Source organism: Gopherus evgoodei, chromosome 2, assembly GCF_007399415.2.
Source record: "Gopherus evgoodei ecotype Sinaloan lineage chromosome 2, rGopEvg1_v1.p, whole genome shotgun sequence".
NCBI lineage: Eukaryota > Metazoa > Chordata > Testudines > Testudinidae > Gopherus > Gopherus evgoodei.
In genome coordinates, this window is record NC_044323.1 from 156,992,268 (window position 1) to 157,125,002 (window position 132,735).

The following is a 132,735-nucleotide window of genomic DNA, read 5'->3' on the forward strand; positions in this document are numbered from 1 at the left end:
TTTCTAGCAAAGCAGCACTGTTAAGCTGGCCTGCTTCTCCCATCCCAACCCCTACATATATTAAAATCCCACTTTGAGAGCATGAGCCTGGGCTGTCTCCCAGAGAGTCCTCTTCAGAACTGAATGTTCAGTTCTGGCCTAACTCTAGCCAGGGCCCTGTTGACAATTTCCTAGGGTTCATCTGCATCAGTTGGCCCGATGAAGCAGGATCCAATGAAACAGAAGCCAGTTCTTTCAGCGCTATATCTCAGCCCATGTGTCTGTCTTTAGTCAACATGATTCTGCAAGGTTTAAAATGAATATGAAAGGGATTCTGTTTAGAGTTTTTATTATGATTATTTTTAAAACCTCTAAACTAATTAGGATAAGTGAAATCCCTCTTTTAATAAGCTACATATGCAATGTCGAGTGATCTACATGCCAAATATGTATTCTTTTCAGTTGGGGGGCATTCAGACAGCTTGTGCTTGCAGAGAGAGATTTACCACGCTGTGGTTTTGTTCAGTGGAGAATGGGAATACAAAGGAGTCAAAAAGGCATGTGGTTTGATGTAAACCAAGAATCACTGCCACTAAATTTGATGGAGTTCAACACAATAGAAAACCAGTGCAATGTTCCAATTCAGCAAAGCTCTTAAATGCATCCAAAGCAAAGCATTTACACCTATGCTTAACTTTAGGTCCATGCATGAGTCCCATTGAAGTCAACGTTAAAGTTAAAGATGTGCTTAAGAGTTCTGCTGACTCAGGGACTTGGACAGAGAAATCCAGCTTGTTTCTTATGTGAGCTAATACCATAGAATGCTAAATAAGATAAATAGCCGGTTAGGATTCCCACTATCAAGTCTCTGCTTTCAGTCAGAGGTATTACTGACCACCTCCTGGGGGAAATACCATATGAAATGAGACAGCAGTATGTGGCTCACCACAGCTCTGCTGACACAGAGTGACTTATCCACTGACTTAAGAGGCAGACAGCCAGGCTGCCTCCCTGTTTGTTTAATTCCATTATGGTGTGTCTCGCTGGTGGCACACCACAAGCCCGAGCCACAGAAAGAAACCGTTTTAGTGGTAGGTTAGAGCTCTCACATGCAAGTCTCGGCTGACTTGGAAATAAAATGTGGGTTTTGTCTCTCTCTCACTCAACTCACCACAGCCTCTGGCTGCAAGGATGCAAATAAGAACAGCTGTATCATAATGTGTCACTGAAGATGGTTTTAGAATTGATAAGGTGAAGGCATCTGGATCGTAACAGAAAATAAATCTAAAAATTTCAGCAGACTAACTAGTATTGTGGGTTGAGGTTGAGGTTAGAGCAGTGGGGAGGGGACTAGCAGTCAGAATGGCTGGGTTCTATTCCTGGTTGTGGGAGGTCTAGTGATGAAAGTATGAGTGACTGGAGTAAAGATTTGTGGATGCTCTTCCTGGCTCTGGAAGGGGAGTGTGATCTGTTGGTTAGAGCAGGGGGACTAGGAGTCAGGATGACTGGGTCCTCTTCCTAATTCTGTAGGTCAGTTTACCTACCCATAAAATGGGGATAACAGTGGCTACCTCAGAGAGATGATGTAATTAGGCCAGTGGCGAATTTGGAGTTAGTGGGGCCCTGTGCACAGCTTCATTTTCGGGGACCATCCCCTCAGGACTCAGCCAAGAAAAAGAACATTCTCTCCTATTTTTCATTCTTTTTTTCTTCATCCTCCTCCTATATTATAAGTAATGGGAAGTAAATGAAAATAAAGTGAGGTATCTTGATTGGGGCAGGGGATTGGGGTTGGGAGTGGGTGCAGGGGGCGGGCTCTGGGAGGAAGTTTGGGTGTGGGGTGCAGGTTCTTGGCTGGGGTAGGGGGTTGGGGTGCAGGAGGGGGGCAAGGGAGCAGTGCTTACCTCAGGTGGAGCAGCTCCCAAAGCAATGGGCACACACACCCCTCCAGCAGTGGCTTCTAAGCGGGGGGGGGGGAGCAAGGGGTCTCTGCGCACCGACCGCTGCCCACAGGCACCGCCTCTGCAGCTCCCATTGGCCACAGTTCCTGGCCAATGAGAGCTGCGGAGTAGGCACTCAGGGCGGGGGCAGCACAGAGACACAATCCTCCCCATCCCCCCAGGGGCTGCAGGGACATGCTGGCTACTTCTGGGAATGAAGTGGCACAAAGAGAGGCAGGCAGAGCAGGCAGGGAGCCTTCTTAGCTCTGCTGCTGGCATGTCTCTGTGTGCCCCTTGTGGGAGGGGGGCAGCGGGTCTCTGTGTGCTGCCGGGGGCGGGGGGACAGCGTGGGGAGCCACCTTCCCCCACTACTCCACCAGGGCGCACAGAGACATGCCAGCAGCCAGCCACTTCCGGGAGTGGCATGGGGCCATAGCATGCAGGCAGCCTGCCTTTCTGAAATATTTATTCTATATTGCCACAGCATGGTTTGTTTCATGGTAAATCCACTCCTGATAGGGTGACCAGATGTCCCAATTTTATAGGGACAGTCCCAATTTTGGGGTCTTTTTCTTATATAGGCACCTATTACCCCCTACCCCTTGTCCCGATTTTTTACACTTGCTGTCTGGTCATCCTAGCTCCTGAATTAGGCTATGTTGTCTGCAAAGTGTATTGATGCTTTCAGATGAAAGGGCCAGGGGAGAGGCAAAATATCCCTTTTCCTTCCTGTTTTGATGTTGACTCAGAATCAGATTCTAAACTGTGTACTTAATCTAGTTGATGGGCCAAGTTAATTTTTACTTTCCTTGTCTCAAACCAAAAAATAAATGGTATCACTGCATAGATTACCATGAAACTCTGCAAACCTGGGAAAATGGGCATCGGTGGCATTGTCCATAGCTACACGCATTTATAGTATTTTTTTTATTATTTTAATTTTTTATTATACATTGTTTTATTTTTATATTGTATTATTGTTTTATTTGTGTGCCATTGTAAGTAGCTACATGCATTTATTATCAGAAATCCTCCTTTGTGTTCAGTGACTAGCTAGATAGACTTTCCTATTAATCACTTAGGGAGAAATTAACTTCAGGAGGTAGACAACACTAGAAACAATAGAATTCTATTCAATACAACATTCAAGTAATGCTTTAAATATATTCATTCATATCAAGGTGTATTTGTCAAGTCTGTCTACTTCTGTTGACTAGGCTTTTTCATTCAAGTACCTTCTTTACAAGTATTTTTGTCAAGATCTGTTGAAACTTTCTTGAAGTCTTTTATGTATAATCAGGAGTCAGATGCTGCATACTTGACTCACATAAATAAAGGTCTATTTGTGAAAATAACGACTACTCTCAGGAGTAAAAAATGCAGGATCAGGTACAAGGTCAGTCTGCTGCAGGCATGTCATATAGAATTGTAGTGTTTCTTAAAGAGGAGATATTTATTAAAGAAACAACTATGTTCAACAAATACAAACAGGCTTCCACACAGCTTGGGTTCCAGACTTGTCTCCTTTGTTTACCAGGGACTGCACTCTGGGACTCCACACAGTGCACATAGACTTAGTGACTGAATAATATATTGCAAGGAAACATATCATTACAAGGCATGTATTGTTCACTGTGATTCTCAGCTTTTTCCCATCAAGCAGCTCCCTTTTACATGCCCTCTTCTATCTAGTCTGGATCTAGCTAGAACACTCTTCCTATTTAACAATATGGGAAGGGCAGGATGGTTGTGACCCCCTAACACCTGATGGGCTACCCTGCTAGACCCCTGGTGAAATTCCATTCTGTTAATGGAGTTGCACTTGTGTAACAAAGCAGAATTTTTGGCCAGAGGAGAAAAAGAAACTGTTATTATGTGGCTTTGTACTAAGGCTATAAAATAACAGAATAAATGGCAGCAAAACAATTTAAATCTAAAGACCACAAGTGGGCTCTTTGTAGGGTGCATTCCTACACTGGTAGTGGTGCAAAGGTGCACCTCTCAATGCAAGCTCCAGAGCAGTATTATAACTCAGATAGGAAGTTCTCTCCTGTTGCAGGACACAGAATGTATCCTCCCATTAGGGCACCTAGATTCACTGTTTGATCCACAAGGGGCAGGGCCATGGCACCACTTTTTCCCTCCTGGAAAGGCTTAGGTTGCTGAGAGTACGACTCACACTAGCATAGTGTGTCATGTCCCCCTCTAGTGGCTGGTCTACATAAGAAAATAATCTACTACAGCTACCACCTAATGGAGTTACCTCTTTCATTCAAGTGGTAAATCCAGTGCTGAAGGTCCAGGGTTCTATCACTAGTGATATTTCACTTGGTGGTTGTTATATAGGTGCAATCCTTGTATAGTCTTTGCACTCAGGGAAGTGCAACTACTGCAGTTGTGCCTTACACAAGGATGCAAGAGGGGGCAGTCCTCATGCACTCCCCCATCTCAGTGCTGGGCACAAGCAGGTCCAAACTGCGCAAAGTATTTGCCACAGTCGCAGTCTATTTAACGGTTAGATACAAAACTCCATCCTTTTTTTTTTTCTCTTGCCATTTTCAATTAGCAGTTGGCCCCTAGCCTAACAACCTGCTGATTCACTCACCTCAGTTATACAGCTGATGGCTCATAAAGGCTTTGTGTTAATCTGATCCATAAATAGCTCTGGTCTATATCACAGTCACAGCGGTGATTTCACTTCCAAATTTATACTGCGGGGGAAGAGACAGCTCAGTGGTTTGAGCACTGGCCTGCTAAACCCAGGGTTGTGAGTTCCATCCTTGAGGGGGCTATTTAGGGATCTAGGGGCAAAAATCTGTCTGAGGATTGGTGCTGCTTTGAGCAGGGGGTCGGACTAGATGACCTCCTGAGGTCCCTTCCAACCCTTGTATTCTATGAATATAGGATCTGACCAACTTGGCATCCTTTGCATCCTTGTGCTGAGGCCCATACCTGTAAATCTGGTTCACAGAAGCAGTGCCAGAATTAATAAGTGCTATTAATGGATGAGCTTGGGCAAGTTGGCTACTGAAAATTTGGCTCTTTAGTATATAGCACCAACCACTACTGTAAGCACTGTATACTACAAAACTTGTTGGCTTGATTTTTATTGTTCACCACTTTGGACTAAGTCACATAAACTGCCCCACTCCAGGAGTAACACCAGGAGACATTATGCCTCAGACACACCCCTCCTATTCTGTTCTATATCATTTCTTAGGGCAGGTCTACAACTCAAGCTACGTGAATAACGTAGCTGGAGTCGATTACCTTAGGTCGACTTATTGCAGTGTCTACACTGCACGGGGTCAATGGGAGAAACTCTTCCATTGACTTACCTTATGCTTCGCATTCCGGTGGAGTACCAGAGTCGATGGGAGAGTGATTGAAGGTCGATTTAGCAGGTCTAGTGAAGACCCGCTAAATCCACCCCTGGTGGATCAATCACCGCACGTTGATCCCCTGGTAAGTGGATATTTCACTCCTCACTATAGTATCTGAGTACCTTCCAGTAGTGCATTAAGCAATATGATTGACATCTGTCACTTGTAGAGTTGGCCAAAATTTTTCATGTGAAACCCTTTTTTGCTGAAAAATGAATATTGGGGTCAACAAAAGCAATTTGTGAATTTGGGTTGGGTTGATTTCAGCAAATTGTATCCATCGGGGAGGGAAGGAAAACAATTCTGAAATATCAAAATAGTTATTGTCATCATTTCTGAAATGAAATGTTTTGACTTTTCATTTCCAAGGAGCATTTTGTTTCAGAATATTCCTCAATTTTATTTAAAATAAAAATATCAATGTTTTAAAAACCAGGAAATCAAAACAAAACATTTCAATTCAGTTAGTCAGATATTTTGAAACATTTTCATTTCAGGTTGACTTGAAACAATATTTTTTCAGATTTATTCCAGAAACAAATATTAAATTTTTCAGTAAATTCTAGTCCCATGTTGTTTGTTCTCTCATCCTGTCTTGTGAGGGAGAAGTGTGTGCAGTGCAGGGTCTTGTTTAGGTATTTTTTTTTCTTTTTACGTACATATTGCTATGTAGAAAAGGTAAGAAAGAAATGCCTTGGATTTGGTGCAGGAAGTGGTGAGGTTTCTGATTGTCCTTAGTTCCTGGGTGAGTTCATTCCACAATCTCGAACCAGCCCCCAAGAAAATTCTATCCTCCACTGATCTCTGTTTCATCCTGATTGTAGAGAGCTCCATTCTGCCAAAGGAATTATATTGTTGACTACGGTCTTCAACTCAGAGCTTTACTTGCTTTTTTAGATAGCTTAAGCCCCACCATGGAGCTTCTTGAGGATAAGGACCAAAACCTTGAACTTGATTTTATGCGAAGCCCATGTAGAGAGCAGAGGACAGGATTGATGTACTTGCAGTAGTCGTTGTTGCTGAATGGACCTGCTGCAGTGTTTTGTACCTGTTGGAGTTCCTAAGCGCTGCAGGCTTTATGCCCAGGTATATTGCATTGCTGTAGTCCAGCTGAGAGGTGATGAAGGCATGAATCACTGAGGCCAGATCACTGTCTGCTACGATGGAATGGAGTCCCCTAGTCCAATGTTTCAATACTGGTCCGTAGTTCGGCGCTGGTCCTTGAGATCTCCCTGACTCTGTTTTCATCTCCTGTTTAAGCAGTGACCAAGCTTTCAAAAAAAGATCTGTACCCAACACTCTGAGCTCTTTTATAAATCTAACCACTAGTGATTTACAGCTAGATTCTAATGCCCTTACTCATAGTGAAAAGCAACTCCTCTGAGTGGTCCCTGATATGATCCCTCATGACTCCTCATGGAGCAAGGTACTATTCAGGATAAATAAGGATATCACAACTTGGTTCTTTAGTGGTGAAGTGACTTGACTTCTTGAGGAAAAGTCTAACCAGCAAAAGACTTTAGGATAGAGGTGAGCTCTGAAGCCACTGGGATTGTTAGCCTTGTTGAGACAAACTCCCATGCACCATAAAGATGCCACCTTCTCCTAGAAAGGTGTCTCTGTCTAAATTGTCTTGTCTTCAGTTAGGCTGGAGGGATTAAGGGAAGATTTCTCATCCGAGAAATAAGTAGCTTCCTGGTATAATATTGGTAAAAGCTTTTCAAAGCTTTGCTAATTTCTTTGGGATTAGCTACTTGGTTGCTAGCAGAGCCTCTTATTACAACGATCACTGTGGAGCAATTGTCTTGTTTTAAGGAGAGTTGGTAGCAGCCCCATTGATAAATTTGCTGACTGGAGAAAGTTAGAGAAATCTGAGATTCCAAAGGCATTGTCATCAAATTGAAAGCACATAGCAAGTGAAAGTTTTTATTTTGTTTTATTTGTCGAACAAATTGGCCAGCGGGATTTGGAATCTTAGAAGCTCGAGACAGAAAAAATCTATTGAGTCACAGTCCATTTCCTTGGAACAATGCAGGATCATTCCCTGTAGTATGTTTCCTGGGGCTTGTTTCAGTCTAGTTTTAAATCGAATGAATGGAATAAAGCTTCAAGTGGATGCTGCATCTTGTCTCACCAGATCTTTTATGTATTATCTAGTTTTAAACTGGCATGGCAATGGGAGGGTTACTTTAGTGAATAGGGCAAACAAGATTTGCTCCTTCATCAGAGGAGTAAAAATTGAAGTAATAAACATCAAATTTTTAAAAATAAATGTTATGGCCAAGATTTTCAGAAGTGATTTTATGTGTTTTATCTGTCTCCAGTACTTATATGGCCCCCTTCACCATAGTGCCTGAATGCCTCACCATCTTTATTGTATTTATCCCCATAACATCCCTGTGAGGTAGGACAATGCAATTATCCCCATTTTACAGATGTGGAACCGAGGCACAGAGAGGCTAAGTGACTCACCCAAGGACACACAGACATTCTGTGGCAGAGTGGGAAATTAAACTCAGCTCTCCCAAGTCTCAGGCTAGTGCTCTAACCAATGGACTGTCCTTCCTCTTGGAGATCTTGCTTTTTTTTATTTTCTTTTTTTTTAAGGAGTGCCCAGTTTGATGTGCCTCAAAGGGGCCTGATCTTCAGACAGTGCTGAGCACCTGCTTTCTAAATCAGGCTTCTTGAAGGAGTGTCAAGTTGGCTATCCAAAATCCCTAGTCGCTTTTGATAGAATCTTAGCATTTTTTTACATAAAGAAGTAGATACAGGCTAGCAATGATAATGGGAGGAAAAGAGGGTCATATTAGAAAGATATTTTATTGCAATCAACCTTAATCCCTTGTGCTGAATTTGTCGTTAGCTGACGTGGGTGGGTATTGTGTGTTTGCAGTCTACCCAACATGAAGAACTTGGGGGAGCCATACTGACACAGCTGGAAATAGCATGAAATATAATTTATGCTAATCATGAAAGGGGAAGGCATGAGACATGTGCTCATCGGACAGTTTAACAGATACAGAGTGCTTGGGTTTCTTGCATGGTACAGACATACAGTACCAAAATACGGGCCCTATCTGGATGGCTGTTGAAATGCATAATAAGGAGCTGATCTGCAAGCTGATCTCAGTGAGTAGATCATTTCACCCTCATGGAGAGCCATTAAAGCCCATAGGACTCTGCGTGCGTGCATAGATTCATCTGTGTTGGTCAATTTAATGCAGAGGTCCCCAAACTGTGGGGCATGCTCCCTTAGGGGAGCACGGAGGAACGTTCGGAGTGGGGTGTGGTTGGGGCCTAGGCCAGCCCCTATGGGAAGCAGGGTAGGAGCACCATCCAGCTCTGCGCATGGCCCCCGTCCCCAAGCCCCCAGCTGTGGCCCCAGCCTTGGTCCCCTTACCCGTATCTGCATCCCCCACTTCCGGAGCTGTGGGCCATGGCATAGACAGGAGTAAGGGGGCGTGAGGTAACAAGGTTAGGGACCACCGACTTAATGGATCAAACCTACGTTTTCCCAGTGAACGTAGGCTTGCTCCTTGCTGTCATGTAATTCTACGATGAAAACGCTCATACCAATCCATCAGTCTCTCTGTTGCTTCGCTAGAGATTATACTTCTAGTCTATCATCTGCCTCTTTAATTTGAGATTGTGGCACAATGCCACTGCCTGAATTACAAATGTGGAGGACCTCAGAACTGCAAGGTTGTTAACTTTACACGTGCCTAAATTTAAACATCCCCAGCATCCCATTGACTTCCCTGGGTCTCTTCACGGGTTTAAAACTGACTCCTGCTGACTCGGGGACTGAACATGAAAAGGCTGCTTTGAGACATTTCCAGATTGATCGGAGGGAGGAGAGGAGAGGTAATAGAAGCAGTTGAAAAGTCAATGAAAATTTTGGAATCCAATTTTTTTTAAAATCACTTTTTCTTTTTCTTTTTTTTTTCTTTTTCGCTGTTCCTCTACCAGCTTGTACGACGTTGAAAAGTTTTCCAAAATGCAATTTTTTTTGTGAGATATTTTCTGCATTTTTAGATCAGCACCAGTTCTGCAAGTGAAATTTTTTTTCATAACAATAGGGGGAAAGGAAAGGGGGGGGAAAATCCTGTGCCCCTATCTGCTTTGCCTTGGAAAGTAATTGTTCTCCACACTGGGAATTTGTACTTATTTCACTAATCAGCACGCTAGTGAGAAGGAGCGCTAGATGACGGGGCCTAGCCTTGAACTTGGGCTTAATTCCTTGTTCTACTACAGATTTGCTGTGTGAGTGTAACCGGGTGGCTTGTCCCAGGGGCTGGGGAGCCTGGCGCTTAGCCTACCCTAATTACAGAATGAGCCACACTTGAGAGGAATCAGGTGCTTCCAACACAGAAAGCCCAGGAAACTGCAGCTATGTCTGTAGCTGCTGCAGTGAGTGAGAGGCTCCTGCAGGGCCCTGATTCAGCAGGGGGAACGCACCAGCTGAGAGGCTGAGGAGAAGGGCAAACTCCAGGTAGGAGGCACTAGGAAGCAGAAAGAGAGTCCCTCAGGGACAAGGGGCTGTGCCCAGCTGGCACTGGGATGAAGACCAGGTGAGTCTGTGTTCTGTTTGTTGTTTCAAGCTAGAGGGAACATGGAACTGGGATTGGGGCCTAAAGGGCCAGTGTGCATCTAAGGACTCAATAAATTGGACCCCCAGAAGGGGATGGTTTTAATTTAGTGAGTTTGTAAGAGGCCCCCAGGAGGGTGCCTGCAAAGTGCCTCAGGCCATGAGGGGGGCTCTGAAAATGGCCACCCCGCTACAGTGACCTGGAATAAATCACTTAGGCCCAGATACTCAGCGGTATTGAGATGCCACTGACCCTTTCAAAACTGCCTAACTCCAAAGATGCCCAAATCCCCTTGTGCAAAGGTGTCTGAACGCCACAGCTACCGAGCAGCTCAGAGCCCCAGTTTAAGCACCAGCTGCCACAAAGTGGGGTTCTCAAACTAGGGAGTGGGGGGGGGGGGTGGAAATATCTGTTTTGCCAGCGAGGCCCAATCCCGTGGGCATGCTCTGAGAATGCCTAAGGCCTCATACCTATCAGCAGGAGGGCTGGTTGCAGGCTACCAATAGGTGGGAGCACAGCACCAGATCAAAGGACAGCTGGGGGCACAGGGAAGTGTAGGGTGAGTGTGTGAGAGAGGTCATGAGCATGACCAGAAGAGAGTGACAGATGGATTTGGCTGCTAGGGCCTGGGATACCTCAATGGCTGACCTGGCTAAGGTGCCTAACTTCAGGGAAAGCTTTGTGGCTGAGGATTCTGTGTGGAGGGAGTCACCTATCTGGTCTGTCAGCCTCTTACATGCCCAAGTCTTTCTCCTGTCCCTGCCCCCTCCTGGCATTTCTTTCCTGGCTAATTCAGGAGACTCCCTTCTCAGCTGGCTGGCTTCTGAGGATCCCTTTCTTAGGTGCCTAACTCTCCCCAGGTATGTGGTGCCCAGGTGCCTCGCCTGAGGCTTCCGTCAGGCAGCAGGTCACCATCCTAGGGGACGTCCATGTAGCAAGCGGCAGCCCACGGCAGTGAGTCTCAGAGCTCAGGTCGACAGGCTCAGGCTCTCATGGCAGCACTGCGCAAACATCGTGGCTCCAGCTGGGTTTCAGAGCCCATGCTGCCGCCTGAGGCACAGCATCTACCCAGCTATTGTTAGCACTGTGAGCCCGGATCTGTCCACCCGAGCTCGGAGACTTGCTGCTGTTCATGGTGTAGGGGTTAGGCATTGCAATGCTCACTAGAACCACACCTAAGTATCTTTGAGGATGGAGGCCTCCATTACCATCTGTAAAATGGGAGTAATAGTACTTGCCATAGATAGATAGATATTTAGAGAGATAGTGGAAACTCCTGGTACAGACAGGTCAAGCTACTATTAACACTGGTGCAGCCTACCCCTGTTTGAAATTGAGATAAGCTCCATTGGAGCAAATCACAGCTTTCTCTGAGTACACAAACCTTGTACTGGAGCAGGAGTCAGAATCAGGGCGAATTCCCAGTTCCAACAAGATCTTAGAAAGTTTGTTACAGTCAAGTACTAGAGCAGCAACAATTGTAAACGACCAATTAATTTGTGGCCACACCATTTTTAGGTCCCATCTGATGTAACTGCAATGTGGAGGCAGATCTTAATTTAGGACTAGAAAGGGAGCTGTTCTTTCAAAAAATAACAGCTTGGTTGGTGGTGTGTTGTCTGCTGTGCAAACTGATTTCTGCATTCAGCAATGTCTCTATTCTCCCAGGGTTAGCTCAGAAAGAGCCACCAGAGAGTAAATTAGACTTCCAGCTAATCTGAATCATTAATTTCACCTCTCACAGCTTCTCCCCTCACACACACCCCCTGCTCATTTAATATTCACCCGCAGGCCATGCCAGTGTGTTTGTTGCCTGTGCGGGAAACATGGATATATGAAAACCATACCCTGTAAAACCTGTTTGACTCCTATGTTTGTTTACATTTCAAAATAAAATAAGGTATCAGCTCGAGAGAATGAAAAACTCTACTTATAAACCACAAGCATGGACACGGGTGTTGGGAGTTTTCCCACGTTGCCCCGCACCTGATCTGACGAGATCACCTTTAGGAAGTTCGTCCCAGGGTTGTACATAAGTGTAGCAGCTTCCTAGGCAAATGCAGTTTTGGTGCCTCTTTTAGAGTCAACTTAGTGGTCACCCTACTCTGATTTATTTCCCTATCCCCTCACCTGGTCTCCCTCTCACCTCCTTGGACTTCTATTTCCCTTTCCTCCTGCTTCTCCTCCCTCCTAGCTTTCTTCCACTCCCCATTGAGGAGAATTTGCCCCTTGTTCAAACAGCCCAGACCTGCAGCTTTTGCTGTGCAGATGGGCTGCTGGGGTGCAGGCTGTGTTAGGAGGAGGGGGTCATTTAGGCTGTTTAGTTGCAGGAGCTTTTTGATTTCTGGTCTCAAATTCGGCACTTTTAGAGTCTGCTCTCCAGCCCCAAACTACCCCATAGTTTAGTCTCTAAGCCCCATTCTGTCCAGCTTAGATTCCTGACAAGATGCCAACTGTTAGCACCAGTTGTGGTTTCTGTGATGTGGATCCCAGTTCACGAGGCACTTGTCTGAGATTCAACAAATCCATTTCACGCGGGCCACTGAATAACTATCAGAGATGGTAATGTACCTTCTGGTCTCTACTGACCTAGGCTGGATTTGAATTGGCAACATAGAGGGTAGAAGGTTCTTAAATCCAGTACTAGTCCATGAGCCATTTCGTGTTCCATAATGCTTCTGTTTTGCTTCATTTTACGAACACAGAAACATATCTTACTAAACACAGAAGTGTGCACAGTGGAAGCAAATGTCTTTAGTAGGTGTAGATAGCATTCATACGAGAGACAGGTGAACCTGAAAAGCTTGGATGTAGATCTCATTTTATTCACACTGGACATTTGAAAAGGTTTGGTTAACTTCTTGCTGTGTATTCATCTTCCCTTCCTCTGAAGCTATCTGGTTCCAGACTGGAGTGGAAGTGTGTGATTGTGCCAATGGAGATGGCACTTGCAACATATTCCAGACCCACTGGAACAACATGAAACTGGATATGTCATAAGAGCAATCTTCCTTGGCATCCTAGGGCATTTCCATTCCTTGAGGGCTAGAATCTATGAATCAACCTGGAGGGCTAGAAGCTAACCTTGAAACAAAAGTTGCAATGTTCTTGTAATCGCATGAATCCAGGAACTGGGGCCTTAAGGAAAATGTAAAATAAAATGGAGAGTTGGTGAGAATGCTGTACTTGGGAAATTCCCCAGTTAAATGCAGCAGATTGCAGAGTTCGAACACACATCCAAACAAATACACCAGCTCTAGTGCCTGATTGGGGGCACGCTTAGAATCCAGACCTGAGGATTGTGGTTTGAGCTTTGTCTCTGTTTGAAGTACCCTTACCACAGCATTTCTCATTTTAAAATATCTACTCTCACCTGCCCATCACCTCAATGGCCATCCTCCTGCTGGTGACACACATTCTTGTCTCTCATCTGGACCATGGCCACTCCTGATCATATACCTGTATAGTCAATGGGCCAGATTCATCCTTGTTATACACTCCTTTTATACCAGCTAGGCTGCTGCAAAGGGACCTTAGGACTGGCAGAATTTCCCACTTCTGGGAATACACCTGGTACAGGAACCAACCTGAACTGTCTCCAGAGCAGCCTTGGAGGCAAGAGGCATTTTGGGCAGAGCAGGGCTAGGTTGGAAGAGAGAGGAGGTGGATCAGGGTTGTGAGAAGCATGGTCAGATCACTCCTGCATCCTTGTGTTCTGCTCCCTTTTGGTGGCCCAAAGAAGCCATTATAGCAGATGCACAATTTAGGGCAGCCCTGGGCTGCACCAGGAGCCAAACTGGCTCTGATAGCTGCTGATAAGGAGAGGTGCTGGCTCCCTGCCCTCGATCTCTGTATTAGCACAGGGATGAATCTGCTTCCACCTGTTTGTGTTCAGTTTTGTTTTTCTAAGCTTAGAAGCCACGTTAAATTATTCAAAGTGCCCCATGGTCCTTTTTCTTGCCAGTTTGCATAAGCAGGTGCTGACATTCACCGTGCAAATCAGCCCTGTAATAGACAAATACAGAACTATCCACTACCCTAATGCAGGGGGAAAGATGCTGGCTTGCCTTTTTGACAAAATCAATCCTTTCTCATTGTTCTGGCTGGGCTGTCTAGGTAAGCATCCTCTTATTGGACCATAACCCCAGTGACTATAACCCAGATAACACACACAACTCCTTGCTGTCCCATTTATTCAGCAATGTTCACAATTGAAAATCCTTAGTGACAGATGGGAATGCCATGTGTATTCAAGGATGCAGGCTGGGTGAGGACACGGAACAAAAAGCTCCAGTGCCTGATTTGAATCTTTTTCTTCATGGTGGTGTAAATCTGGACCAACACTCTTGCATTCAACACAAGTGCCACACACTTCTGTGGTTCGGTATATTCATTTTTATTTATTATTTGATAAATAGCATCCTGGATTGATGAGTGATAACATAGGGAACAGAATAAATAAAGTGCATAATTTTTTTGCAGAATCGTTCTTTGTATTACAGTACAGGCTCCAATGGAAATTGGGACTTCATTGTGCAAGGTGCTGTACAAACATATAAATAAGACGGTCTGTGCGCCAAAGAGTTTACAATCTAAGATTCCCCGGAGCTGTGGAAGAGGCACTAGGTCTGACAAACCAGACTGTCTTTGTCCTGTGTTCAAATAGCAGCTACCATGATGATTCATAACTTGTGACTCCTAAATACTGTAATGCAAAAAATAATTGTAATACTTCCTTTCTTTGTTGTTGTTGGTTGCTTATTATCCTCTCCATTTTTACAGATGGGGGACTAAGGAACAGAGCAATTAAGACCTAGTTTACACTAGAAAAGTTTTGCAGGTGTAGCTGTAACAAACTGATGTAATGTAGACTCATTATACTGGCAAAAATGTGCTTTTGCCAGTATAGCTTACACCAATTCAGTGAACAAAATAAATGATACTAACCAAGCACCTTTTTGTCTGTAAAACTGCATCTACACAAGGGTTTTTGCCAACAAAATCACTCCCCTAACAAAAACTGATCTGTTGGCAACTGCTTCTACTGTGGACCTACCCTAAGTGGCTCATTCAAGGTTGCACAGCAAGTCTGTGGCCAAATCAGAAATTGAGTTACAGGGAAGTACTTCTGCCACAAAATGATGCTTCCACACTAGATCTTATAATACAGTAATGTCAAAACTTTCCAGCATCAGTGAGTCTCCCAAATGTTGATTTCTGAAGGAAGCGTGGCGTCTTCCTTACATATAAGTTTTGTCCTTAACTAAATATGCATCACAGCCATTTAAAAATCAGTGTTTTTTCTTTACTATTATTGACCCATCCTTTTAAAAAGAAAAATCTTCCTCTCCCCTTCCACTCGCCCCCAGTAATTCACTGTGTTCCCATTGTTCCTTTAAAATAAACCCAAAAAATGTGTATGTAACATTTAAACTGACACCATTCCACTGAATCTGTATTCTTTGTTTCTGATCCTCTCATCAACACTTAATTGTGTATTCTATTTTTCATGCTAGTTTCCTACAGGATTTCTGAAATACCATGTGATGATGGCTTTCCATCAAATTATCCTGACAGCTTTTAAAAGTTAAAACTTCCCAGACAAACTAATTTGTAGGTTATAGTGAACACTGTGGTGGATTAGGTGCCTTTTCTTTTTAACATAGTGTTTACTGAGCCAACAGGTCATTGTTTATCCACCTACCTTTAAAATAACAAAGCCCTGAATTATTAATGCTGCCCCCCACCAAAAAAAAGATCAGGAACATTATTTACCATGGGCTACATTCTCTGGGCCTGATTCTCTGCTCCATTAAGTAACTTTTTCACAGGCTTTGGGTCACCTCTCTGAATGATAAGTTATTAAAATTAACCACAGCTGGTCACAGAATTGTACAATGTTTTGACTAGGGCTGATTGAAATCTTGCCTTTTGTGGGGGGAAACTGGTTTAGATTTAAAGAACAGGAGTACTTGTGGCACCTTAGGCCTGGTCTACACTATATGTTTATTTCGAATTTAGCAGCGTTACACTGAATTAACGCTGCACACAACGAAGCCCTTTATTTCGATATAAAGGGCTTGTAATATCGATATCTGTACTCCTCCCCGACGAGGGGAGTAGTGCTGAAATCGGTATTGCCATTTCGAATTAGGGTTAGCGTGGCCACAATTCGATGGTATTGGCCTCCGGGACCTATCCCACAGTGCATCATTGTGACCGCTTTGGACAGCAGTCTGAACTCAGATGCACTGACCAGGTAGACCGGAAAAGCCTCGCGAACTTTTGAATTTAATTTCCTGTTTGCCCAACGTGGAGTGCTGATCAGCACAGGTGACCATGCAGTCCCAGAATGAAAAAAGAGCTCCAGTTCTGCAGTTTCTCATTAGAGTCTGGTTTTGAAGTTTTTTTTTTTGTTGGAGAATTGTGACTTTTAGGTCTGTAATTGAGTGACCAGGGAGGTTGAAGTGTTCTCTGACTGGTTTTTGAATGTTATAATTCTTGACGTCTGATTTGTGTCCATTTATTCTTTTGTGTAGACTGTCCGGTTTGGCCAATGTACATGGAAGAGGGGCATTGCTGGCACATGATGGCATATATCACATTGGTAGATGTGCAGGTGAACGAGCCTCTGATGGTGTGGCTGATGTAATTAGGTCCTATGATGGTGTTCCTTGAATAGCTATGTGGATAGAGTTGGCAACAGGCTTTGTTGCAAGGATAGGTTCCTGGGTTAGTGTTTTTGTTGTGTCGTGTGGGGTTGCTGGTGAGTATTTGCTTCAGATTGGGGGGATGTCTGTAAGCAAGGACAGGCCTGTTTCCCAAGATCTGTGAGAGTGAGGGATCATCCTTCAAGATAGGCTGTAGATCCTTCATGATGTGCTGGAGAGGTTTTAATTGGGGGCTGAAGGGGACAGCTAGTAGCGTTCTGTTACTTTCTTTGTTGGGCCTGTCCTGGAGTAGGTGACTTCTGGGTATTCTTCTGGCTCTGTCATTATGTTTCTTCATTTCAGCAGGTGGGTATTGTAGTTTTAAGAAGGCTTGATAGAGATCTTGTAGGTGTTTGTCTCTCCTTTTTTGAATTAAAGAATCAGGGGCTCCTTTTAGAGCACCTGCTCATCAAAAGGGGAGAAAGTGATGCATCAAGGGAGGCGTAGTCCAGCCAGAGAGCTCCCCGCCAGGAATATAAAGCATGCAAACTACAGCTCTCATGAGGCATTGTAGTGCCACTTTGAAACAAAATATTTAGTTTTTCTGTTTTTCATCAAGATTTTTCTGGGACAGGAGAGGGGAATGGAACCAATTTCCCCACTAGCTCAAATTTTGAAGAAGAACAGGGTCAGATTTTTCACACAAACTTATTCATCCCAGTTTTTGACTAGTCATAGAAAAAAATAGATTTTTGTTTTACTAGAGAGAAAGGGGATGCATTTTTTCATGACAAATTTCCCCATTTTTCTTCCCCTTCTAAAATTAGTCCATGGAATTGCTCTTCCCTGATGCAGGAGATTCCATTTCAGCATCAAGGTTCTGACCCACAGCTCATTGAAGTCAATGGACCCTATTCTGCCTCCCTAAACTTCATCCCCAAGTACGACTCCAGTAGCATTCAGGAGGTGTGAAACAGCCACAAGGCCCTGTGGGAGATTTCCTCAGTGCAAGTGTTGCAGAGGGAGACCGCCCCACTCTTAGGCACCAGCATAGGTGTGTTCCAGGGTGGGCAGAAGGGAGTGAAGGCCCATAGCTACAGAGATTCTGGCCTGCAGAGCAATCCGTAGTCTGGCTGAGTACAGCTTCTGTAAATTAAAGCAACCTCCAGGGCTGCTTCAGTTTATGCCAGGGGCCTCATTAGCTCTCAGCCAGCCCCAGATGCAGGTGGATTAAAGTCACCTTTGCCCCTATGTCCTCTGGGTTGCACCTTCTGTGCTGTGAGGAGCTACACAGAATCCGCCCCAATAGGAGTAGCATTCCCATTGACTTCAATGGGCTTTGACTGCAGCTCTCGTCACCTAACCCAGTGGCTCTCAGCCTTCCCCTTTCAAGAGTCTGATTTGTCTTGGTACCTCCACGTTTCACCTCACTTAAAAACTACTTGCTTAAAAAATCAGACATAAAAATACAAAAGTGTCCCAGCCACACTATTACTGACAAATTGCTGACTTTCTCATTTTTACTGTATAATTATACAATCCATTGGAATATAAATATTGTTCTCCCATTTCACAGCAGTATAAGCAAGTCATTATCTGTATGGAATTTTAGTTTGTACCGACTTCACTAGTGCTTTTTCTGTAGCCTGTTGGAAATGTAGGCAAATATCTAGATTTGATGTATCGCCTGGAAGGCTTTGCGTACCCCCAAGGGTACGTGTACCCCTGTTGAGAATCACTGGCCTAACCTACCTTCTTTAACAAGACAGTGCATTACTTAAGGCTTGGAAGTTGATGTGCTTGTTCAGGGTGACGTTCTCTGGCTACTGAAGAATCAGGGGGAAAGCACAGTTCTCATGTTAAATATGTTGGTTATCCTACCAGCATGAATATTGAATGTCCAGTCTGAGGGGCGGTAACTTTTTACAGCAAAAATCAAAAATGAAACTTGCAAAATGCATTCCAGTAACTACCAGCTAGTTGGTTTTGAGCGACTTTCTCACGCATGGAGCAGCGAGGCTGTCAAGCGACTTCCTATTCAAAAAGTTGCCATGAAACTAAAATGTACCCCTGGGTCTGCGTCCTGCTTGCCTTACTCATGTGAGGTGCTGAGCCACGAACACCCTTGTCTCCCAATAAACTGGAGTTGAAGGTAGATGAGCTCTCTGCAGGGTCATGTCTGCAGTGAATAAAGCAGATTTATGATTCATGGGTGCCCCCCGTCCATAGATCTTGCAAAGAAATGTTTGGCAGCTTGGGGAAATAGCTGGGTTTATTTTAACCTTTAAGAATGACACCAATTTCCCAGCTGTTAATGCTATGTGACTCTTACACTTTCCAGTGCAAATTGCACATCCAGGGCTAAAGCATTCAGAGGAGTTGGGTCTGGAGGGAAGAGAAGAATCTCCATATTAATGTGCTAATATCTTTGCTCTGAAGTGTTTAATTTTATGCTGTAGTCAGATTTCCCCATCTGATTAAGGCAGTTATCTAAATAATTTTTGTTTTAAAAGATTGGTCAGTATCATCAGCTGAGACTTAGAAAAACAAAATATTTGTTACAAGTCAAGTGAGATTTTGCTGGCCTGGAACAAGGCAAACTGCTGCATATTCATAAGTAGAATAGCCATTGATCAAGGGCCTGATCCAAAGCCTTTTGAAGTCAATGGGAATCTGACTGAAGTCAAGAGAACGATTGATTTCAGTGGACTTTTGTTCAGGCCTGTCAGTGAATATCTAGAGCTGGCTGGAAAATAAGGGGAGGGGGAGAGAAGGGGAATGTCTGAACATTTTAAAAGCTCTCCCCCTTCCATTTTATGTCAAAATTTCAAAACTTCCTAATTTTTCTAACCAAATCTCCATACCTCCTATTCTACTCCTGTTCACAATGGTGTAAATTGAAAGTAACTCCATTGTAGTCAGTTACTCCTGATTTACAGCTGTGTCACTATAGGCAAAATCTGGTCCTTGTTCTTCATCCACTGCTTAGATATTATTATTCCCTGTCAAATGGGATGGGCTTGCTCATAGAAGCCCAAAGTTTCTTCTCCAACAAAACTCCAGCCTCGAGCAAGGAAACAAAACTGAGTCACCCACCGAGAGTGGAGCAGTTCCCAAGCACAGCAGTCACTGAGCTCAGCACAGGGGGAGATGGGGAGATTCCAGAGGCCACTGGCAATCCCCTGTGGACCCATCCTTGCTGCAGCAAGTGACCCTGCGCCTTGCCCACTGAGTCCACACCACACTCAGCCTGCGTCTTCCCAGGCTGGCCACCAAGGTGCAGTGTCACTTTCTATCCTGAGCATACCCAGGAGCAGCTGTAATCACTAGCTCTGCTCCTGCCACACTGTACATATGGCTGCAGATGCCACTGCATGGAATTGCTAATCAGACAGAGCCTTTTTTTTTCTATGGAACAGATTCTTCTGCCCTTATTCCTGTTGAGTAATATCTGACTCCTTGAATGGGCCCATTGAAATTAACAGTTCTACTCCTGGAGAAAGATGCCGCTTAATGTGTGTAAGGATATCAATACCTGGTCCTATGTTCCCAGTTCCAATCCAGTCCAAGCTAGTCATGTGTGAGGGCTTGGTGCTGACAGCAGTCTGGTCCTGATACAGCAGAGCACTTAAGCACATGAGTATTCCCATTGACTGGATCAAGCCAGAGCGCCTTGCAAGATCGAATTGTGAAGATGTAAACGTCTGATGGCTTTTAGGCACCCTCCAGTATGTGAATACATTTGGTCTTAATGAAAATCCTGTTAAAAGATGTCACTGGGATTTACCAACATAGGATTAAAAGTATGCAGTGTTATTTTGAATGGTTGCTCCTAACATTGTGTTGTATTGATCAGAAACAAATCAAGCTCAACAGAAATATTTTAAAGTAGACTTGTTTGGAAATGGAAAAAAAATGTAAAATCAATTAATCGAAGGAAAAGGAACATAAGGAGATCTCTCTCTTGGGTGGTTTAATTTGTTTGTGTGTAGTAGTACATGCTCCCCATATAACAGTGCGACCCTGGTTAGACATAAAACAACTGTGTCTGAACCAAATATATCTATTGATGGTGACATAGCTACTCCATATGTAAAATTGCATTGGATTTTGCACTTAAAGCAGAGATTGAATTAATGGTTTTCTTTATGTTCCTTGGGGTTGTTTTGTATAATCAATATTTTGGGTTTTGTTACCAGTTTTAGGGGCCAAAATCCAGACTCTAGACGCTATGGTAAGGTTCCAAAAACCTCACTGGAAGTTGAAGTGATTTCTATAGCCACCTTCATACTCTTTTTAGGCCAAATGTCGATGCCTGTTACACAGAAGTAAAAGGGCCTGATTATCTTCTCTCTTAGTACAATTTTACACCAGTATGTCACTGCATTGGCTTCAGAGGAGCTACTCCTGATTTACACCATTGAGCGCGGTGAATCAGGTCTAGCATCTGGCCCCCAAAGTACATAAAACTAACAGGCAGGCACCACAGCTGGCATAAATTGGTGTCATTCCACTGAAGACAATCAAGCTATGCTGAGTTTCACCAGCTCAGGATATGGCCCAATATCTGGTTTCTTAGCTGTGTATCAAGGCTTTTGGACAGTGCAAACTCGGGGCCTGATCCTGCAAAGTCTTGAGCCCCTCGTACAAGGTTCTGAACATCCTTAGAGCTCAGTGGAGTGGAGAGGGCTCTGCACCTGGCAGGAACTGGACCCTAATCTCCTGCTTCTATGTAAGTCTATCCCTTACAGGCAAAAAGCCATTCATTGTGCCTGGTTTACAACCATCCTCTTTGCAGTTCCAGCTTGTTGAATGAGCTGTGTGGCCTCTTTCAAGTTGTGTCAAACGGCGAGTGTAAGGAAAGGGTGAAGTGTGGGAGGGAGGCGAAAGTGTCACAGCTTCTGAAGATCTTTTAAAGAAGTTCTTATTTGTTTGAAAGACGCTGACGTGCAAGGATTATGTGGGGAACAAATCAGCGGAGCGTTGCTAACTCTTGAGGCGATGCAGTTGCTCACGTCCGTCCGCAGTGGAGCTGATGGAGGGAGCTGGTGTCTTGGGGAGGGGGCGGGGGAAGGTGTGGACCAGGATCTTATTACACAATGGAAGAGAAAAGAGAGCAGCTTCCACTCGTCCAACACGAAAGCATCTGAGGAAAAAGGGAGTTGATTGTTCATTTATCCCCCTAGATTTCCTCCCTTTGCTTTTTTCCTTTCCTCCAGGTTTCTACTTGACAATCAACACGATCTTTGGGAGCAAATAACTACATAATAGCAAATGTTAGTCAGTTTAACAGGATCTGTTGTTGGAGATGGGGTGAAGGGCTGATCATGCAAAGTTAATCATGATTTTTTCTTTTATATATATGCATTATGTCCTGGCTGGAAAAAATAAAACCAATGTTTTGAATAGGATACAAGCCTTCATGCTTCAGGGCATAAACTAACTTCTAATTGAGAAGGTCAGGAAGAAATTTTCCCTATAGGCAGATTGTACCATATTTGCCAACTGCAGGGTTTCTTGCGCCTTTCTTTGAAGTGTCCATTACTGGACTAGAGGGACCGTTGGTCTGATCATGGTGGTGGGGGGTGAGGGGAATATAAATCTTCATACTTTAGGGCAAAAGATGAGGGAATTAGGAAGAAACTTCCCCTCTGGGAAGGTTATTCCACAAAGACCACTTCCTGGTTGTTGCACTTGTCCTGAATCATCCACAACCAGCCATAGGTGCTGGAACTAGGGGTGCTTCCACACCTCCTGGCTTTAAAGTGGTTTCCGTTTATATACAGGGTTTGCAGTTTGGTTCAATGGTTGCCAGTACCCCCTCTATAAAAATTGCTCCAGAACCTCTGCAACCAGTGTTTATCGGAGACAGAACGCTGCACTAAAAGGACCACTCGTGTATTCCTAGTCTAGCAATTCTTAATGTCATCTTTCTTTTTTTTCTTATTTAGAACTTTTATGCAGAATATAAGCCATGTCTGTGTTCCAGAGCCATAAGTAGTATGATGATTTCAGGGGAAATGATGATGAAAACACCTGTCCTGTCCTGTGCTGGTATAATGTGCATGGTGGCCATTTGCTATCTGATATGTGTCTCAGCGAACTAAGGAGTATTCCTGAAGCGTACCTCCAAAGGAGCATCTTGCACATGACTCCCCAAGACTAGTCTCAGATTTGACACTGATTCATTGTGTGGCCTCAAGGAACTCACTGAATCTCTCCTTGCCTCAGTTTCCTCATCTTTAAAACTGGGGTGATAATATATGTCTCTCTTGAGGTTTAATTAAATGTTTGTAAAATGCTCTGAGCTCGTAACGTGTGCATGTGAGTTGATCCAATGCCCCATGAGAGCCAGAGAGATGGAATTGTAACCACATCTATTCCTATTACAATATTCAGCCGCCTCCTTTCAATCACCTTTTGTAAATAGTTGTTGTAATAGCTGGCTATTACCACGCTTCCTTTAGAAATATCTGACTAGTGTTGCTGTTAATACCTGCCAGCATCACTGCACATAGGGCCTTTACCAAAGCCCACTGAAGTCAGACTTCTAGTAACTGTAACAGAAGTAATCATTCATTTTTTAAAAATGTACAGAATCTTACCAATCTTACCAGTTTACCATTTCCCCATAGTCATTCATAGAAAGGGCTCTAAATATTTGTGGGGGGGGGGGGGGATAGAGGGGGAGGTTGATTTTGGTTTTGCAAACTTCTTGCAGTAAATTGAAGAATTCAAAACTTGGCATGAAAACTGACCGTAGTTGTGGGGGGACACACAAATTCAGATATGGAGTTTGAAATTCAACGTTTAGGAAAATGTGCCCATCAAATAGGAACTAGATAGAGTGGTGATTCAGCACCCTTTGAAGTAAATGCCAATGTTCCCTTTGATTTGATCAGAATCAGTCAAGCCCTATGGATGATTTTCACTTGCAAACTGGACTGGTCCTATTTTTTCTAGGTGGAGAAACCCACAGTGTTTTTTCAGGGTTGTTGGGTTTTTTTTATGAAATTGGCGCAGTCTCACAAAACCCCTCTGTTTCAACGTTTCTGAATGTTTTCTGAACATCTGGTACAGCTGTAATTCTAACCCCCACAAGGCAGGAGTGCAGCCCAGGGCCTGATCCTATTCCAATGGAAGTTGATAGCAAGTTTACCAATGAGAAAAGGATTTTGCTGCAAGGCCCCTATCTTTCAGCTGCCTCTGTGGGTACATCGACACTGCAAATTAAGGTGTAATTGTAGCATGGTTAGACAGACTCATGCTAACTTCACTCCACTGCTATTGTTACCTGCATTAGCCAAAGACAGGATGGCACAGGCTTAGTTCCCCGAGTTTGACCCTACTGGGAACTCCGAGTACATATTCAGGTTGCTAGTCTGAGTTGGGTCCTGCTATTGCTATCTGTGCTAGCTAAATTAAAGCTACTGTGGCTATGTCTACCATGAAATAATTACATCTGAATTTGTGAGGTAAATATCTCCTGTACCTCTCTATGGAGAGGCTCCATTAAACTCAGTGGGATGCCGCAACATGCCTTTGAAGAGAGACTTGCAGAACCAAAACAGCCCCATCTTCTTCACTGCTGTGTCATTCCCTATCCTTGGTATGAGAGGAAGGATTGAGATCATGGCACTGGACTGGGATTCAGGACATCTGGGGCTTACTTTCTGTTCTGCCACAGACTCCATGTATTACCAGTCAACTCAGTCCCTTTCTATGCACAAACTTAGTGGTTTAATTAAAGAGGTGTTTTTAAAACTGATTTAGTTACATTGGTACAAACCCCACTTTTATTTCTGTTTCATGAAGGGTTTACTTCAGTTTTGTTTCTTACTTAATTAAATATAAACTAAAGTAAGTCACTGCTAAGCAAAATTAGTGTGTCTTTATGGGCTTTTGGGCTGTTTTAACTAAATCAGCTTTTAAACCAATTTTTCAAGTAAACTGGTGCAATCTTTTCATGCTGGCAAACTCCTAATCTCTCTCTTGCTACAGTTCTACATCTTGTAAAATGGAGACAGTACTTTCCTTCCCCAAAGAAGCATTGTAAGGATAAATCTATTAATGTTTGTGAGGTGTTCTGAGATCCACGGAATAGCTGTGTTCCCATCCCTCTGATGAACGATGCTTGGTATCTATTTCTATTTTTTTCCTGCAATGCAGAAATTCGATTTTTTTTTCTTAAACTCATAAATCTTTCTTCCCTACACCCCTTCCTACCCTGAGGTTCAAGATCTAGGCCCAGCATTGTTTGCTTGTAGGCCCCTTAAGAGTGCTGTAAAGGGGCCCTGGTGCAAATAAGAACCAGGCCTCCAGTGTCTTAAACATCATTTGCTTTTTAAAAACAAAACTTTTCCTCCTCAGGTCATGAATTTGTCAGGTTTAAAACCAGCCACAACAACAACAATAAAAAAGCAAAATGATCAACAGTTGTTTCTCAAGCTTGTTCCTGTTCTATCATCCAAAAAAAGTTTATGATGAAGTGTCAGGCATGAATACCCAGTTTATTAAAACAAAGTCAGCAAATGTTTGTTTATGGGAAAAGGGGCGGGGAAAGGGGGTGGGGGAGAGAGGACGTGCTGTTGTGAGCATAGGTCGAAGCATGTACTGTAGTTATGTACGGGAGTGTATCAATATGCGTATTTGCGTGTTGGAGGATTTAGAGCAGGGGTTGGCAACCTTTCAGAAGTGTTGTGCCGAGTCTTCATTTATTCACTCTAATTGAAGGTTTTGCATGCCAGTTAATACCTTTTTAGAGGATCTCTTTCTATGTCTATAATATATAACTAACTATTGTTGTATGTAAAGTAAAGAAGGTTTTAAAAATGTTTAAGAGGCTTCATTTAAAATTAAATTAAAATGCAGAGCCCTCCCCCCCCCCAGACCGATGGCCAGGACCTGGGCAGTGTGAGTGCCACTGAAAATCAGCTCGCGTGCCGCAGGTTGCCTACCCCTGGTTTAGGGACTGTATGTATGGTCTGTTTGTATAAAGTTTTTTTTGGGGGGGTGATGTGTGCATGTGGTTGTGCATGAACTCTATGTGTACTGCATATTTGGGGGGGAGTATATATGCACCATGTATATAATCCATGTATGCATAGATTGGAACCGTTATTTGTGTGCATGGCTGACTAGCAGTATTGGCTGTATGCAACTTAAGTGGCAAATATTCATTGTGTGTAATACATGAAAATGCCTCTGTTTTAATTAGCTGATTCACTTATTTATAGATGATAGACTATAATATCAGTATCAGAGAGGTAGCCTGTACTTAGTCTGGATCTGTAAAAGCAGCAAAGAGTCCTGTGGCACCTTATAGACTAACAGACGTATTGGAGCGTGAGCTTTCGTGGGTGAATACCCACTTTGTCAGATGCAGGTATTCACCCACAAAAGCTCACGCTCCAATACGTCTGTTAGTCTATAAGGTGCCACAAGACTCTTTGCTGCTATAATATCAGTATTTTCCTGCAGTAGCTATAGTTACTTTTTAAAAAGCAGGTGATCTTGGGAAAGATTTAGGGTTGTCATGCAATTTCCTTGAGCAAAATTAATCACAGGAAGTTTTTTGTGTTTTTGTTTTTTTTTCCCCTGGCTTCTGTGAAGATTAACTTTTTTTTATTATTATTATTGTTTGGCAGGTTCTTTTAATTGGCTGGAAAATATTCTTCCTGTGAAGTTCCAGTGCTCTGGTGCTTGAATGAGCACAGCATCCCATTGGCTGCCTATACCACCTCCTGATTGGCTCCAGATCCTGGAGGGGGGATAGATAAGGCCAGCTATAAAAGCCCTAAGCTTTGCTCTTGGTCCCCCAGTGAGCAGGAGCTAGGGGTATAAGCAGAGCAAGGCTGCAGCAGTAGCAAGTCCTTGACAGACTCCTTTCTCTGTGAGTGTATCCAGATCCGCATCTTTGCTGAAGCCGAAGAAAGAGGAGACACTCAGAAAAACTTAGCGGAAACTTGTCAGAGAATGCTCCAAAAGTCAGTTATTCTCCTGCTGCTGGTGATCAGTGCTTCTGCATCTTATGAAGCCGAACAGAATGACTCTGTGAGCCCCAGGAAAACCAGGGTTGCAGCACAGAATTCAGGTAACACCCCTCAAAGAGGGCTTTAAAGCCGAGAGCCCTGATGTATTTAAACTGTTGCAAATGTCTCTGCTGCTAATCTTTGCTATAGGCTGTCCCTTCCTGGCTGTTAGTATTAAATTATGTAAGCAAAAGTCCTAGGAAACTGATTCTGTGTAATATTGATGCATAGCTAAAGGAAATAATCATTTCAGGAGATGGTTTATAAACCAGCATGTAATCTGCAACATATGTGTGTGTGTGTATGTATAATATATATATATAGCAGATATTAAACAAGTTACATGCACCTTTTTCATGCTGACTGAATTTTTTTCCTCCTGTCATAAATACACTTTAATGTTAAATTCCTTGCTTATTAGCAAGTTAAAGCTCCTCTGCTAAATATCGCTGGTTCAGGGGAGGAAGATGATTTGTTGTCAAGACCGACTTCAAAAATGTAATCTAAACGTGTCCACTGTAACATGTAGTTTAATTGCCTCTAGGTCAATGGCAACATGACAATAGATACACACTTACCTAACAGCCATTACAACAGATGAGGAATAACTAGCAAGTCATCACTGAACGTTCCAGTTCGTGTGCTGTAGGTGTCCAGTGAACTGAGCACATTTTATGTTCTCTTGAGCAATGGAAAATTAAAAATGTCTAAAATAGAAGGTAAAACAATGGGAGGGATCCTCTAATTTTGGAGCTTATTAAGAGCTGTTTTATTTTAGATCTGCAGGGCTTTGCAGTACTAAGGGTGTTTGCTCAATTTCCTTTGGTATTGGTTGCTATAGAAACATAGATCTCTCTCTAGTCCACTGTGCCTAAAACAATAAAACCCTAATGCATATTAAACCTGCTGAAAGCAAGTTATAATTGGAACCTATCAAAACATAATTGGAAAACATTTGAGATGGCCAGGTGTGAATTAGGAATAGGATAATATCACATCTTTCTCTCCAGGTGTGTAAGTGGTATGGGAGCACAGGGGCTGCATTTCTTTTTCCCTCGAAAGATAACAGTTGTAACAGACCCCTCTTTAGATTAGGAGCTAGTTTTTGGTACAGGTTTTCCTCTACTACTCTGCATATTATATCCTCCCATCACAGACATCTAATATATTGATTTGAGACTCCAGGTTCACTCTCTTCCCTGAAGAATGTCAGTAACAAGATCTGACAAAAAGTAATGACTATGACCTGCACAGGGACATAATTGGACAGACATTCAGCTTACTGGAAAAGGCTAATACGTGTTAACTTTAGGGCAGTAATCTGGTAATACAGTTGGCTCATAGTTTCAGTACACCCTATATCATTTTTTAATACAGAAAAATTTTATGTTCTGTTGGTGTCTGTGTGAATTATTTTAATTACACATTGATTTTCATTAGTTTACCTCCCCGGATCAAATGTTTATTCTATCTTCATGAAAACCTTTATCAGAGCTGGGTCCCAAATTTATGAATATGTAGCAAGTAACCAGGAACTATTTGTGCTCCAGTTGGACTAAAACTTTCTCCGTCCTAGCATGATAAAGTACTCTCAACACTAGTCAAAGCTTTTCTCCCTTCAAAATAGCCACAAGAATGAAAAGGAAGTTATCATATTGGTTTATTTTATTTTAGGCTAGTGTCCCTGTGCACTATTGATTCCATTTTTCTCTTTCAGCCATTATATACGATCTAGATATTGTCAATTCATCAAGACTGCCTTTCAGACTAATAAACTGTTGGAACTCCAGGGCTTTTAGCAGTATCCCAAACATGCATAATCTCCACTAGTTTCTCCTTCATCTGTGCCTCAGATGGACTAACTTTATATTAAGTGGGCTCTGCACAACCTTTAAATAAAAAAGGTGTAAACTCAAAAAGTGGAAGAAGTAATGCCTCAGGTCAATATTGGTGAAATGGCCCAATAGGAAACATTTTTAATTTGTACACGTCTAGGACATGCGACTGTCAGTCAGAAGAACTGTGTTCTGTTCCAAGTTTTGCTGGTGGCTTATTTCATGACTTCAGTTAAAAGCAAGAGGCATGTTTATTAATTCCTTCCCACCACCACCACCACCCCCCAAAAAAAATCCTGTGACACAGGACTATGTCTACAAGAGTTTTCTGCAACTTAATCATTGGTAACATGCTTTGTGGTCTCAGATGAAGGGGGCTATGGAAGTGGGAAGCATTGTGTAATGTCCTATGCCTGTCTTCCAGCTGAAGTGGTTCGCTGTTTAAATAGTGCCCTCCAGGTGGGTTGCGGTGCATTTGCCTGCCTGGAGAACTCTACTTGTGACACGGATGGAATGTACGACATCTGCAAGTCCTTCCTCTACAGTGCTGCTAAATTTGACACTCAGGTACAGTACAATGCTAACCTCTTTTTCCTTTACACCCTGATTCAGCTAAGTGCTTGCTTAATCCCTGTGGCACTCAAATGCTTGGAATGGAGATTTTAATAGGCCCTGATCCTGCAATGAGTTCCGTACAGGCCACCCATAGTTACTAATGGGCCTTGCTACGACTTAGATGCACTTGTGGGAACCAGGACTTTGCTTTTTTGGCCACAAATCTATTCTTCAGGGAGATTTTCTACAGTACGTTTTCCACATAGTGTGTGCTGTGTGTGAGGACTTGGCAGAGACCATCTTGTGGGGCAGAGAGCTAAATTTCCTCTTCAAGAGGAAATATAAACGTTCTTCTAACAAAGTCACTCCTTCTGACTGTGTAACCTGGCATGGATGTGTGATTTGAATTGGAAGTCTGCAGCCCCGGGATTGCAAAACCAGATCAGCCTGACTCTCTTGAGCTGCAGATTTTTTTTTTTTCTTTTCACACAGAATAGCTAGAGAAAGGATCATAGTCTTGGCTCTGCTAGGAACATTTACCATCATCTATGAAGTGGGCGTAATAACCATCTCTTCCAAGAGGGGCGGGTGACACTGTTTGGAAGATCTCAAGGTGCCTTAAACTGAAACACACCACATCAGGATGTGAGCCTCAAAACCTTCTTAATGGTTGGGGCACTCAGCACCTTACAGGATTGGCCCCCTATATATGCAATATCGCTATCACACAGCTGTGCCACTAGCATTTGAGGCCATTTTGATGCTGTTGCTTAGACTGGGAAGCTCTTTGGAACGGGGAATAAGTATTGTTTGCCCAGTACAACTGGGGCCTTCATCCTGAGGGGGACCATTAGCCTTAATCAATATTAAAGCATTGTGTTCCACTGGCTTGTATTCCTAGACTGTAAATGGGTTTCTTTATTGCTGAGTAAGCTTTTGACACAGCAAAGATAAATAGCAGCAATTAGCAAAAGCAGGGTATGTGTTAACATTTTATGAACAACTTATGCAGTTGCACATTAAGATGATGCTGCTTTTAAATTTGCAGGGAAAAGCCTTTGTGAAAGAGAGCCTGAAATGCATTGCAAACGGAGTTACGTCCAAGGTTTTCCTTGCCATTCGGAGGTGCTCCACTTTCCAAAGAATGATCTCGGAGGTGCAGGAGGAATGTTACAGCAAACTGGACATGTGTAGCATTGCAAAGCGTAATCCTGAAGCAATCACTGAAGTTGTCCAGTTTCCAAATCACTTCTCAAACAGGTATGTGGATGTTTCATTATGTGAAACATACAAGAACACAAAATGAAGCACATTTAAAGGGATGTTCTCAATCTGAATCTACTTTTTTAATTTTTACATGTTCCAGATACAGCTCACTTTACACAGTACTTCCTGGAGTTTTAAAATACTGTGAATCAGATTTTTTTTTCTGATTTCCCCCTGATGTACAGAACTTTATAAATATGAGCAGGGGAAACAGTGAAACTAGCTAGACAAAGAGCTCTGAAAGGCACAAAGTCAACTTAACCAAAGAATTCTCAGCTTTAACTTTTGTTATACTTAGCAGACATGTTACTTCTAGTGATGGATGGCAGATGCAACATTTTCAGACATGTAGTTGAGTGTCTTTTTAATTCTTAGGTTGAATGTCTCTTAGTGAATATTGCAGCTTAATTTCCTCCCAAGGCAACTCCACTGAAACAGTCTCATTTTGTGTTTAATATAAATAACTAAGAATGCTTTAAAGGGGGCACTAGCTAATTGGCTCTTCTATGACTTTGTTATGACCCATTATCAGCCGCCTGATAAAACAGAAAGTTACTGTCATCTCTAGAACCAGGCAGGGTAAAGCTAGTGTGGGCATGTCTGCAGTGTAGATGAACTCTTTAGGCTTTTGCAATGTTATACTTATTTTGGCTGGGAGGGGGGGTTTACTGGTATAGTTATACTAGTACAAGCCCTAGTGTGGATACAGTTATCCCCAATATAAGGCACCCTTATATTGGGGATAACTCATTCCCTTTCCTATATAGGAGTAAGCTATAAAACACCTGTATAACTGCATCTACCCCCAGGTGGGGGTATTCTACCACATAACTATACTGTTACAGGCATACGTAGACAAGTCCTTCATTTTATAATCTCTTGGGTATAAATGTTTGACTTGCACCCATGAAGAGCTCAGGTGAGTTGACACTCTCTACATTTTCTGTGGAGACTTACACTGAGAGTGAGTGCGTGTGTGTAGACACACTAGCACTCTGAAATGGTAAAACAGGTTAAGTCAAGGTGCAAAGCCGTGGAGAATCAAGCCCTCCAACAGGATTGCTGTTCCTTAAGACACACGTCTTTGGATAAAATGTGGTAAAGGAAACGACTACGCACACAGCCTTGGACAAGTGGTGAAGCAAAAGGATATTGTAACATGTTGAGTAACAAAAGAAGCAGGATTTCCCAGCTAATAGTTTACACTAAGTTCGCCTAAAGCATCCTGCTTTCCCAGCCCAAGTCCCAACATAGACACAAAATAAGAATGTGCCAGTTGGCATGGAATTCCAACAGGAAGTAGTTAAAGGGTCATGCAGCTTCCTGTGATTTAATCTTAAGTCAGTAGCCGTGAAGGAGGAAGGCCCTCCTGCCTCTGGACATGCTGTAGCTACTGAAATTAAAATCCATTTATTTAATAATCCTTTTTACAAAATTTTATTTCTATCCACTAATTTTGAGTGCTGGAGAGATAGTTAAGGCATGGAATAGGTTGTAGGCAAGGGAATAGAAACTGAAAGTTCATTTGATGATAAACACAAGATCATCATCATCCAATAGAACCTCTTCTACAAAGGATACTAACCTAAGCAAAACCTGACACCAGGAAGAAGAGAGGTTTCACTAGGCAGTTCCCAGTCACTAGCTTCTGTGATGCATCTGCAGCAACATAGAATAAAATAGACAACATTCTGTAACCCTTTATATAAGGGTAAAGGATCTATAGAGGTGTTCATAAATGGCCACTGAGTTGTCTGAATCCGAAAAGTCTAACTTAGCTAACGTTAGGGTTTTTCTATAACCTCTCCTGCTGTACTTGTAACCACCTGTAACTAGAGCTGTGCAACTAATGGATATTTTTGGTTCTCTGAAAATCCACCCCTCAAAATATTATTTTGGTTCAACCTGAAAATGAAATTTTTCTAAATCTTTGCATCATAAGACTTCTTTTTAAAAACTTTTTAATGTGCCAATCATATTAAGTCCCCTTAAGTAGACAGGGCAAACCGGAACAAATGAGAGAGAGAGTGAACTGTGTTGATTCTTCCTGAGTCCCATGGAGGAGAATTCTTTTGAGCACTGTTCTTTCTTTGCTTGACTCAAACAGAGATGGGGAAACAGATCAGCACAAATTCCTGGCTCTCTCCCATAAACAGGAGAGCAGGGAAAGCATACACTCAGGGCCTTGTGCTAAAATAAAATTCCACTGTAGAGGGTAGAAACTGCAGTCACAGGCCCTGATTAAATTTACCAACTTTCTCATCTTCAGCATGTTACTGCTGGTTGTAAATCCTAAAAAAAATTCATCCCGTTAGGAATGCCTGCATTTGTCACCTATTAGACCTACATTGACCTAGTTTTCTTCTTCAACTCTTTCTAAAGACTACATAGAAGGTGGGAAAGGGTTGGTGTCCAATCTCCATAGAAGAGTCCTAAGCAGCATATAGAAATTCAGATGCCTTTATAGGAGTGTACATACCACATCAGACCAATGGTCTATCTAGTCCAATATCCTGTGCAACAGTGCTCAGTCCCAGGTTTTTCAGAGGAAGCTGCAAAAAAAAAAAAAGCCATAAGGCGAACAGTTAGTAGAAATTCCCCTATGCAAAAGTTATTCCCTATGGGACGCATAAAGGTCTATAGCTTCCAAAACTTACTTCTGTCTATTATCATAAGGGCTGGGCTGTGCTCAAATCTATTTTGAGCTGATGGTCTTGATATTACACTTGCTTGTGGGGATGAAATAAGGCAGTTTACCATTTTGATGTTTTTTTACTAGTGAATTAAATCCTGATAAAGATGAGACCTTCTTGATACCTTTGCTCCTAGTCCAACAGCGACTTGCCAAAAAAATCAGAGTATCATTTACTAATTAGAACTGAAATTTGTGTATTTAACTAGTCATTGCTGTGCTCCTGTTAACTAAAACTAGAAGTTTGTCCCAGAAGTATATGTACTGTAACTCCATGAATCAAAGATGGAGATGCATATCTCTGGGATAGAGAGCAATCTATGTAAGTTGATGTTATATTATAACTTGCACATTTGCTGTGAAACTCTTACAGAGCAGGACCTTGGACCACCCCCCCCCCTTGCAGTAATAGCTTACAATTTCAGCATAGTCCTCAAAACACACAAAAAACAACCCTGACAATTCCAGTTCTCTTGCAACAGCACAACTTTTCTGGAGTAGTCTCTTTCAAACTGATTTGCTCTAGCTTGGGATCAACTCTCCCTCCTGTGCTACCACCTCAGTAACTGTCTTGGTTCATTTATCCAGGTATTACAACAAGCTCGTGAGAAGTTTATTGGAATGTGATGAAGAGACTGTCAGCACCATCAAAGATAGCTTGATGGAGAAGATAGGACCCAACATGGCCAGCCTCTTTCATCTGCTGCAAACAGATCACTGCTCTCAAACACACCCCAGGGCAGACTTCAACAGGCGACGTATCATTGAGCCTCAAAAGCTAAAAATCTATTTCAGGAACCTCCGAGGTGAGGGATCTATTCCATCCCATGTGAAACGTACCTCTTCAGAAAGTGCATAATTCTTTAGGGGAGAGAGAATGGGTGTGTAAGGGATCTAAGCACTACCAATATAGAAGCCTCTTTTTCTAGAAAAGTTAATACACCCATCCAAATGTACTGTAGGCTGATTTTAATAACAATTAGAAACTGGTTTTAGATTTAGTTCATATTTTCTATCCCTCTCAAACCAATTTGCATGGAACTAGGCTTCGGTGTTCAATGTCCCAGCTTTCTGCCTTTGAAATTTCTCCATCTCTCTTCTCTTCCCCACAAAAACAAAAGGAAAGTCATAGACCTAGGCTTTTACAACAGTCAGTTCTTCAGCAGACACCAAATTATCAATGAATTGTAGCTCAAACACCCTTGCTGTTTGAAACAAACTCCAATAGTTTAACCTTAAAAGCTATCACCACCTACCAGCCTCATACTATTAATGGATCTATCCTAAAAATATCAATGGAATTTGTGTTATGAATCTGTGCTGGCCATGGACAAATATGAATGTCATGTTTGGATTCTTGGTCTCAGTGACACACCGTCTTAATCCTCTGTCATAAAACTCCCTTGCCCAGTTAATCTACCACAATCAGGTCTAGCACTCACAAAACGTGGAGGACTGTTTGTTTAGTATTGTCCTGCATCTCAGTGCAAAAACTACTAGCAAACCAGTCTAGTTGCACTGTGGTCAGCATGAGGTGCAAGACCATGTGGTGAAAGCAGATTTTAAGATGGTCAGTCTTTGCATTGGTTTGAAAACCCCAGCATCTTTATGTACTGTAACTGTTAAAAGCTTTAAAAGAATCCTTAACAAAACTGTCTTAAAACTAGAGTATTAAAGGTCTTGCCCTAACTGTGGTATACAGAGTTTAAATATCTGTCATGTACTGTACATAAATTCCAGAAGAGTCTGCTTAAAAGAAGCAGAATATAATAATTTTATTGCATATAAATTTAGTTTTGTACCTTAGCTTTATTTTTCCCCCTGGAAATAGTATCTCTATCATGTTCAAAAGTACACATTCCTCACGGTGGGCTTTTTATAATGGAAGAGAGAGAAATTGTTTCATCATATATTAGAATTGGTCCAGGTAAAAGAACTGGTGAGGAGCTATTCATACTCACCGATCGGCTGGATTCTGACTGCCCAAGCTACCTTCAGGGGTTATCATGGTACTTAGCTTGCATCCAAGGCAGGAGTACTGGGAATTGTCAAAATGGCTGACAGAACAACTCTTAAATATCACGGCTGCAGACTTCAGAAGGGTCACTTCTGAGGCACGACATGGAAAATAGAGCCATGTTTGGTATGCCTAAAGGTAGCCGGCAATCCAAAAAATGAAACGCCTCAAATCTAAACACATGCATCACTGTGCCTGTTGCGAGGCACTTGAAATGCACAGCCTGCATTTCCTACCATGCTCTTCTGTAAAAGAGGCTCTGAACTGAGGCTTACAAGCTGACTTTTTTTTTTTTTTTTTTTTTTTTTTCACTCATAGCTGAAGCCTAGAGCAGCTTTTCTGAACAGTAGTCTGTCTTGGGTTCTGTATGCCAAAAAAAGCAACCTTGTGTTGTGTCATGTGAGCAGCAGGGCTGATTCCACACGCACATTCCAAAATCTACCCAGTTAGAAACTACTTCTGGTGGGTGGCTGACTCTGGTTCATCTAGTTAAGAAGCTAATCAAGTTCTGTAAAAGGCTAACAGGAGGGACATCTTTTTGCAAAATATAAAGCAATAGAACTTTTTAACCACAAAGCCTTTAAACAATGACTTGCTGCTAATATATTAAAACCAGATGCAGTGGCAGCATTTCCAGAATTGCTGTCTTCATTAAATGTAGCCCAAAAGTGCTGTCGTAAAATTGTAAGCAGCAAAAAAGGTTGCTGACAGTGTTTTTTGTTTTTGTTTTTTTTTTTACTACACCCACACACTCTGAATCATGCTGTCCTATTCAAGCTAGGTGCAACATTGTAGTTCATTCTTAACACTATCAGGTATACTGGAATCCAATCCTGCAAGGTGCTGCATGCTTTCCAGTGGGAATTACGGGTGCTCAAGTAGCAAGGGCTTGATTTTTACCAGGTGCAGGTGCTCAGCACTTTGTGAGAGGTACTTTTCGAGATGCACACTAGGAAAGGGACATTAGAACAGGAAGTTCAGCAGAGTTTGGGTATCAAGTACACTACACAGTGGCGTGTCTACAGTGGGGATTTGGTCCTATTAAAGCTACTAGTATAGCTGCCCTGGAGCTGTGGTCCCTTTACATACATAGTGCAAAGCAGCTATTTCAACCAGTAAAACTCACCTTGTGAAGCAGGTAGAACACTTTCCCTCAGAACATTTTGTTGTAAAATAGCTTGACAACTATTTGTATAAACACTGCTTAGGGTTTTCATGTTTTTTTTCCCGAAGGCAATTTTAAATACCCAACATTTTGAATGTTAAGTGGAAACTCTTTTTGGCTGTCAAAAAGAGTTTGGTTTTTCAATCAAATCCCCAAAAGTATAAAACATTTCCAATCAATTCTTTTATCAGTTTTTTCACTTGGGGAGGACAGGGGGGTGGTCCTTTCCTGAGCAACCCTATTACTGTGGTTTCAAGCAGGGATAAATCTCATCTAGTGGGTTTACCTATCTACACTGATAGCTAACCTCCTCTCCCCCTCCCCCCCCCACACAACTACTCAGTGTAGAAAAAAAATCTATTTCACAAAAATATTTGAGCTGCTTAGTTTATGCCTAATGTCTCACTTCCCCCCACCCCCACGGCCTATAGTAATACTAGCACTGCAATACAGTCACACAATTTTTATAGGGAAAATGATTCTCAGTGTAGAATCTGACTGTTTCACACCTATTTAATCTCTAATGCTTTTTTTTTGTCTCATGCTCACTGCGAAGTGATTTTCTTGGGGGTTGAGGGGCTTATCTAGATGCGTTTGCATGATTCTCATTGTGATTTGTTTGCACTTTAGACATGTTTGTGCCATTATAAATTTGCATTATGTATTTATAATTTAATGATACTTAAGGGGGTTTTGGTTTGGTTTTTTTGGCCGATTACTGGAATAAACAGTGAGCATATCTGGTATATGTCATTATTTATTGTTAAATTACATTTTTAAAGCTCCATGTGTTCATATAAGGTTATTTGAAACATATCATGGTAATGAGAGATGCAAGTTATTTTCTTTGCTTATTTTTATAATTAAAGATGCATAACTTAATATGAGGCCTATGGTGGATTCCTTCTGAGACAAAATAAAATGTTAAATTTAGTCTTTCTAGTGTTTGATTTTTCACTAACCCTTCACTGTTCAGAAAGACAAGGCTTTCTAAGATACTGGGTACACAGCCTGTCTGCTACTGCTGTGGATGACAAGTCCCCCATTTTGCTTCAGCCCATTTAAGATCTGGGCCCTGAGCAATGCAACAAAATGGTTTTGTGTCCTTTGTCTTCCTGTCATCCTGGTGATACCTTACCATGCCCAGATACTCAGAGGCACTAATGGCACAGTGGCATTTGAATCAGACCTTAAGTCTGAGACCCCAAGGAGAAAAGCAGGCTTCTTGCCTTCGTTGCTCCACTAGCTTGTTCCTACTATAAAATGAAAGAAAATATAGCTGCACCTAAAGTCATGGGGTTCGAGTTGTAAACCCTAAAAGTGTTAGGGGAGACTATCCCATGACTTCACACTAGTATTATTTAACTGAGGGGCTGGGATAGCATTGGCTGTAGGAACACAGAGAGGGGTCTGTCTACACTGCATCTGGAGGTAGACTTACACACGAGCTCTGATTAAGCTAGCTCACTAAAACAGTTAGTATAGCAATAGAGACAAGCTACCTGAATATAACCCCAGCTACATCGCTGGTGTCTGACCTGCCACCACACTCGCTCAAAGCTCACGTACTTATCCAATGGGCTGGAAACCCCCAGCTGCTGTGTGGATTTGACACCCAGGGTACCTTTCTTTAACAAACATGAGACCTACGAACAGAGAAGATATAGAGAACATACAGCCCAATTTTAAGGCCTATTTATTTTAATCTTTTCTTAGCACTGCAAATGCTACAGCAGCACCACCGTGCCCCTGTAGCACAGACACATACATACCACAGCAACAGAAGGGCTTTTTCCAGCAGTGTGGTAAATCCACCGCTTCAAGAGGCAGTAGCTAGATGGACTGAAAAATTCTTCCATCAACCTACCTAATGGTGGCTACAGTGGAGCTTAAATTGGCTTAACTACATCTCTCAGGTAGACCTAACCGTGTGAAGAAAAATCACTCTTAAGTTTTAGGTGTAGCCCAGGCTTTAGTTCCTGCTAGTTACTTTCAGCCCAAGTTCTATCTCAGCACTCATAGGGTCCTCCTCCCCCTAGTAGCTAGGCAACCTCAGGTCACTAACAGATTTTATCTTCACAACACCTCTGAGGTAGAGCAGTACTCTCAGCCCCGTTTTTACAGATCAGGAACTGAAGGACAAGGTACAGGTGAGCTTCTACAATCCATGCTGCTGTGACTTCGCTGCCATTGGTATAGGAGCCAACCTAGACTACAGCTGGCAGTGGCATGGATACAGGTGCTGCAACTACAGTGTAGACATACCTCTGGGCCTTGCCCAAGTCACTCTATGGATGAGCTAGAAATTTGACCCAGGTCTCCTGGGTTGCAGCCAATGCCATAGCCGAGGGATTCAATACATTTTAAAGGATGATCTAGTGACCAAGTGTTTCATATCACCTCTAGAGAGTAGTCCACAGAGAATAAGCACCTACTGTACTGCCCATTACAGTAACGCTTACCTCATAAGGTAGAAGCCTGTGCGCTGGATGCTGAAAGTCACAGGTTCAAATCCTGCTGTTCACAGGAGACTCTTGAAGCTTTAATAAAGGGAGCGGGTGACAGAGCAGAATCATTAGTAAAATGAAGGTAAAAGCACTTTTTAGAGACCATCTTTATAATAAATAGCTCCACAGGGAGAAGAATTTTTATTTTAATTTACAGGCTTCCTCCATCTCATGTAGCTCCAAACACAGAACTCTTATCTACATATAGTCCAGGATCTCTCTCTAACTTTCCATGAAAGATCACAAAAATGACAATAGTCTTTATGGGGAAAGGAGAAGGGATTAAAGGAGACTTTGTTCACATTCACCATTACAAAAGATTGACTGACCTCTTTCCAATAACCTCTTTTTTACTGCCCTATAATATCAGAACAAAAGGTGATTCAATCAAAGAAGAAAATATTTGAGTTGATTGAGAAAGGGGGAAATGATTTCATAAGCAATTTTGAAGTTGTATCTATTTTGAAACCTGAAAAATGGAAACATTTTCAATTTTTAACTGACCGAAAAATCATGTTTTTAAATAAAAGGCTCAAAACAAAATGAACCATTTCATTTGACGTTCAATGAATTTTTTTCAGCACGCCCAGAAAAAAAACTCTGTTATTCTCAAAGCTCTACTTATGACTATTATTAACTTTTGTTGCCTGTTGCAATACAAGTTGAATCAATGACACTAAGGAAATCAGTGCGCTATTGGTCTACTTTCTACTGATGACTGATTCATAGCCTGTTTCCACTGGTAGTGATCTTACCTCAGCTATGCCTGCTGTCACGCCACTGCGAGGAAAATAAGGCACTCATTTGAAGGCTTTTATGCAAGCTATCCAAATGCCGAGTTGGTGAGCCAGGTCCTCGGAGGAGCCTTCTTGTATCGTACAGAAATAAAGATCTAAAATAAATAAAAATGCAGTTTGAAAAGCAATAAATATTGGGAGCAGGAGTTTTCACTGGACCATGTGTAACTTAAAAAATAACTTTAAAAAAAAAAGTCTGTTCGGGTTTTTTCCCTTTAAGCAGTTTCCATTGTCTCTTTGCTCTCAAGGCTGCAATCATCTAAGCAATGATTCCACTAGGCAGGATGTAGTACTTCAACTCATTCTTCTTCTGCTTCCCTTTTCAAGAATCAATGCATTTTTACTACCAGGAGTAACAGCACAGTGCCATTGATACGGATTGGGCTAATATCTGTTAGTGTTAGTCAAGTGTACAATTGTTCACACTATCTGAACACAGAGTCACCTCTGAAGCTAATGAGATAAGTTTTTATATATCATTCCTGGATCAAAATGTAAAATCCATCATGGGGACAATTGATTTAAAATGCTACTAACATTACTTGAGATTTAGATATGTTAGCTTAAAGAGAGCATGTATATATTCATCTGACATGCAGTAGATCTTCAGATAGAAAACAACAATGCCATCTAACATTTACATCAATTTTTTCATCCTTGAGGATCCCAAAGTGATAGAAAGATACTTACACCTGCAAGGGCAGGAGAATAATCTATACCAGTATAAAGGGCCATTTAACTGTGTCCTCACTAGGGATTTGTGCTGTCATAACTAGAGCTGGGGAAAACTGATCCACTGAAAAATTTTCAATCATCAGAAAATGCTGATTTGACAAAATCAAAACATTTGGTGGGAATGTACCAATTTCATCCAAATTTTTTATTAAAAAACTATCAGAACACTCTTTCGACTTTATCATTTCAATTGTTACATACTTTATAATAGTCAAAATGAAACATTTCAACCCATTGAAAAACTCTTGGTTTCAATACATCACTTCAATATTTCCCAGATTAATTATGAATTGTTCTGGAAATTTCTTTTAGCTGGAAATTTTGAAATGTCAGAATTTCTTGTGAAATGGAAACTCAGTTTTAACCAGCTCTAGTTATAAGTATTACAGTAAAAAAAAAAAAAAATCACAGCTCAAACTGCAGTAGTGATATCAGTACAAAACTATGCACAAATTAGGTTTTAGAAGAGTAAATCACCTCTAAATGATGAATGTGGGTTGCAGTCAAATCACCATTATCATCTTAAAATGGAACAAACAAAACAAAGGATAATTTGATTTGGCTTGGGACCAAAGGACATGATTGACTGACTGATATTGTCTTTACTTTTTTTTAAGCTTCGTTATATAAGCAGGGGGAAATCATCTCAATTTTTCCTGGCCCTCACCCTTCCGGCTTTCTTTATAGTTATGAGGAGAGGGAAAAAAAAAAAAAAGAAACCTTTGGCACGTAAAATGACTTTGTATAAAAATGTCTGGGTGTGAAGTTTGGGAACTCACTTCACTTCCTAACTCTGGGACTTTTCTGCCTTTCTTAAGAGGCTGCTTTCTGTGTTAATGTATGTTGTCTCTGTCACCATCTTTCAGCAAGTGTGACTTAGAATTAAAAAAATTCAAAAAAACTCAAGTAGGATGATGAAATATAATGCAAGTTGCAAACTGTAATTTAATCTCTAGTGCCCCTTCCCATGACACAAGCAACCTGCTTAAATGAAAAGGCAGAAAAGAATTAAATGGATAAAGAGAAGGATGTTTCAATGTAAGTGTAGAATATATGCCCAAGATTTATGACAAATGATTGTGGGGGCTCAGCTTGAAATGACTTAAAGGGGCCTGATATCCAGTGGGTGGATGTTCAGCACTTCCTGAAAATCAGACCTCTTAAGGTGGTGTATGTCTGGCACCCAAAAGCACTAGTTATTTATTCAAATCTTGGACTTATATGCAAGTAAGAGTCGCAAGTGCAGCTACGTCAGCGAGGATATGACGACAAGGGCTAGAAATCCACATCTTTCAGGGCATAAGAAAATCACCTGCTAGGATCCTTAAGCAATACCTCAATTTCACAATTATGGGTGGGCAGGATTCACCGTCTGTTGGAACATCTGGTCACTTCTGCTGACAAGAAGAGAGGGAAGCCTGGTCTGTCCCAGTCTATGTTCCTAAAAATCCTAACGGTGAAGTCAAAATAACGAACGCAAACCGGATTCAAATCACCATGCACTAAAATGAAGGGTACCCTACTGCAGATATTACATGAGCTGTAAAAGCAGCAAAGAGTCCTCTGGCACCTTATGGGCTAACAGACGTATTGGAGCATGAGCTTTTGTGGGTGAAAAGCATCCAACGAAGTGGGTATTCACCCATGAAAGTTCATGCTCCAATACGTATGTTAGTCTATAAGGTGCCACAGGACTCTCTGCTGCTTTTACAGATCCAGACTAACACGGCTACCCCTCTGATACTTTACATGAGCTGTAGAAACCTGCAGTGCACCTTAGTCCCAAACAGAACAACATCTGGAAGGGTCATGCTCACTCAGATATTTGGGTCCTATGGAAGGACAAGGTAGGATTGCAAGTCATCTGTTGAGCCATAGGCCACCCTAAAGCTGTTTCTCCTGAAATTAGTGGAAGTACTGGATGAGCAAGGACTTCAGATTGGGCTCAACATTTTTAGCAAGGTGGGGCATGTGATGGCAATGGTTCAATTTCACTCAGGCCATTGCAAATGTGGTCAAACATCATTTCTTTTAACAAAGTACAAATTTTACAAAAATAAGCAATACCATCATTATCACTAGAAGCCAATATAATTTAGCAGTGGAGCAGTTTCACCCTTTTGACATCAATGCTCACAACAGAGTGTCTGGAATTTTGAAAGGAAGCTATGGGAATTGGGCATCTCTTTTGAAAATCTCAGCCAGAAGCTATAAAGAAGCTCACACAGTTTCAGTCCTTAGTTATAATACTTACTCACCTCGATCAGAGGCTCAGAGTAATTGATGCTTGCCAGGTACTTTAAGATGCTGAGATGAAGAGCACAGCAGAAACATGCAGCATTTTCATTCCTACCCATAGCTGGAAAAGTTAATGAAACCTATACAAATACACAGGAGGATATAATTGTTCATATGGACACATGGGATTTTTCTCTTATTTCTTTATTTGAGGATGAAATGCCATGGTAGTTTCAAAAGTAAGGAGGGGACAGAGGAATTTGGTGCAGGAGAGAACATCTACAACACAAATGATAATAGCAAGAAAGACTTGAGGGTCAGAGGAGGGCAGTTCCGTGGTAGTTGGCTGACTCAATACAATCAGACCTACTTTTCATTCCAATCTTGGCCCCTGAGCGCATGCCCAGGAGTTGGATGGGGAGCTCTTCTGGGGTTATAGAACAAAGCTATTGAGCTACTTTGTAGCTGATACTCCAGTCTCAGGGGAATGCCCTCTGCAGAGGGGTACTGGCCAGCATGGCAGATACATCTGCTTTACCCCCAAATTCCCTCTCTGTGGCAGCATGCAAGGAGACCCCATAGAACTGGGCTGCATGAGCTCCCCAAAACTGGCCTCATTTTGAAGCAAGAAGACGCTCTACAGCTAAAGAGAGTAGGATTTGCCCCATACCAAAGCACTGTTAACTTTGCCTTTCTATACCGCTGTGTATGTCCCAAAGCTGTGAACATACATTAGTAAGTTATACAGCCAAGCCCACCCCCACCAGTGATGTAGGTAACTGTTACACTCATGATATATCTGGGGAAACTAAGGCATGGGGAGATTAAGCAACTTGCCCAAAAGCCTGTGGCAGGACCAGAACCAGAACTCAGTTCTCCCCATGCACAATCCTGTATTTTAACTGCTAGACGACGCTCCCTCTTCTGCCTTTATAATGAAAACCAGAAATTGTTTCAATGCCTTGCAGTGTACAATCTGACTTCTACTTTCTTTCTCCCACCCTTTGCCTGTCTACGCTTCAGAGCAAGAACTACTTACTGTTTGTGTATACAGCACCTTGCACCAAAGGGTCCTGATGCAGATCCCAGATCTAGGCACTTCTGTAATCAGAAAAAAAAACAACCTGATTATACTGAACCTCTGTTTATAGGGCAAACTGTCTGGAGAAAAGTATATCCACAGTATTTTCTCTCTGCCATTTCCTGGGGTGAAAATTCCAGGTGTGTCCTTTGAGTTTTGCTCAGGGTTATTTTTGTGTCTCACGGGTTGGAGCATTTTGCTATGAAAACAAATCATTATTATTTTCTCGATACATTGTTTTGATTGGAGTAATCAACCAACCTCCATAAAAACATCAAAGATTTGCTGCCAATCACACTGAAATCCTAGCACAATTGTACTCTCAGCTGGGGAATTTATACAGTTCGAACAAGCAGAAAAGGGGATTTATTCCAATTATTTAAGGGTGTTTTTTTTTTACTGCACTGATAATTAATCCCGATAGTTATTTCAAGAGGATTTAAAATATTTTTCTAAGTGCTGGTATGGTTAACTGTTTCATACCTGTTTTTCCAGATTACTTCTGTTCTTCAGCTACAAATATGTATTGAGATGAACTGCCTTCTATATGTTGTTATTACTAATCTTTTGTATCATTTAATGCCTAGAGACGCCAATCCAGGATCAAGGTCCCATTTTATGCCACACAAACAGGGCATTACATAATCCCTGCACCAAAATGCTTTTATACTTAATAGACATGAAAATATACAAGCAAGAGGAAGACCGACTAGCTGGGTGGTTGTTGTTGTGTTGGAGTGTTTCCCCCCCCACCTCCCAAAACTACTGAATTAGAAAACAATTTCAATTACTCCTGTGTGAATTTTACTCTTACTGAATTTTGTTCAACTATCAGGCAAGGTAGAGGAACACAGTGTTTTATATCCAGACCATGAAGGATACATTCCTGCCAGGGGTAAATCTTTCCTTCCTCTGGGTAAAGCCACCATCTCAGGAAAAGACAAGGCCAACAATTACTTTACAACAGACTGCCAGAGCCGAATAGGTTGCCTTAAGACAATCAGAAAGTCCCCCAAGTAACGCAGAAAAACACAATGACAACATAGGTGGAGCAATGAGTACAAAGAGTCACAAAGACGCAAGAGCAGCTTCCTCCCCGTCACTACCTTGGGACTGGAGAAGCACACTCTGCGCAAGATGTGTTGATGAGTCAGTCACAACCCACACTTTCTGACATGGCATGGTTAAGGTTTGATTGATGTTATTCAATAAGACAGATGTCTTATCGCTGTATCACAGGAAGGTACTTCAGGCAGATCCACCCATGAGACCTCAGGGGAAGACACTTGTTTCTGAGCGGTATTCTCAGGTCAAGGAGCAAACTTCCCTTAATGACGGGGAGTGGTACATTCTGTAAGACAAATGAGATTAACAGAAGGACAATATTGGTTTTCTCTCTTTGCTTTAGCAAGGAATTTTGCACAGCTCCCAGCATTGTGAAGCTTTTTAATAATATAGTAACATAATATTACTCAATTATATTGAGGACCAGAGACACATTGAGTTTTTTTAGGGGAGACCAAGCCTGAATTTTAGCCCTCTCGTTATAAGCTTTATTACAGGATGGATTAGAGAAGAAATCCAAACTTTTAACTCAAAACCTACATGAGATGGGACCTCTGGATCCTAAGCGTTCCTGAACTTTGGGCAAGTACAGATCTAGGCTAAGATTTTCCCAAGTGACTAGTGACACTGATTGCCTCCATTCTGGAGTGCCCAACCTGAAATAATTAAAGGAGACAGACTTTCAGAGGGTGGATGCTCAGTGCTTTCTCTTTTTGGAAATCCAAAGGCATGAGGCGCACAAAATCACTAGTCATTTGGGAAAATCTGAGCACCAATCCTAAGTCTAGCGTTGTCAACACAAGCCACACCAAATATCACAGCCCCTCTTACTTACATGGTAACTATCACTTCTTTGCAACTGTTGATGCAATTGCCTTCAACTGACACTCAAAACACTCCCAAGTCCAAAGCAAGGCCTTGATTAGAATCAATAAAGCCTTGCATAGCTTGGAACCTGGCTAATCTTTGAGATGTCAACAACTATGGGTATGGCTACACTTGCAGCTGTACAGCGCTGGGAGTTACAGCTGTCTTCGTACAGCTGTGTAGGGAAAGCGCTGCAGTGTGGCCACACTGACAGCTACCAGCGCTGCAGTGTGGCCACATTTGCAGCATTTGCAGCGCTGTTGGGAGTGGCTGAACAGGCATTCTGGGATACCTCCGAATACCTCTGGAGGCCAATTACAGCGCTTTTGGTGGCCACACTGGCGGAACAGCGCTGCATTACCAGCGCTGCAATCGTTATACCCCAGGCAGAGCAGGAGTACAGCCAGCGCTGCAGCCAGGGAGATGCAGCGCTGTATGTGCCTTGCAAGTGTGGACGGTGAGTAAGTTGCAGCGCTGTAAACTCACCACCAGCGCTGCAACTCTCAGGTGTAGCCACGCCCTCTGTCTTGTTACCGATCACCTGAGTTTAAAAAAAAAGAAAGAAAGAAAGAAAGAAAGAAAGAAAGAGGCTGCAGAAAACTCGGAATCCTCAGTAAAGTCTCTGTGCTCTGGAATCCAATCTTTTGCTCCATAACCATAGTTGTCAAGCTGAATCATGGTTATGGAGCAAGGAGCACATATTTATTCAGTATTTCTGCTGATTAGGTTCAGTAACTGAGCAGGTGTTCAGCCAGGACAGCGATAGCAGAGAATTGCGTTTTGTAAGCAGCTGTTAGCAATAGATTTGTTATTCTTTGTAAACAACCCCAGATATTGACACAATGGTCATGATATGAATGCATAAATAACCCTGATGCCTTTCCAAATGACATGCATACACTTACATGGTGGCCTGTTGTGATACTTTGTCCTGGATACCTCTGATGCATACTGCAGTTCCTTATGGAGATAGTAGATATTGTTCTCATGCAGTGATTTATTTCTCACGCAGTGATACATTTCTCATGCTGAGTAAATAATGAGCTGTTCTCACAGCCCTGAACTGCCTTTAATCATGTACACATTTCTCATTGCAACAAGATAACAGCATTATCTTATTGCCTTCCTCCCCAGCTGAAATCCTGGGAGATATTCCAGCCCACAAGAAGTCAGTCTCACCTCTGGTAAGAATCCATTGAATTTACACCAACAATGGATTTGGTCCAAGGAATTTATGAGAGGCAAACTTTGCATAGCACCCTTCTACCGCTACTCTGGCTGTGGCATTCCAGGCATTTTATGCAGCTGGAATCTGGCCCTAGTGTTGAGGAAGGCCCATTTGAAACAGAAACAGCCACCATAGGGCCAAATCCTCCACTGGTGTAAATCAGCATTGCTTCAGTGGGTTCCATGGAGCTACCTTCATTTACACTGGCTGAGAAACTGCCCTTCACCAACATCTTCCTTTTCTGGGCAGCTCATCTCCACTTTGTTTATTACAGTTAGTGAACGGATGCTTGTAACTTTTGGTTCTGCTCTCGTGTCTTCTTCCCCCTCCCAACATCCAGACCTCCAACAACAGATGCTCTGAGCATATTCAACTTTTTGGAAGTTCCCAATAATATATTCAAATGTGCCCAATAAATGCCCCAACAGGGAGAGAGACCAGAGAAATTAAATAATGAGCTTGTAAAAAACCCAAGCCTTCCTTGCACCTTTTGGTTTAATTGGTTACAGTCTATAAAATAAATTGAGGCTGTAAAATGTTTCATGTGCTCTTGAAAGTACAGTGTAGTCTAAGGGAGGCTGAGAGTAAGGACTCCACTCTCTGCCAGAGACTCAACGTGTGACCTTAAACAAACTACTCAGTCCTCCTGGGCCTTAGTTTGCCTCTCTGAAAAACAGGGGTATTATTTCTATACCTCACAGTGGAGATTGCAAAGCTTAGCAGAATGAATGGGAAGTGCTTTGAGATCCACAGCTAGATGGCATGGCAGAAAGGGTAAGTGTCACTGAAGTTTTTTTGATGGTACCACTATGAAAAGAAACAGCACAACTTTTTACTTACTTGGGCCCAGATCCTCAAAAAGATATCTGGGCTCCTAACTTCCACTGAAATCAGTGGAAGCTAGAAGCCTAAATACTTTAAGGATCTGGATCTGACTTAGGGCTTGTTGACATGGGGACACACAAGAAAATTAATCTGAATTAAATAAAGATGTGAATTTTAATGTATGTTATTTAAACTGCATTAACCCTCTACATGGACACACTTGTTCAGAATTGAAGTGGCTTTTATCTGATTTTGCTTAATTCCCTTCCAAAGTGAATTAAACTAAATCAAATTAAGGCCACTTTAATTCTAAAAAGAGCAACCAAACAGGGATTTAACGTGGTTTAACTAACCCACTTTAAATTTGCATCTTCATTTAATTCAGATTAACTTTCCAAAGCATCCCTGTGTAGACGAGCCCTTACTACCAATGGTCAGATGTGGTCTGAGCCAGCCAAATCAATGGTTAATTAAAACATCCCAACAAAGAAACGATGCGACTGAAGATGAAGAAGAGGTGCTGGCTTTTTTATTGAAAAACCTTATCGCTCACTCCATGGAGATGGAGGGAGCCTGGGAATTCATTACACTGCATCAGTGCAAAGATTTCTCCTGGCATCTCAAGGACTGTCAGGAAATGATTAAGAAAGCAGAGGAAATTAAAGTAAGTCAGAAAGAGTTTTGATCCCAATCACATTTCTCCCCCCACCCCCCAACTCCACTCCCTTTGACGTGGGAGAAGAGAATTGCTCAGAGCCCAGCTTAATGTCAAAGGGCAACACCTTAGAGCAAGAAATATACTGGATGCCAAATGGAAGCCTAGCCCATCTTCCAAACCAAGCTTCTCGTTTGCTTATATTGTTAAGTATCTCAAGATAGGAGCCATCACCTTGTTATCAGCAGCCAGCTGTCAACGCCTAACGAATACGGATGCAGCACCCTGACATTTTCATACTTTAATAACATCAGGAAACCAATGTATGCTCATACAGGATTTGTCTAATCATTTAAAGGCCAAATCCTGCAGTTGCTCAAAGTCCTATTGAAGTCACTTGCAGTGGGTGGGTGGGGGTGGTGTGCCCGAATTATATCTTGGAGAAGCAGTCGTGCCTAATGGATAGCGCTCTCACTGGGGGTCAGGAAACTCGGGTTCTATTCCCAGTGACCTACTGTGTGATCACTTCACCTCTGTCTCCCTTCACACCTTGTTTGTTTACAAAAGGGTCTCGGGGTATGTCTACACCAATTAGAGGTGTGAGTGCAGCACCGACAGACACACCCAAGCTATCTTTGCTCTAGCTAGCTCAAACAGCAGCAGCAGCAAAGCTGCAGCCACACAGGCTGTACAAGCCCACTCTGGACTTTAAGTACGTACACAGCGGCTAGCCCATGCCACCAGGGCTTCTGTGCTGCTGCTATCTGAGCTAGATCAAAGCTAGCTCAGGTCTGGCTCCACGTGCTGCAGTCAGACTGCAGTGTAGACAGACCTTTAGACAGTGTGCAAAGTAAGGGCATGTCTATGTCTACACTACAGCCACTGCAGCTGTGCCACTGTAGTGCCACAGTATAGGCACTTCCTACATCGATAGAAGGGGGTTTTCCATCAGTGTAGTTAATTCACCTCTCAGAGAGAATTATTCCATTGACCTAGCCACGTCTACACAAGGGATTGGGTCGAACTAACTACAGCACTCAGGACATGACATTTTTCACAGCCCTGAGCACCGTAACTAGGTTGATCTAATTTTTAAGAGTTGGCCAGACCGAGCACAGTGGAGCCTCTAGGTATGATTGTAGTATAAATAATAATAAACCTGAGAATTTTTTCCTTGGCTTTCTGTTTGAGATACAGACTGTATGTTTTACCACTTTTATTAAATAATAACAATAAAAGAATCTATAGCTCTTATACAGCACTTTTCACTGTCAATCTCAAAGCACTTTACAAAGGCAGGCAAATATCATTGCCTCTCTGAGCTCACAATCTAAATAGACAAGACATACAAAATACTGTTGTCTTCATTTTATAGGTGAGGAAATCAAGGCACAGGGCGATTAGAGGTTTTGCTTGAAGCCACTTAAGTCAGCAGCAGAGCTGAGACCAGAAGGTCTGCCAAATCCTAGCCTAGCGCCCCTCCATGGGCCCACGCTACAGTATAGCAGCAACGCCTGAATGAGCAATTCTCTTCAGACTCCATTCCTGAGATGAGGAGATAGCCACAGTAATCCCTCACTGAACCCACGGCAAATGCCCCTACACATATCTCAGACCTTGATCAATACAAATTTCTCCTCTTTGGCCCAGCTCTGTCCTAAATGCAGTCACTGGAATCATCCTTCGTATCATGTCTGCCTGCCTCCCACTTTGAACCCCTCCACCGGCTTTCCATATCTTACAGCAGCAAACCCAAGCCCATAAGATGTCCCCTTTCCTGCATCTCTCCTCCCATCCCCTGTGGCTCTTTTCCCACTCTTAAGGTGTAACGCTGTGGGAGCTGTGTTGGCGGAAGAAGCTCTCTTGCCGACGTAGCGTTGTCTACATAAGGGGTTAAGTCGATATAAAGACATCACTCAGGAGTGTGGACTTTTCACACCCCTGAGTGACATAGTTATACCGATATAGTCTCTCATTTAGACCAGACCTCAGCCTGATACCGGCTGCCTGGAATACACATTCTCATCTCAGTCACCAAGCACCTCTTTCTCCTCCTTCCAAAATCCCTTCTTCAAAAGTCACCACTCTCACTGATCTGTCCCCTCCGTCCCTCCTCCTAAGTGATTCCCATCCCTCTCGTGAACTCTTCTCCTCTGCTTGAGCCTTGTGTGACTTCCCTAACCTGTAAGCTCCTAGAGGCCAGGGACAGGTAGCTGAGTCTTGTCTGAGCTGCGAAAAGGGTGGGTTATCTTTGTTTGTTCCTTTGCTTGCTTGAGTTCTACTCCTGCCAGCTTTTCTATTTTTGTTTTGCCGGCTCCCGAACGTGGGGTTTTCAGCAAGACGTGGTAGTGACATTATACCACATGTAAGGCTGTTATTTGCAGTACCTGGGCAGAATCGGGTGGATATGAGGAAAGACTCCACTTGCGTCTGTTTTCTAGACAAAAGAGCTTCAGATAAACAGCCAAACATGAACCACCCGGAGGTTTGCCCACTGCTCTAACCCCTTTCTCCTACAGCCCTATCCTGTGAGGTGCAGAGAGCACTCAGTGACCAGCAGTTTCCAGCACTGTATTATTCCAATTTGCATTAGTCTAGATTGAGGCCCCGTTGTGCTAAGCATTACACTCAAAGGGCTTCTGATCCAAACAGACAAGACAAAAGGTGGGAGAAAGGAAACAGCATTTTACAGGTGGGAATGAGGCAACAAGGATATGGGGCCAGAGATTCAAAGGCCCTCAGCATGCTGTGAGCTTTTGAAAATCTGGCCAAGAGAATCACAACACGAGCTGCTGGGCACAACTGAAAATCAGAGCCTTGTTTAGGCACCTGTATGGGAGCTGAGCTCTTTTGAAAACTTGCCCCCAGTTGTGGATGCTGAGAAGCTGGGAGACTAGCCCCAAACTTTCACAAATCTGATAGCGAGTGACTTGCCCAAGGTCACCCAGGGAGTCTGTGTCAGAGCTAGGAATTGAACCCAGATCTCCCAGGCCACAAAGACACCCTTCTCACTCTTGCACACACAGACCTTTGAAGCTGAGGGGAGAATGAACAACAAAAATCTTGATTTCTCCAAATCCATCTGAAGAGCAAGTTGGATCTATTATTTTCTTTCCCTTTTTCCCCCCTTCCTCCTTCGGGGAGGCACCATTGTGTTTTCAGCTGTTTGGGCCCAGATCTGAAGCCTGCATAGTGACTGACATCACCCATTTGCACTACATCCCCATTTGTGCTGGCAGCTCTCTAAAGATAGATCAGAGGGAAGATTAGCATCCCAAGCAGTATTAATAGGAGGCAGCTGCTCTTTAAAAGAGACTTTTAATAATGTAAAGAAACTTAGTCATATTTTTAAAAGAATTCTAAATTAACCAGGCTACCCCCTCTCCTGCACACACACTTCTGTTCTCTCTTGGCTGCTAAGGCCACGTTTGGGTTACTTCTTGCTGCTTGCTCAAACAAGTGATGCATCAGCCCCTGATTGGCTGGATAACATCAGTTCCATTCCTGATGTCAGACTTTGGCCCAAAGGAACTGGAGTCTTATGATTGAAATGGGAGCTTTGTACTCGGGGAAGCTGGCAGTATACACTTTAACTATTTCGCTGCCAAAGCATGGCATGCCCAGATCTTCCCAAATATAGGAGCAGACTCTATTTACACTAGAAGCTATTTGAGGCAGGGACCTCTGCCTTTCTAATGTCTGTAAAATGCACCCAGCCCATTCTTAGAAAGAATGCATCAGATTTATGAAGACAGCACCCTATAAAGTAGGGTATGTTCTTTGTCACAGTGACTAGAGCAAATTCCTCCCTGGCCAAGAGAGGCATTAGTGAGGGGACCAATTGCTACTTCCGAAAGAGAACTGAGCAGACCACAATGATGGATTATTTAATTATTAGAAATGGCAGACTGCCACAGAAGCCTTGTGATAAAAAATTTGGGGATTACTAAGACAGTCCTCAGAAGAATCCAAAACTCTTTGTGGGACCAAGAGAAACAAAGTCCCGACACACTCAGTCAGACTCAGTCAAGGACTTCTGATTTCAGAGAATCACGGACAAAACCCCTTGTGTAAAACCCTCTGGCAGAAGCACAGAGTTAGAGATGAGAAAACCCAATAGGTGAAGTCCATACTGCACAGGTGAACCAAACCAAAATCCCAGCTTTGGGGAAGGATGGTCTTGTAGTTAAAGCCCTGGGCTGAGGCTGAGATCTGTGTTCAATTTCCAGCTCTTGTGTGACCTTGGGCAAGTCACTTAACATCTCCTTGTCTCAGCTTCCTAACTGTAAAATGGAGATACTACTATCACCACCTTTCTCCCATCCTTTAACTCATCTGCCATTGTAAGATCTTCAGGGCAGAGACTCTCCTATTACATGCCCGGACAGCATCTGGTACATGGGAGGCACTGTTCACATTTGAGGCTCCAGGTGAAACTGTACAATACACAGATAATAATAAGGAGCATGCCCTGAACTTTGGAAAAGTTTGGGGCCAGATTCAGTTCACATTTTGCAACTTGGGACCATCTCTGCTTCGTATTTCTGTTGGATTTTCAGTAGTTATTTTAACATCACACAGAGAGGGCCAAAACAACATGAAATCTGGGTCTTTTCTTTTATGGTGGAAAGACCAGACCTTCAACTATTTTGGCTGAATAAATGGCTCCCTAGTGCAATAAAACCACAAAATGCAAATATAAATCTTGTGAAATTCAGACTTACATCTGTGGACCTATTTGCATAGTGCTAATCAGGAGGTCTGGACACGATACAGTTACCTACTGGGATGTGCGAAGCTGCTGGGTTTAATGGAACTAATCCACAGAAAATGGCAACACAGTTATTGCAATTTGTCCACTTTCCCAGCACTCTCCTGCCCCTCAACCCTTTACTCCAGGTGATGAACACTTCACTCTGCTCTCTTGGAGCTGCTGTATAATCCTGTCCACCTCCCAGCAGTCTTACAATGCCATGTTTCCTGAATAACCTTCTCTGAACATTAACTGAATAATACATTGAAAACTTAGCTGCTCTGTGCTATACCAAAAACAAAATGCTGTCAAACCGTGCAAGACTCACACCAGCTCAGACTCTCTGCTGTGGTGCACTGAGCAGGGAATCAACATTAAGCCAAATGCTGTCTTCACTTAAACCCAGTGACTCTCCACTTCCATGCTCCTCATGTAGTTATCTGCACCAGCGCAAAGCGATTTGATCGTCTTTATATTACCGTAGCCCCAAGAGGCTCTCACCAAAATCTGGGCCTGACCATGCTAGAAGCTGTACAAACACAGTGAGAGACTGTCTCTAACCTGAGGAGTTTATAAACTAAACAGACTAGACAAAGGGAAGGAGGGGAAACCGAGGACAGAGAGTGGAAGTGTCACAGCAGGTCAGCAGCAGAGCCAAGATTATACCCCAAATATTCTGAGTCCCAGTCTAGTGCCTTATCAACAGCACTGTGTATTTTGCAACTGTGCATTTTGCACCCTCTTTTGTAGTGGTGTGAATGATAACACAGGGACCCTGATGCCTATTAGAGTTGGAAGGGATTAAGGGAATGTGAAAAACAGAGGAAATTAATGGAGATGTCCCTGTTAGTGGTGGATTAATCTAAAAAAATTTCCGAGTTTTGAAAAACTGGCGGAAGATTCGTTGCTTCTCTGTAATTCATCCGAACCCCGAGTCTGCAAAACTGGGCTAGGAGGAAGTTCCAGATGGCCTCAGTACAGAAGCAGAAATACAGTGGGGGAAAGCAGTTACAGGAGGAGAGATAACAGGCCTGCCTCTCCAATTCATCGCACCTAGCAGCAGCATTTACACGTATGCAGAATGAGTGTGCAGTGGGTATAAAAGAGCACAAGTGTAAACACTGCCACAGGGTGCAAGGGAATGGAGCATTAAGTCCTTTTTTATTAACATCTCCCCCTGATGCAGCTCCATCCGTGGCAGAGATAGCGATAGCATAGAGATCAGCTGCAGACATTCTCATCATAGCTCAGAGACATTCTAGACCCTGCAAGCTGTTAGAATGCTGGTGCCTTGTTTGTATTAGTGTTCCCACCATTGCGATCATGGTGGGAGCAGGAGCAGAATTTGATCCAAGATTAAGTCATCTTAGCACCACTCTAAGGATGTGACCGTTCCCACCACCTCGCCCTTATGAAGGCAAGTTACACGGTCCTGACCCTGCAGCCCTTTCTTCGTGGAAAGCATTAAAGGATTGAGCCCAGCCCAATAGCAGCCTAAGTAAAAGGCAAGGTAGGAACCTGCTCAGTAAGTCGGGGCAAGATTCCAAGAGGTGCTGACCACCTGCAATTCCCATTGAGGTCATGAGAATGATTTCAGGAGGGTTGACCTCAAAGGTACAAATGTGGTTAAAGCACAGGACTAGGAGTCAGGATTCCTAAGTCTAGCCCAGTCTCTGCCACAGACTTGCTGTGTGACCTTGGCCAAGTCACTTAAGCTCTCTGGGCCTCATTTGACTCATTTGTAACATATGGATATCCAAACCGAGTAGGTCAGCTGTGAGGCTTAATTAAAGGACTGAGATCCCTAGATCGAAAGCACTCTACAGAAGTGGATATTGTGAGCTGCCAAATGTGGCCTTGATAGTTTCATTAGATGAGTTTTCTACCCCTGATGCATATATTATTTTTAATTTATATTTTAGGGAGTCTGTTCCCTTTGGCAGAAGATTAGATGAAAGTGACAAAATGTACTGCCTGCCTTTGGCACTGGTTGTCATAACATTAATCATATTGAATTCTTTGCAATTCTTTATTCCAAAAAGAATTCCACAATCACTTACACCAAAATGTGTCTCCAAGTTGACTTCTAATCACTTTTCCATGCAGCACACACCCTCCCCTCAAAGTACTGCGTAGAGAGTTTGGAAATTGCTCACAGCCAGCATGTGTATTTTGGGGGCAGGAGACAAAGAAGAACTCTATGGAAGGCAATAGTTCCTAATGCATGATGCATTTCCTCGTGCTCCACTAATTCTATGAAGCTGCATTTTGTTTCTATATTATCATGCCCAGAATTTCAGTGCATGGAGCCCACAGGTGACCTCAGAGAGAAATTAAGCAATTTCCCTAATTTTACTTTATTTTTGAGCTCAGATTTTTTAATTGACTTTCCTCTCTTGTTACCAAAAGTCCTTTTTTTTCCAATTTAAAGAAAGGTCTCAGATTAAAAAACAAAAAAATAAACATACGGTAAAACAGCCACCCCAAAGCGGAAAACAAAATCAACAAATTTGACAGACCCAATCCACGCACTTCACCAAGTCTGTCAAACCTAACAATAAATAGTATTTGCATAATGCTTAATATTTTCAAACCACTGTACAGATATTAAGCCACACGAGATAGAAAAGTGTTAATATCTCCAATTTACAGATAAAACCTATTAAGAAATATTGAGGCATAGAGGTTAAGACCAGAACGAACCATTATGATCATCTAATGTCTGGCTTCCTGCAGAGAACAGCCCAGAGAATTTCCCGCAATGATTTCTGCATCAAACCCAACGATCTGTGGGTCATATCTTTTAGAAAGAGGCATCCAATCTGGGGTTTTAAAGACTCCACGATGGAGAATACCACACACCAAGTTAAATGACTTGCCCGGAGGCATAGGGGGAGGTGAATGGCGGGGCTGGGATTAGGACTAGGGCTTTTCCTGTTTGCCGCAGCCAGCCCACTGGCCCATGAATTGCCTCTGAGAGGGACAAACTTGTTTGGTAAAAATATGGAGCACTATCACCCCTGCTCTAACTTTCCACCTATTCCATGCTGTGGACATCCCTAAACTGACAACTGGGATGGAATGAGAGGGGAGGGATCACTTGACAATTGCCCTGTTGATTTCTGCTAAGACGCACCTGGCACTGGCCACCGTCAGAGACAGGATATTGGGCTAGATGAACCATTGGTCTGTTCTTTTGTTCCTACATGAACCCTAAGTCTCCCTCTGAATGTCTTACTGGAGCACTTACAATGTTGCACAACATTCCATCCCCTTCTGACCTGACCTGGCCTTTCATGGGAGGAGACCTTGCAGCCTGTTACTTAGGGTGATCAGATGTCCCAATTTTATAGGGACAATCCCGCCTTTTTGGTCTTTTTCTCATATAGGCTCCAATTACCCCCCACCTCCCATGCCGATTTCTCACACTTGCTATCTGGTCACCCTACCTGGTACCCACCTTCCAAGCACCATGATTTCCTCTTACGGGACAATCAAGTGGCACACTCCCCGCTCCAGTCAATGAGGCCTCTAGGTGGATAACTGGTCACCCCACTCCCTTCCAATCCACTTATCCACCATCTGCTGGGGCAACAGATCTCCTTCTGGCCCTGCCCTGGAGCAACCAGGCCAGGTAAAGTTTCTGCTTAGTCCTGCTGCTCTGCTCCTTTACAGTGAGCTGACAGCCCCTCGTCACTGGAAAGTCCTCCCCCACCCACCTTTGTTCTCACAGGAACCACTGATCATTATTATGTATTATGTGTATTATGGTAGCAGTGAAAGACTCCAACCTACACCCAGGCCCTATTGTGCTTGGGGCTGGACAACCAGCGAGAAATGGTCCCTATCCCAAAGATTTTACAATCTAGACATCTCCCAGGAATGGAGGTAGAGGGTGAAAATACCTTCACTGCATTCCCACGAGAACACCAGTTCTGATGGAAACTGTAGTACAAGGAAGCAGCTCTATTCCTAGTATTGGAGGGGATATATTAAGGGATGCATCAGTGTCTGGAAATTACAGTGACAGGCTATTTAGACGTGTTGACAGATTACATTAGATTTAGATTAGACCGGATGGCTAGAAAAATGAATAAACGGTAGGGATTAAATTAGGTGACCAGAGATTATATTAGAATTAGATGGAAGGATCAGATTAGGTTAAGACTGGATAGTTAGGTAAATGGGGGATTACAATAGAATGAAATGGATGCACTGGATGATTAGAAAGATACACAGATTGGGTTTCTGAGATGAGATGGATTTAGAGGAGACTAGATTAGAATTAGATGGCTATCTTAGATTAGTATTTATCTACAGAGTGCCTCGGACTTGTTGTACTTCCTGCTTTACATTTATTGTTCAAAGGCTTCCTGCTTCCCAAACCACTCTTCTCCTACTTGATCTTGCAACAGAAACACCGAATCTGTGGCATCATATTAAATTTCCAGAGCAACTTCCTGCAATGTCACAAATACAAGATTACAGACTTGGAATCAAAGGGAAGGAGAAGGGTGGGAGGCATGAGAGAAAACTCTGAAGGAGACACAAATATCGGAGAAAATAGCCTGGGGGAAAACAGGAAATGACTAGCCAAGCAAACTGCTCTGTGTGTCAAATATTCTCAAACTGTGGTTGTGTTTTGTTTTTTTCCCAAGTTTGCTCCAGTGTGAAAGTCCCAATTAAACACCAACAAAGCTCAAAACAATAGTCAGCTCTTGTCTTTTAAAGCTGAAATCTCATGCTTCAGCCTGCTCATTGCTGCTTATCCCTCTTGTGCCACCTGCTGACCAAATGAGGATTTCCTCGGACATTTCAATGAAGCGCCTGATCACGTACCATTTGGGGACCTCCAAAATATGAAACTATGAATGGTAAAAACTTTGCCACCAGAACGACATGCACCCTCTTTTTCCCCATCTGTCTTCTCCCTTTCTCTCCCAAGAAAGTACCCCAAACAGAGCTTACTATAACCCTTAAAAGCCACTAGAGTCAGAAACCCCATGAAATCTGCTAGGGACTTCAGTATTGTCAATCTGTTGTAAATGGCAGGTGCTCAGATACTATGATGATAGGGAACAATAAAACACCCTGAGAGAGGGGGAGAGAAAGAAGAGAGTGTGTGTCCACTATATCCAATCAAATAATAATGGGCCAAACCCTAGCATCCTTTCATAGTTTTACTTCGTTCTTAGCAGGCCCACGGGAGCATGCATGAGAAAAAACTGAGTAAAACATAAGTAGGGAGATCACAATTTTGGCTTCTTGTTCTTTATGATTTTGCATACAACGCCTTGGGCCTAAGAAACATCTTTCAATTTTACTTCAATGACAGTTCAGAGTCAATCCCTTAGCTCCCGGAGAGACGCTCCGGATTTATACTGCTGTAACTGCGACCACAATCTGGTCCCTCACTCATTAGGAGTTCTGCTTGAGTAAAGGGCTCAAAAGGGAGCCTTCGGGCTATCATTGTGTTGCACCGATTACAGTGCAATCAGCTTCTGGGCTTTGAGAGGGGGGTAGAAAGAAGGAGGCAGGAGCACTGCGGTGGTGTCCCCAGGAGTTCCAGGAGCAAGGACGCCCTCTGGTGCTTCCGCTGGGCCGGTGGAGCTCTGCACAACTTCCAGCACAAGTGCATGGCCGACAACTCAGGCAAAAAGCCCTTGAGAGTCGCACCATTGAGCACTGTCCTAGCACAGAGTTTGTTTTATGAATTTAAAAATATATGTTTTAAACTACAGTTTTGTGGGGTGGGCTGAGCACTGATAAAAGGTGTCAAGATGGACAGCTGTGGAGTCTGAAATCTTCCATTTATCTCTAGCACAGAGCACAGTAAGGCAGACTACCTGCACACCTGCCAGACATGGGACCTGAGAATAGAGGCAACATGGTCCAATGACTAAGGCACTATTTGATAATTCTGACCAAGATTCTGAAGACTCGTTTCATTTCTGAAAAATTTAAAGGGAAGGCTGCATACAATTTCACCCAAATAGCTTGAATTTTGCAAATTTTTGTGGCCTCCTATTTTATCAAACTTCTGGTGTGCCTGGTAAAGAGAAGAGAAAAGTAATTGAAGAAATAACATATGCACAACTTTTTCAAAGTTAACTAATATGCTAATTTAAAAATAAGTAGCAAAAATCTCATCAGGATTTCTGAGGAACAAAGTGCTGGCAATTTTTCAAAATGACTAAGTCATTGTTTTAGTTAAAGTGGTTTTTATAACCCCTGAAGCTATTTTTGATCACTGTAGAAAAAAGGAGACAATCATTTTTTAAGCTAATGAAAAGCATTTAAAGATACAGTTGTGCCAATTTTCATCCCACATTAATTAACCCTTAATGGAGAACGTTGGCCTTTCTACATGGTTGTTTTGGAGGTTTTTTTAACCATGCTATACAATTCTGAAATGGAAATTTTATCCATGTATAGAATTCTATAAAATATTTGTTTAAAATAAAACTTAGAAAAAGGAGAGCATTCTCTGTTGCATTTTATTAGATTTTAGTCATTATTATAAACATTTACTAATATTACAGTAGAACTTACAAGTGCCAATCAAAATTTGAACCCCATTATGCTCGGCGCTGTACATACCCATAGTAAGAGACAGTCCTCACCTCACATACAATCTCAGTATGCAAGAAAGACTAAAAAGGCGAGATAAAGTATTATCCATATTTTGTAGATGGGATAATAAGGCAGAGAGATTTAGTGACTTACCCAAGGTCACACAGGAAGTCTGTGGCAGAGCCTCAGATCTCCTGGGTCCCAGTCCAGTGCCTTAACCAGAAGACTGTCCTATTGAACCCTATTCACTTCTAAAGAACTCTATTTATTTCATCACTATTAAATTCCATAGACTTTCTCAGAGGAAAAATGAATGCATTAGGATAAAATTGTTACTAACATTGGGACAGATTCATCCCTCTGATTTTACTGAACCTTCACCAAGATGAAGATATGCAGAGTCTCTAATACAGAGCTATGCTGCAACTGATACAGAGAGGGGGAAACATATTTACATGCGAGTCTTGAGCTGCCCATCTTCCCTTACTTTCAGGAGACAAACCAAACCCCTCAAAACAAGAGGTGAAATCAACATTCTGGTTACAGGTAAAATGGTTCCGCTCAGGATTACATAAAATGAAAGAGAAAAGTAGCTAACTTTGATGAATAATGTCATGAATATAACATCTTTCCAGTAAAGATGAATCATTACCCCAAGAATACTGGAATCCAATATCTACCAATTATGAAAATGTCCACATAAGTCAAATGCATTCAAGGCTCAATAAATCAGACATTTTTAGTGAGAAAATGCCCATTGTATAACTCTCTTCAGTTGTCATAAATCTCAGGTGCAGAAGCAGTAAATACTATGACAGACAAGTATTTGAAATGAATGAATTCAAACTGCCACCAACTCCACCAACAGTGAATTATTAATGCTAGAGGCCTGATTCAAAGCCCATTGAAGTCAATGGGGGAAGCTTTCAATGAGTTTTGGACCAGAACCTAGACTCCCATATTTTCAGAGACCGGCGCTCAATGAATGTGAATGAGTGGGAGTGTCTTGTCCTAATTCCTCTGGGAAAGGTTTGACATTACACTTTAGAACACTAATGTTAGTCCAATACAAGAATAGGACTACTCCCGATAGGACTGAAAATGCATTGACAAAGAGCTGTGTGGCTGATCACAAGAAGTTTGCAGTGTCTGGATTTAAGGAGCCTAGTCAGTGGCTAGGAGTTGCTGGGAGTTATGAGGGCATATCAACAGCAGAACAGCTACTCCTGACTAACCACATGCTATTCACCACATTCATGAATAAAAAATACTTAGCACTTTTTAACTTCAAAGTACATTATGAGTGTTAACTAATTAATCCTCACAGCTCCCAGGAGCAGGTAAGTGTTAGAGATGCGGACACTAAGGCAGAGAAGTGAACGGACACATCCAAACCTACAAGTTTAGAACTCATTTACCCCTGGATCCCAATCCTCTGCTCAAATTACTTAAAAAAAAGTAATAAATCACACTTCCTGGATGCTGGCTTTGATACTGAGCACTACTGAAAATCTGGACCCTCGTATGTAAGAATTTAGGCCATAATATGGCAGATTGTTCCCATTTAGTCAAGTCCACACAGATGCTTACAGTGAGGGGAGAAAGGAGGAAACTGTGGTCCCCGATGATATTCTATCCTCTCCCAGCCAGAGGGGTAGAGGGTAGTAGAATGTCTGCCAAGATGAGGTGAATATTCTTTCACTCAGGAATGGCTCCCTGTTCATCAAATGCATCAGCCCTTAATACAGTGAAGAAGGGAGATGTCCCAATGGTATTTCTCAAGCATCCACTGACAGGTGATTTTGCAGCTTTCATTTCAAATGAGGTTTCTTTTCTTTTCAATGCTTTGCTCTGAATTTTAAACAGAAACAAGCTGCATGTTAGAAGTGTCCTGTAATAAGTAGGTTCCCATGCCAGACTGCCACAATTCTCCTCCTGTAGCATTTAATGGAATTTGTGAAATAAGCAAGCTGCTCAAATCAAAAGGGACTGGGTGGAGATTTAGACCCAGTGATTTCACAGGCCAAATGCAGGCATAAGTGAGTGAAACTCCACTGGTGTCAACTGAACTGTGCCAATTTACACCAGCAAAGTATTTGGTCCTATGCTGGAAACAGTCTGAATGATAAACTCAAAGTCTGTACAGAGCCTAGAACAATTTAAGCCTAAATGGCAGCCTGGTAAAGATGCCCAATGTCAGCAAGTGCTAATGCTGTAACTCTATTGAGAATAGGATAGTGCTGAGAAAATAGTGTTGTGTTTTAAAAGGTTAATAGAAGCTGGGACTGTAGAAAACAAGATTAATTGGGAACAAAAGATGACGGTGCTGGGCTGTGTATCATGGCTGCATGGTCTAAGCACTGCAGCTTTTAAGCACTGGGCATCTGGGTTTTGTCATGTAAAGATGTTCTTCTGCACTGACAAAAAATGATGCACTGTGACCTAAGATTTAAACAGGTTAGATAGGCCCTGCAGCCAGCCTTTGTCAGCAATCTGCCATCCCTCTTCTGTAATCCCGGGTTTGAGACAAAAAGCTTTACGAGTGCTGCCTTTCTGTTCCGGAGCTTTCGCTAATCTGACCATAACTATGTGCATGCTGTTGTTGGTATGCCAAATTAGTCTTTATCGGTGCACTGAAAATTATCTGCATGCGCTTTACTAAGCTGACCCATGATGTGTCTCTATTAAGCAAATTCAGTATTGAAATAGAATTGTCCTTCAAATCAGAGCTGGTTGAAAGGGAAGGATTTTTCATTTAGTCTCAATTTTTCCTAAAAATATTTATTTTTAAAAAAGGTGTTTTTTCCCCACTTCTCCTTTTTTCTTCTTCCCCTCCACCCACTTCATTTTTCTTTTGTCTGTTTTGTCAGAGAAAAGGGAGGGGGGGGAAGTAGAAGAGGGAGAGAAAAAATTAAAAACGCTCATTTTCATTTTCCCGTTACAACCAAAAACCAGAAATGTTTGGGAAAAAATTGCAAAAATGTCCAATTATGAACAAAAGGATTTTTTCCAATGTGAACATTTTTCATTTGAAAAATTTCAACCAGCTCTTCTTCAAAAGACCTATTATTGATTGATTGATGGAGAGCCTGACCTTGTAAGCTAGTGAGCACCCCTGACTCCCGAATTATGGGATCTGAGCTTTTCAATAGCACCATTCACATGTATCTCGATACTTCAATAGTCTTTAAATATTGACTATGTACAATTCTCACTTGCTTTACTCATACAACAGTAAGGAATAGAGCCACTGAAGCATTTAGGAGAATAGGATAGTATGACAGGAACTCCTAAGAACCTCAATTAAGCATCAGGGCTCTCTCTACTCCGCTAAGCACTGGCCTGAGAGTGGCCAACCACAGCTCGTGATCCGCCTGCGGCCCTTTTACAGTTAAAGTGCTGCTTGCAGAGTCCCCCGCACTCCCCGCCCCCACCATTCTCCACCTACCAGACTGGGGCGGGGGGAGCTCAGGGCTTCTACCCTGCAGCAGGGTGGTGGGGCAAGGGGCTTCTGCCCCACAGGAGGCGCCTGCCAGGACTTGTGGCTTCAGCAGGAGCGGGGCTGAAGCTACGAGCCTTGACAGGCACGCCTAACTCTCAAACTTCAGAGGGTCAGTCAGTTTGGCCACCACTGCACCGTACAGACAAGTAATGAAGCCCTTCCCCTATAGACCTTACAGGATAGGTGAGACAAGGTCAGGGAGGGAATAGCTTTTATTGAACCAGCCTTTATTAGTGAAAGAGACAAGCAATCAAGCTTCACAGAGCTGTTCTACAGGTCGGGTCAGACAAGATGACCAACATCGTTTCCTTGTGCTCCCTCATTTGTTTCTGCATGTTGTCTCTTGTCTTATACTTGAGGGCAGGGACCATCATTTTTGTTTGTAGTGTACTGAGCACAGTGGAGTCCTAGTCCAGGATAATACAAATAAAGACAAACAGTGACAACAGATGGACAAGTCAGGCCAATGGGGCGGGGATGATGCGGTAACAATCAAAAAGACAGCTTAGCATACAAGCAGAAACCTTAGCTCGCCACTTGCCCGACTGGGAGACAGCCCCTGGTGTATTCTATGGTCCAATTTTAGCACCAAAAAGAGTTGGCATCTTACTACAACTAGCAAGTGACACTTCGGGTGATAGTTATCCCAGGGGTGACTTCAAGCAGAGTTGAGGAGTTCTCAGTTAGTAAATCCTCTCTGCCTGTTACATTTATCTTCTTCATTTATTTCTCTGTTGACAAACCATTTCCTGACATTTTATTTGAGGCTTGATAACCTTCTCCCATGCCTTGAAAGATATGTACAGCTCCATAGTTCCAATACTGTCACTACCAGGCTGGTATCAACGCAAAATAAAACAGGTCATGTGGTTGCTTTGGATCATCTTTATTTCCCCTATAATGATTACTGAGCTTCTCTCTTTCAAAGTTGCACATTTCCTGGTCAAGGTCATGGATTTGCCCGAGGGCCTGTGCTTTTTGGGTAACGAGGACAACTCCCTGATCGCCCATTGCTTGATTCTGGGTAAAGGTGAAGGCAGATTCTTTAATAATGGGGGATATGTTGTATGCAGCATTAGGGCCCAATCCTGAAACACTTGCTTAGGTTTCAAAAGCCATTAGGGTTGAGGGCATACACAACTCATCATGGGACTGAGCCTTAAAAGCTTGTTTGAAATGGGCCACATTTGAAAACTACACGACAGGCCAGATTCACAGTGGATTTATGTACTTATCTGGCCACCAATACTGTAGTATCTGAGCACCTCTCATCATCTATCCTCACAATACCCCTGCATTATCCCCATTGCACAGGTGGGAAACTGAGGCACAAGACAGACCTTTCCCAAGGTCACACAGAAAAGGGAGGAACTTGAATCCCAGTCCTATATTGGCGCACTTACAACTGGACCATGTTTCCTCTCTGATCTGAATTCCCATTTAGGCAACAAAAAAAGGGCTAACAATTCAAAAGAGCTCAGTGCCAACCATGCACCCAACATACTGTGTCTGGCCACTCACTTATCCTGGTGCCTGAGCAGGAGTGAACTCTCCTGAACATCTGGCCTGGCTTGTGCATGCTGGCTTTGAAAATCTGGCACCGTGTGCACAACCATCACCCACTCACTTTACATTTTATTCCCCTTCATGATCTGATCTGTGAACCTTTTAGAAATAAATCCAGAATCCCTTTGGGAAGAACACAGCTGACTTAGTTGGCTCAGTCACATCACGCATTCCCTGGCAAGGAGAGTCATATTTCCAAAGGGAGCAGGCCCCTGCTCTGATTGCTCATCAGCATGATCCAGTTATAGTTATAGCTGTAAGAAATTGGATACTTTTATAGAGATGTGGGTACAATACTATCAGAGAGACACCCTGATTTAAATAGGCTCCAGTAGTGGCTTTTTCCTGACTTCATCTAATCTAGTTAAGAATGAAGGTAATATCCTTGGATAATTATAATAGAATTAACTTGCTAGTCAGAAAGAGGTGAATGATTTGTGATCATTACTAATATAAACTGAGGCCAGTGGTTCTCAGGCTTCTCCTTCCCTAGACCATTAAATCCTCTGTGGTTTCTTGCCATGAAATTGAATTTTCTGTGGTTACAAATAATTGTGGGACCAGGGTCAAGGCGTAACAAAAGCATGGTAGGGGGAGTACTTGTGCAGAGTAGAGGGTGATAAGTGGCAGAGATTGAAAGGGGAATGAGGGTTGAAGGATCACTGGTGGGGATAGGGGCAATATGTCCCACTAAGTACTTGGACAGAATGATAGTTTTTCAGCACAATGCACATTTAGCCTGTGGAACCCATTGCCAAAAGATATTTCCTTTTACCAGATTTAAATTTGCCACCTTTCAATTTCATGGATTATCCCATTTGCTTGTATTCTGAAACATGGTAAGTAGAACTTCCCAATTGTACATAGGGCCAAGTACAGTGTCAACATTAATATATAATAGAGACAGAAGGTTGGTGAGGCAATATATTTTATTGGACCAACTTCAGTTGATGAGAGAGACAAGGAACTGAAGTAGAGCAGCTCTGAGGAGACTCAAAAGTTTCTCTCATTCACCAGCAGAATCTGGTCCTATAAAAACAGGACTCACCTTGTCTCTCTAATATCCTGGGACCAATATGGTTACAACACTGCATACTAATGTATAATGGTCCTGGAAGTATGTCAATACAAGAGAGCATGCACCATAGACTCAAAATTAGAGCTGATTAGAACATTCAGTGCAACTGAAATTGCATATTCATAGCTCCATGGACTTTAATGCCAGAGCAGCCATTAGATCATCTACCCTGACTTCCTGTATTACCTCCTCTATCACCATCGGCATGCAAGTGCCATTACAGAACTCATTTTGCGGGTGCTTTTAACAAATTCTTCCATGATTTTTCATGCCCTGAATAAGGGCATTTATTAAATAAATAAATATGCTTAATGGGAGGTAATGTATTTGATGAAGCTAGAAAAATGTCAGGGCAAGGTGGTAGAGAAGTCCATAGGAGTTTTCTCACGGACTCCAATAAGAACAGGTCCTAAGCATGGTCATGTGTGTCTATATCACCCCTAAACTGGCATTAAGCATAAGCATATTAAGCAATTGCTTAGGGCCCCAAGGACCTCACGCTCTACTCGCTTTTTATTAAGTGGTTGGGGGGGGGGGGAGAGATATTCCTGTTTAGGGCCCCCAGTGAGTTTCTGTCACTCACCAGGCTGTAAATCCAGAAAGGGATTGTTGGGACACTGCAGGCATTCAGATGCCCCAGTGATGGGTTAGTAGCTATGAACCAGGGACAAATTTTCAAAAGTGGCCACTGGATCTAGTTGCCCCAAATTTCAGGCACCCAACTTGAGCCAGGTTGTCTGAAAGCAGCTCAGATGTAGGCAGGAACTTTCAGAAGAGCCAATCCCATTGAAATTCTTCCAGCTTTAGGCACAAAATAAAGAGCTGATTTTCAGAAATCTCAGTGCACACAGAGCAGCTCCCATTGTGGTTCTTCTGGTCAGATTTTCAGAGGAGCTTAGTGCCCAGCAGGAATGCAATGCCATGAGCACTTTGAAATTCTGGCAGTTTATTTAGATGTCTGGGTTGATTCCAGTTGTGAGTTCTGAGCTTTTTATGAACATTTTGGTGAAAGGATTTTTCAATGGGTGATGAACACCCCCAGAAGATTGGTGGGAGTTGTGAGCTTGCAGAACCTCTTTGGAATACCAACCCCCAGGTGTGTCGGAGTTGGGCATTCAAAAATCTGTGGTGTTTTGGCTGCAGAGAACTTATTGATATTATTTCTATTGTGGGTGCGGGAAGAGGCTTCAATAGACTGGGCCCCTTTTGGCTGAATTCACAGATACTATAGTGACAACAAAGCAGTATAAGCACTTACAGAGAACAGACCCAGTCCCTGCCCCAAAAGGCTACCAGTCTAAAGGCTAATTATTAACTCCAGGCATAGATCAGTCAAGGGAGTAGATGACAGGATATTAGATGGAAACGGATGGGTAAGGTTTGCCCATCAAGAGGATGAATCTGATTGGATAAACAGGAGAGGGGGATCTCCTAGATCCCCTAATCCACTCTTTCTCCTCCCCCATTTTAATAACAAAATCCTGAGTGCTGGGGCACTCCATGTATTCCCCCCTCCAACTCCTCTCTGCCCAGGACCCTTTGCGACTGAAAGCCCGTTGAGTCAAATCAGCGTCTCCACATTAATCTCCCGAGCAGGCGTCATTACGGGGGCGGATAAAGCTACTTACCCCCAATTCTTTCCTGCCCGTCTCAATCTCAGCCAAGCATTTTACCTTGGCGCCGGCTGCCTCCTGCCATCAACAAGCCAAGGTGTAATGTTACTGTCTGTTTGCTGTTGGCGTTTTGGTGCCGGAGTCACAAACAGGCCATTTAGACATGACAATGAATCTATCGCGGGGAAGCATCGCCTCTCGCCTGCACTCCCACTTAATTAGCCCGGGGATTGGCTGCGCCGGCGCTGAATGGGGAAGCGAGGGGCATAAACCAGCCTCACGTGGGCAAGGGAGGGGAAGCTCTGCTTTAAAAATCTACTTTATAATAGGGAGGTAGGAGGATTCCTGAATTGCACAGAGAAGTAACAAAAAAAAAAATTCGCAAGAGAGGGCAATAGAAGTTCAATTAGATACACACGGGGGGCCGGGTGTCTAACAGGAGATAAGGTATTTCATGCCTAGCACTATTTTAAAGAAAGAACAAGTTACCACAGTTATTAATTTTGTGACACTTTCTTAGCACTCCATTGTTTTGGATGACGTCTTAATTGTCTATTATTTCCTTTCTTAAAACGTTACCTCCCTCCCTACCTGGCTAAGAGAGCCTTAAAGTAATCCCTTAGAATAGGTATCTCTCAATGTGCTGTTTCTAATACTCTTTCAACTCCAGCACATTGAACTTCGGTGTGATTTTGTGTGTGTTCGTTAACTAAATCACATCGCTTCTGAAAACACTTCCCCCTCCAAACTGATTCACAACTCCAACTCCCGGAAAGAAGGAACAAATCCGGCAAGAACAAGCCAAAGTTTTGGCCCGTAATTTGCAGATTATAGATTAATTAGGACACTGCACGCAGGTGGTATCATAATAAGTATTAGTAGTCATTGCTACAGAGTCAGGTGTAACTATTTGGCACGAAACAGAGCAGATCTTTTCAGACCAGAAGTAGATGGGTTGTGTTTTAAACCACTGGAGACTTCCCCTCACTCTTACTGGTTCCAATCCACGGTTTTAAACACTGTTTGGATTTGTCTACACTCATTTGCTGTATTTGCCTAGAAAGTTGAAATATTAACAATAATCAAGCAAGATCGGTATTCCCCAGAGTATTTGAAAATGAATACAAACATTTCTGAAGACTCTCTAACCCTCACACGCCTTTTCTAATTCAGCCGTTAAGCAAAACATAGTGATCATCCATTAACATTGGTATATTCTTTATCTTTTCTACAAGTGCATTTCACCCGAATGATTTCACGTTTGCATCCTTGCCAAACAGAAAGTGTTGTGCCAACTTTTCTTTTCACGTCTCTTATGATCACCGATCCGGTGATTTTATCCTCTCGATATTGTCAATATCACTTCTGCATTCCAATCAAACAATGTCCGTCTCATGTTAGAGAACCCGTATTTTAAAAAAAACAACCTTGAAAAGAGATTTTCAACTAGAGTCTCCATGCATCTAAAGAAGTGGTTTTTATTTTTTACCCAGGAAAGCTTATGCCCAAATTAACCTGTTAGTCTTTAAGGTGCCACCGGACTCCTTGTTTTTGTGGATACTGACTAACAAGGCTACCCCTCCGATACTTTGAACTAGAGTTGTTGATTTGCAACTTTTCGATTTCTTCTCTCCCCAGACGCATATAGTTAAAGATCAAAATAAAATACTGAGTATTTAAAGGAAATACCCCGATAGCAAACGGTTAAACAGCCCTTAATTGATACCGAAACCTAGAAATCTCATTTCTGTTCCTGAGCCAAAAGTTAATAGATAGGTGGCGAGTTATTTTCAGACTCAGGAAAAATGTACGATCTAAGGACTATTCAGAAGGCTTTGTCTTTAGGGCGTTAACTGTCAAATACCAGTTTAGAATAAGTTCTCATTCTTATCCCATTCTCGTGTCGCACGAATCCCAAAACATGGCTGCATACAAACCCCGTGGATTTTAACTCAGGCACGTTAGAACAAAAACACTAAGTGAAATAAAGTAGCAACCCTTTGCAAATGTGAACGAAGCACCGAGTGATTTCAATCGGAGCAGAAACAAATGTTGTCAAAACCTTATTCCTTTGATTAAACATCATAAAGGCCCGATCCTGCATTCCTTCTTCACCAAAAACTGCCTTCGATAAGAAACTTGCAGACACAGAGAATACAGGATCGGGCCCCAATAAATATTCAAGAAGAATTTTGCAGCTGGTGTCTGAAAAGCTTATTTAAACTGAGTCACACGGTTCCTGAAATTGCTGCGTTTTCTGGTATTAATTGGGCAATGTTTTAAGTCTGCTGCGCCTCTGAAAGAGGATGCAGAATAAGTCTTGGGATAGAAATTAAACTGCTTTTTTGACCTCTGATGTGTGTCTAAAGTCTTGTCTATTTCCTCTGGGTGAAAATGGGTGTGGAGCGGGTTTAACCCATCAAAATACTGAGATTTCAAACGTGCAAAATATTGTCTTATGCAGGGTCGCAAATTCAAGTACATAATGTAAGTGGAATCATGGTGGTGTCAGAGTCCAGTCGTGCGTGCAGGTGAATCAAATAAGTTTTTTTTTTCAGCCTTTTAACATTGTAATCAATTAGCAGGGCACAGGATTTTTAATCTCTTGCATAAAGTATATTGCACTGCTTAAGTGACAGGAAGAGTCCCCAGCTTCTTCTGCCCACCAGGCAGGTGTTTCTACACTCTTTATGTATGTAGACCACAGTACTCTGTTAAGGGAACCTGTGAGAGTAATTTCTTCTTCCACCCCCATCCACCACTATTCCCCCCAGTTTGCAATTTGTAGCGGTAAGTAGTAAAACTTCAGTGGGCTTTTGGGTCAGGCCCCAGTTGTCTGGGAGGTGAGATTGGTCTGTATGCATCCATCCTACCTGGAAACACAGGCCTGAATTTCTAGTTAGTCTCAGCAGGAGAGATGTGATGAACACCCCGCAAAAGAATTAATACGGATTTGGAGTTCCTCTGGTTGGTTTTGGTTTTTCATTCAGTGGGAATTGAGGATGCTCACAGGATGGACAGGCCCTAATTTAGCAATGCAGTTAAGCAGGTGAGTAGTCCCATGCAAGCCAATGGGACATGCTTCAACACTATGCTGTATAGAGGCCACAGTTTTATGAATAGAATATAGCCCGATGGAAAATGGGTACATATATTAAGTATCGTTGATAGCCTTGCTTTACAATGTACATGTAAATACACATTCTGTAGTGCAGTGGTTCTCAACCAGGGGTACACTACCCCTAGGGATACTCAGAGATCTTCCAAGGGGTACATCAACTCATCTAGATATTTGCTTAATTTTACCACAGGCTACATAAAAAGCACTAGCAAAGTCAATACAAACTAAAAATTCATACAATGACTTGTTTATACTGTTCTATATACCATACAATGAAATGAAAGTACATTATTTATATTCAAATTGTTTTCTTTTATAATTATATGGTACAAATGAGAAAGGAAGCAATTTTTCAGTAACTGTGCTGTAGCACTTTTGTGTTTTTATGTCTGATTTTGTAAGGAAGTAGTTTTTAAGTGAGATGAAGCTTGGGGGGTACCCAAGACAAATCACACTCCTGAAAGGGGCACAGTAACCTGGAATGGTGGAGATCCAGTGCTGTAGAGTACAGAAATAGGGAATAAGATCCAGGGTTTTCCAGCATTTTCAAGTGAGTTACAATATTCTCTGAAAACATACAATTTAAGTGAGCTACATAAACACGGTAAACAATATTTTTCCCCAAGAGAGAAAAAATATCTTGGGATCTGGTAAGTGACTGAATTAAAGGATTAAAATTGACTTGTCTTTCACATGCAAAAATGCTGAGGAAGAATTCATGAACTCTCCTTGTCTCTGCTATGATTTCCAACACACACACAGGAAGTGTCCAGCATGTTTGATGAGACATTAAAATCGACATCCTACCCTTATTGGTTGCAGTGGGAGCAAGATCAGGCCCAAAATGTATGAAAAATGATTATAATATACAGATACAATATGTATGCACTTAATTCATGACAATGGGAAGAGAAACTAGAAAGCTGACAGGCTGGGCACTAACTAACACAATATGTTCTTTTGATCTTGGGTATCATCTTCTGGAAAAGAACTAACCCAGAGGGATTATTATTGCTGTTTGGATTTCATGTCCCCGGATGTACATATATGAAGTCTATGATAGAGAAATCACATGTATTAGGAGGGTGGGTAAAACTTTGGATTCCCCTAATTAGAGAGAGAGAGGAACCTGATAGACAAGAGTCTTGGGTCCTATTCCCATCTTTGCTTATGAATCACAGTATTTTCTTGTGCAAGTCACTCAATTCTATTGACTTCATTAGGCTTTGGATCAGGCTCTTAATCTTCCCTAGACCTACTCTCTTAATTTACTGAAGTGGATATAACATTTATTTAACTCACAGTGTGTTGGAGGAAGTACCTTTGTGATGCACTTTGAGATCTTCTGATCAAAGTCATTGAATCAATTTCAAATAATGTTATTCTATTTACACACATCCTTCAGTCACCATTGTTATATGCATCCCTGAAAAATAATGCCATAATATAATGCTGATCCATGCCAGGTATGTCCCATAACAATGTGGGCATAAATATATTTTAATATATACACTACTAGAAAATATATTTGTTGCCACAAATAAATTAATGTATTAAAAAACAGCCACGAGCATCTATCTGTGGATTCATGAGCTCTCTCTCTCCTTTTTCCATTGTATTTATTTTCTCTCCTGTTTCAGGCCCTCATTTCCTTGCCTGTATTTGGGTGGTTTATTTATTTAGCCTTCTCTAATAGTCCAATTTGGCTATTTTTGTGGTGTGGAGAGATATCCACACAACCAAGGCCAAAACTAGCTCTGTTCTGTCAGTGCTATCAGCAGACACCAGCCTTCTGAAGCTAGCCTGGAATTTTAATTGAAATGGATGTTCAGCTTCACTGTAGCAATGGCAAAGTACAACACAGATAAGAAGTCTGGTATCAAACTTTAAGATGAGAGTTTATCTGAATATTACCCTCACAGCTCAGCAGTTAACTTAATTTGATCTACAACTTCTTGTTGTAAAAAGCCTACAGAATCTGAATAAGGCAGCTTACGTTGCAAATATCAACTGGGTACCTTAATCTTCCTAACTACATTTAAGAACAGGCTGAAATAATTTGCGTAATTTCACCTGGGCAGGCAAGATTCCCAGCTACGAAAAGAACGTGCCATTTTATTCTTTTCTGACATAGATTTGTGAAAAAACAGGAGGGAAATTGGGCTGGGGAGGAGGGGTCAGAGGTAAGGGTTTAATAGCTGCCTGAATGATGCTAGCACTTGAATCTCTGGACCTATGATGCAGTCCCTGGGAGTTTTGCCTGAGTGAATTGAGCAGCACAGAGCTCTACTTTCTTGCCTTACTCAGTGGAGTAGTGCAGTGGACTTCAGTGGCATTGCTGGTAGGAGAAAGGAGGGCAGGTTGGGCTCTGGGAGCCAGATTTTCAAATGCTCAGAGAAGTGGCCACATTTTCCACAGAGCTCGGCTCTCATTTAGACACCTAATCAAGAGCCAGTTTTAGAAAAACATCTCAGCACCCTCCAGCTCCCACTGCAATACCTTTGGCCAGATTTTCAAATCAGCTCAGCATCCAAGGTGCTTTTGAAAATCTGATCCTGTGCCTCAGTGTGTATGAGGGACCAATCCTGCAGCCTTTACCAAAATGAGTAATGTGTCCTCATGCAATTGAAGTGAATGAGATGACTTGTGCAAAAGGTTATTCATGTCAGAGTTACATGATATGACTGTCAGACAGACAGAAAGTATGTGTGTGTACCTGCCGGAATATAGACACCTTTAGCACTTACATAACAATTCTTCATAGAATTTTGCAAAGTTAATCTTTGCAAACCTAGAAGGCAGCAAATAAACAAGAGGTCTGATTCCTTCTCACACCACTTTTTCACTAGATGAGTCTTTTGGTTTCATTAGAGTTACTCCTGATTTACACTACCATAATGCAGTGCAGAATCAGGCCCAAGAACTTTAAGCTTGTTCTTGTCAGCCTGGCTGGAAGTAAGAGATTTTGCATGTAATTTTCATGGTCAGTGCTCAAATACCATGGTGATGGGCAATCTCATAATAAATCTAGAGAGACAGATATTCTATTTCTATTAATTATTCCTCCAAGGATAAGGGATTTTTTACAGGTTTTTATTTAAGGCAACTAGAGAAACAGCTAGTAAGATGCTCTCCATTCTAACAGCATAGCAGAAAATGTCAGATACAGGCAATACCATAAAGAGCCTATATATATATAGATATATATACACACAAATTGACCATAACACTAGCTGGAAATGTGGTGGGCAAGAGAATATCAGCAAATTAATACTCGTTAGAAGAATGATGGCAGGAAATGTGTCACTTGGAATTTTGCAACTGAGTAACACCGCTGTCCAAGATCCCAACGGTCATTTATAAAAGAGGGCAAGAATCAGTATGCCCATTTTACAGATGGGGACACTGTGTAACACAGGCAGTTGGGAGTAGAAACCTGACTCTCTGCTCAGTCTACTTTGCCATAGTTGTGCTCGCAGCACATCCATGATCTAGAGAACACCCCAGGGCTCCCTATAGTAATTAAATCACAGTTTGCACAGAGTACAGGAGTTAGGATACTGCATTCTCAGTGGGGAGTTCCAGCCTTGATGGAAGATGTTTTTCTCTCTCCAGCCAAACCTCTTCCCAGGCCAGAGGCACAGAGCTTTTTCCAAGAGCTAGGGTGGTCTCCACACCCCAGTCCTGCACCTTATCAGCCCTTATCTCCCAAATCCACTCGCTAATGTGATCTTAATGGAGGCTAAAATCGATTAGATTTATTTTATTGCAGCTTAAGCAAATCTTTTCTATTTCTTCCCCTGTTTTGGAAATACAAAGTGGGGCGGGGATGCTTTGGCTCCTTTGCTCTTTAGTCCAGACTTGTCAGTGCTCAAGAGCTGTTTGATAAGCAAAACAAACACCCAGGGAAGCTGAAACATACAAGCGAGTCAGGAAAGCTAACAAAACCCCAGGGAGGAGGGGACGGAAGTTAGAACCCTGCCTCCCTAATCGTGCTGCTAAAGGATTGAAGGGAATGCTGTCCAGAAAGGGTTTAGACAATTGCCTTTGAAAACTCAGAATTGGGCCAGATTCTGCATCCTAAAGGAAGGATCCCAAACGCTCATTAAAATTAATGACAGTTTAGTCTGAGCAAGGAATACAAGGTTGGGCCACTAGTTAGCAAACGTTCTCTATTATAATCATTAAAAATAGAAAATCTCAGAGATTTTGTTCATATCTACCCATATATGTCATCTATCTCTGTAATATATTCTATGATCTACTTCTGTATTATATGATCTACCTATAGATTTTAGGTTTATTACTCTCTCCTTCTTTTGGTGGTCTACATGTTACCTGTTTTCTGAACAAGGAATAACTTAAAAGGCAATTTAAGCAACGTGTACTGTTCCGAGTGCAAATTTAATAGTTAACTTATCATTCATTTTGGAAGATTTTTTAAATGAAAAATTAAAATTTCAATTCTGACATTTTTGCCCCAGGCTCAAAAAGTGTCTCCCCCCAGACCTCTAGTCAATGACCGCAGATTCAGATCAAACTGGGTCAAATATAGAAATAAAGCTCGTTTTTATACCGTGATTTTATGGGCTTTTCTCAGAAGTAATGAAGCTTCGGGTTGTTTATTTCCCAGAAACTCCATTCTTGCATCTCTAAGCAGAGATCTAAAATAATATCCACCCTGAAAACTATCAATAGCAGAAATGTCTGAAACTGACACACAAATAACCAAAGCAAAGAATGCCATGAAACTCTGGTAGGTTTTATTCTTCTCCCTCCTTGGAGGTACTGATTATGGCATTTTCTTTTTAAAATACTGAAATAATTTCTTTTTCAAATTGTTGTTTTAATTGTTATGGCTACTACTGAGATTTGTGTAACTGGAGCTATTGTATTAAATATCAGATCACAAGCAGGTAACACATTACAATAATCAGTTCTGTTTGGAAACGTATCAATCTCTGGCTATGTGTAACTGACATTGATTCCATAGTCTTGCACATGCTCTAAAAATCTAATCCAACATTTGCTCTAAAAATTTAACTAACTTCCCTAATCCAACATTTTCCCCCTTTCCCCAGTAAGTATATTTTCTCCAAATATATTTGCCACTTGCTTCCATCGATCTTTACATACTTTTTAATGTATTATATCCATATGTGCACCCTTACATGTACACATGGATATAAATGCATGTACATATTCACCCATGCAGCCTTGCATATAATTGGAGAGCTCTACTGAGAATACGGAAGTCTATGTAAGTGCCTAGTATTACCTATGCTTTGTAATATTGTAATTAGTAAAGTACCGGTTAGGACGCATAATGCAATTGCTCGCTTCACAGCTGTTTTAGGCAGAAGCACACGGTCGTATCATGAATCCTAACCATCATGCTGTACTAATTACAATATATACTCATCAGTAATCCTGCTGCTAAACAGTTAGATTACATTTTATAGTCTTCATCTGTATGCAGGGGGGTGGTTTTTTAATGTGCTCTCTCTGCGTCTATTAGAAATATATAACCTGGGCCACTAGTGCTCTAGAAAGAGAGGAATATTACCTGCAGTGGGTTTTTTAATCTCCTAAAACTAAAATAACTGCTGTTCCCACTCCCACCATCAACTATTCACCCAAAGGAAGAGTTCAGAAAACGAAAGGCTGAACTCATTCCAGTTTAGCTCTGCCAGGATGTCCCGTTCCCCCCACCCCATATCGATGTACATTTATTGATCTCTGGGTGATACCTTACTCTGCAGTATCAGTCAAGAGGTAAATAAGAGGCGGAGGGTAGTCACGTGGCTCCGGAGGAACCAATGGGCCTTTAGGAGGAAGCCTTCCCATTCACAATTCCAAGGTAACCCTAAGCCCGTGGGAGCACGTCAGAAGCAGCCCAGCGAGCCAAAGAACTAGGGTCCTAGGACACACAACCCTCCAGTCCGGGGAGCCCTGATTTTGCTCCTCTCAGGGGATTCGTTCCCCCCCCCCCCCGATCTCAGGGGGCCCAGAATTGTACACCGTGGAGGGGCTCCAACATTTCTCCATTTCCCCCAGGAGTCCGAGCAGGATGCTGCACTGTCCTATCACTTCTACCCCTTTCTCGGTCAAAGATATCTTAAAGCTGGAGCAGCAGAGCGCTCAGAGCGGGGACCCTCGGGGATTCCTCCCCCAGGATCTGCAAGAGCCTCCGGCCATGCAGCCACCCCCTACTTGTCTGCACAAGAAACAAGAGGCTGCCTACAATTCTGAGGCCCTTCCCTTCCAGATGGAAGTCGATCAAGGCAGAAATTGCAGGAGCCGTGAGGAGGAGTATGAGCTCATGAGGAGTTCCTGTGAAGAAGAGATGGACCTAAGTAAGTTAACAATGGGAGGGGAGGGGGATACCACCAGCTTGTAAACTTGGGGACTAATCCAAAACCAATGGACGTCAATGGGAATCTTTCTATTGGCTTCAGTGGCTTTGGATCAATGATGAAATTCATGGAGGATAGGTCCGTGCACAGCTATTAGCCTAGATGACTGGGGAGGCAGCCCCATCTAGGTGTCCCCAAACCTCTGACTGCCAGAAGCTAGGAGTTGATCACTGGATAATTCACCTGTTCTGTTCATTCCCTCTGAAGGCATTGGCCACTGTCAGAAGGCAGGATATGAGGCTAGATGGACCATTGGTCTGACCCAGTATGGCCATTCTTAAGCCCATAAAGAGGTGCATAGGTTTGGAATTGAACTTCATAGCAAAATTACCTCTCCAAGATATTCTCCCAGTGAAATGAGGCTATCTATAGGATTTTAGTATTGGTTAATAACAGAATCTGGGGCAAGGGAATTGCACAGGTTCATTATCATCAAGCCATATATTAGTGCATCGCGAGAAATCCGCATTAAAAATCGTTAAGAAACGCTGAGCGAGAAAAAAATCTGGGCTACAAGACCCTTGCAATGCAATAATTTGTTTACCTTAAGATACCATGTGATTTCATTTGGGATTTTATATAAAGGCAGGATAAAACTTTTGAGTAGCCAAAGAGGTTGCAATTTGGAATTTGTAATATACATATTAAATATCTTTGTGAGACATATAACGTGATGCAGGCGTTGATAGATATTAACAAAACCTTATGCAAATTAAATTGTTCAAACTCTTCTGTGTCACTTATCAACAAAATGTAACTGGATTCTAGTCTCTTCAGATTCACTTATATTGTTTTAAAAGTTTTTATAGTAAACAAGAGATACAAGTAAAACAATGAACGAAAAAGCTACTGGTATGTATACAGTAAAGGTATTTTCACAACCGTATACTTTCACAAAGTATACTTCACACTTAATATAGGAAAGCATTTTGGATACATATAAATAGAAAAGAAATCGGGTACTTCGCACCCGCAGGGAATACAGTTACAAAATTACTACCGTGAAAGTTGTAAAAATATTGTCTCTTTTGTGAAAAACAAAACAAAAAACACTGCGTTTCAAATTAGATCCCGTTTGACTGCACGAACAAAGCTGGTATTTAAGTAATATATAAGGGTTTTAAAATTTTAAAACAAATTATGGCCAACATTCAACATTTTTTTTTCCTCCAACTGATGTTTTGTGAAGGTGGCTTTTTCTTTGATAACTTTTTACTCCAAAAGTTTCAAAAATAAAACCAGCCACAAAGTAACAAGTCCATAAAGTTAAATCATCAGCACAGGGAATTTTATAAAATGGCAAATGTAACCACTGAAGTGTCAACTAGGGAGGGGGGGGGGATGACCTGTATTTTGATTTGAAAAAAATAATACTTCTTACGGAAATAAAAATAATATAACTTTGCATTTAATAATTCAAGCTTCCAATTCCTAGTTAGCCCTATTAAGCGTCTAAGGAAAATATTGTTATAAGCTGAAAATAATTTAAAATATGAAGTAGTTTTATTATTTCACTATATACATAGAGAAAAATCTGCACTTGTGTTCATATATTCAAACACTATAATATATTGTGTACATGCATTAACACTTTTAAAATATAAAATATAAAGCGTTTGAATGGGTGTATACCATATATACAAAGCGTTTGAATATGTACACACACACACTATTCTTTTAAAAACAGAAACATTCCAACATTCTCCATTACATGAAAAATGACGGAATGGTCATTTAACACGTGCACGATTGTAATTAAAAACAATAATTCAAAATGTTACAGCCCACTACGTGGTTATTTTCAATGCCATGAGATGATTTTTAAATAATGAAACCTAAAATAAATCTCCTTCATGCAGGATCGCTTTAGCAGCATAAATCACACTAGAATAGCGAGAATAGTTGTAACCTGCTAAATATTGATTTGACGTGGTCGAATTTTAGTCTAAACCGTTCTTTTTGTTGTTATTACTGAATCATTCTCAGTTCTTCGTTAACAAACAAGTGTATTTTATACGCAGGTTTAGGAAGCAGTAGTCGAACTGCCAGCATTTTCAATACACATTGATCAGATCTTTGTTCTGCATAACATACTCCAAAACTTCCTACTTTATAGCACAAATGAATAGGAACGCTGGTCGTTTTCCTAACACCCAAACGGCATTAGTATATAAGCAAGAAAATCAGTAAGGCTCATCTTGTGCTTTTCTTTTTCGAATCACCTACAACGATTTTCTTTTAAAGTGTAATGGGGTGGAAGGAGAAGCGGGAAGTTCAGACAATATGGGACGCTCTGAACCAAAGTATGGACGAGCAAAGGAAAAAGAATACACATAGGGGTTATTTATATGGGACCCCTATTCCTTGCGAAACGGCTGGTGTCCTAGGCGGCTTCATGCGCACATCTCGCGACAGAAACCACCACCAAAACACTGCACTGAAAATTAGAACCCATTGGTGGGAAACATTAAGTAAAGTCGCAGCTGATTCTGCCACACTGGCGCATATCAATCATATGGTCCCCGTTCAAGCCAAGAGGTCTGCTCCCTGGAGAAAGGTGACGCCTGTGAGTAGGAGCTTGCAAGATTGGACGTCTAGATTTGGAAATGACTAGGAAGAGAGGCGGGGTGGGTATGTGGAATGGAGCACCGGGAGTACTCACAGGGTCCATGGGAGATCTGTGAATAAACCAAACTGGAATGGAACAGGTGCCGCCCACTAAGTAGGATTCTAAAGCGAAGAGGATCTATCTACGGATTAAAACAAAGCTTTGATGTGCATTGTCTCCTGGAGTTGATAGTGTTCCCTCCTTCATTGGAAGATTGCTTCATGTTTCTTGCGTCAAATTTAAAACAAAAATAGCCCCCCCCCACACACACACACATACAATAAAAGACAGCAAGGTATACACTGAGTTACGCTTATTTGCTCTGAATCGTTCACATGGGATATTTTCAGTGGTTCAGGTCCTGTGTTGCTTTCCTCACCCATCAATCTCAGACGGGAGTATTTATGCAATTCAATTGGAGAGAGGTTTGGTCCAATGAAATGTACATAAATGATACGGTAATAATTAATGACAGCTCACCAGCCTTCATAGATCTGATGCAAAGTCTGCTAAGTCAATGGAAAGGAACCCATTTATTTAATGAGTTTTGGATCGGGCCTATTGATTGTAATCACGTTAGGGCAGACAGAAATGATCAGAGCTGGTAGATGAAAGACGAACTAGTTTTGTTTATTCAATGAAGAAAATCGAAATTTCATTGTTTGGCAGAAACATGGGATGATTTTCTTTCCCCAAAGACGTTCACTTGAAATTCAGCCCGTTTTTCGAAAGGCTTAAAGATCATGAATCTAATTTCACAGGAGCCCGGGATTAGATCGTTAACCCAGGGCCGGAAAACACTCCTAACGTGTGACCCTTCAGGGGGCAGAGCTGAAAAATGTCTCTCTTTGCTTTGGGTTTCGCAGGAAAATCTCTGGCTGCGGACTGTTTCGAGCCCCAGGAGAAGAAAGACGACCCGTGCGAACGTCCCAAGCAAAGGCAGAGGCGGAAACCCAGGGTTTTGTTTTCTCAAGCTCAAGTTTTCGAGCTGGAAAGGCGGTTTAAACAGCAGAAGTACCTTTCGGCTCCGGAACGGGAGCATCTCGCCAGCCTGCTGAAACTCACCCCCACGCAAGTCAAGATCTGGTTCCAGAACAGGAGATACAAGTGCAAGAGACAAAGACAAGATAAATCGCTGGAGTTCTCGGCCCATCCCCTTCCTCCCAGGAGGGTAGCGGTCCCTGTGCTAGTCAGAGATGGCAAGCCGTGCCTTGGGGGCTCACAGGGTTACACTGCCCCTTATAATGTCACGCTCAGCCCTTACTCCTATAACACCTACTACAGCGGTTACAGCAATAGCCCATACAGAGCAAACTACAGCGGTAGTTACTCGGGGGCGGCCGCGAGTACCACCCCAGCCAGTCACATCATGAACATGAGCTTCAGTGTCTCCAGCGCTGCTCAGACCCAGCAGGGTCACTTGCAAGCCACGCTGCAAGCAGGGATCAGGGCTTGGTAAATGTCTCCCTTGAAACTGACCACCTGGATGATGCTGAACATCTCAAGGGCAGGAGGGGGATCAGAAGCCCCGGTCCAGCCCCATGGAGACTGTCTTTTAAAAGACGCTGTGTTAGAAAAAAGGAGGCTCTGGCGCTTTCAGGCTCTGATCCCTGGGGACTAAGACACGGATCACTTTATTTATTTAACATGGGTGTTTTTAAATACAGCCCCTCCTCTGTCTCTTACCTCCTACCCCCCCCCCCCAAGGTATTTGCTTCTCCAGAATGCAAGAACAGTAGTGATCATCTGAGTCCAACCAACCTAGTGTCCTTCCTAAAGACAAATTTGAAAGTGCTGGTTGTACACATTTCTGCACATTTGTTTTCAACTGACCATGTTATTTAATTCCTTTAAAAAAAATGTTTATCCTTTGTGATAAAGTTCGGATATACCTATCTTCATTCCTGCCTAGCGCACATTTTTCATTTGTGTATGTTTTTCAATTAAAAATATTAAAACCACCACATTTTTTTCAATTACATTGTTCACACTTAAAAAAACTGTCCTGTCCCTTGCTCCACCCCAAAATGTGCAGTTACCATGAAATCTGATTCAGCACAGCAATTGGAAATAAGTGCTCAAGTTATCAGAAAGAGAGAGAAAGGTCATAGTAATGGCCTGAGCATAGTTCTGTAAGCCAAGAATTCCTGAGCTCTGATCTCAGACAATGACTCTCTCTTCAACCGTGGGCACATTCTTTAACCTCTCTGCTTCCCTTCCCCATACCTAAAGTAAGTTTATTTTATTTCACAGGAAAGTTGTGAGGGTTAATTAATTAGTTGCTGGGTCAGATCTTCAGCTGGTGTCCAACAGCTTAATTATATTGATTTCAATGGAGCGATGGCGACTTACACAGCTAAGGATGTGGTTCAATATATATATATATATATATTATATATATATATATATATATATATATATATATATATATATATAATATATATATATATATATATATAAGTGCTTTGCAGGTTACAAGAACTACCTAAGTATTAAATTGGGAAGAGTTGAACACTGTTTCCAAGACTGAGGAAGAGAGCTTTCCAAGAATCACTTCTGTGCTGGCATTTTCAGGGGCATTACATATGTTGTGAATAACTACACTGATCATTTGGGTAGTTATTGTAGAAATGTTTTTCAATGACTAAATAAGGACATGGTTTTACTGAAATGTATTATATTATTAAAGAAACACTGTGTAAAAGGATTAGTATTTCTCTACACTGGAGTGGCAACAGGTGGAACTAAAGTCCAGAGGAAGGTGATACTCTCATAAAGGAAAAAATATTTCACACAGGAAGCTGTCATACGTCTAATTTTTTTTTTTGCAGAGCATAATTTTACCCATTCATTTTTCTATCACAAGCATGGTGTGTCAATCTACACACAGGTGCCATTAACATCAATGGGAGTTCCCCAGTAGACAGAGAGAGAGAGCAAGAGATGGCCAATACAGCCTGTGTTCAATATGAATTTGAGGCCAATTCTGCTCACCTTACTCATGTGAGTAGCCCCACTGAGATCTGACCCATCGCCAATCTTCATCCAACAGCTAGGCCGTTCAGAGATGCCTTCTAGCTTTCAAATGCAGAATCAAAGATAATCTTTTAACTGTAAAATTAATTATCTGAAGCGTGTGTGTGTTGAAAGACATGGTCCTAACAGACAAGATTATCCCACAATGTATTATCCCAGACATTACACTGAGCTATTACAGTGATGGGACCACATAACTACCTAGATATAGACAGTAGCTACCAAAAATAGCATATATCCCAAATATGTCAGGTAACACCATGCAACTCGTCTGCCAGGCCCTCTGGCACAGCATATTTGCTGTCACTGAGAGGTTAGGTTCCAAGGAAAGCATTGCATGTCGTGGCCTGACATAGCCTAGGGCACAAGACAGCACTTGAAAACCAGGTGTGGGATATACCTTTCACTCCACGTCACCAAAATGCCATGAAAGAAACCCAGACCCTCTGACTCAACCACAATAACTTGGGTGAGCTGTTTTATTCTTGCTGGGTACCCTTACCAGGGATGGTGAGAAACAGGTACATGAGGAACTCTATCCTCTGGGCTAAACTCTGGTTTCATTTACAATAGTGTCATTCTATAGGCTCAAGTAAAACTGGTGTACATTAGAGAATTGGGCTCATTTTATTTTCCCTCAAAATCTGAGATTTCAAAACGTGATACCAAATTATTTTTGGGTCTGCCTCAATCTCTTCATCCTGAAAACAGCTTCTGAACAGGACCATGGAGCTGATATAATCCTGCTTTGAAACAAATCGGTGCTATTTTCCTTAGAATATCATTAAATTGTAGTGCCTATTACAATAGAGATCCCAGCCACAAGTGGGACCATAGGTGTTGCTGTAATATAGATAATTGATGGTAATGTTATGTGGCAGCAGGGCCATAGCTGTCCAAAAAGATTTAATCATGAAATCTAAATCATCCAAACCTATTTGGAGCCTATTTCTACTGCACAGAAGGGGAGAGCCTACACCACAAAGGGGCTGTGAAATCCTAGTACGCATTGGAAGCGTGCTGCATGGGGGAGTCATTGGAAGTAGTAGGGCAGTTGGGGGTCGGAGGCAGAGGCAGCTGGATGGTGCATGGCCAGCGAATGCTGGACTATGTAACCCTCACTCAAAGCCCTCCCACCTGAGGTCAGACAGAGATCTAGAAGGCTGCAGCAGTTCAGAGACTTCCTATGTGTGCATACAGCACCCAGAGCGATGGGGATGCTAAGATAATAAATAATTAAAATAATAAATTAATGGATTTCACAGCCTGGATGCTGTTCCAACTCACCCATGGAGAACTCCTGCCCCTTTACTCAGGATTCACAAAGGCAGGAGAGAACTCCATCCTTAGTGCCTGATCCAGTGCTTAATTTATGCCAGGGCTTGCCAGGGCTGAGCCCCGGCACCTCTAGACCTGGCAGTTCATTGACCCAGCACCCCTGGGCTTGCTGCACCAGTTATGAAGTGAAAAATAAAATAAAAATGCTTGAGCCCCAGCACTTCTCATTACAAATTAAGCTCTGGCCTGGTTCTAAAGCCCAATTAAAGTCTTAATTGAAAGGACACAATGTTTCAGTTCAGTGTTGAGTGAATATAATTAAATAGCAAGTATTTATTAGACAAACGTCCCTTCTTTTCCTGTTCACAAGCTGTCCACACTCAGTTTCCAACTTCCTCAGATATATTTGTTATTTGAAATTATTTGCTAGATGTTTTTCTAAATAATTTTAGATCTAAAGATCCTTCGTGAACAGATAATTAGGAGCATTTGGAATTTGAGCTCTGTCGATTAGTTTTCATTATACACTAGGTCACTTGGTATTGTTTCTCTTCCCTAACTGGATGAGTTACTTGGATTCAGATTTCCAGTGAGCCCCTTTTGTGAGTTTAAAATTCACATTCCATGGACATTTTTTAATGCTTATTTAACATTTACTGTTTCCAAAAATATTATTGCTAGTAAAATCTGTTACCCTAAAATAGTGGGATTATTGGATAGTGAATACAAAAAAAGATGTGACCAAATACAAAATATATATTTTTGATTTGAATGAATATTTTCAAAAAAACAATTTTGTAATTTTCTAATGAAAAGCAGAGGATATTAAGACAAAAAACACAATTAATTAATGATTTTTGTTAAGATTAGCATCTGTGTTTTCAAAGCAAAGCTGTTAAAGGAAAGTTAACTAATAGTATATTTCCTAATTTAAATGCTATCTGTATAAGTTTCTGGCTTAAAAAGATCTACCTGCAGTACAAATTTAACTGTAGAAAAACAAAAAGCATAAAAACAAAATCATACTTGATTGTACGGTTGTAACTGGATGAGTGAGATAATGTGTGGTTGTGCAATTTTGCTTGTGTTTACAAGATGATTGTGTGTGATTGTGGGTAGAGGGGATTATTAAACTGACCAAGGAAATGGAAAGAGAAAAAAAAAAGAGACAAAATATCTTATTTTTTATTGAGTCCTGGATTAGCAGTTTGTGAACTCTCTCTTTATTGATTGGAACCCCCTTTATTTTATTTTATTTTTCCAAAGACAGACAGAAAGCAACATCATAGTTCATTCACTTCGGGCCAGTTTTTCAGCTGCTCAGCACTCCACTGAGGGACTGATTTTCAAAAGGGTCAGCACCCCAAGTGCTGAGTAGAGCTGGTTGGGATTTCTTTGGCAAACTGTTTTCCCCTCAAAACATGTTGATTCACTGAAATTGTTCACAAGAAAGGGTCAGTTTTGATAAATGTCTCAATTCAAAAATATTTTTTTGGGAAAAAAAATATTTGAAATTGTCAACAAATCCCATTCTGACATTTTCATATAAAAAATTCCAGTTTTCCAGATCAAAATGACTTTTTATTTTGAACTTTGGGCAAATTACAATGTAAAAAAAGAAGTTTAAAATGGTCAAATGTGAAATGAAATGTTTAGAAATGATGGAAACAAAATGCTTCCATTGATTAAAAATTTCTCATTTGTCAGTTTGCAAAAACAAATTCAAGATTTCGACTGCGTCCCCCAAGCTGGAACAGGAACGTTTTTCAAAAATCTCAAATATTTTCCCAGGATGGGAAAACAGTTTCCCACCTAGCTCTAGTGCAGATGCGTCTTGAGAATCTGGCCCTAAATGCGTGGGTTTTCAGAGGACCTTTGTACCCACGGTCCTAATTAACTCAATTGGAGTTGCTGGTGCTCAGCATCCTATGAAAAATTAGACTGCAAATGTCTATCCAAGGGAACCATCTGCCCCCAGAACTCTCACTCAGGTTATGAAGAACCCCCTAAATTATCCTCACATCCCCCTTGCAACTCCTCATGCCACATCCCTATAAGGGTAGACAACAGGTCCCCTCAAGATCACCCCCTGCTGGTTCATCTCCCTCAGTGAGAACTCTCTCTCCACCCAACGCTGCTACCTCCTTTTCAGCCCCCTTCTTGACAACTTATCCTTGAAGTATTTGCTGGAGAGACTCTTTCAGGAGGCAATTAGGCTTTTATCTCCACTCCTGCTCAACCCCATCACTCTTTAGTGTTCGTTCACTTCCCAAATGGGATGTAATTGACATCCAAACAAAATAATCCCCCCCAAGAGATAGTGCGGTTCACTTTCCTGCCTGTCCCAGGGCTTGAGGTGCCATGTAGGCCAGGTAGATAAATCAGTAAAGCCGCAGACATGCTGACTCTTCCCCCGTTCAATCCAAGCTCATTTTGGGAACTTTGAGATCACATCTGCCTTGGGTCTCCTCTCCAGCCCTAGCAAAATCAGGAAAAGTGACAGGCTCCTGGCATTTAGGAATGCTAGGCAAAACATGTTCAATGCAACCAACAGCATTGCCAACTCTTACAGTTTTAATCACATGTCTTGCAATACTTGGGGTTTTTCTTAAATGTCTCAGCTCCAAGAGAGTCAGATCACTGCAGGAGAGGCTTAGCTTTCATTTAAAAATATAAATTGCTAGCGCAGAGAAAAGTCTGAAAAACATGAATCCCAAAAGCTCAAAAACCAAAAGGCAAGTAAAACATAATCCAGAATGTATTCTTTTAAAAATACCATGATTTTTGAGTGCTTAGGGTTGGCGATACTGAACTAGTCATGAATTATATCGATTTCTTTTCCTGATATCCATAGATAATATGCAAGAGTATTTTACATCACACACACACACGCACGCACGCACGCACGCACGCAGGAATTACCATGCCAGATCAAACCACTGTTCCATGCAGTCCTGTGTTCTGTGTCTTATAGCAAACGGCTACTTCATAGCTAAGGTGTAAAACTCCTATAATGGGCAGTTATAAATTCTACAAGGGAAGTTTCTTCTTAATCTCAGATATTTAGTATACTCAGAAGCAGAAGAGTTAACCCTTCTACGGTTTTATCCTTGCTACTGTCACGCTAGCTATTCTTATTATTCATATTAATATAATAAATAGAGTCAACATAAATAATCTTTTGTTCTGATTTTTAAAGGGGAGAACAGTTCGGTGGTTCAAGCTACAGCCTAGGACTTGAGAGTCCTATGCTCTGCCAAAGATGTCCTGGGTGACTTGGGGCAAGATACTTAGCCTACGTGTGCCACCATTCGCCATCCGTAAACTGAGGGGATGATGACACTTTGCTATCTCCCAGCAGTGTAGTGAGGATAAAGACATTAAAGATTTAGATTCACTCGGATAGGACAGGCTCATATAAGATTTAAGGGCTTGTCTACACAAACAAAGCTAATGACAAGCTGAGGTGTAATCTATCCTGCACCAGCATGGACCCTGCTGCTGCACAGTAGAGTAGTTCAAAGCGCACTAGGGAACTGCTAAATTTCAAAGCAGGGTAGATGACAGCACGCTAGGGAACGGTTAGTGTGTGGCACCATGGTCCACACAGGCACTTAGTGCGTGACTGGCTAGTGCGGGGTAGATTAACACCCCAGTTTCCTGGGAACTACCTGTTTTTGTGGACAAGCCCTCAGAGAAATATCTCAATGGATAGGTTTGAAGAAAAATCAGTAGTGGGTCACAGCCCACAATTACATTCTGTGTTGTGTTTAGTCACTGCTGCTGTGCCATGGATTCATGATACTGGGCCAGATCCTCAGCTGGTGTAAATCAGCACCGATTCCAGTCAACGGCACTACACCAATTTATACCAGCTGGGGACGTAGCCCTTTTCATACGGCTTCACTGATGCTCCTCTGTTACTGTTTCATTCAGATGAAACAACATGAGAGAGGAATTGCTCCTTTTTCCTTCAAAGTTTTTCTGCATCTCTAGAAAAAACTGCAAGCTCTTGAATTGCATTCTCTAATCCAAATTGGCTCCACATTTCTGGTACCCCTACCAGCATTCTACCCAGGCATCAAGTGAATCTCTGACAGTACTATTGCTTGCTGATGCTTGTTTGTGTTTGCTATTTTGGATTCTTCTTACAATTAAAAATATGCTGGGGAATTTTTCCGCCCTGTCATTCAAGTGTGATTGGTTCTTTGGGCTTTGACTGTTGTGTCTCTTCTTAGGTAGGGTGACCAGATGTCCCGATTTTATAAGGACAGTCCTGATATTCTGGGCTTTGTCTTATACAGGCTCCTATTACCCTTACTCCCGTCCTGATTTTTCACACTTGCTGTCTGGTCACTCTGCTTCTTAGGCCACTAAGCTACAACAGTTTATTTACTTTTTTAATGTGCTGTGAATTTAGCACTGGTGATAGGTGATGGATTAGCAGCCCCGGGGAGTGAAGGAAGCCCTCTGTTGATCTACAAAACAAAACTGAAACCCACCAAACTTATTTCACAGAGGCCACCAAACAGCCATGACATGCTAACAACTGTAACAGTAGCTACTGGAATCAGTGGATGTTGACCTCTGTGGTGTGGTGCGGTGTTGACCTTTGTCACCCAGGTTCATGTGACTGGGACCAACATAGCAGCTGAGACATAAGTACCAATTCCAGGTTCTCGCATTCAATCTCTAGGGGTCACTCTCTCTCCAAAATGCTCTCTCAAGACACTGAGCCCCAGATCCTCAAAGGTATGTAGGCTCCTTAGTTAGGAGACTAAATACTTTATTGGATCTGTGCAACAGAATCTTTAGTAAGGAGGAGTAACAGGATGGTCTGCTTATCTCCCAGGCAGTCGGAGACCAGCCAGCTCTGTTTGATTAGAATACCCTCCAGAGAAAGGGACAGGTGTTCTCTACAAAATGCTGAGAAAGTAGAGTTGGAAAGAGCTGCAAGAAAGTTAGCTTCTGTCTGGCAAGCCTTGGAGCAGTGGGAAGAGATGCAAGGGGAAAGGCCTCTGGGTCCTGGCAGCCTGCTTTGTTTGTGGAAATTTGTGCAAAGAATAAAACTGTGCCCCGAAGGAAGGGGCTTAAAATACTTTGGGTTTGTTGTCACTCCTTCCTGAGCTCAGAGACAGGCCAGCTGCCCTAGGCTCTGCTAACTGTTAAGGTGGGATTCACCAGGTATTTAGGCACCTAACTCCCATTGATTTCAAAGGTATTGATTTTAATCAGAATTAAGTGCCTGAATACCTTTATGAATTCCACCTATAATTCCTTGCCCCACCTTGAAGATTGCTAAACAGGTTTTTAGCTGTGGAGGAGGAAGTCAAACTAACCAAGTGGCAAAATACCCAGAGAATAAATAGTATATAGGGTTATTCACAAATGACCTGCAGGAAGATGCACTGGGCAAACCCTTACAGGAAATAATGGAACTCGAGACATGATAACAGTTTCACTTGAGCAGTGGGCTAGGGGCATGGAGTAAGTAGGGCTACCTGGATGAGTCAAGGTTGCAGGATTGGGCACTCAATGCTTCTTCTGTGATGCATCCATCCCAGATGGCTGAAAGTGCTTTAGTAGAGTAAAATGCATTGACAGGCATGTGCAGCTTGAAGGAGGTGGGGCCACTCCATTAACTCTACTGAAATCCCAATGCAACATCCACCTAGTTTCTCTTGGGGTGGGGGGAGGAGGGAGAACACATAGGTGTGTGTGGGGGGAGAGACAGATAGGCATTTTGAAGGCTTTTGGCAATGCCTAGGGAAGGCAGACATCATCTGCTGTCAGCTGTCAATCAATCACAAACAATGCCAGGGTGAGCTTATTTTAGAGCCTGTAACAAAACTACAGGCACTACTATGGGAGCCTTACTCACAGGAGCAATGCAAAATAGAATCAACTATATAAGGCTGTCATAAACAGATAGTTAAGGGTTAATGCCTCTTTTACCTGTAAAGGGTTAAGAAGCTCAGTGAACCTGGCTGACACCTGACCAGAGGACCAATAAGGGGACAAGATACTTTCAAATCTTGGTGGATGGAAGTCTTTGTTTGTGCTCTTTGTTTTGGTTGTTGTTTGCTCTTGGGACTAAGAGGGACCAGATGTCAAGCCAGGCTCTCCAAATCTTTCTGAATCAGTACTTAATGTTTCAAAATTGTAAGTAACAGCCAGGCAAGACAGATTAGTTTTATTTTTGTTTTCTCAACTTGTAAAATGTCCTTTTTTTTTGCTGAGAGGATTTTACCTCTGTTTGCTGTAACTTTGAACCTAAGGCTAGAGGAGGTTCCTCTGGGCTATACGAATTTGATTACCCTGTAAAGTATTTTCCATCCTGATTTTACAGAGATGATTTTTACCTTTCTTCTTTAATTAAAAGCTTTCTTTTTAAGACCCTGATTGATTTTTCCTTGTTTTTAAGATCCAAGGGGATTGGATCTGGACTCATTAGGGATTGGTGGGGGAAAAGAGGGGGGATGGTTAATTTCTCCGTGTTTTAAGATCCAAGGGGTTTGGTTCTGTGTTCACCAGGGAATTGGTGAAGTCCCTCAAGGCCACCCAGGGAAGGGAGAGTTAGGGGGGACAAGAAGTGCACCAGACACTGAAATTTCTGGATGGTGGCAGAGTTACCAGATCTAAGCTAGTAATTAAGCAGAGAAGTGTCCATGCAGGTCCCCATATTTGTACCCTAAAATTCAGAGTGGGGAAGGTACCTTGACAAAGGCTCTGCAGGATCACACTCTCTGCACAATGCAAATCCCTTATGATGGACAGACACACACACAAGCCAGGAGAGTTTTGTGAGCTTGATGCCTGCAGAGTCAGCCTCTTTACAATATTGGTGTCTGCTGGCAACAATTCATTCAAAAGCACTCCCCCCCCCTTTTAGAATTCTTGGCTTATTTAAAATATACTCAGCCCACAGCCAAATGCTGCACTGTTCTGTAGAATGATTTGCAATTTGCAATTACATTTCCCTTCCCTTTAAATCTATTCTGTTTTCCATTCCCCTTCAAAAACCTGGTCTAAACCACAAATCATGTATTAAGAAATCGAAAAGCCAGCCAGACATCACACACGCACGTGAAGATTTCCACCAGTGCTAGAATGTAGCACAATACACCAAGTGTCCACACAGGGGCACTCCCACAGCCAAAATGAGAAGGGAGAATCTCATGAAATCTTGCTGTTTCTGTTGCTTGTCTGTAGTTTGTGCTGAACTCCCTGGCATTCAAAGTTTTCTTTTACACTTGTAACCACAAAGGGCTGGTAAAGGTTGGTCCTGGGGTGAAACCTAGGAAAGCAACATATTATAATCATGCCTATGCTTGGATAGAGTTGAATTATTATAGCCCTGCAACTACAAGGAGTGAGTTGGGGAGCAGTGTAGTCCAGTGATTAGGAACTGGACTGGGAATCTGGAAACCTGGCTACCATGGAAGTTAGTGGATTTACACCAGGGATGAACCTTGCACTATGTTTTTAATGTTGGTTCTATTAAAATGATAGGCATAGGGACCAAACAGTCAATAAGCCTGCAGTGGGCAGAATTTGGTCTGTGTGCATATATACTTGGGGCTGATTCAGCCTTGGCAGAAGCAGACACAGCTGACAATGGCTGTTCTGTTATTCAGGGTTCACTTATGACTAATTAGTCGATTGGTTATTATTTGCATTACACTGGAGGGGGCGGAGGTAAGCCCTACAAGATTGATCCTGTGCAGCACAGGTGAGGAGCACTGCATATACAAGCTTAAGGTGAGCAGGACACCCATTCTTACAACAACAAGAGCACTGTGCCCGCACCTACCAAGTCACTGCTGCCCAACAGCAGGAGGCTGAAGAGAGAGAGAAATAGTAAGATGACAAATAGGGTCATGCCCTTGTTTGTCAGACAATCCCATTCTTCCTCCACAGCCTGCTTCATTGTAACCCTGTACTCCGACATCCCTAGGCACTTGTATGGCCTTCGCCACTGTCGTAACTGAGCACCGGTCTCTCATGCATTAAAAACAGAGGGAACGGAGGCTCACTGCTGCTCAGTGCAGAAGACCACACCTAACACTTCGCTTTCCATTCACTCACAAGTACCCACTACACACACGGGCAACAGCCCAACAGACTTATCCAAGGACCTGGCAGATCAAGCACTATGTAAATGGTGTACTGTGACTTAGTAGTAACAGTAAAGCTATTACTTCAGATCAAAGGCATAAGCGATCAGTTACACTGTCACACAGCTTAGTCTTAAAAACACTCTGGGTCCAATTCTTAAAAGCTTCCAAGTGACTTAGGAGCCTAATTCCTGTTGACTTTCATGTAGGCAATTTAGAAAATTTTACCCAATAAGCCCGATTTTGTTTGCATTTGCACGGTTTGGTTTTTTTTACTCCATGTATCTCACTGACTTCGGCACTCCTGATTTACATTGTGTAGGACTTGTCTATCCACAAAAGCTACTTCAATATACATTTAAAGGGATGTAATTACACGGATGGTGCGCTCAGATGGTTGCAAACCCACAGATCAGAATCAGGCCTGAGAATTACAGGGAAATGCTTTGCCAGGCCCTGGGTTTATATTTATATGATGCCTTAATCTCCTCTTACAACAATTTGATCTTGCAACTTCCCTGACTTCCATGCAGCTATGCCTGACCTACAGATGTCTGAGTAAGGAAAATAAGATCCATAGGAACGACGAGTAATCCCACCTTGCTTCACCCACAAAATACTAAACTAAATATGCAATATTTGCAGGGGAAGAGGTGGGAAATCTCAAGGTGCCCGGGCCAGCCACAGCTTTCCTTCCCCCCCTTACTGGCAGTGTGTGAGAAGGTCACCTCCCCCGGCTCTAAGCAAACATTCCCAATGTGTGTTACAGGTGAGGACTTCTGGCTAAGCTGTTGAACAGATTGGGTAGGAAGTCACTTGCAGGCCACCCAGTTTGAATGCTTTCTAAACTTTTGGGCAGCAAGCAACGGATCCTAATCTGCTCTCCAGAAGCAAGGGACGAGGGGTTAGAGAGCCTGGCGCAGGGGCACTGTTGGAATAATACTGTTCGGCTCCAATTGCTTCATAAATCTTTCCAAATTGCTTTTCTTGGGCAATAAGAGGATAATGAGACTGAGTTATTATTGGAGCTACTGAAGCTCTCCAAGGATGCAATTCCTGTTACAAAACAGACTGCAGGAAAAAAAAACCCAGTATAAACAGTTTAGAGAGGTTGAACGGAAAGAAAAGTTATTATAGACAGATAATGATCCAGCTTTTAAGGGCTTTATACTGCCTCCTATCAGTGCAGTATCAGAGTGCCTTCCATGTAAAAGTCAATAGCAAGTGAAGTCCCTTGAAGATTTCAGGGCACCTTTCACTTTTTAGAGTATATGCTTTCCCCGGGGTAGGGGCTTTGGTTTTGGATTTGGGGGTGGATAAGAGTAGAGGGCTAGAAGGAGAAGTCAGTGTGAATGTCATGCTTATGGTGGGGAAAGGGAACAGTGGTATTTGCAGGTGGTCCCTAATATATCAGACTAAACATTCCGTGCCATTTCCTCAGCTTATGTAAATCAGCATCATTCCACTGAAGCCAATGGAACAATACTGATTTACACCAACTGACAGTGGCGGATTTAGAGTTAGCGGAACCCTTGTGTGCAGCTTCATTCCCCCCACCCCAGGACCCAGCCAAGAACAAACAAACACACACTCTTTCTTCTTCCTCCCACCCCCGCCACCATTTTTCTTTCTTTTTTTTCCCCCTTCATCCTCCTCCTATAATTATAAGTAATGGGAAGCAAATGAAAATAAAGGGAGGCACTTTGATTGGGGCAAGGGATTAGGGTGTGGGAGGAGGTGTTGGGGGCAGGCTCGGGGAGGAAGTTTGGGTACTGGGTGCAGGCTTGGACTGGGGCAGGAGGTTGGGGTGCAGGATGGGGGCAGCACTTACTCTGGGCAGTGCAGTTCCCAAAGTGACCAGCACACACACCCCTCTGGCAGTGGCTCCTAGGCAGGGGGAACTATGGGGCAGGGGTTCTGTGCACCGCTGCCCACAGGGTCTGCCCCTGCAACTCCCATTGGCCACAGTTCCCAGCCAATGGGAGCTGCAGAGTCGGCAGTTGGGGTGAGGGCAGCGCATGGAGACATACCTCCCTCCCAGGGGCTGCAGACACATGCAGGCCATTTCCGGGAGCAAAGCGGCATGGAAGGAAGCAGAGCGGACAGGGAGCTGCCTTAGCCCTGCTGCTGGCACTTGTCTGTGCGCTCCTTGGGGGGGGAGGGGGGCAGTGGGTCTTCATGTGATGCCAGGGGCAGGGGTAGCATGCAGAGCCAGCTTGCACCTCCCCACTAGGGGGGCACAGAGACGTGCCAGCAGCCAGTCACTTCTGGGAGCAGTGTGGGGCCACCGGCCACGGCATGCAAGCAGCCTGCCTGAGTCTGCTGCACTGCTGGCTGGGACTTGGGGGCAGGTTGTCAGATATTTGTCCTGCGTTTTTTTTGGGGGGGGGTTGTTGGGGACCCCGTGCCACCGCATGGTTTGTTTAATGATAAATCCACTCCTGCCAACTGAGGATCTAGACCTATCTAGATCTTAGGGCAAATTTTGTTCTCAAAGAAGCACTTCCCATGGAAGTCAACAGAAGTCAAAGCAGAATTTTACTCCATCATCTATGATGGTTTTACATAAATATTCCTGTAATGTTTGCTACTTACCAGGACTGAATGGGCCCGATCACTGGGCTAACTCCAGTGAAGTTACGGATGTTACAGGGGGGATTAATTTGATTCTGTTAATTTAACTAAAGATTCGCTCCCCACAATACTCAACTCCTCCCTGTATTTGGGGTCAAATCATGTAATGACCAAAAACTAATTGCGAGCAAACACCAAACTGACAAGAAAGAGAGGGGGTCACATATTTGCATCTTAAAATAACAGGAGCTCGAATGAGGGCTTGCAAATACACACAGGGATACAGTATCCCAGGAGAATAGCAGGCTTCCCACTGAGAAAGGAAAGACATACAGCTCTTTTCCCCATTCTGACCACTACTGGCTGCCTTACATGTCTATCTCCAGGTATTCCTGCAAGCATGAAAAATGGATACTGTCAGTCAGAGTTAAGGGGCTATGACTTGATGTAAGAGTCCCCACCGTCCCCGCACCACAAGTATGTGACAAAGTGCAAACGCTCATGGATCCTACCCCAGCTCTGCCACCATTTTCATAACCTGAGCACCTGAGCTCAGACCTGCTCCTTAAAAAACAGGGCCAGGATCTGTTTAATAACCACAGTGAATCAGGATCTCAGTTTTATTTCTGATCCAAAAGATTCTATCATGTTAATATGGCTCACAGAAAAATAGCATCATTATTAAAACACCTATAAAAAGGCCTAAATATCTTTAATACCAAAACTACTATAAATAAGTATTATAAACAATGTGAATTACTTTCCACTATACAACCAACACCACCTTCTACCCCTAACACTGACACCCAGGCCTGCCCTAAAAACCCTCCTCCCAAGCAGAGGGAGAGATGCCAGAGATTACACAAAGTCCAGTAGGGACTTTGCTATTGATTAAAACAATGAGTCCAGTGGCGCCTTAAAGATAAACAGATTTATTTAGGCATAAGCTTTTGTCGGTTAAAAAAACCCACTTCTTCAAATGAAGGTTTTTTACCCACAAAAGCTTATGTCGAAATAAATCTGCTCCTCTTTATGGTGCCAGGGCACTTCTGGTTGTTTTTGTGGATACAAACTAACACAGCTACTCTGCTGATATTTGCTGTTGACTGGAAGGTGGAAGGCTCTTCTATACCAAGGTGATGGGCAGGAAATATATCCTTATGATTTCGAGAGAGAGAGAGAGAGAGACAGACAGACAGACAGACTTTGCAAGTCCCCATGGACACAGCATGCCAGGAGCAGCAAGGCATAGCAGCTTCCCTTGGCACGGAGAACATACCAAGGAGGGATCTCACTGCTCAGGAGCTGTGGGAGCCTAGGAAGCTCTCCAAGGGCGTTCACTGCTGCCCTGGGCTCCAATCAGACCCAGGAGGCTTGGCTGGCTGGCTTATAAATGCAAAGCAGGGAGTGTTGCAAAGTGAAAGTGCCTGTGGGCTTCTCCCTGGTGGACTTGCGGGGAGGGAGATGAGCTCCCGGGCACCCCTTCCAGGAAGGCAGGAGGGACAGGGCAGCACAGAGCCCCCCGAAGGCAAGAGCCACCCCTGGGCCCCGCAGCAGCACCTAGCGGGGAGAAGCCTTCCCCAGGGCTCGCTGCCCCACTCCTCCAAGCCGCTCACATCCTTCCTCATCCAAGACATTCTGCGGGACGGTGCTGACCGCGGAGCTGCGGGGAAAGGGAGGAAGAGCCGGGGATACTGCGATGCCTCTAGCCCGGAGCCTGCGCTGGACGGTGCAAGCTCCGCTCCCCGGGAGTCAACTGGGAAACCCCTCCCTAAAGGGGTCCCCCCGCCGCCCCCGGAGCAGCCCGGAGAGCCAGCCGCAGGTAAGCAGCTGCTCAGCCCCCGTCCCCACGCGCGCCTGTCTCTGCAAGACTTTCCCCACGCACGTGGCGCCCCGCTTGCACTGCTATAAATCACGGGTCCCCCTCCCAGTCAGCAGAGACCCTGCAGCCTCAAGCAGGAGCAGCTCCTCTGCCTTTGAGCGCTCAACTGAAACCCAAGCGCTCTGTTCCTAGGATACCGGGGTGGGGGGCACCTCCAAATCAGGCGGAAGTGGCGGATAAGTGAGGTCTCTGCAAGCGAAAAGCAATAGAAATAGCCACTGTCTGCACAGACTTATTTCCTCCCCCCGTCCCGGGTCGCGGAGCTCAGGTCCTATTTAGGCACTGCATGAAGTAGAGGTTGCAAATTTGCTCCTGAGCACTTTCTGAAAGGCATATGACCCCGCATGAGTCCGTAGGAGAGCCCAGAAAGACCCCCCTCTAATCAGGCAACCAGAAACAAGATTCTCCCCCCCCCCACCTTAGTGCCACAGCTGCATGTTTAAAGAGCTCCTGGAAGCCCCCTTTCTTTTTACTCTGGCCTGGTAAATTTGCTGCATTCACTATGACTGATTACTTTAATCTAACACAAGGTTTTAAAATCCCATTTGTTGAGTAGAAGCTCTTTGTGACAGGGACTGGCTTTTGGTTCTGTGTCTGTCCAGCACCTACCACAAGGGGGTCCTGGCCCATGGTTGAGCTCCACAGAATTAAATATATATATATGCTTTAAAGGGCATCTTATTGTTAATGCACCTGCTGCTGAGTCATTTTTAAGGTGGTGAGTTTCTGGGACCTGTGTATTTCTAGGCTGGGGCAGCAAAATACAATATGTTGCAAATCACTTGGGGCTTCCTCTAAAGAATGGTGACATTTAAATATCAACACGTTTCTCTATCATGCACCTGCATGATTGTGGGAGGGGGTAAGAAAGAGAAGCTGCTACAAATTTTTGAAAATTGTTGGTGTTGAGGAAGCAGTGGAAACCACTGCACGCTCCAGGGAATGCTCAAGTCTCTCTCCATCGTGTTTTTTATATACAAGAAGGGGGATCAAACACATGTAAGCTCTTTGGGGGAAGGGATTGATCTATTTTATGTCTGTACAGCACCTACCACAGCCCGGTCCCAATCTTGATTGGGATGGTCAGGAACTACTATAATATTAATAAAAGACTTTAATCAATCATTTTTATGTTACAAGGGATCTTTCCAGGTGAAATTGACCCTGACGTTCAAAGAAGTTTTCCCAAATCAAAGATCAAGAGAAATGTTTCACTGAATTTTTTTTTCCAAGTGGGGGGAAGTGGGGGTGAGATTCCTTTGGAAATTTACTTTAAAAAAATCCCTTAAATTGGGCCAGTTCCTCAGCTGGTGTAAAACTGCACAACTCCACTGACTTCTGGTACAAATCAGTTTAGCTCTGCTGATGAGGAATGGCCTATTGTTTCCGTCCCAAACATTTCAACATGGGAAACTGGCCTATTTCCATTGTCCATGCTGAATGAAATAATAATAAAAGCAACAAACTGCATAAGGAGTGACAAGTTCATTTGTTTTTAAGGTTCTTTCGGTTTTAGTAATTGTAGGGGTCGTTTAGCACCACAAAAGGAGGACATTGTTGTTCTTATTTTTAACCCGACGCTGTCTCTTTAAGAAATCTTTCAGACTGGGGTTTTTAGTTATGGAGAGCTTGATCCTGAAAACTGCAGAGCACTCCCAGCTCCCACTGTCTTCGATCAGATCTGTGGGTGCTCAGCACCTGTCTGGATCATCAGAGCTGAAGTGACAGAATGATTCTTCTGGAAATAAGATGAAGGCGATATGTCTGGTTGCTACCTCTGAGCTGTGATGGCCATCAACAATGCCCTAATTCCTTCACTCTGCTCTCCTGTCACATTAAAACCAGCATGTACTAGTGTGTCTTTCACGTGGCAGATATCCTCTTTATCTTGCTAAACTTGCTCAGCAATGCCACAGCAGAAAAGAGCAGCATCAAGGAGACACTTCTGATCTCTTTACCTTGGATATATCATAAGTTCAGCCTTCTAGCAGTAAAACTTCCACCTGATTGGTAACTTGTGTAGGGATCCAGATCCTGTTCCCATTGACATGAACTGGAAGCTTTGCCATTCACAGGGATGGGGTAGGACTGAGTCAAGAGCCCAAATTCTCAGACTTGGGTGCCTTAGGCGCTAAGGGACTGATCCTGCTGCCAAGTAAAGCAGTGGAAAGTAGCAGTACCTCTATGGAAGGAAGTTGAATGTGGGTGGGAAGAGAACTGGGCCCCTAATTTTATACTGATCCACTTGAATAAGGTTTTTTTTAAAGGCTATATCCATCTATCTCATGGCCTGATTTCAATGACAGTAGCAGGTGCTCAGCACCTCTGAAAATCAGACCCACTTTTATGGGTGCCCTGACATACACCTGGGCATCCATCTTTGAAAATGTTGGCCAATGATTACAAATTACTAGGACTGCCATCCCCAAGCATTCAAAACTCAGGAGATGTGCCTTAAAAACAAACCAAACCCTATATTAGGAGGATGGTGGGGTCTTGTTTTGTTTTTTAATTTGCTATATAGTTGCCATCTGAGCCTTTGGGGCGCACTGACTTCGCATTTCCAAACTTTTCTCTGCAACATGAGGGTAGAAACTGACTTCCATAAAGTGAAAGCTGAGATTCTCACATAAATCACAGGACTCCAGAATCTAGGGCTTTAAGAAAAACGCCAACTATTGTAAGACTCACAATAAAATCCCAAAAGTTAGTAGCACTTTATTTATATTACAGTAATGCCTAGGAGCCCCAGTCAGGACCCCATAATGGTGACACTTGTTGTGAGTACAGAAGAAAAAGGCATTTTCACAACAGAGGAACATATTTTTAAGAGTATTTGGGTTCCTAACTTCCACTTAAATCAATGGGAGTGAAGTGCCCAAATACCTTTAAAAATCTGGCTGAGCGTGAACACTATCAAAATTCAGGGGCAGGGGAGAATTATATACAAAAGCTTTTTGAATTTTTAAGCTCACGTGAACATGTAAAAATGTCTCCAGGATGACAATGGAATTGTGTGCTCTCAGCAAGGCAAACGCCTGAGAACAAGCTGTTCTGTTTCCTTTCTGGTGTCTAACTCCCCTCTTCCTTCCCCTAGAGGCATATACGGAGACCAACCTATCAGACTGTGAAAACCCTCTGAAATCCTCACCAAGCAACCAAAGGACCCCGAAGCAGCAAAAGCGCTCACGGGCAGCCTTCTCCCATACTCAGGTCATCGAGTTAGAAAGGAAGTTCAGTCATCAGAAGTATCTGTCTGCCCCGGAGCGAGCCTACCTGGCGAAGAACCTGAAGCTCACTGAAACCCAGGTGAAAATCTGGTTCCAGAACAGAAGGTACAAAACCAAAAGGAAGCAACTAGCCTCAGAACTCAGTGGACTTGATAAGAACTCAGTTTTCCCAGTCCTTAAAGAAGATGATGTCTCCCGGGCCTCTCTGATATCTGTGTGTAACAGCTACCAATACTATCCATACCTGTACTACTTGAATGGCTGGAGTCCCTCTTTGTGGTAACTACAGCTAAAGACTTCAGCTTTTCCAAAGAGAAGCTCTTTTTATTTTTACTGTTTTGCTTTTTCTAATAATGGGTGGGGGTTGGGGGGGGAGCACTTCTGACCATATTTTCAGTGGTGCCGACCACCCTGCATGTCCTTTTCCCTTCCAGGGGACTTGCAAGGTTCTTGACACTGCTACAAGTCTAGGATAACATTTTCCAAAGCACCTAATATTAAATGCCATGCTCTTTTTGTATAGCACTTTCCACTGGTAGATCTTAAAGTGCTTTAGAAAAGATTACAATCTCCATTCTGCCGATGGAGAAACTGAGGTACGGAGCAATGAAGTGACTTGTCCAAGGCCACCCAGCGGCAGAGCCAGGAACAGAACCCAGGTCCCTGAGTTACAGTCCAGTGCTCTATCCGCTATAGTGGATGCCTCTTTCTCACTGAAAGTCAATGTGACTTAGGGCTTGGCTACAATCGAAACTCCAAAGCACTGCCGTGGGAGCGCTCCCGCGGCAGCGCTTTGAAGTGAGTACGGTCGCGGTGCCAGCTCTCTCCCAGCGCTGCAGCTACTCCATCTCCCCGAGGGAATTAGCTTACAGCGCTGGGAGCCACGCTCCCAGCGTTGGGGCACTGTTTACACTGGCGCTTTGGAGCGCTGTAACTTGCTGTGCTCAGGGGGGTCTTTTTTCGCACCCTTGAGTGAGAAAGTTGCAGCACGGTAGAGCGCCAGTCTAGCCAAGGCTTTAGATACCCATGTGTTTAAGTCTCTTTTCAAAGTGGGATTTTGGTGCTTCGGAAAAAACTTTAGCCCTACGCATGATCAGTGTGTAAAAACGTAGTAATGATGATGGTTTTGCACAGCAATTATCTCAGCGTGTTCATCTAGGCCACTAACTCTGTGACACTGCACAGTAGATTTAGTATTTAAATACCTGGTCTTCTCAAACAGAACATAGGTGGGGCACTGAATGGAAAAAACATGGAGTCTGCATTTTTTTTTAATTAAATGGAAACTAAGAGCTATGTGGTCCTAGGGTGAAAAGAAAGATATATTAGAATGTCAGCCAACATGACAAACCCCATTTAAAGCTGATCTTTACGGCTAGAATTAGAACTGCATAACTATGTGTCATAGCAGCTATGCTGTTCATTAAAAGAGAGTCTCCTTTAGCTTATGTGGTAAAGACCTTTGGTCTGAAGTAGAAAGTGTGCAGTTCTCTCTTTGCTGTGTCATGAAGTGATGTGTAGCCATGATGCGCTGCATAATAACAAACATGAAATACTAGGCAACAACAGAGTTGTTACCATATGCAATAAATACTATGGGCAGGATCCTCGGTGGGTAAAAAAATCAATTATCTGATTCTGAAGGAACCGTGCCAATTTACAGCTAGTCAGGTTCTACAGCCCACACACCAATGCATACCACCACTAACTTAGCAGCACATAACAAACCAGAAGATAGCAAGAAAGTAAGTATCACAACAGATCTGTTTTGCATAGCACTGCATTGATGCTGTTTGAATATTAACATATAGGCTATTTAATAGAATAATTTTAAGTTTCCAGCCTTCCTAACAGTTTAAAGAGAAGCAATTTTGTTTGTAAAATTAGATGAGACAAAGCAGCCTAGTGCTTTAGAAGAGGCTCACTGGCTCAGTATTGCTGTAAAATGTTCTTATGATCACAGAGTTAAATGATCTTATTGTTGTTAATCACACTCACCATTTGAACAGACTAACAGAGGTGATTCCTGCTTCCATTTGATACATACTGTACTAGCTTGATGCTGTAGAGCACCTTCTGATCCTATCTTCTATAGTGGGAAGTGAGAAAATTCAGTACTTTGCAGTATACAAGGGAAACATGGGATAAAGCTTTTATGCCTGGTGGTTAGTGAATAGCAATATTTTCACCTCAGTCTGTTCAAAGTAGCAGTGATGGTTTTTAGGAGCAAAGGAAATGCCTGCCTGTACATAAGGTTTGAGGCAACATCTACTGTGGAGAAAAGAAATGTTTTAAAATAGAAATGAAATAAAAATTGAGGGGGAGAAATTATGTTAGATCATTTATCATTTCAGTGGACCAATTTCTCAGCTAGTACAAATCACCATAGTTCTATTGATGTTATTAGAACTATGGCAATTTATGCCCTCTGAGCATATGTGGGTTTTTTTTTAATCTATCCAGTTCTTTATAATGATGCCCCTCATTGCAGTATCTGAGCACCTCCTAAAGAGAATTAAACCCCCCACAAACCACAAAAAGCCAAAGGCCTAATTTCCCTCCCTTCTCCTCAAGGCAGTTGGGGCTGCATATCGTTGGAGTGATTGCTACCGGACTGGGAACTGTAAAAATTTCTTTTCAGAGACAAAGGATGCGGGGAAATGAAGTAATATACCAGCTTCTATTGGGGAAAGAGATAAGCTTTCAAGATTACACAGAGCTCATCTTCAGGTTTGGGGAATTTTTAGAAACCTTATTTTTCATGAAAATATCTTTGAAAATTGATCTTTGTCTCCCTCCTCCCCCCAGCACAATAGATCTGCAATCGGCACACTCACAAGTATCCTTACTCAAGCCAGGAGACCTGCAGAAGGCCAAGAGACTCCTATTGTGAGCCAGGATTACTTACGGGAGGAATAGTTTACAGGATCAAACCCATTAAGGTGAACAATTCACCAATGCCACAAATTTATGGTCACTGCCACTGTGTAAATTATTGGAAATACATGAAAGGATAACTGCCTGTTTTCTAACTAGTCGGAATGTAACTTCTAGTATCTCCAGATAACGTTTTTCTTCCAGCTTGTTCTTTATTTAGAACCTATTCATTCTGAAAGGATTCAGTCTTTTCTCTCAGTCAGCATTAAGAGTAGAAGGTCATCTCTGCTCTGTTACAATATGTTTCAAACTCAAGCACGCTGCTTATCCACTTTCCAAAAGAAGTGATCGTACAGTACTTTGAACAAAAGATTCCTTAAGGCCCTATCCTGGGGCCCTGACTCACTTGAGGAGCCCCACTAACATCAATGGGATAGGATTACTCAAAGGAGAAATAGCTGCGGGAGCAAGCACCGAATACAGAAATCCACAGGCACGTTTGGGCCCAAGTGGGCATGACTTGCACCTTGTGCCATCATTGACACCAGTGCAAAATGGGTGCAAAACATTTACCATGCTGATCTGGTAGCTTTACATACCTATTTTTCACTGATGCAAAGCTCCTCATTCTCTGTTGCCCTGCACCTTGTGTGGTCATTTAAATCAGTGAAAGTGGGTGTAAAATGTTGCCTAATTAGAATGATACGGTCAGATTCTTATCTCACTTATATTGGTCTAACTCCACTCATCTCCATGAACTTACTTCTTAGTCACACCAGTGTAAATGTAGTAGTGTCACCTACCTGCTCTGGCTTCAAGCTCTCTGCTGCCTCAGTTTCCCTTCCCTTCAGTTTTGATTTCCTGACCTCCTCAGGAAGGACTCACTGCCACACTCAAGTCTCTCCCCTGCAGGTAAAATATAGGCAAAATATCAAAACCAAAAGCAGTTCCTCTGCCCATCCTGTGCTGTAACTCCCATAGACTTTCCCCTTGCCTCTCTGGGGGGAAAGGAGGACTCACCCTTCCCTTCAGGGCCCACAACAGCTCTCCTCAGCAGTTTTCTCAGCCTTTTCATAAGGATCACCTTCCCCCTTCCCAGCTGGGTCTGATAACTGAACAGGGCTGGCCAGCCCCAGACACCCTGGCCCTTAAAGGGGATAAAGTATAAGACTATGCACCATAGAGAGTGGCTCACCCATTTTGCCCAGGTGTAAATCATAGGGCAGTGGGGAATTGGGCCCCATCTGTAGGGCAACAATGGATTTTATCCACTGTTCTTTAGTCGTCATGGTAACTGAACATCCACTTGGATATTTCACGTATCCCAGCTCTTCAATTGTAACCTATAACAAAACTTTCTCTGAACTGCCCACTCTTTTTATTTTTATGAAATCAGTCCAGTGCAAACAGTTGTTATTTTTGTATATATATTTTGATACTATTTTTCCAATGTGTGTGCATTGTACTTTGGAATAAAAACTTAAAGGCCTGTATTAGAAATGGGCCTCTGTGGGGTTTCTGGTTTGGGGGGTTGTTTTTTAAAATCTCCTTTGTGTGTGTTTCAGGTTCATGTATTTGGGGTCAGAATCTGGCTACAGCCAGGCAAACGCACCAGGCCAGGGCATGTGTGCAAACTTGGGATCCCTTACTCCCTCTCCTAGTGCACTATTACAGGGAGTAGCAATGGGGCTCGCTCACATGCCATGAACGCAAGGGAGGAAGGCAACTGGCCAGCATGACTCAACACTCTGAAACAGGAGTGGATCTAGTGGGTTAAGGGTCATGGCTGGGGGCCAGCCCCTGATGCACAACTAATAGCGTTTAAAGGCTCCACAGTCTATCCTCAGAGCCCAGTGGGATTTGGATCAGGCTGCAAGGGAGCTCATGCTGCATCTTAAGATGCCACAGATGCACAGCTCCACCTAAGCATCCTTCACTCTGCCTTTCATAGGTATAATACCTTCACTCGCATGGTGCGTCTGTGTCCTATTTCCAGAAACATGACTCCAGCTCGCAAAGCCATAATTTAGCCCTTATTCCTCCAGTACCTTACTCCTATGAGTAGTAATTACATATGTGAGAAGTCCCACTGAAGGCAACAGGGCTGCCTCCAGAACTATAATTACTCGCATGTGTCACTAGTGCAGGATCAGGCCGAATGTGAGCGGCACACAATCAATGGTCAGGAGCAGCTGGTGCAGCAGTTTTGCAGGTATCAGATCACCCTCCATCACTGTTAAGAGTAGGCTAACACTGAATGCTACCAACATTTCTTACCACCCTACTGTTAAAAGGGCACCCGGTCCAATCCAGCCAGGAATGGCACATCCTGACATGTGCTGAGCAGCCTCAATTCTCATTTACTCAGGAGCCACCACACCTTGCAGGAAGGAGAACAATCCCGCCCGCACATTTAGTTACTACTCCAGACTTACATGAAAGCTAATGTCGTTCACTTGTTAGCAGCAAATGGATGCCTCTCTAGCAACCAACAGTTTATACAGTAAGGGGCTTATTCGAGCTAAAACTTATTATGGTTTCACATTTTTCCATAATCTCATCATTTGAGTATATGCAGAGATATACTCTAAATATTTTCGATTTGGCTTAACCCTTTACTCCCAACCCACTCATCCTGCTTCCCAGACAGGAGACACAGCTCTTTATTTTTACACTTGTTGGCCCCCATCTGACAAACACTTATGGACGTGTTCACCTTTGTGCAGGAGAGTAGTTGCATGAACTCAAAGGGCCCACTTAAATGTTTAAAAGTTAAAGCATGTGCGTCTTTGAAGGTTTGGGCCTTTGGATGAAATTCATCTGACTAGGGGGTCATAGCCATGGCTACTCACCACTGATGTCCCGCATAGGCCTTACTTTGAAGGCTTAAGAGAGGCTTTGTGCTGGCTCTCTGTACAGGGGTGAATTTCACCCTTGAAGCTCAGAAATAAGTCCTGTGCTTTTCAGCTTTTTTAGTCAGGTATTTTGCATGCGCCAATCAGCAGTGCTTTCATCAAAACAGAAAAAAAAATAAAAAAAAAAATAGCAAAAGCACACAGGAACCTCTATCATAAATTCCACAGCTAGGCAGTAAGTGTTTCTTTCAGATGAGTCACTTTCTCCATCCATCTTCCACTACTTCCAAGCTGACAAGAAAGCAAAAACGGGTCACTTTCATGCATTAAAGTCAATGGAGTAATTGGACATCCAATGTGAATTTGGGACAATTTGTTTCAACATTTGGATTTTTTTTTAAAAAAAAAGAAAAATCTGTTCACACCACATGGTAGTGTTTCTCCATGGACCTGCACTTCATATCCTAATTTACACCAGTGCAAAGTACGTATAAACTGCTACCATTCTGATTTTGCAGTGCAAGTGTAAACAGCAGCAAAAGGTGCCAGACAGCAAAGAATCAGGCTTATGGGATTTGGCTCTGAGCAGATGTCAATTTTACACTGGTGTAACTCAACTGATTTCTTTGGAACACAGTCCTGATTTACACCAGCATAAGCAAGAGCAGAAGCGTCTCTAGAATAACTTGTCGGAGTTTGTGCAGACAAAGCTGAACTGAGGTATGAATCTTCCCTCAAAATGTTATTTTTTTAATTCATTATTTCTTATTGTTTATTTGTTAACTTAGTGGATTTAAATCTCTGTAAGGAAAGATAACCATAAAGCCAGGAGGGAAGCACACACACCTGCTCCTTAGAAGCCATCCATGGCCCTGCTAGGTTATCTGGGGGGTACTTTTTCAAAGCAGCAAAGAGTCCTGTGCATGCATCCGACGAAGTGGGTATTCACCCACGAAGTTCATGCTCTAATACATCTGTTAGTCTATAAGGTGCCACAGGATTCTTTGCTGCTTTTACAGATCCAGACTAACACAGCTACCCCTCTGATACTTTTCAAAGCAGTGATTTTAATTGGTTGTGAAAGGCGCACAAAGTATAGCCTTGGAGACTGAAATCCTGTATCCATGGAACAGGTACAATGGGGCAAATTCTGCTCTCAATAGCATTGGGATAAGTTGAGAGACTATTGTCCTTGGCTTCAATGGATTTATGGAGGGGTGCAACTGAAGATATAATTTGACCTTATAGGGCCCCCTAAAAAAAATCTTTAAATTACTTTATGATCAGGTGTTATGCACCCAGTTTAAGTATCCTCTTCAGGACAGAAGACAACATAAGGGAACCTTTTGAAACCAACAGTTTCACATGGGACAAATTTAGCCCTCATACCCTGATGCTTCTGCATATAGTGAGGGATGAGAGAATGGTCTAGAATCCAAGGCCCACACCTAAGCTTTGTTGAGACGTCCCTCTGTGGCTACTTGTGGCGGTGGTTTTTCTGACCAAGTAATAGAACTGGACTGAAATCACCATCCTCATTTTCACCTAAGCTATCAAACCAGCCATCAAGATGGCAGAATTTGATCAAGGGGGACCACCCTCTAAGGCTGAGAGGGCTGCTTTTTCTCAATGCTCATTTCAGTCTTCAGCCCCAGTGCTGAAAGCACTAAAGAGACCAGGCACCACTGCAATGTTGATCTTGCAATTGAACAGATGGAGACCACAATTCATTTCACACAAGCTACCACTTGACACCAGCTGGTAACAACTTCTGGTCTCCATTGCCCAGGGATGCATTAGAACCAGTGGCCTAGAGGTGAAAGGCTTCTCAGCCTATTATTAATCCCTTACACAAGATCCATCCTATTTGCCACTCTTGTCTGAGAAGTTGCTTTTGCAAACCTCAAATCCACCACATGTATTAGATGGACTTGCTTTGCGTATGTGCAGTTGACAAGAGAGGTGGGGCTATCTAGTGATTTGAGCATAAGATTAGGGGTCCAGGAGCTAGATTTTTAAAGGTATTTAGGCACCTAATGATCAGGGGTGGCTCTAGGTATTTTGCTGCCCCAAGCATGGCAGGCAGGCTGCCTTCGGCGGCTTGCCTGCGGGAGGTCCCCGGTCCTGCGGATTCAGCCGCACACCTGCGGGAGGTCCCCGGAAGCCATGGGACCAGCGGACCCTCTATAGGCATGCCGCCGAAGGCAACCTGCCTTCTGCCCTGGCGGCGACTGGCAGAGCGCCCCTCGTGGCTTGCCGCCCCAGGTACGCGCTTCGCATGCTGGTGCCAGGAGCCGCCCCTGCTAATGATGCAGACAGATGCTAAGTGGGCGTAGGCACTTTCCTAAGTTTCACTAGATGTCTATCTGCATTGGTAGACATCTAAGTACCTTTAAAAATACCTGGATCTATTCCTTGCTTTGCCAATGACTCACTCGGTGGCCTTGCCTCCCTATGCCTCAATTTTCTCATCTGTAAAATGGTCACACAAAAGCTTTGGGATTCTGAGATAAAAGGATTGTGCTTGTCAAGTAGTATAAGTATTACCTATCCTGGGTGTTGGATTTTTGCAAGCATTCCAAGGAGCAAGTATGCACACACACCTGGCAGCAGTACTTTCTCCAAAAGCTGATTCTGGGAACCGAGGTAACATCTCACCACTGTGATCACGTTCACATCCAGAGAGGCAACTTGCAGTACTAATATCCCAATTTGATTAGGCAGGGAACCCACAGATTATTTTGCAACTCCTGCCATTAAGAGTTTGTTGGCAGACTCCTGCCTAGACAACGAATGTTAGAGTTCTTTATAATTTTTCCTCCTCTGCAACTCTTTTCTCTTGAATCCCCCACGTGCTTTTCTACAGGGGACAGTAAGGCTGCCGGTTGATACTTTAACACAAAGCACAAGGACACACAGAAAAAAGGGCTGTAATGTTTTAATATCCACATAATCCAGTGTTAAAGCATTAATGACAACAGTAGGAATGACAAAGCAAACTCTTGCTGTGATAAATTTCCTCTTGATTAATACATAAAAGAAAATCCCACCCAGACTTGGAGACATGGACTTTTAATTAGCCTTAACACTGCAGAACTCCTATTTGTGGCACTACCAGAAACAGAAGACATCATTTAACATCTGTCAATTAGAGTCAGGCTCCACTGCCAACATATCTATCAGGATTAAATAGTGTCTAATGCTGACATAATATTTACACTTGTTTCTGCCAAACCATTTAACACGGTGAAAAAAGGGCTGTCATTGGATAACATAACTGTTGACTAACATTTGCATTCAATAAACCACACACTTGGCAAGCACCCCCTTGAAGGGAGCCAAGAAAAAATTCTCTTTGACCTAAATCAACATTTGCAAACCAGACTGATGGGAACCAGTTTACTCAGTTGGGCTAACAGTTGAGGGGGCATAAAGAGTACAGAGACATAATAGAGCCGATCAGTCCTTCATCTAAAGCAATATCCTGGCTCTGAAAGTGACCACTACCGCCTCAGGAAAGTGCAAGAAACCCTGTAATGGGGAATTATGGGATTACCTACCCTATTAGAAAGTTTGCTCTGACCCCCAAAAGTTAGAGGCTGGTTTAAGCTCGGAAGCATGAAGATTTCAATCTTTTCCAAAACCCTTTGCCATTGACAACTATGGATTTCACTCAATGACTGCACTGCAGGATCAACTAGAAGAACCTGATGGAGTGAACAGGGAAGGGTAGCCAATAGGTTGTGTGTCTGAACACTCATGGCCTGATTTTGAGAGACGCCAAGCACCCACAACTCCAGCTGAAGTCGATGAGAGCTGCAGGTGTTCAGCATCTCTCACAGGCGGGCCGGAAGAGATCAAATATAAGGTGAAATCGATCCTTGGGCAGAGGGCGAGCCCAAGGCTTATACACTATCTAAATTCTACATTAGACCTCAAAATAGGGCTTAAGTGGGACAGAAGTGCTCTGCAGAAGCTGGCCCAGCCATTTACACAGTGAGAAAGCAGAGGATCACATTCAAGCAGGTTTTATGTACAGCATCCACCAGATAATCTGTACCTGGAGCAGAAGTGATCTGTCCCCATCCCAGCTCCTCCATCAATCGAAATTCACACAGAGGACACTGTCTGACAAGGAACATACAAATCAGGGGACAGAATTCATCCATTTATGAGGTTTTCACACATCCAAGTCAGATTATTCATGGTTAGGGTGACCAGCTAGCAAGTGTGGAAAATCAGGATGGGGTGGGGGAGGCAATAGGTGCCTATAAAAGACAAAGCCCTGAATATTGGGATGGTCCCTATAAAAATCGGGACATCTGGTCACCCTATTCATGGTGCTGGAAGAGATACTCTTCAAAGAGGGTCTAGCCTTATGCTCTCGCTAGCCAAAATACAGATTTTGAAAATTCTGCATTCCATGGACCTGATTTTGAAACACAGCCTCCAATTTTGCAGCCTCAATTTTGCATTCAATTTTTTTGCACCTGTGTGATGTCCAACATCTTGTCTGACTCTGGGGATTGAATCAGGGCTACAGACTGAGCTAAAGCACCCGGGTTCCAGAGCTGGTAGCCACAACAATTCACATCCTCTGTGGATTGACACATTCCACAATGGGTTATACTTGTTTTTGGGACAGATGCTTAAAGTGGTTAAATGCTTCACTATATGGGGGCTGGAGCATTCACCACCTTGCAGCACTCAGCCTATACAGTGCAGGAGTAGCTAAGCAGTGTAAACGTCCCAACCATAATTCTGACATACAGTCTCTACTATGTACATCTAAGAAAAGAAGAAAGGTACTTTGCAGAAATGGCAAACTACAGATTTCCACTTGCACTATCTTCCCATGGGAAATTACAGTGCATGACTTCACAAAAACTTCAGCAGATTATTTTTCTCTCTTTTACTAAAGAAATCAAGGTGGAAATAGGCTGCTTGCCTTTTCTGTGGCACATCACGGCATGAAGGTGGACAAAGAGAATAAATCAACAAAGGATTGCTACAGAGGCATTTCCAAACACATCTCACTACAAAGGAAACACATCAATTGTCAACAGAACACCAATCTCCAGCCCAAGAAGAAAATCAGAGTAGAAAACTTTAAAAAGTCTTCCTGGGACCTTCTGCACATTTTCAGTGTCAGGTTTATGAAGCCCAACTTGCTTACTCTAGCAGAAGGGTAACAAAGCATTATGGGAAACTGTTTCATTTATGATCATAGGACCAGAAGGTGGGAGGGAGGGTCAAATGTTTCTTTAATCACCTTTGGGCTAATCAGTCTGTTCAGGGGCCTCCAGAGTAAATTAGCTAAGGTACTTATCTGGTGCTCATTGCTGTTGTATCTGAGAGCCTCACAATTTTTAATACCATTTATCCTCCCAACTCCTCAATGAGATAGCACTTCTCTATTATCTCCCTACTGCAGAAAGACTAAGTGACTTGCCCAAGGTCACACAGGGAGTCTGTGGCAGAGCAGGGACTTGAAGCCAGGTCTCCCAAATCCCAGGCTAATGGCCCAACCATTGGCCTATCCTAATGCATGTGCTTGCAGCAACAACCCCTACAGCTGTCCTAATGGAAGGTTTGAAGGTAACAGTGTTGATGTAATATACTTATACTTCTATAAGGTGTTTGATTTGGCACCACATGATATTTTGATTTAAAAACTAGAAGAATATAAAGTTAACATGGCACACATTAAACGGATTAAAAGCTGGCTAATGGATAGGTTTCAAAAAGGAATTTTAAATGGGGAATTGTCATCAAGAGGGTGTTCCTAGTGGGACTGGGCCTTACTCTGTTTAACATTTTTATTAATAACCTGGAAGAAAAACATAAAAAGCATCACTGATGAAGTTGGCAACTGACGCAAAAATTGGGAGAGTGGTAAATAATGAAGAGCACAGGTCACTGCTTCAGAACAATTTGGATCACTTGGGCTCAGGCAAACAATACGTGTTTTAGAACTACTAAATGTAAACGTATACAAGGGAGGAACAAGGAACGTCGGCCATACTTACAGGCTGGGGGACTCTATCCTGAGAAGCAGTGACTCTGAACAAGACTTGGGGGTCGTGGTGGATAATCAGCTGAACATGAGCTCCCAATGTGATGCTGTGCTCAAAAGAGCTAATGTGATCCTAAGTTGCATAAACAGGAGGATTTCGAGTAGGAGTAGAAAGATTATTTTACCTCTGTGTTTGGAATGCTGTGTCCAGTTCTAGTGCCCACAATTCAAGGAGGATGTTGATAAATTGGAGAGGGTTCAGAGCAGAGCCATGAGAAGGATTAGAAAACATATCCTACAGTGATAAGCTGAATATATTGAGCTGCCTGAATTTAATGAAGAGAAGGTTAAAGGGGGACTTGTTGACAGTCTATAAGTATAGATGAGGGGAGTCATATTTCATAATGGGCTCTTCAATCTAGCAGACACAGGTCTAACACGATCTAACGGCTGGAAGTTGAAGCTAGACAAATACAGACTGGAAATAAAGTGTAGATTTTTTAACAGTGAGAATGATTAGCCATTGCTACAATTTACCCAGGTCGTGGTGGATCCTCCATCTCTGATCATTTTTAAATCAAAATTGGACACTTTCTGTAAAATCTGCTCTAGGGATCATTTTAGGGAAGTTCTATGGCCCGTATTGAACAGGAGGTCAGACTAGATGATCACAGTGGTTGCTTCCAGCCTGGGAATCTATGAATGTAAGTGCAGCATGCTCCAGCCATGCTCCTTAAACTAGGAGCATTAGGGCCAACATAGGGCGATTGAACAGCAGTTCTGTGCTATGTAGGAAACTGTATTCAGAGAAATGAAGAGATATAAGAAATGCCATAATGGATGAGACCAGTACTCTCACCCAGTGGATAGAGCACTGAACTAGGATTCAGGAGCCCTGGGTTCTATTTCTGGTGCCAGCCACTGGCCTGCTGGGTGACCTTGGACAAGTCACATCCTTGTTCTGTGCCTCAGCTTCCCCATCTGCAAAATGGGATGATACTAAGAGCCTTTGCAAAGCACGGTGAGATCTACTGATGAAAAGTGCTATATAAGTAGGGCCCTACAAATTTACAGCCCATTTGGTCAATTTCACAGTCATAGGATTTTTTAAATCATAAATTTCATTATTTCAGCTATTTAAATCTGAAATTTCACAGTGTTGTAATTGTAGGGGTCCTGACCTAAAAAGGAGTTGGGGAGGGGGATCACAAGGTTATTGTGTGTGGGGGGGTGTTGCGGTACTGCTACTCTTACTTCTGCGCTGCCGCTGGTGGCAGTGCTGCCTTCAGAGCTGGGCAGCTGGAGGCCAGGATCCCAGCTCTGAAGGCAGAGCCACCGCCAGCAGCAGTGCAGAAGGCTGGCCTGGTACGGTATTGCCATCCTTCTGTGCTACTGCCTGCACAGCTGGGCCCTCAGTCAGCAGCCACCACTCTTCAGCTGCCTAGCTCTGATGGCAGCAGTGCAGAAGTAAGGGTGGCATGGTATGGTATTGCCACCTTTACCCCAGTGCTGCCGCTGGCAGGGTGCTGCCCTCAGAGCTGGGTGCCCAGTCAACAGCCACCGTTCTCCTGCTGCCCAGCTCTGAAGGCAGCGCAGAAGTAAGTGTGGCAATACCACAACACCCCCCAAAATAACCTTGTAACCCCCCTGTAACTCACTTTTGGGTCAGGACCCCCAATTTGAGAAATGCTGGTCTCCCCCATGAAATCTGTATAGTATAGGGTAAAAGCACACAAAAGATCCAAATTCATGGCGACGAAAAACTCGTCACGGACCGTGGAATCTATATATAAGGGCTAGGAATTATCATCATCATCATCCTCTAGTCCAGTACCCTGATGAAGAGCATAAGGAAAGCCTTTTAGCTCTGAGAAGCATGCAGGTATATCCAAATTAGAAAGATTCATACAGCACCCGCACACAGTATCCAAGCAATAAAGCAAGATCAGCAAAACCAAAAAGTTGCAAGCCCCAAACAATGCAATCTGCACAGCACAGCAATGGAACAGAACCAAGAGCTACAATATACAAAATTACCCTGGACAAAAAAAAAAAAAAAATGTGCTCTTGCTCTAAGTAACTTATTTTGATTACAGCTTGTGTTCTGTCGACACAATCAACATGGCCAGCAGCCCTTTGAAATTCAGCCTCTTACAATGCCACAGTGTTCTCCAGTTTGTAAAGGAGAAACAACCTAGTAACAAACATCAATGATAACTATGCTGGGAGATGGAGTCGGAGGTTACTGGGGCCACAGCTGTTGTTACTGCCTTGTTCCTTTCTAGCTCGCGGAGTTCTGCAGCACTGTGGACCAGATTTACAAAAGTTCAGCACCGTTTAGGCACCAAAATAAAGGCCAAATTCTCTAAAGTCCCCCGCACCCACAATAGGCATCATATTTTCAAACGAGCTCCACACCCAACATGCTGAGCTTTTTTGGGAATCTGGCCTCATTTGTGGGTGCCACACACTTGAAAAACTGACCTTATGAAGATACAAGCCCACTTCTCAGGAAGTCAAATTCTCACAACAGGGTTTGGTTGACAATTTAGGTCATTTCCAGAGTCTAATTGTTAGATCCACTTGTTGAAGCCTCAGTGGTGATTAATCAAATCAGTTTAAACTGTAGTTGAATAGAGAGGCTAGGCACATTAATTAGAAAATTTATTTATCTTGTTAACGGACTCGGGCAGTTTGACTCTCTGCGGCAGGTTCACAGACGCTATACTTCATTCGGAAATTCCAATTAGACTAAACTGTAAAACATGCCACAAAAATGAATTATGCATCTGTATGATTGTCATCATTTGCTTTACATTTGCACCTACACGTGAGATTGGGCACCATCGTGCAAGGCACTGTACAAATACATAATGAGATAGAATGCAACTCTTCCTAGCAGGGACTAAATAGACGAGCACGGAAAAGCTTGCATTTTCAATAGACAAGCACAGAGTGGGCGAAAGAAAGCATCATTAGCTCCATTTTACATATGAGAAACTGAGGCAATGATAGATTAAGTAGTTTATACACATGCCACACAGGAAACCTGGTCTGGGAACTGAGCACAGATCTCCCAAGTGCCTTAACCCCCATGACTACCCTTACTTGGTGTTTCTAACATCTCATGATACCCAGCCACCTCTTTCAGTGCAATAGTTCATGGTAAATCAATTTTCCTTCTATCTTCCTCGTCTGGATGCTTTGCCTTGGGTATTGCAGTCTTCAAAAAAGTATCAGGATTTAAGCAGATTGCTGAAGCTCTTAGGTACCTCCTGGCAAAAGAGTAAAAGATATACTTCTATGCCAGGTTAACCATCTTCCCGTGAAACACTGGCAGGACTCCAGTGTTCTGAAACATGCAGTAGGAATCTATAACCAAGGTGCTAATGTGAGCCTGGTACATACGGTTTGGGTGGAGGCACCAAAGGCTCTCTGTCACTGCCCTTGGGGAGAATGGAAGGTCTCATTTGACAAGAGCTTGCCTACATGGGGAAATTGACTGGCAGAGCTCTAGCAGAATAATTACTCATGTAAATAAGCCTTGAGACAAGGGTAAGAGCTCCTGGGATTCTGGGGTGGAGGGCGCATCTCCTTTTGTGAGCTTTGCACAGCAATCATGGCAGTTGACTTGAGATGAAGGAAGCTATAGACATTTGAGGATCTCAGAATATCCCCCAAAGACTGCCCATATATATGACCTGTGCAGGGGGCCTCCCCCAGCCAGTGTGGAGCTGACAAAGGTTCTACCCCAGTTCTGTTCCTAGCTCCAGTATAAGGGATGCACTGGGGACATGGTCCAGTGCACTGCACTTCTCTCTGGCTATTCTCTACCTTTCAGGGGACATGGAAAACAAAGCGTAAGCTAGAGCAGCCTTGAGCTGCTCCAGAATATGGGAAGCACACAGGTGTCTAAAAAAGAGAAGGGGGGAAACTGGGAATCAGACCCAAAGAACTAGTCAAGGTCACAAAGCTGGGAGCAGAACCCAGAAGTCCCTGACTCTCAGCTGCTAGTTGTAACCACCAGACTTAATGGCTGATCACACTTCAGAAGGAGCCACTCCTAATTTGAGTGAGTGGTGCACTTCAGTGCAGGAGACAATGCCAGACTTTCCCCTTGAGCGATTTTGTTTTTCAGCTGGGTTTGAAACAAACAGAATGTGGTATTCTCAGGCCCTTTATGCCAGGAAGATAATATTAATCCTTTTTAGAGACTTAGAGTGCTGAAGCTGCCAGGATCTGTGCCAATATGTCTCTTATTTGTTTTCTTCTAGATGTTGCCATATACAAGGAGTGGGGGATGTGGAATCCTCATTTCAAAAATGAATTTTCATGTTGAAATAGAGTTTCTGGCATGTACTAGTCACTTGTCTCTCAGTTCAAATGTCCAGGCCATTGTCAGTCATAAGGTACATGCAGGAGAGGACTGAAGCTTATCTGATTTTGCCATCCAGAGTAGCTGAGAAATATCACCTGGTGTTATTCAGTCAAAGGTCTTGCACATTCTTTAAGCTTTGCAGACCTCCTCTTCTCCACCAGGAGATAAAAAACAATGTAATTACCTCCATTTTACAGAAGGTCCGTGAGTGCAAAGTTAGGCACAGAGAGGTAAGGTGGCTTGTCAGGAGCAAAAGAGGTTTGTTCCTTTAGGAACTCTGGAGATTTATCATCTGCCGGGCCAAACTGTTCTAGGCCAAGTCCGTCAAATAATTCCCTAAGGATTGGGGCCCTGCATGAATCAAGGGTCCTGTCCGCTTGCTGGACCGGGAAGATGACCCAGAGCATAAGCGCCAACTTCTGCTGGTGCTGGTGGGAGCTTGACTCCCCCACCTCAGCCCTGCCGTGACTCCACCCCTGCCCTGGCCCCATTCCAACTCCTTCCCCAAAGTCCCCGCCCTCTCCCTGTCCCCATTCCAACCCCTTCCCCAAATCTCCATCCCAGCTCTGCCTCTTACCCACCTCCTCCCCTTAGTGTGTTGCGTTCCTGCTCCTCCCCACTCCTTCCCAGAGCTTGTTACACTGCGAAACAGCTGTTTTGTGGCAGCAAGCACTGGGAGGAGAAACTGGCATGCAGCACGCTCAGGGGAGGAAGCATAGGTGAGCTGAGCTGGGGCACAGGGGGCGAGGCAGGGAGCTTGGCTCCCAATTTTTCCCCGTGGGTGCTCCAGTCCCGGAGCCGGCACCTCTGACCTGGAGTCTTTTGTCTGGGGTCTCTGGAGAATCTAGTTTGAACTACTATATGCTAGAGAGCATCAAGGATGATGAATCTCAAAAATCAGCAACAAAAAAACATGTGAAGATCCTGAGTGCAGTTTGGAAACTGGTATTTTGTATGAGGTCTAGAATGATCTACTTCAGCCATTCAGCAAGTGCAGTCTAAGCTTGCAAAGTGCTCAAATTGACCTTTCCACTCCTGTAAACCTAACAAGGAGTCTTGGAACTGTTCTTCAACAAATGCAGGAAAGTTTTGATGAGTATGAAATTCAGGGGGCTGCAAGGACTGCTACCCATGAGTACAAGTCAGCCAAATGCCGCAAACCACAGAAGACATGCAACAATGCAACTGCCCACTCATTTAGTGACAAGGACGCCTTCAGAGTTAATACCTTCATCACCATCACTGACCAGCTGAAGAGTTCATTAGAACATCAGATTGAGGCTTACAAAAATTTCGACAAAACCTTTATAGTAGTGACAATTTCACATAATTTTTCAAGTTCCGAAGTCGGTGAAGGTATCAAACGTCTGTGTCAGAAGTACCCAGACAATCTCCCAGTAGATTTTACTAAAGAATTTCTTCAATTTGTTGAATTCATATCACCCTCAGAGATAGAGAGAAAAGATGACAAAGGCAAATCTATTTGGATGCACCAAGTTATCACTGAGCCCAATGTGATAGACTGTTTCCCAAATGTGAAAACTGCCTTGCAGCTGCATTTGTCACTAACGATCACAACTGTAGTGGAGAATGTTCCTGCTCTCTTCTCACTAGGGTCAAATATGTCCTCGATCCACCACAACTCAAGATAGGGTGACCAGATAGCAAGAGTGAAAAATCAGGATGGTGTATGTGTGTGTGGCAGGGGAGGGGGGAGTAATAGACATCTATATAAGAAAAAGCCCCAAATATCGGGACTGTCCCTATAAAATTGGGACATCTTGTCACCCTAACTCAAGAGCACTCAGTGCTTTGTCCCTCTTGAGCACTGAGAATGAAATCTTCAGGTCTTTGAATTACAATGACATTCATGACTTTGCCACAGCTAAAGCTGGAGGCGGGGAGAAGCGGGGGGAATGGTTTCTTTGAAGCATTGAGAGTTGAGTAAACTTGTTAATTTTACATAAATAAAATGTAAATAACGTATGTAGATAAAACGTCCAATGACTTCATACTTTTTTTTGCAATATGTAATTCATACTTAGGCTCTTCCCTCCCATTAGCCTTAGGCCCCTCATATCCTGAGAGGGGCACATTCGGGGCAGGATTAAGGTTGTCTCTTTCACCCACAAAAGTTGGTCTAATAAAAGCTATCACACCTCACCCACCTTGTCTCTCTAAAGAAACCATCTGATAGGTTTGCACGGGAAGGAACCACTAGCCTATAGACAGCCTCTAGACTGATCTCCTGAGCAAAACCGGCAAGAAACCTTCCCCAAAATAAGTCCTAGAGTACCTCTTTTAGAAAAACATCCAATCTTGATTTACAAATGATCAGTGATGGAGAATCCCCCACGACCCTGGATAAATTGGTTCCAATGGTTAATTACTCTCATTGTTAAGAATGTACACCTTGTTTCCAGTCTGAATTTGTCTAGCTCCAATCTCTAGCCATTGGATCATGTTATACCTTCCTCTGCTAGATTGAGGAGCCCATTATTATTTATCCCCCATGCAGGTACTGATAGACTGTGATTAAGTCACTCTTTAACCTTCTCTTTGCTAAACTAAATAGGATTGACCTCCTTGGAGTCTATCACTATAGGACATGTGTTTTAACCCTTTAATCATTCTTGTGGCTCTTCTCTGAACCCTCTTCAATTTATCAACCTCTTCCTCAAATTGTGGGTGCCAGAACTGGACACAGGATTCCAGCTGCAGTCAAACCAGTGCCAAGTACAGTGATACTGTGGTTACAAGTTTAGCTTAGAACAAGCACACAGTCTCAGTAGGCCAACTCCTTCCAATCATTCCCTAAGGATTGGGGCCCTACATGAACCAAGGGTCCTGTCCGTTTGCTGGATCAGGAGGATAGCCCTGAGTCTTTCCTTTGTCTGTGGGTCTCTGAAGAATCTACTTTGAACTACTATAGCCGCATCTCGGCTGGGATGGCTTCATAGGGTTGCTAATAGAGGAAGTACATGAGAAAGAATGTGTGTGTCACAGCTAAATATAAGGTGGAACAGATTGTTAAACTAAAGAATTAACACATTTTGCAAGACACCATTCGAAATGAAGTAGGCAATTAACACCTCTATAGTCATAGTACAAAGGAGAGTTAGTGGGTTATGGATTGCTGTAATGAGACATAAAACCAGTGTCTCTGTTGAGTTCCTGATTTTTGGTGTTAAGCAGAGTTATGTATTTAAGCTCCCAGGCTCATCTTTTGAAGCTATTGTCCAGGTTTTCGTGGAGAATGAGGACAGAGGTCAGATACGGGGAGTGATCATTCTCTGAAAAGTGATAAAAGACAAAAACCATGTGATCACCCATGGGCAAACATTGCTTTTAATAATCTGTTCCACCTTGTATTTAGCTGTGACACTCTGATTACCCTTCCCAGACCTCAAAAAGAGCTCTGTGGAGTTTCAAAACTCATCTCTTCCACCAACAGAACTTAGTTCAATAAAAGATATTACTTCATCCACCCTCCCTCTCTCATATCTAGGGACCCACATGACAACAACAACACTGCACCCATCTGTTGTCTCTGGTCTTACTTAGGCCATGGCTACACTGGCGCTTTACAGCGCTGCAACTTTCGAGTTCAAGGGTGTGAAAAAAACCATCCCTCTGAGCGCTGCAAGATACAGCGCTGTAAAGCCTCAGTGTGAACAGTGCTGGAGCGCTGGGAGTGCAGCTCCCAGCACTGCAAGCTACACCCGTAGAGGATGTGGAGTACATGCAGTGCTGGCGCTGCGACCACATTCAAAACTTCAAAGAGCTAAGTGCAAGTGTAGCCATACCCTTAGATTGTAATCTCTTTGGGGACGGGAACTGGCTCTTTGTTCTATGTTTGTGCAGCACCGAGCACCATGGAGTCCCAGAATATGACTAGAGCTCTTAGGTGCTACAGTAATACAACTAATAAATAAACAAACAAACAAATCAGATCAGACCATTGTGCCATCTAGGCCAGTATCTGGCCTCTAAAAGTAGCCAAAGCCTTATGCTTCAGAAAAAAAGACAAAGAAGTCATGTTTTCTACACTGCTTCCTTAAGGGAGTAATTCCTTCCTTACCTGCTATAAGTGATCAGTTTTTTCCCAGAATCTGAGATCAGAAAAAGGGATATTCTTGCGGGAACATTTTGCTCTACCTCCTATTGCTACAGACATTCTTTACATTCACATACATATCACTCGAGACCTGTGCCATTATTTGGTGAGCTAACAGGATTCTACTCCTCCCTGGCCTTTTGCTGGGTATTAACAGTACGTCAAACCTCCGTGCCTTCTATTTGTTCTAGGGAAAGGAGGAATTATCATCGTATTGATCTAATACAATTTCTTTCATCAAGTGACTGTTCATCTCATTTGCAAGGTGGACCCAGGAGCACAGATCAGCTTAAACTTCTCTACATAGAGCTTGTTAAACAGATACTTGGAAAGGGACATTTTTAGAAGTGGGGGGGGGCACAGAGCGGGGGAGCGGGGTAGGGAACATTCCACCTGCTGCATAAATAACCGCTTGGGTTAGATCTCCTTGTGGTTTTCAGTTTCCAAGAGGAAGGATAGGAACTCTGAGCATTTCTCTGCTTGATCAGTTTCCTCCAGACTGCGAGAAGGCTCACAGCTGCCAGCAAACTATGAAAAGCAAAAGTAAACACCAGAGCAAAACACTGGCCCCACATACAAATGCCTCTTAGGACAGCCTACCCAAGCTAGCTTGAATCCAGCTAGCTTAGGTAGCGATAGCAGACAGTGAAGACAGCACAGCATGGACTTAAGTGTGGGTGGGCTAGTTAGCCAAGCACATAGCAAGGGTCCAAGCCAGGCTTGAATCCCATGCTACACTATCTTTGCTACTATTGTTACCTGCACTAGCTAGATTCAGGCTAGCTTGGATAAGTTCTGCCCAGCTTTTGCCAAGAGGCACTCTCTCAATGGATTCTAGGCTATCGTAGACTGAAATCAATTGTTTTAAAACTAGAGATGAATCTGACACTTCCATCGTCTGCTCTCAGACCCATTAGAGAGAGAGACATAGGGCCAGATTCTGATCTCATCATCATAAGTGTATTTAAAGTGCTATCTGAAGACAAAAAAAAAGAAACAAACCCCCACCACCACCCACGAGAAGTCCTTGCGGCACCTTAGAGACTAACAAATTGATTTGGGCACAAGCTTATGTGGGCTAGAACCCACTTCACTGGATGCATGAAGTGAAAAACACAGGAGCAGGTATAAATACATGAAAGGATAGGAATTGTTTTACTAAGGATGAGGTCAGGCTAACAAGATAAATCAATTAACAGCAGGATACCAAAGGAGGAAAAATAACTTTTCAGGTGGTAAGAAAGTGGCCTATTACAGACATTGACAAGAAAGTGTGAGTAACAGTAGGGAGAAATTAGTACTGGGGAAATTAAGCAGGTATTGGGGACATCAGCAAGGCGGGGGAGATAAATAGAGGCCGTACATTTAAATGATCTTCATTAAGCATCTGTGTCAACACTGTGTTGGGATGAATGGGGCATATAAAGGTTATTGTTTCAGGCTGCCTGAAAATTCAGGTCTGCATCATCACATCAGTTCATGTTTTCAAGGTTACCTTCAAACCCATAACACATCACTGGTCAGTCTACTCAATGTTTCAGTGGAGTTACTCCGGTTTAACTAGAAGCAGCATCTGGCCCTTTGCACCATTTTGTTGTTCTGCAGCCTGACCCTTTGTCTTGTAAACAACAGAAATCTGCATAGCCAAATACATTTTCATTCTCCCTGATGACAGAATGCGAGAGCAGGTTGCAGGTGTGGCTGGAAAACTTCTCATACTCTGTACGCAGCATCTTGTCATCCAAGGTAAACACGACATAATGAAATTTCAAGGGGGAGGGGGGGAGGAGAAAGAAGGTGAGATATTTGCCTTTAAGTTCAATTCCCTTTAGTGCCGGAATAATATTTGATGAGAAACAAACTAGATGATAATCACATGCGGTGAACAAATACTGCTCAGATCCTGGATTGATCAAATAACATACAGCAATAAAAATCCAATTGATAGAACGTTGGCAGCACGGGACAGGAATAGCTGTGCATGTTTATTAACTGGTACAGCACGTGACGTAGATGTCTGATCAGTCATGGGTGGATGACAATTCTTTTGCAACAAAGGTACATGGATCTTTTAATTCCCTTGCCTCATGGCTCCATTCAGTTCCAGGTTGTATTCTCTTATTAGCAAGGACGGAATAAGGATGATAATATCTGACTCTCTCTCTTGCCCTGCATCTTATACAATCTTTTTCAGTAGTGCAAAGTTAGTATAAAATGCTATCAAATCAGGCTGGTTGTATTTTACATGTACTCTGCACTAGCGCACTAAGAAACAGACCATCCATGTCAATAGCCTCAGTGTTTCCTTGTACTTTTGTCTGTGTTGTCTCATCTTAGGCACAGACTGTAAGTTCTTTGCGGGCAGGGAGCACCTTTTTGTTCTGTTTGTACAACACCTAGCACAATGGGATACTGGTCCATGGCTAGGCTTCCTAGGCATTATGGTCATATCAGTATTAATAATAGAACACCTTGCACTGAGAATTTCTATAGCCCAAGATTATGCTCCATTGCCCTGTACCTTGTGTCTTAATTTCCCTGTGCAAAGTGAGTTTGAAATTAGCAAATTAGAACAGTAGCATCTTACACATACATTGTCTGGGTGTAACTATAGCTGGTCAGGAATTCTCAACACAACAACATATTTTTTTCTTTGGAAAATGCTGGCTTATCGAAACCAAAACAGTTTGTGGGAAAGGGCCGGTTTCAACAAATCTCCTGATTCAAACAATTTCCAAACAATAAATTGACATTTTCAAAATGGAAAGTTGAGTTTCGTGGTTCCAAATTTATATTTCAAAAGGTAAACATTTTAAAAAGTCAAAATCTAAATGAAATGTTTCAAAATGATCAAAATGAAAGGTTTTGATGGCCCGGAGCCAGTGCCATAACAAGGGTGAGGCGAGTGAGGCACTTGCCTCAGGCCCACAAAGCTGAAGGGCGCAGAAAGTGGTGGAGAGGGAAAAAAAAAAAAGCCGCTGGCACAGAGATATTTATAACCAGGGTGATCTCCCCCTCGGCCCCACCTGCAGCCCCCCCACATCTCCCCTGAGTGTCCCCCAAGCTTGACTTGCTTCCTCCCCCCCTTTCCTAGACTCAGAGCAGAGCAGCTCCATGTTGCCTCCCTGTAGCAACTGCTGCCACAGAGTCCTAGTATCCCCCAATTCCCTGCCAGGGCAGACTGACTCTGAGCCTGCCCTTCCCCCTCAGAACCTTTCATTTTTCAATGGGACCCTCTAGCAGCACAGGGGACCTCCCCCCCGCCCACAGTCACCGCTCCTGCCCCATGCTGGACAAGGAGGCAGCCCCATCCCTCACTCTCAGTGAGGCTACACTCAGGGGCAACAGCAGGGGAGGAGGCGCACGCAGCACCCCTGGCACCCACCACAGGGGAGGCGATGGAGATTCCTGGACCTAAGAAGGTTCCTAGGAGCACATGCAGTGACAGTGGTGGGGGTGAGTGTGCTGCTGGGAGGGCAGGAAAGAGGGGCTCCTCCCCCAAAGCTTGCTGCGGCCAGCAGGGAAAGGCCTGGGGGGAGTCCTCCTCTCTGGACCCTGTCCCGGAGCAGCCTGCCTGCACCCCAAACTTGTCCCCAGCCCTGCCCCACCCCAGAGCCCACACCCCCAGTCAGAGCTTTCACCCCCTCACTGCACCCTCAACCCTCTGCCCCAGCTCTGAGCCTCTCCCACACCCCAAACACCTTATCGCCAGTCCCAGCCACAGTCCTCACCTCGAGCCCCTCCCACACTCCAAACTCCTCATCTGCAGCCACAACCCACAGCCCTCACCCCTGCACCCCATCCCTCTGCACCCCTCCCATCCCCAAACTCCCTCTCAGAACCTGCACCACCTCTCTCCGCTCCCCTCCCATCCTCAAACTCCATCCCAGAGCCTGCACCCCAAACCCCTGCTCCAGCCTAGGGCCTGCACCCCAGACCTCCTCCCTCACTCAAACTCCCTCCCAGAACCTTGGGGGTGTGTGGAGGTGGAGTTTGGGTGGGGGTGGGTTCTCGGCACCACCAAAATGTATGCAATCCTGCCACCCCTGATCCTGCCCTGCAGACCTTAACTCCCAGCATTCTCAGGACACATGCTGATCCCTAGTGGCCACTGCTGATATTCAGCGCCTCCTTCCTCTCTTAACCTGAGTGTCCCTCTCTGGATTGGAACCAAAGACCACCTTGGAAGCAACATTATCAGCCCAAACAGTCAAAAATCATGAGTTAGACCCCCCAAAATCACAGGCTCTACCGCCGCCGCTTCATTCATTCTTTGGCGGCAATTCGGCTGCAGGCCCTTCCCTCCGAGAGGGTCTGTGGGACCCGCCGCCGAATTGCCACCATGAAACCAGCCCTGGAGGAGAGGGCAATTTTATATTTTTGCCTCGGGTGCAAAAATACCTAGTTATGGCTCTGCCCTGAACTCCTGAACCAGTGTCTGATAAGTAGTGCCATCCCTAGAAATGTCAAAGAACTGCAACTAAATGTAGTAGAAAAGTTAAACTGCAAAAGAGAGAGAGAGAGCTGTTTCTAAATATGTGCAAAGAAACTTGTTAAAGGAAAGGGATATCTGTAAATCTAAATGTTAACTAATCACACAACAGTTTTTCCCACATGCATAATTAGAGAGCTGCCTAACCAAACTCCTTTTAACTCTCCCAAATCCACCCTCGCTTAGGGAAGGAAGTCAACAGAATCTGGAGCATGACCCAGGACCCCAGTACCAGCACTTGATATGTAGTACCATACCTAGAAATGGAAAAGGAACACAGCAAAAAAAAATGTGAGAAAAAAGGTTAGACCTAGATCCACAAAGGGACTTAAATGCTCTGACCACATCATCATCCAGTTTTGCCATCTATGGGACAGTTATTTTACCCTTCACTTGTGCAAACAGATTGTATTGGACTTGTGGGCTTTGAGCTGTTGATAATCATTTGTTTTACTCTTTAAACTCCTTTCTCCTGTCTATCTTAGGTACTGAGGAGGCATCCACCTCTGTTGTATCCAAGTGCCTCACAGTCTTTTATGTATTTACCCTCACAACCCTCTATGCGGTAGGGCAGTGATATTACCCCCAGTTTTCAGATGGGGAACTGGGGCACAGAAAGACTAAGTCCCAGATCCTCAAAGGTATTTAGGCTCCTAACTCCCATTAAAATCAATGGAAGTTAGGCACCTAAATACCTTTGCAGATCTGGGCATAAGTGACTTGCCCAAGGTCACACTGGAAATCTGTGGCAGAGCAGGAAATTGAATCTTGGCTAGTGCCCCAACCACTAGACTGTCCTTCATGCATTTTCCGTGTGAATTCTGTGCTGGCAGACAGGCCAGATTGACAGCCCTGGTGACTGGCGCCAGTGCAGCTCTGTCTTTAGGGCATCCGAGACCCAGAGGAAAATAAAACCTAAGCAAAATTAACACAGAGTCACCACAGTTCTAGGCACCATTCATAGTTATTCATTGAATGGAACAGCTGCTCCATAGGAAAAGTTGCAGTTTCTCTAGTACCCCAGGTGGTTCCAGGTGAGGGCCTTCTGCAACTGAAGTAGGACTTCACTGAGCAGCCTCAGCATAGTAATGATCATACATAGAACTAAGGCCAGATACAGTGCTCCACTGAGAATGCTGAGCCACCAGCTAGACAACCTTGGTTTAATCAACAGAACAAGTACAGTACAGACAGTAGCAAATACACACTTCCCCCATACTGCTCTGCCAACATGCCCCAACCCTGTCCTGCTGGGGCCACCTCTCGGCAGGAAAGAGGAGCTCATTCCACTTCCCCAATACAATCCAAGCCCTCTCTGCTGAGGCTGCCAGCAAGGATGCCAAATACTGCTAATTTCAGTAGTGGTGTGGACTTCAGCCCAATGGGAAACATACCAACCAGGAAGCTTACTGTACGTGCATGGCACCATGGAAGGGAGTTTATTTTCCAGTAACAGCCCAAGACTTCTTCACAAGGCGAGAACACTAAACAGAGAAAGTATTAACCCAACACCCTACTGATTTTTTTACTAAAAGAGATCCTTGTCACTGAAAGAGCTGCTACGGTCTATTGGGTAAATCAGATGCATTTTAAAATACCCTAGAAAGATATTTACACAATAATCTGTAATGGTTCCAAAGGAGTCATTAGTGTCATTAGGTAAATAAATGTTTTTGGAACATACAGTCTTTGCAAGGAGGGAAAAAAAGAATTTGTACATAAAGGACCTCATGTGCATTTTGACTGTAGATCGTAGCACTTGTCAGATAAAGAACTTGATACAGCAACTCCGGGAGAGTTCTCACCTCCCTCCCCAAAAAAAGAAAGAAAAAGAAAAAAGAATGACTGGTAAAATTTCAGCCCTGTGCAGAGGAACAGTGCCAGACTTGTGTGTGATGACTGCAATCTTTAGTCATGAACAGGCATTGAACTGGGGACTACCAGGGAACCTCTACAGCTTGTGTTAACAGATGTGGGAGCTGTAACATTTATAGCCTCTGCAGACCAAGTACAGAATGGGACACGTAATAGAGGGTTAAACGAACCAAGCAGCCCCAGAGTAGGCATTTATGGGATAACCTGCCTCCAAGGAAAGTTTCTTCCTCACTCCCAATAGTTAGAGGTTGGTTTAAGCCCTGAAGCATGAGGATTTCTATCTCTATCGGTACCTTGTTTATTTTTTAAATCTTTACTATTATAACTCTAGATATTCTTATGATCTATATAGCGGTCTAATCCTATTTATCAGGATCCAGTATAGCAATGCTACCATCTGGAGGAATTTACAATCTACACACAAATGTCTGCAAAAAGAACAGGAGTACCCTTGTGGCACCTTAGAGACTAACAAATTTCAGCATGAGCTTTCGTGAGCTTGTAGCTTGCGAAAGCTCATGCTGAAATAAATTTGTTAGTCTCTAAGGTGCCACAAGTACTCCTGTTCTTTTTGTGGATACAGACTAACACGGCTGCTACTCTGACACAAATGTCTGATTAACAATAGAAGTTGGTGCCAGGAAAATGTGACATTTTTCAGGATTGTCTAAGTCTCTCTTTAGCAAGGTTAAAAATTAGTGATTTCTGGTCACAGAGAGCGCCTGCTGATTAGAGACACTTCAGATAGATTTTATGAGCAATAATTACACACTGCCAGCGTATAGTGCTATTCACACAGGCAGGGCTGGCTCCAGGTTTTTTGGCAGCAAGCTGGTGTGTGAATCTACCCTGTCATACACTAACTGTCCATGTGGATCCTGCTGACGCAGGCCAGGTCTACACTACGCATTTAAACCGATTTTAGCAGCATTAAACCGATTTAACCCTGCACCCGTCCACAGAATGAGGCCCTTTATATCGATATAAAGGGCTCTATAAACCAGTTTCTGTACTCCTCCTCAACGAGAGGAGTAGCGCTGAAATTGGTATTGCCATGTCAGATTAGGGTTAGTGTGGCAGCAAATCGATTGTATTGGCCTCCAGGCGGTATCCCACAGTGCACCATTGTGACCGCTCTGGAAAGCAATCTGAACTCGGATGTGCTGGCCAGGCAGACAGGAAAAGCCCGCAAACTTTTGAATTTCATTTCCTGTTTGCCCAGCGTGGCGCTCTGATCAGCACAGGTGGCCATACAGTCCCAAATCCAAAAAGAGCTCCAGCATGGACTGTACAGGAGATACTGGATCTGATCGCTGTATAGGGAGACAAATCTGTTCTATCAGAGCTCCGTTACAGAAGACAAAATGCCAAAGCATTTGAAAAAATCTCCAGGCTATGATACAGAGTCCACAGCACAGTGCTGCATGACAAGCGTAACGGAAAGCCAAAGAATCAAATGGAAGCTCATGGAGGGAGAGAGGGGGTACCGAGAACTCCAGCTATCCCACAGTCCCCGCAGTCTCCAAAAAGTATTTGCATTCTTGGCTGAGCTCCCAATGCCTGTAGGGTCAAACACATTGTCTGAGGTGGTTCAGGGTATATCTTGTCAATTTACTCCCCCTCTCCCCCCGTGAAAGAAAAGCGGAAAAAAATCATTTCTTGACTTTTTTCAATATCACCGTATGTCTACTGCATGCTGCTGGTAGATGCGGTGCTGCGGCACTGAACAGCAGCATCCTCTCCCCTCCCTTCCCCGGTGGCAGATGGTACAGTGCAGAAGGACTGGTAGCTGTCCTTGTCATCATCCCGTGAGTGCTCCTGGCTGGCCTCAGGTGAGGTCGGCCGGGGGTGCCTGGGTAAAAATAGGAATAACTCCTGGTCATTCCCAGCAGATGGTACAGAATGGCGGGTAACTGTCTTCATCATAGCAACTGGGGGCTGAGCTCCATCAGCCCCCCCCTTCATGTCTAAAGAAAAGATTCTGTACTGCCTGGACTATCATAGCAGCGGGATGCTGGGGTCCTCTCTCCCGCACTGTTTAATGTCCTGCCTGGACTATCATAGCAGCTGGAAAAGTCAGTGTTTCTTATTTCTGCATTCTTTATTACTTCATCACACAAATGGGGGGACACTGCAATGGTAGCCCAGGAGGGTTAGAGGAGGAGGAGGGAAGCAATGGGTGTGGTTGTTGCAGGGGCACCCCCTAGAATGGCATGCAGCTCATCATTTCTGCGGGATCTGACATGGAGCGGCTGTGCTCTCTGGTACACTGGTTCTCTAGTACACTTGTCCCATATTCTAGGCAGGACTGACTCTATTTTTAGATACAACATAAAGGAGGGAAAGACCCGAGGAGTCATTCCCATTTTTGTCTTTGAGCCCCCGGCCAACCTCAGCGAAGGCCAGCCAGGAGCACCCATGACAGCAGCAGACGGTACGGAACGACTGATAACCATCTCTGCTATCGTGCAAAGGCAAAAGAATGCTGCTGTGTAGCACTGCAGTACCGCCTCTGTCAGCGGCATCCAGTACACATACGGTGACAGTGACAAAAGGCAAAAAAAGAGCTCCATGGTTGCCATGCTATGGCGTCTGCCAGGGCAATCCAGGGAAAAAGGGCGCTAAATGATTATCTGCGGTTGTTTTCACAGAGGAAGGAATGAGTGACGACATTTATCCAGAATCACCCACGACACTGTTTTTGCACCATCATGCATTGGGATCTCAACCCAGAATTCCAATGGGCGGGGGAGACTGCAGGAACTATGGGATAGCTACGGGATAGCTACCCACAGTGCAACGCTCCCGAAATCGACGCTAGCCTCGGTACATAGACGCACATCACCGAATTAATGTGCTTAGTGTGGCCACGTGCACTAGATTTTATACAATCTGTTTTACAAAACCGGTTTATGTAAAATAGGAATAATCCCGTAGTGTAGACATGCCCTCAGTCTCCTTGATCCTACTCCCACTTCAGAACAGGGGAGATAAAGCACGCTAAGGAACTGTTAGTGCAAGTCAGCAGGGTCTATACAGACAGTTAGTGTATAGCAGGCTAATGTGGGGTTGATTGACACCCCAGCTTGCCACAAACTAAATGTTAGTGTGGACACGCCCAGAGTCTTTGTTTTCAGGCTAAAACAGAACGCTAATAATGGGGGAGTTTCTTCCACTAGCTGACGCAAATATCCCCTGGCAAATATTGACTGACAACATTCCAAGGATAAAATGCACCCATATGCGGAGGGCCAACACAGGCCCTGTGCCCCACAGAAGTCTTACAAACAGGGTGTAAGTAGAGCATTGGTGTTGTGTTGCGCCAGCAGAAAAAGAGATACATTCAACTTCTTTTCCATATGTACCATTGTTGGATGAAATTGCATGAATTGTGAAGGAAAAGAAACACCTCAGCATTCCCCCCTAGCTTTTTAAACAACAAAAAAACCACACACACACACTTACTAATCTTAACAGCAAAAGCATCAGTTTCTCAGGATGTTGAAACTCACAGTGTTTTAATTTAGCTCTCCTGTGTGGCTAGACAGAAGGCTTTGACCTGCAGGATTAGCCACGCAACAATCTTCAGAAGCTCTACAGTAACATTTTTAGAAGAAGGGCATTTATGGCTTGTCTTCTGTGTGTTACTGTCTGTAGTGGCTTTAGAGTGAGACTAGCTCTTTGGTTTGCTCTGTGCCACCAAAACGCATTATCAGATGAGCATGTTGCAAAGACACTCCACCATCACAGGAAGGAGAAGAAGGAAAAGACATAACAGAAATCAAAATCACTCACCAGCTAGAAGGAAAGCTAATGCACTCTGCCGCACCCAGATGCAAAATGGCTATTTTAGGGCTACAGCCACTTCTTTCTCCTCAATGTAAAGGAGTAGCTACCAGAAAAACTTGCTGGGAAAGGCCTCTGCCAAAAGGTGTCTTGCAATGAGCTTGAATCTTGTTTCATGCCTGTTTTACACTGGGGTAATTCTACTCATTAGCGTGGAGTTATTACTGGGTTGCACAGGTGTGAGTGAGATTAGGCCTATAGTCAGTTAACATACTGGAAGCCCTACTGAGGCTTTTTGAGAAAGGAAAGGGGTAAAAGAGTGTTTGTAGATCCAGGCAAAAAAGCTTAATACTTTGTATTGAGTTAGGGACCAAACCTACACACAATTACTACCGTATGTATCATTGCTCTTTGTAGGTGAAATTTATCCCTATTTGCACACTTTAGATTCATTTAAAGTCACAAAATAAGTCTTAATTGGCACTTAGGCCCTGCCCTGGGGTGAATTTCATCCATGCATATGTAAGCAGAGTCAGGATGAGCTCTACCCTGACATCTGGTGGAAAGAATTTCAGAGAGTGTATTTGCATAGGCACGCCTACCCCATCCCAGGCTGCCAAGCTGTGGGACTGCTTTGTGACAGAAATGACTCAACCTCAGTTGGGTGGTACTTGCTAGACAAGGGACATGGGTTCCAAAACCCAGTGAATTGAGAGAGGCTGGGGACAAGTATCTGTGTCTGGTGATGCAGTCTCCTTGTGGAGCCAGAAGTACCAGTTCCACCCCCTCCTCTCTCCACTGTGGAATGTCAGAGTTGATTTTTTTTATTCCCTTAAGAATCTAGATACAGGCGACTGAGCTGAACTCACTTTGGGCTAATGGTGCACTAGCACTGGGGCTCCCCTACTAAGAGCTGAGATCCTTCTATCAGGGATGGTCTAGACAGTATTTGGTCCTGCCATGAGGGCAGGGGACTGGACTCGATGACCTCTCGAGGTCCCTTCCAGTCCTAGAGTCTATGAGTCTATGAGTAAGAGCTGAAATCACTGAGCTGAGAGCACTGAGTACTGTGCTAACTAGTGGGGGAGCCTGAAGCTATACTGCGGAACAGAGCAGCTGGCGGAGTGGAGCAGTTTGTGGGGATGGCTGGAGCGGATCACGGGACAGATGGTGGAGCGGAGCGACTGGCAGAGCAGAGTAGCTGTGGGATGGGTGGAGCGGCCCACAGAGCGAGCGGAGCGGAGCAGTTTGCAGGGAGAACTGGAGCAGCTCATGGAGCAGAGCAGCTGGTGGAGCGGAGCAGTTTGTGAGGACAGCTGGAGGAGCAAAGTGGAGCGGCTGGTAAAGCAGAGCAGTTTGTGGAGAAGGCGGAAGCAGAACCCACGGAGAGGCAGGGCAGTTGGCCCCGGACCACGTAAGGTGCCCCTTTCTACCCAGGCTGGGGGGAGGGACCTCTACAGATAAACTCTCGAACTCTGGGGTGGCATTGACCAGAGACTTTTGGGTTGTTGGACTTTGGGGTGATTGGACTTAAAACCTTAAGGGGAAAAAGGACATTGCCAAACATACTTGGAGGTGGGTTTTTTGTTTATGGTTTGTGTTATAACCCTGTTTGTGGTGTTTCTCCAATGGGATGCCACATTGATTCCTTCCTTTATTAAAAAGATTTTGCTACACTCAGAGTCCGTGCTTGTGAGAGGGGAAGTATTGTCTCCTAGAGGCGCCCAGGGGGGTGTGGTATGTGAGTGTCCCAAGTCACTGGGTGGGGGCTCGAGCCGGTTATGCATTGTATTACTGAAACAGAACCCCTGGATACTGAACCTGGCCCTTGTTGCTGCCAACTCAGAGGGGCAGAAGGGTTACACATAGTTCCTTTGGGCCTGATTAGATTATCAGCTACAGCTGTGTCTATCAAGAGGCATTCTGTTGTAGTTAGGCTGCTGTAAATCAGACCTACTGACATCAGCAATGCAATTACTGACCATTTGTAATTGTGTTTTGCAGGGTTGTTTTAGCATGCATGCATCTACACTCTAGAGCAGGGGTGGGCAATAACTTTAGCAGGGGGGCTACTCCATGAATTTTGGTCAGTTGTCCTGGACTGCACATTTCTACTATATTAATGGAGGGGGTGCAGGGTCTGGGAAAGAATTTGGGTGCAGGAGGGAGCTCCAGGCTGGTTCAGAGTGTTGGGGTGCAGGAGAGGGTGAGGGTGTGAGGTCTGGGAGGGAGTTTGGGTGCAGGAGGGAGCTCCAGGCTGGTGCAGAGTGTGGGGGTGCAGGAGGGGGTATGAGGTGCAGGCTCTGGCCGGGAGGCATTTACCACAGGTGGCTCCCGGCCGGTGGCTCAGCAGGGCTCAAGCAGGCTACCTGCCTGCCATGGCCCCACACTGCTGCCGGAAGTGGCTGCAGCCAGTTGCTGCTAGCACGTCTCTGCGGGCCTCTTGGGGGGAAAGGGCACCAGGTCTCTGTGCACTGCCTGCGCTTGCAAGCACCATCCCCGCAGCTCCCATTGGCTGTGAGAATGTTGCTGAGGGCAGGGTCAACATGAGGAGCTGCTTCCCACCCTGCCAGGGGCGTGCAGAGACATACTAGCAGCAGACGGCCACTTCCAGGAGTGGCATGGGGCCACTGCAGGCAGGTACCCTGCCAGAGCACCCCACTGTGCCGTGTGACTTTTAGCAGCCTGGAGATCATGAGGGGGCAGCCAAAGAGCCTGGCAGGCTGGACAGAAATGTTAGACAGGCCGGATCTGGACCACGGGCGACGGGCCGTATTTTGCCCACCCCTGAGCTAGAGCAAATGGAGATGCACATTTTAAAAACATAAATTAATAAAACAGTTCTTGCTCTCTGTCATATATATTTAGATTGATACTAAGTTAAAAAGGGGG

The 132,735-nt window shown here is 43.3% G+C and overlaps 3 protein-coding genes and 1 long non-coding RNA gene across 4 annotated transcripts; 3 read left to right on the plus strand and 1 right to left on the minus strand.

The window, feature by feature from the left end:
- Positions 1-26,327: 26,327 nt before the first annotated feature.
- STC1 (stanniocalcin 1) lies at positions 26,328-37,004 on the plus strand. Its single transcript, XM_030552039.1, has 4 exons — positions 26,328-26,634; positions 28,832-28,974; positions 30,011-30,222; positions 33,509-37,004. The coding sequence occupies exons 1-4, from the start codon at positions 26,517-26,519 to the stop codon at positions 33,777-33,779; spliced, it is 744 nt and encodes a 247-aa protein (XP_030407899.1). The 5' UTR covers positions 26,328-26,516; the 3' UTR covers positions 33,780-37,004.
- A 1,560-nt stretch (positions 37,005-38,564) lies between these two features.
- Positions 38,565-103,821, minus strand: LOC115646334. The gene is made up of 6 exons (XR_003998994.1): positions 103,128-103,821; positions 44,567-44,811; positions 43,419-43,480; positions 42,400-42,519; positions 39,365-39,501; positions 38,565-38,642 (listed from the first exon to the last, which is right to left on the minus strand). It is a non-coding gene; the product is annotated as an uncharacterized LOC115646334 (long non-coding RNA).
- Positions 76,377-80,789, plus strand: NKX2-6 (NK2 homeobox 6). The gene is made up of 2 exons (XM_030552037.1): positions 76,377-76,662; positions 80,197-80,789. Exons 1-2 carry the CDS (start codon positions 76,377-76,379, stop codon positions 80,787-80,789), a joined length of 879 nt encoding a protein of 292 aa, XP_030407897.1.
- NKX3-1 (NK3 homeobox 1) lies at positions 95,785-99,845 on the plus strand. The gene is made up of 2 exons (XM_030552038.1): positions 95,785-96,157; positions 99,315-99,845. Exons 1-2 carry the CDS (start codon positions 95,800-95,802, stop codon positions 99,728-99,730), a joined length of 774 nt encoding a protein of 257 aa, XP_030407898.1. The 5' UTR covers positions 95,785-95,799; the 3' UTR covers positions 99,731-99,845.
- Positions 103,822-132,735: the final 28,914 nt, after the last annotated feature.

Excerpts from the sequence above, each read along its gene's own strand:
- STC1 (XM_030552039.1), top strand. The coding sequence starts at position 26,517 with ATGCTCCAAAAGTCAGTTATTCTCCTGCTGCTGGTGATCAGTGCTTCT. Across the intron at positions 28,975-30,010 it reads CTGCTAAATTTGACACTCAG|GGAAAAGCCTTTGTGAAAGA; the intron begins GTACAGTACAAT and ends TTAAATTTGCAG. Across the intron at positions 30,223-33,508 it reads CCAAATCACTTCTCAAACAG|GTATTACAACAAGCTCGTGA; the intron begins GTATGTGGATGT and ends TCATTTATCCAG.
- NKX2-6 (XM_030552037.1), top strand. The coding sequence starts at position 76,377 with ATGCTGCACTGTCCTATCACTTCTACCCCTTTCTCGGTCAAAGATATC. Across the intron at positions 76,663-80,196 it reads TGAAGAAGAGATGGACCTAA|GAAAATCTCTGGCTGCGGAC; the intron begins GTAAGTTAACAA and ends TGGGTTTCGCAG.
- NKX3-1 (XM_030552038.1), top strand. The coding sequence starts at position 95,800 with ATGAGCTCCCGGGCACCCCTTCCAGGAAGGCAGGAGGGACAGGGCAGC. Across the intron at positions 96,158-99,314 it reads GCCCGGAGAGCCAGCCGCAG|AGGCATATACGGAGACCAAC; the intron begins GTAAGCAGCTGC and ends TCCTTCCCCTAG.